General features: G+C 40.4%; 6 protein-coding genes across 6 annotated transcripts; 5 read left to right on the top strand and 1 right to left on the bottom strand.

Annotated features, from left to right (window-relative positions):
* The first annotated feature begins 18,683 nt into the window (after positions 1 to 18,683).
* On the top strand, positions 18,684 to 19,832 carry LOC139450881 (histamine H3 receptor-like). Its single transcript, XM_071232716.1, has one exon. The coding sequence runs from the start codon at positions 18,684 to 18,686 to the stop codon at positions 19,830 to 19,832; it is 1,149 nt and encodes a 382-aa protein (XP_071088817.1).
* A 16,720-nt stretch (positions 19,833 to 36,552) lies between these two features.
* On the top strand, positions 36,553 to 37,725 carry LOC139450757 (histamine H3 receptor-like). The gene has a single exon (XM_071232578.1). The coding sequence runs from the start codon at positions 36,553 to 36,555 to the stop codon at positions 37,723 to 37,725; it is 1,173 nt and encodes a 390-aa protein (XP_071088679.1).
* Positions 37,726 to 47,536: 9,811 nt separating this feature from the next.
* On the bottom strand, positions 47,537 to 71,295 carry LOC139449560 (alpha-N-acetylgalactosaminidase-like). The gene is made up of 8 exons (XM_071231012.1): positions 71,249 to 71,295; positions 69,144 to 69,313; positions 58,320 to 58,494; positions 54,956 to 55,130; positions 52,903 to 52,994; positions 51,068 to 51,229; positions 49,842 to 50,039; positions 47,537 to 48,262 (listed from the first exon to the last, which is right to left on the bottom strand). Exons 2-8 carry the CDS (start codon positions 69,305 to 69,307, stop codon positions 47,969 to 47,971), a joined length of 1,260 nt encoding a protein of 419 aa, XP_071087113.1. The 5' UTR covers positions 69,308 to 69,313; positions 71,249 to 71,295; the 3' UTR covers positions 47,537 to 47,968.
* Positions 71,296 to 71,498: 203 nt separating this feature from the next.
* Positions 71,499 to 105,207, top strand: LOC139449494 (centriole and centriolar satellite protein OFD1-like). The gene is made up of 30 exons (XM_071230917.1): positions 71,499 to 71,737; positions 73,170 to 73,370; positions 73,962 to 74,030; positions 74,476 to 74,506; positions 74,941 to 75,048; positions 76,325 to 76,467; positions 77,310 to 77,399; positions 77,851 to 77,934; positions 78,420 to 78,526; positions 79,495 to 79,614; positions 81,785 to 81,858; positions 82,137 to 82,228; positions 83,008 to 83,085; positions 83,979 to 84,046; positions 84,907 to 84,950; positions 85,726 to 85,877; positions 87,356 to 87,467; positions 88,582 to 88,630; positions 89,240 to 89,516; positions 90,076 to 90,178; positions 90,692 to 90,805; positions 92,170 to 92,275; positions 93,403 to 93,524; positions 94,409 to 94,522; positions 95,921 to 96,045; positions 97,232 to 97,372; positions 98,924 to 98,935; positions 102,023 to 102,064; positions 102,603 to 102,664; positions 104,145 to 105,207. The coding sequence occupies exons 1-30, from the start codon at positions 71,642 to 71,644 to the stop codon at positions 104,176 to 104,178; spliced, it is 2,970 nt and encodes a 989-aa protein (XP_071087018.1). The 5' UTR covers positions 71,499 to 71,641; the 3' UTR covers positions 104,179 to 105,207.
* A 4,034-nt stretch (positions 105,208 to 109,241) lies between these two features.
* LOC139449340 (beta-1,4-N-acetylgalactosaminyltransferase bre-4-like) lies at positions 109,242 to 121,884 on the top strand. The gene is made up of 7 exons (XM_071230654.1): positions 109,242 to 109,455; positions 114,435 to 114,664; positions 116,097 to 116,287; positions 117,667 to 117,786; positions 119,769 to 119,873; positions 121,198 to 121,341; positions 121,836 to 121,884. The coding sequence occupies exons 1-7, from the start codon at positions 109,242 to 109,244 to the stop codon at positions 121,882 to 121,884; spliced, it is 1,053 nt and encodes a 350-aa protein (XP_071086755.1).
* A 3,680-nt stretch (positions 121,885 to 125,564) lies between these two features.
* Positions 125,565 to 127,810, top strand: LOC139450880 (beta-N-acetyl-D-glucosaminide beta-1,4-N-acetylglucosaminyl-transferase-like). The gene is made up of 3 exons (XM_071232715.1): positions 125,565 to 125,655; positions 126,287 to 126,516; positions 127,616 to 127,810. Exons 1-3 carry the CDS (start codon positions 125,565 to 125,567, stop codon positions 127,808 to 127,810), a joined length of 516 nt encoding a protein of 171 aa, XP_071088816.1.
* Positions 127,811 to 144,179: the final 16,369 nt, after the last annotated feature.

Below are 144,179 nucleotides of genomic sequence, written 5' to 3'. Positions count from 1 at the left end.
TGCTAATACACACAAAGCTTACGCACCATATATTATGGCAACTAGCATATCTGTACCCAGAACAGAGGTCAAGTTTAAAATTTTGTGTTAGAGTTTCATCACGAAACAAAACTTCCAGGGATTGTCTATTGTGTAACAAGCATGCCTTTGATTATGATAATCACATCACATTACATTGTGAAGCTCTACTGCTGGAAAGAAATGAAATGTTTTCAACTTTTATTGATCTGCTTGATGTTGAAACCTATGTCCAGATGGATTTACATGATGAAGAAGATATGTTGTCATTTTCCTTTGGTGCTGATACTCACTTCTCACAATGTATTGATATAGTTACATGGGAATCTGTTATACTGCTTATGCTCATGTACTTACACTAAAGCCTTACCTTGATTATGTCATCTGATCTAACCTTTTGTACTGTGTGTATGGCATGACACTGGCGCTACTGTCTTGTATTGTATATATCTACAGGTAATATGAGTTTGTGTGAGTACGTTTGATTAATTATGTATAATCTTCGGATTAACTTCTGGAGGAAATAAAGAATTTCTCTCTCTCCCTCATGTTAACGTTTGTACTATCGGTGACCGGAATATGATAACCCTTATCAAATGTTTATAGCCTTAGTTAGCAACCATTTTCCGCAAAACGTTGACATTGTTGAGCAATTACCACATATGTAATTACTTAATCGTAATGCTGCATTTCCTTTGTGAAAATATGTCGGTCTGAGAAATATGTATCTTCTGTTACCATTTAGAATGCTATGGTAGCACCGTCAATACAGAGGTCATGTAAGGACTATTCTCTAAGCAAGCGAATACTATTTTGAACGCATGTAGTATTTATTTTGCCATTAAGGTAAACAGGACGCCAAGTGTGAGAAATGATTTCCGTTATTCAAGCACATGTCCTACCAACAAAGATTGGCCCTCGTCTGAGCGCTTTTGCCTCTTGTTGAAATAACGATCAATGTGATGTCTTTTGTTCACCTTTTCGCCTGGAATCATCCCTAGCTGATAGTGATTCATAAACACATGTCCATGATACAATCGCAACCGTACAATGAACTCTACATTTAGCAGAGATTTCTTATGAATATGGAAAACGTTTTGACGCTTTTATTCCAAGCGTTTACCAGTAACGCATACGAAAATGTTACGGCACAGTACCTAAGGACATACATAGTGTTGACAATGGTGTCCACATCCACCGGGTGATTTATGGAAATTCATACAGACACCTTGCGGGTCTAATGTGTTCCATAAATAAATGGACATCACTTGGCAATGACGGACCTTCTCCACCCTTACCCCCACCTCCTTTAATTTACTTGGATGATTTCACTAAATACACGTGTCGCCAGAGAGATTGGACGTCAAACGAATGTAGTCTTCGGCCACGGCGACATGGAAGAAATCGTTCGGAATTTACAATGACATAGTTACTATAACATCAACACGAATAATTAATCTCTTTTTGAACGGGTACATTTGCTATTTATACAGTATGTGATTCTGTACATTACAAGTAAGTGTTAGTTGGTACCTATTCCTTTATTGTACTCTTTTCTTGACCAGGACTATGATGTATAATAGCCCATCAACTTATGGGGAAACAATATTTATTTGATTGATGCATATACTCGAGTTGGTCCAATATGAATTGTATATTTGCCCTGGACGTGCATTTCATAACCGGAGTCGCTAAAGAGCTAGATGCACCTCGCACAGTGTTCTCACATGTAAGCATAACGCTCTTGAACATCTTTTAAATACGGTTATCGAAACAATGTCATTTAAACAATTTAGGTGCTAAGGTTCTCGAACCCTCGAGTCTAATCGTTGAAATGGGTAGTTAGAGTCCGCTCCGCGCCTCCGACTCGAATCATTTCAACTATTAAACCCTAGGTCCCAAAGTTCTAACCTGTAGATTAGAGCTGGACGCTGACAAACCTTCCTGCCTTGAGGAAGCTAACGTTTGGAATTACTGAGTTCAATACCTGAAAATGCCTGAAAAATATGACGCGAGCGTTCTGTAGGCACAATTACCGTTGCACGACGTTACCAGAAAAGCACTCCATATGTTGAGGAATGATCGTCAACACAGAGAGAGATCAAAGGTGCAACTCACGCATAAGGTCGCTATATCCGCACCACAGCCCTTCGTCGCCTATTCCAATCGGCCTGTCTACAGCAACCCATGCTTACCATAAAAAGGCGACTATGCTTGTCGTAAGAGGCGATTAACGGGATCGGGTGGTCTGGCTCGCTGACTCGGTTGACACATGTCAGCGTATCCCATTTGCGTGGATCGATGCTCATGATGTCAATCACTGGACTGTCTGGTCCATACTCGTATATTTCCAGACCGCCATTCGTCATATAGCTTGATATTGCTGAGTGTCGCGTTAAACAACAAACAAACAAGCTGTAGACGCGGTAAACAACATTATATTTCAGTATATAAGATAAAGGTAGAGGGTCAAGTGGGTGTTGCATAATTATGCAACAGATGGATTTGGACAGATGGCTTGCCAACCGTATGATTTTCATTTGTTGTCAGCGATCCCGGATCTGTTTAATTAGTCGTTGAGTTATAAATGAAAACGGTATGTACATTCATTTCTAATTGATTTAATTTATTGATTAAAGATGGGAACACGTTATCATATATTATCAAATGTTAGTATACATCAATAGAGGCGGAGGAACAGATGGATGGGGAGGATACTTCATCCACAACACTCAAGGGAAAGGTGAACGAAGATGACGTAAAATCATGTCACGAGTTAATTTTTCATTATTTTTAGGGCCCCACAAACATTCAAACTTCGACCTTTATCATCATGTTCGACTCATATTTCCACATTAGTGTATCTCTATAAAATAATTCTAAAATAATTATGAACTGAAAATATGATAAAACCTACTTGAAATTATGACACAATTATCCATTATGACACAGTTATCGTGCTTCGCTGTTAACCATTATGTATTAGCCTCGTATGGTACTCAACGTTTGATAGGGGTATTCGTATAAGTCCATGATATACTGTGCTATACATGAGTTCTGTTATAGCGGATGTCGAGTCTGGTTGCTCTTTATCGTTGACGGTTTTTTTTAATTTACAACGAGAGCATAGTTAATTTTACTTCTGAGTATGTTATTTTTATTTCTTAAACAGATGTGAATACTTTGTCGAGATTCCTGGAATGCTGAAATGAGGATCGGTCGGTGTGTGGCATGGGCAATAATATATCAACGAATGTAGATCGTTGCATGCCATACCAACACTCACTCGGGAAATGGTATTCACTCACACACACACACAAATGAGTATCTGCTGTTTGATGTGCAGGACACTGAAATGACACGTTTGTGTATATATTAATATAAACGATCAACGCCTCGCTTATCTGTTAAACAGATTCCATTGGGCGTTTCATTGGCACAGGTGGCCAAGTCGTCTGAGGCGCCGTAATTCGCTGAGCAAAGTTAGATGCCCTGGGAAAGCCAGAAAGATTGTGATCATGGGTTCGAATCCCGGTTTGCTCCGAGTGTGTTTATAGATTTGTCAGCACCATACCTGCTCGTGGGTTTGATCAAAATTGTAAACGTCGTAGACTTGCCTCACTTTGGGCTTTCCTCCCACATTATGCTGACACTCCGTGAAATAAGTAGCATACAGTTCAAAGCGGCGTTAAACCCAACTCACTCACTCGCTCTATCGGTCGTAAAAGGTAAAACGGTGGTAAAAATTGTATGAATGGATCACTGAAAATAAGTGATAAGGGTTGGTTGGTTGGTTTGGTGTTTAACGCCACACTCAGCAATATTCCAGCTATATGACGGCGGTCTGTAAATAATCGAGTTTGGACCAGACAATGCAGTGATTGACATCATGAACATCGATCCACGCAGTTGGGATCGATGACTTGCATCAACCAAGTCAGCGAGACTGACCAACCGATCCCGTTAGTCGCCTCTTACGACAAGCATAGTGACCTTTTACGCAAGCATGGGTTGCTGAAGACCTATTCTACCCCGGATCTTCACAGGTCCGCGATAAGTGTGATCATGTCTTGCCCTACCAGTATCATTTAAGTGCATGTATCGAAGAAAATGATATTACAGTTAACGTGTGCCATTTATAGTATCAAATATGTAGCACATGAAACTAGTCAGTGAATCTAGTTACAGTAAACTACGCTTATAACGAACTGACGGTTATAACGAACTTACTTTTTTGGTCCCGACTATTTACTGTAGTTATTCTGTATATATGCTTATAACGAACTAGGGTAATAACGAACTAAAATTAGTAGTCCCTTTGAGGTCGTTTACTGTACTCATTATTATGTCTCCCTGCTTTGCCCAAATGCTGCGAGATATAATGAGTTAATGAGAAACAAGTAGCACATATGCACCTGTACCATAAAGCAAATACAGCCGCTTGTTGACATGTGCTAGTGTTATGTAAACTCTAATCTATTAACATAATGGAGTGCGTAATGGACAGTCTTCAACACGAGTAAACATCATTAGAAAGAAGGTCTTCAGCAACCCATGCTTGCCATAAGAGGCGACTATGCATGTCGTAAGAGGCGACTAACAGGATCGGTTGGTCAGACTCGCTGACTTGGTTGTTGCACGTCATAGATCCCAATTGCGTGGATCGATACTCATGATGTCAGTCACTGGATTGTCTGGTCCAGACTCGATTATTTACAGACCGCCGTCATATAGCAGGAATATTGCCGAGCACGGCGTTAAACAACAAACAAACAACTACATCTTCACGTATATCAGTTATCCTGTTTCCATTTTAAAAATATATATATAATGTACCTGGTGGTGAGTTTTAACCTTCTTTGAGAGGCATTTAGAAAGTTGGAGTACTAAGTAAGGATAAGTTATATGGATGAACAACTTTATTGCAATTCACTTGCTTGATATAGCTGGGATATTGGCGTTAAACAACAAACAAACAAATATGATGAACTTAGGAAATTTGAGGGTAGTGCACTTGTCCGGACCATACAACTTAGCTTCTCAAAAGTTTTTACACCTATCAAGCAGGTTATGTAGTGGTGCCTTTGCTATTAACAGATTTGCTATTAACAGAATTGATGAACTTAGGGTAATGTCCTCGTCTGGAGCATATCTTCTAAACCATGCGACAGAGATTCACCAAACTTTATGCAAATGTCAATCATGTTCACCAGTTGTACAGTTTGTTATTTATAGATTTTAATCTTTTTAATTTGTAGCCCCTGACATATAATGAAACAAGATGTTTAGGTTTGTTTGTTTGTCATTCCCTAGTACATTCTCTTTATGCCTTTGTGTCATGAGGCTACTACAGAGCTATTCATATGCGAATCTGCGAAGTTATTGTTATTACAATTTCATGAGATCATCGGAAGGTGAGCTACATGAACCAATATTTAATAACCTTCATTATATTTCTGGTTTTGGCATCAAGGAAAAAAGATTTCCTTGCCAATCTAAATACATTTGAAGGTACACACAGTTTACCGACATGCCACATCGGGGTGGATATGTCATCTTCCGATGACTCTTGTTTGCCTTTTGCGCCCAGTTCAGTCTGTTTCGGAAGATAATCGGGATCAATTATTCCCTGGCGTTGGCGTTTTCTGTTTACGTAATTGGCGCCTTCTTTTGTTTCCAAATAGCAAGGTTCTTTGTAATCAATATGGAGACATACATTACGTTCGGTCCTCGAGTCTTCCATGTCAAGAAAGATAACCCAGCGCCGTTGGAGCCAACTAATGTGTGAATATGGTTGAAAAAGTTAATTTAAAATTCTTAAATTAGCGGCTGGTTTTAAAATTATCTACTCCTTCTTTTATGGTCTATGGCGAATTGGGCAGGATCCCCATTAATAGTAGCTAAGAGAATTATAGGTTTTTGGCGTAGACATATTATACGATCTCCACAAAATAAATTTTCGACTCTGAGATATCATTTCATTAAGATGGATGCTAACATAAATTCCAATATTCAACCTTGGTTATTCATTTTAGAGCGTTTATTAAGCTCATGTGGCCTGACCCAAGTATATAATATCCCATGTAGGTACAACGCCAAGTGGCTAGTCTCGTCAGTGGAAAGAATATTGACCGATCATTTTCTACAGCCCAATAGAAGTTCAATATTGTCGAGTCCAAAAAGTTACCATTACAAATATCTCAAAGAAATGCCATTATTTGAAAACTATCTCTATCTACCTAGATCTGTTTATAGCCCACTCTTAAAATTCCGCAGTAATAACCACAAGTTACCAGTCGAGACTGGCCGCAAGAATTATGTACCCAGAGAACAACGTCTATGTTCACCCGGTAACACCCGTCAATAGCTGATGAATTCCATTATATTTCGATGTCAAGCTTTTGATAAAAAAAGATTTCACTTATACCTAGCAGGTGTGTTTGTCAAATGTGTTTTCATTAAAAAGTATATTTTCAACAGCTAAACTAAACGAGCTTACACGTCCATCAAGATATGTATTATTTGTAGTTACCACAACGGGATCAGGTGGTCAGGCTCGCTGACTTGGTTGTCACATGTCATCGTATCCCAATTGCGCGAATAGATGCTCATGATATCAGTCACTGGATTGTCTGGTCCAGATTAGATTATTTACAGATCGCCGTCATGTTGCTGGAATATTGCTGAGTGGGATGTTAAACAACAAACCAACCAAACAACCAACCAACTTTGAATTCTAAACCTAAATGCACACAGCCTTCTTGATGAACGTATTGTATATTAGTTATTTCTGTACTGTATATATGTTCTTGTACCACCGTCGGTGGTCTATGGAGAAATATAGAATCTGAATCTGAACACGAAGACTGCATTACCGCAATGTGTCAATGTGTGTTTTGGGTATGCCTGACCAAAACTCAAGTATGTGTATCTGGTGGGGAAGCGTTGAACAGTTGTCAAGCTAAATCACTGCTTGTCAGCTTAATGTGGGAAGAAATCCCGACGTGATGAAGTTCTCAAACCTTTACCACTTTGGTGAAAAACCAAGAAACATCAAGGCGAACCGAATGTCGAACCCGTGATAATAGATATCTGGGAGGTTCGATCCAATTCTGCCTACATCCCAATTTGTCTACATAAATTAAGGGGCGGTCGGGTAGCCTGGCGATTAAAGCGTTCGCTCGTCACGCCGAAGACCAGATTCCCGACATGGGTACAATGTGTGAAGCCTATTTCTGGTGTTCCCCGCTGTGATATTGCTGGAATATTGCTAAAAGCGGCGTAAAACCATGCTCACTTACTCACTACAGTAATTAATGTTGGCACATTGGAAACTCAGTTTCATCTCTATTTATGGACTGAACCACTATTGTTTGACTTATCATATTTTTTTATATCTGTTGCCCAATCGAGTCAAGCTTGTACTGTTGCAGATTCCATATAAAATGTCAATAACTACAAAACCCGAGTAGAGGAATTAAATACTTATTACTGTATAAACAACAATAACAAACTAACATAGAACCAATGACAAGAAATAAACTATGTTTAAGATCAATGCAATTTACGCTTTAAACAAGCCAGTTCTTAAGCTAAGCAGAGATCTCGGAGGCCTTCCCATATATCCGAAAACGTGTGTACCGGGAAATGGACAATAGGTTAATGAGACTGAAGGACCATCTTAAATCTGGAAGAAAGACACCCATGCAGTTCCTACTTGCCGCTAGTCACCTTATCAAATATGGACAATAACCTTCTGTGATTTACCCGTGGTTAATTCGTTGAATGTAAAAGTATTGCAAAAACTATTTTTTCTGTGTTATATTATAAACATAATATGTCCGTGGCTGTCACTATGTGTTATGGTTTTATATAATTTCACAAGTGTTCCCAATTGTGCCGACACTGTTTCGTTGTCTCAGGATGGACCAGTTTATCTTATATCACAGGTAAAACAGGTAACGTGTTCACTCATACATCATTTTCTGAGCATCAGACCGTATCAAGTCATTATTTTACTGTAGGCATACTGGAAAGACCATCTGGGGTGGAGTCTATTAATGCCTACAGTGACAAATGTAGGACAAATGCCACACCACACCACCACCCCCCCCCCCCCCCCCCGCCCCTCGCCACACACACACACACACACACACACACACACACACACACACACACACACACATTAGCACATTTCATTATTTTTTTCTATTTCTGTCACCCTTTCAGACATTCAATAACTAATATACTGAACAACAAAAGTTCCTGTGACATTGAATGAGATTTGTTGGAAAGTTATGTTTTTTTACCAAATCTGAAACAATTTCGGTTTGCAACAGATAAAAGTCTCCTGTGTCAAATGGTTTTATTTGCCATACTGACTTCAGAAAATGCTCGATTTCATAAAAAAACCATGAACATTCCAAAATGTCAAAAGCGTGTGTGTCCACCTCTTGTTGCGATGCAAACAACACATCTTCGTCTCGTGGAATGGACCAGGCGTCGCACAAAGTCCTGTGGGATATCTGTCCATATCTGCTGGAGCATATTTAGAAGTTCCTTGAGTGTCTGTGGAACACGTGGTTGACGTCGAAGGCGCCGATCGATCTCATCCCACATGGTGAGAGATCAGGAAATCGAGCCGGCCAGGGGATGACATTCACGTTGTTTTGTTGAAGTGAATCCTGAACAAGCCGAGCAATATTAGGCCGGGCGTTGTCATGTTGAAAGGTAATGCCTGGGCCATGACGACGCAAAAACGGTAGAACAACAGGGCCGATGATCTCGTCGCGGTAGCGCTGTCCATTGAGGTTTCCCCCTACCACTATCAAACGGGTCCTCTGTCTTGCTGTAATCCCACCCCATACCATAACGCTGCCGCCCCCGAACCGATCTTCTTCCATGACACAATGATTGACGTAATGTTCACCTTGACGTCGGTACACTCGAATCCGTCCATCGCTGTGGCTGAGGTGAAAACGAGACTCGCCAGTGAATAGAACTTGTCCCCACTGCATGGCCGTCCAGCGTAGATGCTGTCTGCACCACTGTAGACGTGCTTGACGGTGGTTTCCTGTCAAAATGGGACTTCTGGCGGGTCTTCTGGCGACAATCCCTGCACATCTGAGGCGGCGACGTTTGTGGAGATATTCGTCGAAGGCCAGAGATTCTTCACTGTTGCTGGCTGGAATCGATTTCGTAGGTGTGTTGTTCGAATCTAGTTGTCATGTCGATTATTGGTTACGACTGGCCTGCCACACCGAGGATGGTCTCTGGCTGCATTCGTCTGTTGCCAACGTTGCTATAAACACGAAATGGTGTTTCTGCAGACGTTAAATTGTCTTGCAATATCACGTTGACTCGATCCTGCTTCAAGCATACCAATGGCTCACAGACGCTCATATCCATTATTGGGTAGTGAAATGCATGGGCTTGCATAAAAGTGCTTTTCTGTAGCAGTTGCGTTTTTGTGACTTGATTCCATACATGTACTACAATATTGAAAACCAAACTTTACTTGTTTGAAAAATACACTAAAATACTGGTGTCGCAGAAACTTTTGTTTTTGAGTATATATAAATTTCGCAACAAGATTTCAAAATGTTATGGTTCTTACTATTAAGTTATCGTCACAATTTTAAAATGTAGACGTGTTATCAGTTCCTGATGTATTCCGCGGCCAAAAAATAAAACTTCTGCGGGTTTTTTGTGTGTGTAAATTCTGCAACAAATTATTGATAATTCTGAACACAATACTGCAAACGTTTAAGGTTAGTTTTAATGAATGTCTTAGTCTTGCAACTGTCTGACTTGTGACAGACATTTTTCGGATAAACGCATCCGCGGCTAGAATAGCTTAAGCAAATCTTAAGCGTTAACATTGAGACATGCACTTTCGGGAAGAGATGGTACTTCACTTCACAACGAAACCAGTTTACAGACTACATTTAACCATTTCTCAATGTACATGTAAAATGTTTGTAAATTCTTTTTTTCTTTTCTTTTGCATATAACACGGACAATCCAAATACTTATTTGATTCGTTATTTGGCCGATGTCCAGTGTTTCTCTCAAAACTCATTACCACTCTCATACTCAAACTTGACTCTACATTTCCGTAAAAATACTGGAGATGCAAATGAAAAGAAGCGAAATTAAAACAACATAAAGTGTACCTTTTGTTTTATATATCTGTACATCTCTGTCTCATCCTTCACTCAAACTCCACCCCTGTTTATTGTGAAAACACCGGGGATGCTATAGTCAGAACATAAACAGTTAATCTGTTTTTTACACTGAAGGCATTAGTGAAAAGTGAGTGGAACAGTCGATTTGTGTCCGCGGAAGCGTAACAGAGTCACTGCTCTAAAACAACATACTCTGCGGCTGTTATTCCCTGTAGGCGTTGATCACTGTAGGCATTAGTAGTCCTAACCATTTCCGGCACGCCTAAGGGATGCAACAACACTCCACGGCGAATTGCGGTGCCTTTGAAGATTCGCCTGCATCCATTACCGTTAAATATCTGTACCAGCAACTTAATGGTATACCACATCTACGGCATTGTGCAAAATAGAAAAACAAAACAAAACAAAACTATATATAAAATACATTGAAACCGTTTGCGTTAACTTATAAATCGGCACAGTATGGGTTAATACTTATTGGGTAAACATACTCTGCTCTAATTATGAATCTACTTGCTGCCCTGACTATATATACATACAGTATATCAATTCACCAATTATTGCATTGTTTGCATTATATTTGATACAAACACACATATAGATACGTTTACTACCACACCAGGTGGGACGTTTTGGATCAAGCGGAGGTAACCAATAGGGAGGTGCTGTGAAACTTCAGTCGGATAACTGTAAGTATGAGGATAAGGACAATTCCTCCACGGTTACAATGTGCATGAGGACAGGACTCAATAATTATATACAGTAAACTACGGTTATAACGAACTCAAAGGGACCACTAATTTTAGCCGTAATAACCGTAGTTCGTTACAAGCACATATTCAACGTTTTTCAACAAATTCCCGGGACTAAATCATAAATTCGTTATATCGGACGGTTCGTTATAAGCGTAGTTTACTGTATTTAGAAATAAGACTTATTTTTTATTAATATCAAAATGTCAGGGTTTTATTAATGAAATATGATCATATGTAATACGTGTCGTGGATTTACATGGATGGGATGAACAATTCGGTATTTTATTTCATGTTTATAGTTCAGCTTCATTCATTGTTCACGAGTTAGTGAGACGTGTGCATATACATATGTTACACTGTTGTTACAATTTCACTTCGGCGTCACTCTTGGTACAGCTTAATTATAATTTAATATTAAACAGTCAATCAACCATTTCTTATTGATGATGAAGTCGGTGATCTGTCCATATACACTAGTGTGTTCCACCGTGACATCCATAGTGCAGTTGCCAGCATAATGACATTCTCCTGATAAACATGGCCAAATCGGCAGCTGATATTCTGAATAATATTTTCTTGCTATCTGGACATTAGTCTATGAGACGTATTTAATGATGATATGGTGACCTATTCCAAAGGTATATGCAAGTACGTTGCCTGAAATGATACTCATGCACAATGTCACCCGATCTACAACACAGACATAAACGATAATATCTTTCAGTGGCATTTAGAAGTGGGTGTGATGAAGAAAGACAAGTTCTATGGATGAACAACTTCTTCATTACAATTAGTGCGACGTTTCGGTGTAGATCCTAACACACCACTTGCTTGATAAAGGTGTTAGGATCTACACCGAAACGTCGACTAATTGTAATAAAGAAGTTGTTCATCCATAGAACTTGTCTTTTTTCATAATCGGTAATATCTTGTATCTCCCCGTTTCAATTCCTAAATCATGACAACTTACGATATTTGGTCAAGGCTATCCTAAACCTATCAAGTAAAATCCCATTGATGAAATGTCCAAACTCAAATTTACATTTAAAACAGTTTTGCCCAAATGAGGGCTGAATGCCTAGCATTAATTCCGAGTGGAAAGGTTGAAAGCTTTCTACGCCTACAGTCCTTCACGCATGGACAAAGCCTAATTTTCAATTCAGCATCTGTATCTTTGAAACCCAGTTACTTTACACCTCTCAGATTACTGTAATCACATATGATATTTCATCGGATACCGAGTGTGGGACATGTCCTACAGTTTAAACAAATATTTTTCACAAAGTTTAAATGAAAAAAACATATATGGGAGGTATCTCTCAAGTTCTCTGCAAATAGTTTCCAACCAAAAAACGTAACAAGTATAGAAGTGCCGCACCGCCCCCACTCTAGGCATCAGGAACACCACGTAGTTTGTTTTAAGTGGCATACAATTAAATAGAGGGCACGGGAGGCCCAGTCGTCTAGCGGCGCAGTTCGTGGTGCAGATTTGCGTCTTGGGCAGGCCAGAAACCAATGATTGATGGTTCGAATCCCGGTTAGCCGAGCTTATGTTTCTAGGTTTGTCAGCACCATACCAGTGCTCGTGTGTTTCACAAACACCTGAGACCTGCATCACTTCGGACTTGCCTCCCACATTAAGCTGACACGCCGTGATATAACTGGAATACTGTTCAAAGCGGCGTTTAACCCAACTTACTCACTCCAACTAAACGATTTTTGTGTCATAATAGTGTACACAGCTAGTACAAGTAAAGTAGGCTGGGATAAAATAAACTGCATCACCATGCGTGTCAATAAGCTGGGGAATACATATTGTATTGCTACGTCGCTCTTTGCTAGAAAAAAGAGATAAAAACTATATTTCAACGACAGAAATATTGGCATCCGCGTACATTGCATGGCATCCAGCGAACTGCACTTCGGCATCCGGAATACCAAAATGGTACCTGAACTGCACCGATGTCGTCTTTTACATCTACGCCCCAAAAAATCCCAATCATATCATAATACTAAAGATATCTTCGCATCTAAAACTTTTTAAAAGTACATCATAAGAGGGTTACCCGGTATTACTTCAGACACTGGTGCAAGTGTAGCATGATGCCCAATTAGGCTTAAGGCAATGTCTGAAATCATGTCTAGATAACATACCTCCATTCTTAAAAAGACAACACATTTGATTTTGTCAAAATTCACAGCCAAAGAACAACCCTTGCAATAGTCCTCAAGTGTATTAATACGAATCTGTACACCTTTAATAGTGTCAGCAATAAGACAAACAGCATCTGCAAGCAAAACAACATAAGTAGTTAAACAAGTTCCGGATGAAGTTGAATACCTCCATCACATCTAATTTCAATGGCGTGTGCTAACACATCAATAAACATTGGATACACCCTGCATAACTCCCAAAGAATATTCTGAAAAATGAAAAATGAAACATTATCCATAGCTGAAGATTATACACATGGACACATTATTGAATTCTATCTGAAACACCTTTCTCTCGCAAAATTCATCAAAGTGTATTTTATCACCTGTCATATATATCAGCGTCATATAATTCTTCATGTTCCTCCTTTTTAGTTAGATATCTGCATATTACTGAGTAGAGTATGCCGATAGTGTCTGTAGTTGAATTAGACTACCATTTACTCTCTGAAATCTTATATTTCACAATATCCTTCTTGACTCTAAAAATAATTTTTTTTCCCTATGCTGATGTGGAATAGAGCTAGCTTGAGCTGGCTAGACTTGCTTTTGTATGCATTTCCAGATATTTTTTTTCTACATATAATAAATATATTCCACGGTCATGGTGCCGGACTATAGTTGAATGTCAATGGGAAGGTAGGTAAGCCTGTTGTTGATTATGGACACAAATATCTTACTGAAATATCTCGGCACTTATCTGGAACGCTGGAATCACCGTTTAATGCAGAGGGACAGATGTGTGGAAATTATGCTGCATCGTTAATTGAATTAAATAACACTAACATATGGAGGTGGTAATATATCATACGAACTTGTTTTATTATTGCGTGTTTTCATGGTGATTCATAAACACATGCTTATGATTAGTGGAAATCGTACGATGGACTCTGCTTTCAACAGAGACTTTTTATGATTATGAAAGGTCTTGTGTGCTTACTTCTGGCTTGGTTGTACAGGTATCTGTTGATTTAACAGTGTGATGTCTCTGTTCTTTACATCACTCACAATCAGGGAAGTGCGATTGTCTCTGTTACCTACATCACTAACGAATGGGTCAAGGCGATTGTCTCTGCTCCCTACATAACCTACGATTAGGTCAAGGCGATTGTCTCTGCTCCCTACATAACTTACGATTAGGTCAAGGCGATTGTCTCTGCTCCCTACATAACCTACGATTAGGTCAAAGCGATTGTCTCTGCTCCCTACATAACCTACGATTAGGTCAAGGCGATTATCTCTGCTCCCTACATAACCTACGATTAGGTCAAAGCGATTGTCTCTGCTCCCTACATAACTTATGATTAGGTCAAGGCGATTGTCTCTACTCCCTACATAACTTACGATTAGGTCAAGGCGATTGTCTCTGCTCCCTACATAACCTACGATTAGGTCAAAGCGATTGTCTCTGCTCCCTACATCACTCCCAGTTAGCGCAGTTCGATAGTCTCTACGCCCCACATCACTCCCAGTTAGCACAGTTCGATAGTCTCTACACCCCACATCACTCCCAGTTAGCGCAGTTCGATAGTCTCTACACCCCATGTCACTCCCAGTTAGCGCAGTGCGATAGTCTCTACGCCCCACATCACTCCCAGTTAGCGCAGTGCGATAGTCTCTACGCCCCACATCACTCCCAGTTAGCGCAGTGCGATAGTCTCTACGCCCCACATCACTCCCAGTTAGCGCAGTGCGATAGTCTCTACGCCCCACATCACTCCCAGTTAGCGCAGTGCGATAGTCTCTACGCCCCACATCGGGCGTTATTTCGAAAAAATCTTTATTTCTGTAAAAATTACCACCACACACAATAAATAGATCTTAATTGTGCACCCCTCCCCCCCCTTTTCAAAAAAGCTGTATCCGCCCATGTTCTGGTTCATAAGCAACGTATTCCTGTCGTTTGATAAGACAAAATGGCTCGAGTGATCAGACTTGGTGATTTTGTCGACCGCGTGTTACCGTTCCCCGACAAACTGGTACGCTTGTCAGAATATCAATCGCGTGTTTGTCCTGTCTTAAAGCGATGGGTGGATGGATGGATTGATGGGTGGATGGATTGATGGATGGATGGATATTTATTTCCAGAATAAAAACACCCATGTGACAGAGTTATCGAAAATATAGGTAAGTCAACTATGACTTGTAACTCACGGACGCATTGTTTACAATATGAATATTCGAATAAGAAAAAAAAGTTGCGGTGAAATGGGGTTTTACGTCGCGTCCAAGATTATTCCTCATTTGTAGCGACCTGCATGCACGTGTGTTTGTGTGTGTGCGCTGCTTGTACAAGTCAGGGCTAATGCCGATTTTATAGTGCTAGCTCACTGAGATACCATAATGCTGTTTAACATGAATACCCCACTCAGACACAGTAAACTGACTCCGAGCCGACTAGTCCTTGTTTTAGCCCCTTAATGCCGAGCGTCAGGCAGGGACCCAACAAGTACCATCTTTCAACGCCTTTTGGTATAACGCGGCCGGGGATCGAAGCCCCGACTTTCAGCTCTCCAGGCAAACGTTCCATCCACTAGACCACGGAGGGAATATCTTTAAAAGACATCAATCAGAGCTTGTCCAAGTCCACAGAAATGGGTTCACACATTGTACCCAAGTGGGGAATCGAACCCTGGTCCCTGGCGTGACGAGTTAACCATCATGCTACCTCAACGTCCGCTTTTTGGGGATGCTGCTGTAATGGCCTAAAATCGATGTGCGTGGAAAGGATTCTCCGATTGTGGAAGTATGTTGAAACAGTAACGTAGACGAGTTACTGATATAAGTCCCTTCCCACCAGATAAACGGTTAATGATTTGCGTCCGAGGAAACTGATAGTAAAATTATTCGACTCCATGAGTTATTTTCTTCGGCACATATTTATTCAGAAAATGTCATTTCAAATGCCGAGATGTAAATATAAATTTAGATCGGGGCATTGGTAATTGTGTTGACAAAATTCACATTCAAGTTGTAAGCGAAATGTCAAAGGCTTAAATTGTGTGTTCTGATAATAAGCGTAGAATTAATTGGAAATGTGTTCATACAGCTTAATGGCTGAAAATGATGGAAATCGGTCCGTGTATCGTCATGTAATAAATGCAAATATGAATTTATCGAATTATCAGTGTACAGTGTGACAAGTGAGTCGATAGTATTTACACTGATTCAAATGGAGATGTGGCTATTACAGAATAGAAATAATTACCCAAACAAGTTTGATTTTTCCAGCAACATTCAGTTGGAAAACCGAATCTTTCATGAAATGTAAAGCACAATGTGTGTGTCTTGTTTAAAGCCACGTTCAGCAACATTCCGGCTGTGACGGTGGTCAGTGATGGACAATAAGTATAAACAACTTTTTAAAATGCATTTCCTTGACGAACAGTGGCACTGGATATGTCTGATATTAGATACGGAGGCATACCATTAACATGAAAAAAGAGCTGTTTGATGTGAATTTAATTAGTATTTGGTTAGAATTGTATATATTAAAAACATTTAACCAGCGTTTCATCTGAACACAATATGGTATTACATCAGAAACATTATGTATCATTTTCACGTGAATGTAAAGGGGAATTTGGATGGAAGCCATAAGTATGGTTTTGATGGGGATAGACCAACGATCATAATCTGAATTCGAACCCACATACAGCGGATCCACTGACCCGATGTCTAAGGGGCGGGCCATTTTGTTACGTCCCATTTCAAATTCAACATGTGGAAAAAATGTTCAATTTTTCTCACGCTTCACTATTAAACCAGTTCAGAGTGTATATGGAGAAAACCATAAAATAAAATACACGCCGTGTCCAGGAACTAAAGCCCCGTGATTCTTCACCAATAGGTGTTTGATCAATACACGCTGTTGTTCCGGCAGCATATTGTGTTTTTCCCATGATTCTAGTATTTGCCTTTCGCCGTGGACGCTGAGAAAGTCATCTCAGTGATAGATCATTAGGCTGATATCACCACTCGTTCTACTCTCGACCACTCGGATATTGACTCACTGTGTCAGCCTGTGAACGTCTCATTCTGCGAGAAGTAACAATGTATTGCTTCCGATACGTATCTCGGTACCATTGATTCAAATAGAATATGTCAGACACTATTGCCATTAAAAGATCATTGAGAATGTTTTACCTGGGATATATCCAAAGACAATATTGCGTGAAGGCATGTTTACTAAACATAAATCCGATGTCATGTGCAACACAATGCCAACAAACTGATGTGCCTGATGTTTTATTTTGTTTGTTTGTTTGTTTGTTTGTTGTTTGACGCCATACGCAGCAATATCCCAGCTATATGACTGTAGTCTGTAAATAATCAAGTGTGGACCAGACAATCCAGTGATTGACACCACGAGTATCGATTCACACTATACAATGACATGCATCAACAAACTGAGCAAGCCTGACCACCCGATCCCGTTAGTCGCCTCTTACGACAAGCATAGTCGCCCTTCACTGCATTGGTTTTGTGACATGGCTGGACAATCTATGCTGACAATGGTCTCCTTACGTAAGCATTAACGACCCTGACACGTTGCTATGCTTGACGTGAGAGGCGACTGACGGGATCGGGTGGTCAGGCTCGCTGACTTGGTTGATGCATGTCATTCTATCCCAATTGTGTGGATCGAGGCTCATGGTATTAATCACTGGATTGTCTGGTCCAGACTCGATTAGTTACAGACCGCCGTCATATAGCTGGAATATTGCTGAGTGTGGCGTTAAACAACTAACCAACTAAGCAAGTCCGATCTGATTGCACCAGATCACATCTTGCTGTAATCAGACGAAACCTGTTTTCCTGTTGTGTGTAAGAACGCCGTCGATCACCTGCATGTCACTGGGTGCTATTCCAAAGACTGGTATCGTTTCCATGCCACGATGATCACATTTTGGCTGACACCAAAGATTTTTGCAAGTTGACGTTGTGTTGACCCAGGTCTCAAACATGCCTATGCATCGGCCTAATTCGTCGGTCGTCAAATGACGTCTTTGACGTAGATGGGGCATGCGTGCATTCAGTTGGTGCAATCCTTAGTAGCAAATGCTGTCGTGCTCACTGATAATGATGTGCAACGATTCTGTCGCGATACATCCAAACACATGTTTTCAAGCACCCATGACTGCATGCCTCTGTCCGTTCATAAATAAATTGAGACATGTAGGCGTTACCCACTCATTGTACATCAGGATATTTCAGTCTGTATTTGTTGGATGATCATAACTTGATCACCAGCAAACTTTAAGTAGTATAGTATATAATACACTGAATAATTTATGATGGCTTGTCATACCTACCCATATATGTAGATCTGATAATAAAATATTTATCACTTAAATCATGTGTGTATTCTAATCCGAAATGTAATAACATCAATTCAAATGAAAATGTACATTGATAATGGTGGAATATGACCGTCATGTTCTGTATTGCTGATAGTACCTAGTACCTTGACTTATCAATTGTGTCTTGTTTCAGGTTCATTTTCAGAATGACAGTTTCGCTTGTCTCATCCTTAAGTTACAATTTTAATGTGACCACGACAACAGAGGGTGCCGGTGATGACTACGATGTTGAAGACGATGTGGACATCCCTCCCTGGGTACATGGAGTAGGAGGGGTTGGGATGAGTGTCCTGATACTGCTTGCTGTGGTGGGCAACGTTCTCGTCATCATCTCCTACTTCAGAGACAAACAACTACAGACTGTCCACAACCTCTACATCCTCAACCTGGCTATAGCGGACCTCTTCCTTGGAGCTATCAGCATGATCTTCTATGCAGATTTCACGCTCAGATCCTGGAACTGGGTGTTTGGTCGAGTGTTCTGCAAGATATGGTGCGTTAACGATTATTCTATGTGCTTGATGTCTGTGCTGCTCATTCTTCTTTTGAGTCTTGACAGAGTCATCCTTCTTAGAAATGGAGCAGAGTATATCGCCAAAGAGACAAAGAAGGTGGCAATGGTGAAGATATCTATAGCCTGGGTCGTAGTGTTTGGGATATATGGCCCTTGTGTTGTGTTCTGGGACATAGCAAAAGGGTACAGTGTCATTGAAGATGGAAATTGTGATGCTGAGTTCTTCGACGACATGCACTTCAGTGCCATATCCACTGTATGCGAGCTAGTCATCCCTTGTATAACACTCTGTGTACTTAACATTCTAGTGTTTCTTGCAATTAGAAAAAGACTGAAGATATTTGACAAGGGAAACAAGGCTAAAGTCGTACCGATCAACGAACCCAAAGATCTAAAAACTGAAATCAGCAACATTTCAACAGAGGTCGAAAAATCTTTTCAAGAATCGTCCCACACCAAACAGAAAATCCCTGGAAGCGCAAAGGAAAATAAGGAAACACACGCTAAACATACATCCGATAGAAAGGACATCAAAGCAGCTAAATTTTTGGCAGTTTTGGTTGCAGCATTCCTTCTAACTTGGGCCCCATACACCATAGCAAATTTCGTCTCCTCCCAATGTGACGACTGCATCAACACACATCTGTACGAGTTCTTTACCTGGCTCCTGTGGGCCAAGTCCTCCATCAATCCATTTCTGTATGCTTCGCAGAGTAAGCGGTTCAAGGATAACTTCTACATGCTCCTGCCATTTCTCAAATTCTGTACCAAGAAAGAATAAGTTGTTTGGGGGACATTTGATGTTGTGTTTATATATATTAAGGTGCTGCGTCTTTTCCTTTTTTAAGCTATATGAAAATGTAAAAAATATTTAATTTTATTTTAAGTCACGTTATTCAGATGATACCAATAACAATCAAAAGTTAATATACTGGTTGGGGGCACGGATTCGCTGTGCAGAGTTGCGTCCCTTGGTCACGCCAGAAACCTATGATTGTGGGTTCGAATCCCGGTTCGCCCCGATTATGTTTCTAGGTTTGTCAGCACCATACCCGTGCTCGTGGGTTTCACCGAAGTGGTAAACATCTGAAACCTGCATCACTTCGGGCTTTCCTCCCACATCAAGCTGCCACGCCGCGATATAACTGTAATACTGTTAAATACGGCGTTAAACCCAACTCACTTATATACTGGTGGAAAGCAATAAGGGAACGCGTTTGATAAGAGTAGCATAGCATTGTGTCATCATGGAGGTATCAAATAATAGTAAGTTCCTTTAGTTACCAATAGTATTTTAAGCAGCAAGCAGCCCTGCTCTCAGTAATCATCATCTCCTCACACAAAGGTTTTGCAAAGAAAACATGAAAACTGCTTACATCTCACTTTCAAGAAGATGTGTTTGATCTCAGTGTGAACAATAGCAAGACATTTCATTTAATAAGAATAAAATATTTTGGGTGGGAAAAGTCCTAATAGTAAATTCATTGGGCGACAGTTGTCCCAGGTGGTAACTGTCCTTGGTTGCAAATGTCCGGTGGGAAATGTCTGGGTGGCAATGTTCCTGTGGCAATTGTCCCGGACCTGTGTTTCAAAACGTCCAAGACCGCCTCCGTGGCTTAATGGACAGAGCATCAGCCTGGAGGGCGGAAAGTATCTGGCTCGATCCCCTGGCCGCGTCATACCACTAGACGTTAAAACTTAGAACCTTTTGATACCCTGCCTGGCGTTCCATATTGAGAAAATAAAAAAGGACTCGTCGGCTTGAAATCAGTATAATGTGTCTGAGTGGGCTATCCATCTGTAATGGACGTGTCCATTTGGTAAATCCTCTGAATGTCAACCATAATATTTCTGGCATGACTTTAAAGAAAGGCATTTGATGGCGAAACCTTGTTTCAAAAGCTTAGTTGTATTGAATTAAATGTTGTGCTCTGAAGAAGCTAAGCAATTGACAGATGTAGACGCCATAAGCTGGATTGGCCGTAGATTTCAGAGATGTATTAATCAGTAACCATATCATATGAAATCAGTTCACTCAATATCAAAACATTTTATTGAAACGAGGCGAGTATTGAAATCACAACAGTAAATCTGACAAATGTTATATTTGGGATAACACTTTCTTAGTAAAGTAGGGGTACACAAAGTACGTCATTCAGACTACCAGTTGTCGGATTTTCATTTTTGTGGAAACCTCGGTGGCTGAGTGGGTTAGACCACCGACTTTATGTGCTGGCAATGATGTGCGTCACCCTGGCAGTGGAATCTGTACTTTACTAAGAAAGTGTTATCCCAACTATAATATGTGTTACATCTGATCACTTTCTGAAAGGCATTTTGTGTTCACAACAGTAAACATTCCATTGTTATTGACATCGGTGTCCTCACACATACTGGTATCTTAACACGATATGTCACAGTAGACGTTCTCTTTCAGTTACAATGAAGTCGACCTATAATCTAATATATAGATTCAATTTGACAACTTGTGTTTGTAGTCTCATTGCTAACGTACATATACCATGTAGGTAGTAGAGTTACCGTAAGTCCCCATGGTCCCTTGTATGGTGGCCTAACTTTGGTTACGCCGCGATATGACTGGAATACTGTTAAAAGTAGCGCTAAACTCAACTCACTCACCTAACTTTGGTTGATGGGGATATTCAGTCCATCTTGTCATGCATAGCAAATCTTTTCATGTTAAGATATACACCTCGTCAAAAATATAGCACCACCAAATTTTAAATGTAATTACAATTTTGAGATTTTCAAAGGTACGCTGTGAGTTGATACATTATCTACCTGTAGAATGGAAGACACCTCAATTGCCCAATCTTGTGGGTGCGTTTATGCAAACTGTAAACACACCTGAGGGTTCCCTACAGAAAAATCTATGTAGTCTTTACTGCTATTAATTTCGAATGAAAGTTCTACTAATTTCAAGTCACGATATGGCTGAAATACTGCCGATGTGACGTTAAATATTAACTCACTCACTCACTCACTAATTTCAAAGTCTGTCTTCGGAACTATTGTAATTGAAATGCCTTTGCATACTATCCCAAAGCATTAAAAATGACAAATCATTGGAATGCACCAGACTGGCATGTCATGTCGGGCTATTGCCCCGTGTTGAACATTAATCATACTGCAGTCAGTCGACTCATTAGAAAACACACATTGACTGGACGGGTGAGGGACTTGCCGAGATCAGGACGTCCACGGGAGACCAGTGCTAGAGAGGACAGCGTCCTTGTAGGCCAGGGAAAAGGACTGACAACTTCAACTTGTCCTGTTCTTCGTCATCACTGGTATACCCACAACTGGGCCAATAAGACGTCCATTCCTCTCACCCCAACAAATGCGGGACAGTTTAGCCAGGTTGTCAGGCTCTAGCACACAGGAACTTGAGATCATTGAGGAGTGTTCACTGATGGTAGAACTCGTGTCTAGAGGCTAAGTGGAACATCTATCATCAGCGCAACATCCAGGAAACAGTGGCATATGGTGGATTCTCAGTGATGGTATGTGTATGTTGTTTCTTTGATTGTAAACTTGACTTTGCCACAGTTCAAGGGACATACAGTTGACAAATGTACCAAGATACCATATTAAGTGGTTTTGTTAAGTCTCATTGTGATAATCATGCAATTTCCACACGTCCTGTCTTCATGGGCGACAATGCCCGACCTCACCGAGTACGAGCTGTGACTGCGTATCTCCAGAACAACGCCACTGAGACTCGATGCCCAGACCTAAATCCAATCGAGCATCTATGGGATCATTTAGGGCGTAGGGTTAGAACCGGTCCTCCAGTACAGTATCTCCATGAACTGACCCAGGCTTTGCATCAGGAATCGCAACACATTCCCAAGTTGTGGATCAGACGCGTCTGCTTTTGAGCATGAGGAGACGTTTGTCGGATGTGATCCGTTTTCGAGTTGGCTACGCCAGATATTGACTTTCACTGTTTATCATTTAACTGTGACGTGGGTACAACGTTACTACCAATCTGATTAAAATCAGATCTAAGTTCTCGCTGCCGCTAAACAAAATCTGAGGACATTCCATTACGGGTCACGTCAGAACGACCTTTCGCGAACTTTGACCGACCACTGAAACGACTAACAAGAAGTCGACATCAGCCAATTAGAAAACAGCTTTCTCGAGCTTTACGGCACTCGTTTTAACCTGGTGACTTCCATTTCAGACTACGCTTGAAAAATGTGTTGACACAGTTCTCGATAAAAAGTTTGAAAACTGAACAAACGAACATTCCGGAATGTCTAATATATGGTTGCGATTGTATGGCAGTGCTTCCCACGTTCTGCGTAACGCGTCCTCCGTTCAAATGTTTATCCCTCTAACCGAGAGATAGCCGATAATTTTACGGGCCGTAACTGTCGTTCGGTATACCCCGTGTTAACGTTTTCGAGATGGCATGATTAGAAAACACATTCCGACTGTCACTTTCATGATCTGGTAAGCGATGCTTTGATTGGTCGGATGAAAGGTCGTTCTGACGTGACCCGTAATTGGATATGTCCTCAGATCTTTGTTTAGCGATGGCGAGAACTAAGATCTGATTTTAACGAGATTGCGTTGCTACGTGTTGATCTGTCCAGCTTATTCCCGACAGTTGCCATATCCCAAATTACAGTCCTTGTAGTCGCTGGCGAATAAATTTGCTTTTGTTGCAAATGCTCATCTTTCTTATTATTCATGAATTTAACATTATTTTTTTTACATTAAGTATCACTTTTAATTTCTTTTCTTTCGGGACCGCCTCCGTGGTCTAGTGGTAGAGCGTCCGCCCGGAGAGCGGAAGGTCAGGGGTTCGATCCCCGACCGCGTCATACCAAAAGACGTTAAAAGATGGTACTTGTTGTTACCCTGTCTGGCGCTCGGCATTAAGGGGCTAAAACAAGGACTGGTCGGCTCGGAGTCAGTATACTTTGTCTGAGTGGGATATTCATGTTAATTTGCGGCATGGTATCTCAGTGAGCTAGCACTATAAATCGGCATCAGTCCAGACTAGTACAAGCAGCCACACAAACACACACACGTGCATGCTCGTCACTGTATAAGTGCAATAATCTTGGACGCGACGTTAAACCCCATTTCACCTCACCTCACCTCTTTTCTTTCTCTTTTTAAAAATTTATCTGTCATAGTCTAGTTTCTTTACTGTCCTTTGTTGACAGTTTTTTGTATAGTCTAAATGTATATTTTATGTATGACCTTTCATAGTCACGACATTGATGAAATACTGCCGATGTGACTTTAAATTTCAACTCACAAACACGTTTAATGTCATTGACTCAGAAACTTGAACATCGTCCCAAGATAACATCAAATGTGTTTCGTTGCATGTAGACAATTCTTTCAGTTGTGTTTAATGTTTCTGATAGAACATAATGTTCCGTTGTTTATTATGCCCAAACATTTTATCAAGCCAATGGACAAAGGCTTGCGGTATGTCACAAGAAAGGAAAGTATATTTGAGAAAATATAACCATGATTATTTTATTATCATAAATAGGTTCTTCGTGCGGGCGTGCAAACACTCGAATCATGGGAAAACACATTATGCTGACAGAACAAACAGTATATACTTTAAGTCTGATCAAATCCATATTTTTTTAGAAACAGCTTCCATTAGTTCCCAGACATGTCGTGTTTATTATGTTGTGGTTTTCTCTGTTTAATTGATTCTAATTACTCTTCTGTTCTTCTGTTTACAATATATGTGTCTCTCTGTCCTGTGATGCAAGTGACAATAAGGTGATAAACATACTGCGTTTTCAGTTTCGATCTAGGATACCTATTTTGGAATTGAAATAGATATTGAGTGAAGTCGCAAAGGTTTGGTCCATTGGTTTGAATGGGTTATCCATTTCACCGATAATAGCCTATAAAAAGAATCAGGGTAGAATAGGTCTTCAGCAAACCATGCTTGCCGTAAAAGGCGACTATGCTCGTCGTAAGAGGCGACTAACAGGATCGGGTGGTCAGGCTCGCTGACTTGGTTGATGCATGTCATCGTACTCCCAATTGCGTGGATCGATGCTCATGATGTCCATCACTGGATTGTCTGGTTCAGACTCGATTATTTACAGACCGCCGTCATATAGCTGGAATAGTGCTGAGCGCGCGTTAAACAACAAAAAAAAAAAAAATATTAACGCGTCATGTCCTTGAACATTGCTTTTATTGACGTCAATATGCTTTATTCGCATTAATGCCAAACATAAAACGTGTGCGGCACAGCTACTTCTAAATCAAGCCAACATGAAGTGGATATCCCTAAAGAAGAGTAATAGTTCTATACCATACGTCACTGTTATGAGGATTGTGACGTAAAAAATATGACGTCACGGTCGGCTATAGAAAGACACCAAATTCCACGTTCCCTAAAACTCAAAATACGCTCTCTCTTTTGATTTCTTCGTGTTTTATGCCCACAGTGTTTTATTACATATATGTTGAATATTGTAGTGCCACAAATGTATATTTAATAAACATAAATGTTTTTGGTTACAATTAATTATTTAAAACTGATTACAGAAAATGACTGTGAAAGCAGTTCTTTTCTATAAATATTTGGTAGAAAATTTACAGCAGAATTAATACTAACATTAAAAGTGGTAGATCGATAAACAGTGAATTCGTAGATGCGGGGGTACATTTTCTCGTCATTTCCAACGTGGATTGATTTTGATTGACGCTGACGTTTCTTGCTGAAGCAACACAGGGCATGCAAACACTTATACATTTTAATCAGGGCTTTGTAGATGAAACGTGTGTTTCATGTGTTGTATGTGTTTTATCTCTTGTTGTTGATGCCTCAAGCAAAGATGAGGAAGGTAATTATAATAAACAGAATCAAGTCAAAGAAACACATGCCTTTTGTTTGATTTCTACTGTAGTATATTGCAATTAGCTGGACACACTGAACACAGGACGGGATGTCGGGGACGTGGTAGTCTCGATGCAGTTTAGTAACTTTAGCATATAGAATATGTTCGTTTCAGTCCTGGTGACCTTTTGAAGCAGATAATTGGTCACTTATTTGTTCTTTTTTACTTTTTTTAATTGGTTACTTGATCACACAGTTGGGAGATAAACGTGTTCTGATTTAACTTTTGTGGTAGTTTATCGTTGATAATATTCCGTTAAATGTCATGACTAAAATACGTTTTGACTGGCTCATGTTCTTGCACACTTGCTCAGTGCAACGACATGGTCTGAGGTGGTCAGTGCTCAGTCTACCATGACACTGAAGAATGCTTGATTTTGATTGGCCACATCAGGTATGTTACTCCATTCCATACCTCAAAATCAATGCCTGTTCACACAAAAACCTTCCGTATGAAAACATCGATCTACCGACAGCATTGCATGTAACTATGGCTGCTGACAACCAATAAGAATATTATACATTCGATGTAAGAGCAGCTTATCAAACATGATGGAATCTGTTTCAGAACACATACAATTAAGCAAAACACACACTTGTTTGTCATGGTATAATGGAGATAAAGCACTCGGTTCCAAACTAAAGCAAGTGGTATCGACTCGACAGTGAGACGACATCAGATTTCCCCTTATAACCACAACAAATTTAGTAAAAGTCAGATCATCCTTCGGGGGCACGGGTGGCCCAGTCGTCTAAGGCGCCGCGATTCGCTGTGCAGAGTTGCGTCCCTTGGTCACGCCATAAACCTATGATTGTGGGTTCGAATCCCGGTTCTCCCCGATTATGTTTCTAGGTTTGTCAGCACCATACCCGTGCTCCTGGGTTTCGCCGAAGTGGTAAACGTCTGAGACCTGCATCACTTCGGGCGTTCCTCCCGCATCAAGCTGACACGCCGTGATATAACTAGAATACTGTTAAAAGCGGCGTTAAACCCAACTCAATCACTCACTCAGATCATCCTTCAATGTCAAGACAGAATGCGGGGTATCTGGGTGAAACGCTAGGTATTCAAACACACGTGCGTTTGTTTGCATTCTGTTAACGGCCAATGACAGAGAGGGTGATTTTTTTGCCATTGAGTTTTTTCTCTGACGATCTATTTTGCTTTCCACTTTAATATCCATTTTGATCTGTTCCTTTAGAGGTGATAGTATTTTTAAATAATCGAAATAGACTTCAGTTTCAAAACAGTATATATTCATATATGAATAATTAACTTAAACATTAAATAGTGTGCTTCCATTGTACTCCAATAACAATTGTTTAAGAGTTGTGAAGATAATAACAGCTTAATTAAACACGACAAAACGTAGCCTCATGTTTCTCATGCCATTCATATTTCATACACTGTATTCCCATATCATAAGGGGTTTGTCAGTTACTATACGTTAAGGCTGTACTGACATCTTGTACAATAAATGTTTTACATGAATCTATTTTGCAAACTGTTAGAAATTGAAGCTACATGTATGAAAGACAAATTTAATCATCGCCCAAAGTTATTGATAGCTTGAGACAATTCATGAATTATACTCTTTCGCAAGCCATGCTTGCATAAAACAAATGCTTAATTAATACTTTAAAGTATTGATATTAAAGACAGTCATTACATATGACTTAAGCTAACTACACGTGGTTAACGTTTCCACTGCACTATTCCTTAACGTGTTCTTGTTGCATTTTCTGCTCCACGTTAATATTTTCTATTTATGAACACATGATGACTGGTCCAAAAGAATCATAATGGGTAATTGATTTTTACCTCAGTTAATATTCAATCATATGTGTAGGTGTATCTAAATTCATATATACAAAGACAAATGAGACAGGTCCGTTATTGCAAACTTTGAAAATCCGAAATGTATTAATATTATAAAAAGCTATTTTATTAAAATAAACCAATAAATGCTGATATTAGTGGTGTATGGAAAATGAATGCAATAATTTTAATAGTTTTATATGCGACAATGAAATTGGGCTTATTATAGTCCCAAAACGTTTTACAAAATGATATTGCATTTACCAATTCAAGCAAACAAAAATCACAATTGCGATTCTTTAATGTCGAGGAAGTTTGAGGAAGTACATTTAACTAAAAAAGAACATACATTTTCATTATAAGGCCTTCTTTAATTTTAAAATCTTATTTAGAAATATACATTTAGAAAGACGAACAGCTGATATTATTTAGGTTCGATTTCTTGTCAACAATAAGCTAAATATTGTTTTGAAATATCATAGAGGTTTAATTCTTTTTAAAACGGCAATACACTTCTCTGTAACGATTGTTATCATTGGGCTCAAACAGATATAGAGTTCTCCTTCTTGATTAAGCTCTGATGGTGTTCATACAGAAAGGTGTTGCCATTCGGCTTCTTCCTGAGTTGCAGGAGTTGGTCACGAATGGACACGCCCCTCAAACAAACAATATTGTTTTTAGTATTACCACTTATAAAGGGAAGCAGTATTCAAATAAGTATCTTGGTAGGCCGTCATTTAACGAGGCATTTCTCTTGTATTACAATTGATCCTCGTCAAACAATGACACTCTACTTCATCTTTGAGAGGCATTTAGAAGTTAGAATACTAATTAAGGATAAGATATATGGATGAACAACTTCTTGATTACAATTAGGAGCGACGTTTCGGTGTAGGTTCTAACACCATTATCTTACCCCAAACAGGTTTTTGTCATACAATAACCTATCCTAGATTTATGCATAGAATATAACAGAAATCAATAATTGACATATATCAAATAAGACTGACACACAAACACTTTTTGCACAATAATATCATTGCCAAGGCAAATAAATGGATGTGATATTTTTCGTTTTTTTGTTGTTGAATTAATGGCTTCACACCTTCATGTGACCCTTGAAGACCCGGTGTGGAATAGGTCTTCAAGGAACACATGCTTGCCGTAATAGGTGACTATGCTTGTCGAAAGATCAGGTGGTCTGGCTTACTGACTTGGTTGATGCATGTCACCGTATCCCAGTTGCGTAGATCGATGCTCATAATGTCAATCACTGGATTATCTGGCCCAGACTTGATTATTTACAGACCGCCGTCATATAGCTGGAATATTGCTGAGCACGGCGTTAAACAACAAACAAACAAATACATCTTCACGTATATCAGTTAACCTGTTTCTTTTTTTAAAAATTTATATAAAATTTACCTGGTTGTGAGTTTTAACCTTCTTTGAGAGGCATTTAGAAAGTTGGAGTACTAAGTAAGGATAAGGCATATGGATGAATAACTTTATTACAATTCACTTGCTTGATAACGGTGTTAGAACCTACACCGAAACGTCGGTCCCAATTGTAATAAAGAAGTTGTACATCCATATATCTTATCCTTACTTAGTATTCCATCTTCTAAATGCCTCTCAAAGAAGGTTAAAAACTCAATGACACTCTATCATAGTAACAGAGCGTAATGCATATAACTACGCGACACAACATATGCCAGTCAGCTAATCTCTGCCCGCATCAAGTAACTGAAGCCATATAATTGATTGAGCATCTAACCGCTGCACAGCACGGTGCATGTTTCAGCATTTAATGTTATAAGCGAGTGGCCCGTCACTGGTGTCCCCGATCCGGAATTGCGAAAAAGGAATGCTGGTACATGTACTCCTAATTACATATAACGATACCTCAGTGGTCGGATTGGAATTAGTCATCCAGGGAAGAGAAACAAGTGATTCCGGTATTTAAACTTTTCTTTTCAATTTTTTAGCTATTCCACGTCAGTAAGTGATTGTATGTTGTTTAAGGTCACATGAAACACCATGATATCGCGACTGCATGTGAAACAAATAATTCTGAACCAGCTAAGCCAGTTGTTGATCCCGTGGTCACTCATCAACAAAATGCATCTTCTAGAGACACGAAAGTTAACTGACCAGAAAAGTCCAGGGAAAACTGGACTTTTATGGTCAGTTACCCTTGCCTCGGGAAGATGACAAAATGTGTTACCATAGCCTGACCTACATATCCCGATATAAATCCGCTCTTTAGACAAACATGCGACACTGGGGATATATCCTCACCGGAATCGGAACATTTTTATTAAAATGTGTTTATTAGTTTTTTAGTTATGAATTATAATATTTATCTGAACATATAATTTCGTATTTCTCTCACTGCTTACAGTCGCCCTTAGTGGTTTTCAGCCTATGCTCAGTCAGAAAAAACCATAATAAACAATAGTCTTTTCTTATCGAACAACTCGATGATGCAGACAAACAATTGTCTTTCCTTGTCAACTCGATGTCATGTCGAAGACAAGGTGTGGGACAAAGTGGAATTCTCACATCGAATAAAGGAACGATTTAATGTATGTTTGAAGGAATCAATGAGTACCCGATCGTTTAACTAAATCAATCCAGAAATATCTTCAAAAAATAGTAACTGTGTTGGTCAGTTGATAACATTAAAGTCTGGTTCAGATTTGGCAAAGGCTCCTCAGAGCGTGTTGGTTCGGGATTTTGGCCCGGAAAGCAGATGCTGCCTTCCATGGAATGTGTGCTCTTTTATGAGATCGCTGATTTAACCTGGATGATAGTCCATACTGTGCCTTGAATACTAGAGTCAGAATCTGGATCTGTATTCCGCGTGTCAGTGGCAGCCAGTGGAGCTCTGTGAGGGGATATGGCCATGTTTCCTTGTAGGGCTGATTACCCTGGCACCCGAACTCTGGATCCTCTGAAGTTTGGTAATCAGATGTTGAGAAAGTCCAAGTAATTACATAACAGTCGTCAAGCTGAGTGTTTTTGTTTGTTTGTTTAACGACGCATTCAGCAATATTGCAGCCATATGACGCGGTCTGTAAATAATCGAGTCTGGACCAGACAATCCAGTGATTGATATCATGAGCATCGATCCATGAAATTGCGATCGATGACATGCATCAACCAAGTCAGCGAGCCTGACCACCTTATCCCGTTAGTCGCCTTTTATGACGAGCATGGGTTGCTGAAGGCCTATTCTACCCCGGATCTTCACGGGTCGTCAAGCTGATTACTCTTGACTGGGCAAGTGTGACTGTTGTGTCCTTGTTGATGAGGTGTCTTATCGTGCTAATGTTCCGGATGTTGAGGTTTTGTCGAACATGTCTTCTATGTTTGGGGCGCCAGTACTTGACTGTGTGTTGTTGGCTAACGTTAATTTTCCCCGAGGCAAGAGTTTCATTTAGACTTTGATATAGGCCGATTGACAATATTCTTCCTTCGGGAAGATTACTCGAATTCCCTTTCAAAGTTGATGTACGTCTCAAAAAGGAAATGAAAAAAAAACCCTAGAAAATTCCAAACCACTTGTGACTGTACGGGTGGTCCAGTTGTCTAAGGCACGGCAATTATTTGGGCAGAGTTGCGTCCCTTTGGCACGCCAAAACTATGGTCGTTGGTTCGAATTCCAGTTTACCCCGATTACGTTTCTAGGTTTTTCAGCCCCCATACCCTTGTTTCACCACAGAGGCCTGCATCACTTCGGGCTATAGAACTATTACACCGTGACATAACTGGAATACTTTTAAAAGTGGCGTCCACCCCAACTCACTCACTACAAGGGCTTGATGCGTGAGTTTGTTTGGTACAAATAACGAGCAGCCCAGTGGTTCCTTTATTCAGATGATTACAGAAGCTCTTCAAATTGCCAGCTGAATACGAGCGCATGTATACTCTTCAAAAACTGAAACGCAGAAGTAGTAAAATGGCAAATATCTGACAGAGTGTTGCTGACAAAACTAATGCCAAAAACGAATTGGTTGTTTCAGCATGGATTGTAATTGATTTGAATACACAGTGGTATTGAACTGTGTGGAAGGAATGTGGTACTGCAGACATTTGGTGAAAAGATGTCTGGCGCCGGAACACACCAACATGACTTGCACGTGCAACATCACTTGTTGGGCTATAAAAACGTTAGGTTTTCATTTGCATGCGATCACAGCAAGTGAACAGCGAAAACATGCCACGACTGACGGAAGCCCAACACAACAACGCCATCGGCCCACTGCAACAGAAAGACCATCTTCAGCTGTAGTCAGGTTTTTCCACAGAGCACCAAGCACTATTACAATAATGTGGAACCGTCATCAAACACACGGTACAAAACGTGACCTTCCCAGATCCGGTCGACCACATGTCAATGCTAGAGTACAGGACAGATTCATACGGCTACGTCACATACGTAAAGGACCACCACCGTCACCTCTACAACTTCGGCAATACCATTGCGGATTGATTGGGTTATCATTCCCAGACAGTGAGGAACCGTTTACGCGCTGAAGGTATTCGCGCTAGACGCACAGTTCGAGGTGTCATTTTGACCTGCATTGTTGGCTGCGACGTGAATGGCGTCAAGGTCAGAGTGTCACCATGTCGTAAATCTACCCGTGTCATGGTCCAGTGACCCCTCCGCTCCCTCGCTTTGGTGAGGCGGTCGTGGCTGTACAGTATCATTGGATTCTAACATTCGTGACCACCTCGTGTTATTCCATTTTTGCGACCGGGATCCGTTTTAGAGCAAACGGGCATGCCTAAAACAATTGTCAACTCGTTGCGTAATGGTTCACATATAATTCCCCATATATCATATATATTTCAGCTCAAGTTAAAGCACATCGGGGCGTGCGGAATTATACAGTAAGATTGAACACATTTAAATGTGTCTTGTGTATAATTTTAGATGCAAGTCATATGTAAAAACCAAAAATTATTTCTCAGGGATTATTTGACAAAGAACTCGAAATCATACGCGCATTCTGATTGGTTTGTCGTATTTTTGCACATAACATTCATCAATAGGGGGACGAGTCTTCTTGCAGGTTACGGAAAGGGGCGAGTGGTGACGAATGTGCATTCTAAGTTGGAGAATTAGTGACCCTTGTATTTTGTTTCTTGTGATTTAATGACACCATGTATTGACTTGATGTTTGTTATATCCTATATGTTCGCTACCTTATTCGTGTATTGAAAATGTTTTGTAAACTATGGTTTTCAAACCTTAAGGGAATTTATATGTACACTCTATTTCTCATGTATTTATGATCATGTTGCCTCCTCAATAATTGTTCATAGTTTGTTGGAAAGCATATGTTCAGCGCTCTCTTTTGATGCTTACATCTTCCGTATAGATATATAAGTAAGTTTGCTTTTCGTGTTTTCCACATGTTCAGAAACACATATTGGTTAAGCGCCTTAGTCTATTGATTTCCCGGGATGTCCAGAAGAGATTGGCTCCTCTGAGGTCCGCGCGCAGCATATCTATACTTCTGTCAGGATCTTGTGTCTTTAACCCCTAGATTCTTTCGATCGTTTACGATTGTCTCGCTACTGGGTGGTCACGCGAAACTTTAGTAAGTGATTACGCGGCACGTTTGAACTAGTACTAACTTACCCGGGTTAGACTGGGCTAAACTTAGTAACTAGGGTTTCCAATACTCAGTTTTTCAAGTGATCCGTGGATAATCAACCATCCTGTGCTTGTATAGCTGCTCTGGAGTTTTAGTATTTCCTTGCTCAGTCAAAGTGACCGAATGTTTAGTCGATTAGACTAGTTTGATATTCTGACGTTCTCGTATATTTTCTTGTCATAGTGACGTATTTTAGGAATAGGGCCTCTGTGTTGACTTCCCGTTATTTAACCCAGCCGAGGTGATCACTCATTAGAGTGTTACGTTAATTAATTCAGGTGTTAATTGGTCGTAGCCGATATATTGGGATGTCTACGCATCTGGTCGGTATCTTGTCTAAGTGTTGTCTCAGCTATTTTATTTAATTTTATTACTGTAATACAGTTGCTTAGCTAAGCCGCTTGTGTATTTGATCTGATTTAATTACTGAGTGATCTTTGACAGTGCATATTGTTTTGTTTTTATCACTTTTATTGTCATCTATGGTATAATTAACAGTTCATAATAAACCGGGGGCACGGGTGAGCCAGTGGTCTAAGGCGCCTCGATTCGCTGTGCAGAGTTTATGACATGCCATAAACCTATGATTGTGGGTTTGAATCCCGGTTCACCCCGATTATGTTTCTAGGTTTGTCAGCACCATACCCGTGCTCGTGGGTTTCACCGAAGTGGTAAACGTCTGAGGCCTGCATCACTTCGGGCTTTCCTCCCAGGTGACACGCCGTGATATAACTGGATTACGTTAAAAGCGGCGTTAACCCCAACTCACTCATTCACTCACTCATAATAAACCTGTGAACTTATTACCACGTTTTCATTATTACTTTATTCTTGTTTAATAACACCCCTGATCATTGAGCTCAGCTCCGTGACACAGAGTATGGCCACAACTGCGATGGAGACATGTTTGGCTCAGTGACGAGTCACGTTTTAGGCTTCGCGGTGCGGATGGTAGACGTCGTCTTTACAGGCGTCGCGGGGAACTTTATGCACGAAACTGCATACAGGAAGTGGACTGATTTGGTGGTGGCAGTGTAGTGATGTGGGCAGCCATCTTCTACACTGGTAAAGACTTGGTGCAAGTTTTGGGGTATTTAACGGCACAACGTTACACGAATTATATTCGGCCACACGTCCTTCCCATTATGCCACAAGCGAACGTCATTTTCCAACAAGATAACGCCCGACCTCACACGGCAAGGAAGACAACAGCTTTTTTCAGGAATCACAACATTCAGATCCTGCCGTGGCCCTCCAGGTCTCCAGATTGAAACCAAATCGAACATTTATTGGATGCATTGGATCAACGACTGCGAGCACCGCAGCAACAACCACAGATCCTCCAAGAGTTGGTACAAGCACAGCAGGCAGAAGGAGTGTATATTCCCCAGGTCACAATCAGGATCTGATTGCTTCCATGGGACGACGATACCAGTCAGTTTTGGACTCTATTGGTAAAAGATATTGGGAACAGAAGACCATCCTCTTGAAAATCTACTGTTCCGTGTGTGCCATATGGAACCTGGGTCAATAACAATGATGTGTGCCAATTTTGAACAATCGATTACCATCTGTTGATTACGTATATGATATAAAAAAAATTACATCTGGAATCACTTTTGCGTTTCTTCTTTTGCTGAGTATATATAGATGGTAGCGGTGACAGCAATACTAGGGGAAATGTCGTATAAAGTCATGATTATCGAAACAATTTACCCAAACCTTTCCATTCCAACAGCAAATATAGCATGGCGTTTTACTACTACGTGAATAAAGTTGTTGATTTGGAAAGAGTTTTGTGGACACCATGACTCCATCGTGTATCTCGACTGGCGCGATGATTACCTCGTTCCGGGTATACAATGAAACATTCGTGACCAACTCGTGTTATTCCGGGACAAGCCGCAGGTTACGGAAAGTGGTTACGGGCGAGTGGCGACGAATGACAATGAAAGTCAACTGAAACGGAAATTGGGCCGCCAAGACAATATCAGTTTTGTGTTGCCTTAAACACAAGCCCATCACCCCCTTGTTCTCTTTGCAGCTGAATCCAAATCTATGCTCAACAAATATAAGCCAACGCTACGTATTTCTAACGAGCGGAAATCAATAAATACTTTTGATAATCAATAAACTGTTAAGAACAAGTGGGTGTGATGGATTCAGAGGTAGGATTATGCAGGATAGTGTTTCATCAAAGTGTTTGTCTTTGCGATTTAGCGTCTTTTCGGATGGTCAATTGAAGCTAGTCATGTAGGCCCTTCTGAACAGCACGGTAAGACTTCTGTTTGTGTTAAATGTTTGGGATTCGCCACCTGGGGCGTTGTTAATAGTCGTTTGCTTGATATTGGACATGCTGTAATATTGTGATTTCCTATTTCGTATATATAACAAAATACTAAAAGGTGAATCAGAATTTCAAAATCGTCGGCATATTAATATGTTGCTGTGTAGTAAAGTTGTCTTTATACACGGTATACATGAATACGTGTACTTCATAATATGAATGAGATTTCTACTGAAATATAATTACTGTATCACAATTAGATCACGTCCTTTATAATGGAACGGTTAGTTTAGAAACTTAGGTGAGCGGCAGACTCATTTATCAGATGTCGTTTTTAATGAACAATCGCCATGACTGTGAAATGTGAACAGCGATCTATCCAGTATCGGGAAATTTCGATCATGAATTCTATATATTGTGTACAATAATATCTCATCTTACATCCTATTAGCAACCGTGTCCCGCGCCCTTTATTGTCCCGAGGTTAATTGCCGACATTAGTAATAACAAAGATTGAGGTAAACTGGAGGTGAATGAAAATGCACCTGTACATCTTTGCTTCTATGTTTCTGTTATCAGTTATGTGGGTTGAGAAGGTGTGGCTTTCTGCAAGACTCTAAACTAGTAACTTGAATCTTTGGTAATTTTGGTGAGTAAATACGTATTCATATATCTTTAATGTTAACATTAAAATACATCAGAAAGAATACAGAGTATGTGAGGTATTAAATATGTATGCTGATTGTTTTTCTTCCTTCTCAATGAATATTTTGGTTAAAGGATGACTGAAAGGAACCTTCAAAGATCATGACGACAACACCTCCCACCATAACGACGTCAACTGCAGCTACAGTGGATGAAGTTGATGAATGGTACATCCCTCCCTGGTTACATGGAGTAGCTGGTGTTGGAATGAGTGTTCTGATACTGCTTGCTGTGGTGGGCAACCTGCTCGTTATCATCTCCTACTTCAGAGACAAACAACTACAGACTGTCCACAACCTCTACATCCTCAACCTGGCGATAGCGGACCTCTTCCTTGGAGCTATCAGCATGATCTTCTATGCAGATTACACGCTCAGATCCTGGAAGTGGGTGTTTGGTCGAGTGTTCTGCAAGATATGGTGCGTTAACGATTATTCTATGTGCTTGATGTCTGTGCTGCTCATTCTCCTTTTGAGTCTTGACAGAGTCATCCTTCTTAGAAATGGAGCAGAGTATATCGCCAAAGAGACAAAGAAGGTGGCAATGGTGAAGATAGGTATAGCCTGGGTCATAGCATTTGGGATATATGGCCCTTGTGTTATCTTTTGGGACATCGCAAGAGGGAGCAGTATCGTTGCAGATGGAGATTGTGATGCTGAGTTTATTATGAATGTCGATTTTACTCTTATCACGGCACTATTCGAACTGACCATTCCTTTCGTTGCTCTAAGCTGCCTCAATCTTTTGGTGTTTTTAGCCATAAGGAAAAGGCTGCGAATCTTCCCAAAAGGGAATCACTCCACAGGTGTTCACACAGAGCATGTGCACGACAAAGGACATTCAACGAATCTTAATGGAAAGCTTATTGAAGGGGAACCATCTTCTCATTCCACAGAAGGAAGGCCTGTTAGTGTGATCATTGTGCCAAATGAACAACTACAACATCAGCACCACAGAAACAACGATGTTGTTGTCAAGAACCCAAACACAGTGAAACAAACGTCAGCCAGAAAGGATTTGAAGGCAGCTAAGTCATTATCTGTATTGGTGGTTACCTTCTTCATCTGTTGGGCACCGTATACCATCGCTACTTTTGCAGTCTCGCAATGTGATGACTGTCTCAACAAGCACGTCTATGAATTCTTTACTTGGCTCCTGTGGGTCAAGTCGTCCATTAATCCGTTTCTTTATGCGTCTCAGAGTAAGCGATTTAAGGAGAATTTCATCAAACTTCTGCCCTTTCTGAAATTCTGCACCAAGAAAGATAGTGAATAATGAGGGTTGTATTTTAGGCCAATGCATGTGCTTCACAAACCGAGAAAGGACATGGTAAATAAAAGAGCAAAAAAAATAAAATAATTTCATAATCAAAAGAGTGAGTGAGTGAGTGAGTGAGTTTGGTTTTACGCCGCTTTTAGCAATATTCCAGCAATATCACGGCTTCACACATTGTAACGGGTGGTCAGGCTCGCTGACATGGTTGATGCATGTAATCGTATCCCAATTGCGTGGATCGATGCTCATGGTGTCAATCACTGGATTGTCTGGTCTAGACTCGAATGTTTACAGACCGCTGTGAGATAGCTGGGATATTGCTGCGTGTGGCGTTAAACAACAAACAAACGGTGTTCGATTTTCCTCATGGGCACAACGTGTAAAGCCCAGTGCTCGCCATCATCACACACTCACTCACTAACTGCTGGTATCGGCGTAATATTCCTCTTTTATATGCTCTAGTATATCGGTAGATAGAGAAAGGTATCGTTTACCAGGCCAGATGAAATGAACTAACCATTTTATGCTATGTTTTTGTCAAATTGGTTTTGCTCAGTCTGAGCTGTTGAAGTGATTTTGTTGCCACACACTCACTCAGCAACAGGGCGGTCAGGTAGCCTAGTGGTTAAAGCGTTCGCTCGTCACGCCGAAGACCCGGGTTCGATTCCCGACATGGGTACAATGTGTGAAGTCCATTTCTGCTATTCGCCGCCGTGATATTGCTGGAATATTGCTAAAAGCGGCGTAAAACCATACTCACTCACTCATTCACTCAACAGCAGCGTGTGGGGGAGTGCATTAACGTCCAGCGATGCTAACAGAACAAGCATGAATCTGTGATCATGATCTATGTATAAAGATTCATAGTGATTTAAAATAGCCTCATTACTGTATAACAAGAGAGGTGATTTAAACTGACGAAGTCTACTTTCTATTCATGTCGAGAATTATTCCAACATCTGCAGCCTTTGGTGTCAACGTTTCACAGATTGTAAGGTACAACCGAGTAGGCTTATTGTCCAAAGACTCCAAAATGCTTCATACGACTCATGCTCTAAAACTGTCAGGGTTACAGCATTCATCGACAGGCAGATTTATTTAGTGAGTGAGTGAGTCTGGTTTAACGCCGCTTTTAACAGTATTCCAGTTATATCACGGCGTGTCAGCTTAATGTAGGAGGAAGGCCCAAAGTGATGCAGGTCAGGTTTACCACTTCGGTGAAACCCAAGAGCACGGGTATGTTCCTGACAAACATAGAAACCTAGATTCGAACCCACAATCATAGGTTTCGCGGCGCCTTAGACGACTGGGCCACCCGTGCCCCCAGATTTATTTAGTGCATTTATTCATAAAGCCAGTTGTACAATAACATTTCATTTTGTTGTGGGAAAAGTTGTCGTTTCAGCATTCAAGCTTTAAAAAAACATGAGTTGTGGACATTTCCAAATTTGACACATCAGTGACCAAAATAATGTCCGATGCAATTTACTATTTTGACTTGAACAATATGTTCCGTGTTATTAATGTGAACACTTGTCCAGACCTTTTGGTGTGTTTGTGACGGGTGCTTCTGGTGAGGATGGACATGTTCACCTTTTCGCGAGCACCTGATTTCATCACTATTTTAATAGTGATTCATCAACACGTGATTATGTGATAGTCTATATCGTACAATGGACGCAGCTTTTTGCAGACATGTCTTTGAATAATTTAGTGAATACTCCTGTGTACATAAATGACGACAGATAAATGTACTAAGTGGCCGCCGTGGCCTTAAAAAAAGCTTGTTGAATGGTAGCCACGTGGAGGAAATTTCCAAATTTGAACAAAAACATGCCTGATGTGTAATTACATATTTGACGTGTACCATAGCGAGTGAGTGAGTGAGTGAGTTGGGTTTAACGCCGATTTTAACAGCATTCCAGTTATATCACGGCACGTCAGCTTAATGTGGGAGGAAAGCCCGAAGTGATGCAGGTCTCAGACGTTTACCACTTCAGTGAAACCCACGAGCACGGGTATGGTGCTGATAAACATAGAAACATAATCGGGACGAACAGAGATTCGAACACACAATCATAGGTTTCTGGCGTGCCCAAGGGACGCAACTCTGCACAGCGAATCGCGGCGCCTTAGACGACTGGGGAACCCGTGCCCCGACTTGTACCATAATTCCAGAGATATATTATGATTATGGAAATGGTTTTGTTGCGTTTAATTACCACTTATGTTTCTATTAATATAATAAAAAACTTATGTTTCTATTATTATAATTACCACTTATGTTTCTATAATTAAAATTGCCACTTATGTTTCTATTATTATAATTACCACTTATGTTTCTATTATTATAATTACCACTTATGTTTCTATTATTATAATTACCACTTATGTTTCTTTTATTATAATTATCACTTATGTTTCTATTATTATAATCAGCACAGATGTTTCTCGATATCGTTATATAGATTTTCAATTATAAATACCTTTTTCCGATCTCTTTGTGAATAAACTTTATCAATTTTCCTTTCTACGGTTATCCTGCGTTAGGTTAAGTCAAAAGAATACCAAAAAAAGGATAGATTACTAACAGCATTTCAAGTAGGAAGTTAGTGAGTTTAACAGTATTTCGGTTTTATCACGATGTGTCAGTTCTATGTGGGAGGAACGCAGGTAAGTAATGCAGGTTTCGGGCGTTACACTTTGGTGAAACCTACGAGCGCGTGTTTGGTGCTGTCAAACCATGAAGCGTAATCAGGGCGAATTCGAACCCGCGATCATATGTTTCTGTATTCCAAAACGACACAGGGGCACCGATGGCCGAGTCGTCTAAGGCGCCGCGATTCGCTGTGCAGAGTTGCGTCCCTTGGTCGCGCCAGAAACCTATGATTGTGGGTTCGAATCCCGGTTCGCCCCGATTATGTTTCTAGGTTTGTCAGAACCATACCCGTGCTCGTGGGTTTCACCGAAGTGGTAAACGTCTGAGATCTGCATCACTTCGGGCTTTCCTCTCAGATTAAGCTGACACGCCGTGATATAACTGGAATACTGTTAAGCGGCGTTAAACCCCACTCACTCACTCCCTCCAAAACGACGCCAACGAATTGGAGCACCTAAGATGCATTGATGTTTTGTTATGTTGACCTGTGTGCTCACACAAGCAGACAAAAATTGAGCATGGAGTTCTCACGCTAAAGCTGCACTGTATGACGCAACAGTGTCATGGAACATTGCTCATGATATCAACCACTGGCTTGCCTGGTCCAGATTCGACTGTTTATAGACCGCCGCCATATAGCTAGAATATTGCTGAGTGCAGCATTAAACTAAATTCTTATTCATTGTGTTTGTCATATCACGTCAAATGGCCTATGTCTGCCAGTCACATAACTATTGTATTTCGTAGATTCAATGTTTGCCAAGAGGGTAGTTTCTATATTTTGGTTTAAAGTTTCGGGCTTAATAGAGGGTTCGCGATGAACGTGAACTATGTGGGACCTACCGCGGGACGCATAAAGCCCAGTGTATCCCTGGTGATCGAGCTACAACGAATATATCTTACCGACATGTTTTAATATGACATTTTAAAAATAATTCAAGATTCAAAATTGATAGAAAACAGCTGTTCGATTGAGCTGAGGCTAGCTTGCGCTGTGTCGCGGGACTCCCATTGACTCGGGAAAAGCGTTTGCTTTGAAGCGGAGTGTAAGGGATTTATTCTGCCTCTCAGAAATCCACGTGCAACCTGACTTGCTCGTGGCGGGGTATAAGAGATTTATTCCCCCACTGAGAAATTTATTCCCCTTCAAGGCAGGATGCATAGTATTTTATTATGATCACGTGGACCAGTCTGATCTCATCATTCTGACATGTAGGAATTATAATAAAGAATATTTCATTATTACGCGTTACAATCTCATATTGTCAAAGCATTACATACAGTAATTACATAACACAACCCTCTCTCCTCAACCCCTCTTCTCTCTGTTACTCTCTCTCTCTCTCTCCTCCACCCTCTCTCCCACTCTTTTGGGTTTATCATATATGAAATCTATTAACTCCATGCAAATATGGTTCTCGAGCAACGACTATCTGTTCAAAACATCGTGAATGTTTGAACTGCTCACGAGCAAACACTGATTATTTAATCTGCGTGTCTGATAAGCTTCCTAACAGCTCGTAAAACACAAACTTTGATAGAGCAACGTCGTGACATTGATGCGTGACGTGATGAAGCAAATAAAATTATTTCTCTGAGTGACATACCTTGTAATTTCCCCAACAAATTTGCCTGCTTCAACTGTTAATTTGCCACAACGACGTATCCGAATCCATATAAAGATCACTTACGAATTGTTTTCGAAGTAAGAGGCAAATATGCAATATTTGCTGATACACAGAGCAATGTTTATATTACATTACAACAAACAATGGAGCGAGGAGTACAAATGATTTTCACTCTTCAGGAGAACTGCCATGTTCAGATGACCTTGACCTCTTGTCTTATCAGCTGATAGGTCAAGGTACAAGGAAAGACAATACGTCAAAAATAGGAGTCTTATATACTCAAACTCAAAGAAAGGCAACTGTGCTCATACGACTTTTTAACTAAAATGTAAAAATAATTATGATCATATGGGCCATATAGCTTTATAGAATCAACAATCGCTTGACTGAGTACAAAACGTTTGTCATGTCGTACAACGGATACATGTTCAACGGATAAATTATCTTTCTTTTTTGAATTGCCGTACGTTTCAAATAGGAAATGAAAAAAACAACTATAGACTTGTTGCTGCTGTTGTGTCCCAGTCGTCTAAGGCGCCGCAGTTTGCAATGCATATTTTCCTCCCTTGGGCACGCCAGAAACCCATGATTGTGGATTCGAATCCCGGTTCCCCCCCGATTATGTTTCAAGGTTTGTCAGCGCCATATCCGTACGCGTGGGTTTCAGCAAAGTGGTAAAGGTCTAAGACCTGCATCACTTAGGGCTTTCCTCCCAAATTAAGCTGGATTACTTTTAAAAATGTGAAGTTTTTAATTTGACTCAGTATATAAACTTCAATAGAGCCGTGACATTGTTGATGCAATTAAGCAAATGAAAATGATGCAAATGAAAGTGAGTGACATACCGAGCCATTTCTAAATTATAACATGACCAGTTACGTTTTGCTTTTGAGTATATAAAAAATCGGTTGAAAGAAAGTATACACTTGAAAATACTTGACCAAAACAATGACACACGTTAACTAAACGTTACTCGGCAGAAAACGTTCGCCGAAACACTGCAAACTTAAGGTCTAAATCACTGTGATACCCGTATCAAATACATCACCATTGAATACCTTTTCTTGTTTGTTTCATTTTAAGCCACCATCAAATATAGGTGCATACTTTATTTTGCCCGTTGGTTTATTTATCGGGGCAACAATTGGGTATGAACATTCTGCATGGTCTCATCAAAGACATACCCATGTTGACACCAAACAGGATTGATATACCTCCGACAGGTGATGAGTGATTTATATCGATGCCAACACTCTTTGCAAACACTGGCCAAGGAAGCTATCGATTGTGCAAATTGATCGTGTAGCATGATGCGACAATATTTAGAGTCACAGTTAATCGATATAACAGATGTAGCCATGTTAGTTCCGGTCTGAAATTTTCGTCTCAGATTGAGCTTAAAGTGATGCATTTTCTTTGATTTTCTTGAAATGGTGTGACTTTCCGTGATAATAAGGCTAGTGAACGCTCTTGCCTTGGGGAAAGGACTCATGAGGAACTTAAGGTTTATGCGAAAGGTGCATTACATTTAAGAGGAAGTTTGTAATTGATGGTAAATATATGAAAATTGGTTGGTTGGTTAGTTGTTTTACGCCGCACTCAGCAATATTCCAGCTATATGACGGCGGTGTGTAAATAATCGAGTCTGGACCAGACAATCCAGTGATATTAGCATCGATCCACATAATTGGGATCGATGACATGCTTCAACCAAGTCAGCGTGCCTGACCACCCGAACCCGTTAGTCGCCTCTTACGACAAGCATAGTCGCCTTTTACGGCAAGAATGGGTGGCTGAAGACCTAATCTACCCCGGATCTTCACGGGTCTATGACAATTGGATAAAATTGAACAATGTGAATATTTGTAAGTCAATCTGGTGACGCGAAGGAGGTCGTTGACCGATGATATGGAGTGTTGAGTCCTGAAAGAAATACCGACAATACGCAAAAGCTATATATGGATTATAAAGATGTGTTGCGAGATTATTCTGGCGTCGTCATGGTGATAAAACACATACAATGTATATGGCACTATTACTAAAGGTTTTATATTGAATGTATGGAATCAAAAGACAAATATTTTTTTACAGAAAGATAGCATTGTATTGCACTTGATGACGCTCTGTCGGAAGTTGCTATAGGTCTACTTGAGGAGCACGTGAATAACAAGGAAGTGCAGCCCTTCACTCAGCTAATGGTCTAAGAAGTGTGTTAAGATGGCTAACAGCGCTCCGTGTTTGAGTGAGTGAGTTGGGTTTAACGCCGCTTTTAACAGTATTCCAGTTATATCGCGGCGTGTCAGCTTTATGTGAGAGGAAAGCCCGAAGTGATGCAGGTCTCAGACGTTTACCACTTCGGTGAAACCCACGAGCACGGGTATGGTGCTGACAAACCTAGAAACATAATCGGGGCGAACCGGGATTCGAACCCACAATCATAGGTTTCTGGCGTGCCCAAGGGACGCAACTCTGCACAGCGAATCGCGGCGCCTTAGACGACTGGGCCACCCGTGCCCCCTCTCCGTGTTTGAGTACCCGTATGCTGCTGATTCCACATTATCAAGGTTTTAACATAAGCAAGGTGTCGAACTAATCTTCTGTTGGCTACTTGCCTGATGTTCATTTTGTGTCAATATTGTGATGAATGTTTTCAACTGTATTGCAATTATCGGTGGACATTTCCTCATATTTATAGGGGTACCGTATTCAACGTAATAAGCGCCCCGCTCTTATAAGCGCCCACTAGTGAAGAATCCCAATTGCACCCCTTCCGATTGATCATTGTACACAAGACGTATTTATTCGTGTATAATACGCACTCGTGTGTTATATGCACCCTTAATTATTGGCAATTAATTTCTGGAAAATTATATCTGTCATATATAAACATTTCAGGCTGTCAGCATAAACCACAAAATTTACGATATTTCAACTGGTTTTTTTCACCAAAATAATATTTTAATAAGAGCCCCCTATTTCTAATTTTGAGAGCGCCCTGGGCGTACGTCGAATACGGTATATGTCAGCAGTATCAGGCTATTGCAGAATCTGTTTGTTTGTTTGTTGTTTAACGCTGCACTCAGCAATATTCCAGCTATATGACGGCTGTCTGTAAATAATCGGGTCTGGACCAGACAATACAGTGATTGAAATCATGAGCATCAATCCACGCAATTGGATTACGATGACATGCATCAACCAAGTCAGCGAGCCTGACCACCCGATCCCCTTAGTCACCTCTTACAACAAGCTTAGTCGCAACGCAAAAAAAGAGACTGCAAACTCAATAAAATCGCTATACATCAAGTGTTCCAGCATTACTCAATGTCTTTATGAAGGTTGCAATAAATTAAAAAAACATCAATACATTAAGGGGATTAGTAGAAGTACAGATGGAGTGAGTGAGGGTTAAACTTTGTATGTTGTTTAAGGTCGCACTCAGCAATATCTCAGCTACAAAGGGACAGGCGTTGACCTCTTTGGTGAACCCACAATAGAGGGCATCGTGATGACAAAGCTAGAAATATAATCAGGGCTAACATGTCTATTGTATATCAATTATAAACTGATTAGTTATTACTCATAAAGCTGTCAGGTTGATGTGGGAGGATTGGCGAAGGTCTCAGTTGTTCACCACTTTGGTGAAACCCACTAGCACATGTATGATGTTGACAAAAACAGAACAAAATAAGATCAAATGAGGCATTTAAACCCATAAAATCCTGGCATACTAAAGGGAGGTAAGTCCGAACAACAAATAGCAGTGCCCTACTGACGAACTGCATAATATCACATATGCTGAGTGAATGTTGTCAGGAATATTAATACAGCCATATAAAATCTTGTCTCGGTCAGACAAACCAGTGGTCGATATCATGAGCAACAATTCATCAGGTTGGCCATACATTTTGTAACCACCTGATTCTCAATTTAGTCAGCTCTTGCGACCAGTACGGGGTGACTGGATACCTACTTTGCCCCATTCAGAAATATCAGTAATATGTTTTCAGGAGACACAAAACATGGGATTAAAAACTTCCACAATTCTTGGGAATCAAACATGAGTGTTTTGAGTGGCTATTCAACACCCTTACTACCTGACCACCCATGACACTTCACTGAACAGTTGACCAACATTCAACAACAAAGTGGTCAGTCAGACAGCTTGAAGCTGCTGATTCAATCCTTTACATCATTAAACAAAATGACTACAGAGAGGATGAAAGGCATATGTATTTTCATCAGATTTATTTATAAAAGATACCATCAACCAGCATCCAGTAAAGATCACATACTTTTCATGTCAGTTAGTGCACAGTGTAATTTCTGCAAGGCAAGTGTAAGTAAGGTTTTAAGGCTTGCAGCTTCTTTGAAGAGTTTGAAGAGTCATCTTTGGGATGAAGATATGAGTGAACATTCATCACCAACTTGCATCCATGTATTGATCAAATACCAACATTTATTATATACTTCAGTGTGACAGAAGGTTTCATATTTGTAATGAAATAATTTTATTTTCTGGTAAACAACTACACAAAAAGTATATAAAAAATAGGATATTCCATGTGTCTCAGAAAACATCATGTTTCTAACATCTTGTGATGAGGGAAAAGGAGATATTTTCATGGTTTTCATGAGATATTTCATACATGAGTGAAAATATCTCCATTTCCCCCTTCACTCAATAAGAGAAATATGATATTTCGACACATGAAATATCATCAACATAAAGCCATGAACTCCACCATCTTGATGTTCATCTGAACTAAGCCCGAAAGGAGGTCAAGAGATCTGTGAGATATGATTGTCGTAACTACTATAAGTTAACATGTTAAGTAATCATCTCATGTGTGCCAAATTACATGACTCTAACAATACCAAATAGACACACATAACTTTGGATCTGCACAATACACATGTTTACAAAATAATTGTACAATATGTGAACATCTTCAAACTTAAAGAGGGACCTTATGTGAGACTTTGTGTGACTAGGCCAATCCTCAATGTTGTCTTCTTGTATCGTCTACAATGCACTTTAGCATTGTAAAACACCTTAAGGGCCCAGTTATAGTGGATGGCAAACTTTCATCTCTTCTTTATAATGTATACAAATATAATGTTAAGATGAAAGTAGAAAACATATTTACAAGACAATGATCATTCCAGAACAAATATACAGGCATATTTTTTCATAAACAAGTTTGATTCTTGTTTAATTCCTGCTATATGACAGTGACCCGAAAATAATCAGGTCTGGACCAGATAATCTGCATAAATACTAAACTCAAATGATTTGAACAAAAATATAATGAAATCATGAGGAGACACATCCATGTAGAAATTCAGCTCCCTTCGTCTGGTCATTTCAGGGAGTGAGTGAGAATGGTTTTAGGCTGCTTTTAGCAATATTCCAGCAATATCGCAGCAGGGGACACCAGAAATAGGCTTCACACATTGTACCCATGTCGGGAATCGAACCCGGGTCTTCGGCAGCAAACGCATTAACCACTAGGCTACCCGACCGCCTTTAATTTCAGAGAAGATTAGAAAGGCAATTATTCATTTTGGGAGAACATACAATATGGTAAATACAAACCAAAATCTAAAATATTGCAAATAATGGAAGATTTATGTTGAGACCCATACGAACTACACATGTACCAACTTTCATAACATTTTGAGCAGAATAGACTAAGTAATGGCCATAAATCACTAAACAGGATGTCATCATTTAAGTTTCATCTTCATTGGTCCAGTGGTTTCAGAGGAGAAGATGATGGCTGGATGATGGACAAATAAGCCTGCTTGGCATTATCAGGTGAGCTAAAATGCCTCCAATAGTAACCCTATTACCAACTACCTGTGGAGATTCAAATACCGTTCGGTACCATGAGAAACTAACTCCAGATGAGTTGTCCGATATTGGACACCTCACAAGGCGATGGGTGAAGCGCTATTTATTCCAAAGATGTTCCAAATCTTTCTTAGGCACCGGAACGGCCACAGCTAAGAAAATTCCAGTTGGATTAATGGTAACTTGCAGTTTTTCTTTCGCTGAAAATATTCCAAGAGGTTTCCCATCAAAAGCTTCAGTGACATTGTAAGCATAGACACCACTGAAGTCAAATCTGGTTTCTCCAAATGTCAGTGTCATTTTTGTTGGTGTTCCCTTGGTGTCTCCATTGAGCACTGCCAGGGCGTAGGATTTCTTCTGTAAGGGCTTTGTCCACACTTCAACTTTTCCAAGCTGGAGAATAAAGGAAATTGTTTAATCCTCGGGGTTGAAATATGGATGTGGGATGAAAATTAATATTTTTTTTCAGTGAAATATACAGTAAACCCTTGTCCTTCAAGGTCCCGAAGAACATTGCTTTTACAGCAATATTCATGCTGTATTATAGCAACTGTAAAGACTTGGTCGGCTTACTAGTGGTTGATATCATGAATAAGATAATGAGTGAGTGAGTGAGTTTGATTTTATGCCGCTTTTAGCAATATTCCAGCAATATCACGGCGGGGGACACCAGAAATGGGCTTCACACATTGTACCCATGTCGGGAATCGAACTCGGGTCATGGCGTGATGAGCAAATGCTACCCGACCTTCCCCGTAAGATAATCAGCCTAGTGATCTGATCACTCAGTCACCAGTTTAGTGAGCTTTTAGGACAGATCTGAGTTACCAGTAGGGCTGGCTAATTATTGTCAATGGGAAAAAATATTAACGATTATCGATATGAAACTGTTGATAATAACTCAAATAAACTATTGTGATGAAATAAAGTTTACACTTACCAAAACAGATTTGTCATTGTTAAAAATGTTAACTGTCGAAGACGGAAAGCAACTGTTTTCGTTATATCTCAAATGTCCACAAAGTAATCCCTGCATAAATGTGTCAGTGCTCACCAGTGCTCTGTTGATTTCTTTCGGGACTTTCTTGCATATTTGCTTTAAATCCCTTCTCCAATATTTATTGATAACTGATCGATATTTAGTTAGTGATTATTGATCTCTATGATCTACATCGATAGCCAGCCCTTGGTTCCAGGGACCTATTCTGTCCAAGCCTACACATGGTAGCTAAAGCATGTGATTAAAAAAAATCAAAAAAAATCAACACAACAGGTATAGTGACAAATTGTGGCAAATGGGATGAATCGGCAATTGTTTGTGTCTCTGAAACACTTTCTATCTATGTAAGGGGGCAACTTAACTTTCCCCAAAAAATTAACCTGATAAGTAACTTATTTTTGGAGAAACTTATTATATTTTGAGCACGATTCCCTGTTGAACTGCAGGACTATCAAATATTTCGGGGAAAAAGGGGTACACACTACCTAAGTTGAGGAGTGTATGTTGTGTCTGTAATCTGGAGAGTTTGGAATGTGTGTTGTGTCTGTAGTATGTTGTGTCTGTAATCTGGAGAGTTTGGAGTGTGTGTTGTGTCTGTAATCTGGAGAGTTTGGAATGTGTGTTGTGTCTGTAGTGTGTTGTGTCTGTAATCTGGAGAGTTTGGAGTGTGTGTTGTGTCTGTAGTATGTTGTGTCTGTAATCTGGAGAGTTTGGAGTGTGTGTTGTGTCTGTAATCTGGAGAGTTTGGAATGTGTGTTGTGTCTGTAGTATGTTGTGTCTGTAATCTGGAGAGTTTGGAGTGTGTGTTGTGTCTGTATTCTGGAGAGTTTGGAGTGTGTGTTGTGTCTGTAGTGTGTTGTGTCTGGTGTGAGTAGTGTCTGCAGTGTGTATAGTTTGGAAGTGTCTGTAGTCATTGTAGTGTGTTTTTTGGCAGTAGTGTGTGTTGTGTGTGTTGTCTCTGCTGTGTCTGACCTGATATAACCTGCTGCCCTGGACACCAAGGGGATCCTGGTTGATGGCGATGACACGCTTGTTGAGCAGCAGGTCTCGGGACTCTGGTTTGATGGTGCGCAGGTCGACTGACATGAAGAGGGGGGAAGCCATGATGGCCCACATCCCCATCTGAACCCTTTGTTGTTCCCAGCTCAGGCCAAAGTCACCGATAATCAGCTGGAAAGAGAACAACATCAGACCAAGGTTTTTTTTGTTATACAGTTGAACCTTGCCTAAACTTTGCAAAAAATGAAAACAAAAAACAACTAAATACCAAACTTTTAAAATTCTTTTGCTTCATTCTCAAAATGGTGACCTGTGCTAAAACTAATTTTTATGTTGTTGATTGAAAGACGGTGCTGACTGGAGAGGGCGTAAAATATTTACATCAACTCAATAGGAACTCAGCAATGCTCTTACTGAAGAGTGGAACATGAGACGACGGTGCCAGGCTGTTATTGAATCAATTCGGATTACATATGAGCTACAATAAATTTGACAATGAATTTGTTTTCGTGATGTTTTTACACTTTTGGTCAGATAGTGTGATCTTAACGGGTGACCTGTCTGATTCTGGGTCACATGTTGTTTGTTGATATTGTGTGGCCGGGTTTTTGTTAATTAAATATGTCTTCATGTAATATTGTCTTTGGCTATTTGTACTGATTTACACATTTTCGACGTATTACCTTTTAAAGTGATGATCCTTAACAAACTCTGAGTAGAATAGTTCTTATCATCACCAGACCAGGTTTCAATTCTCTACATGAGTACAATGTGTGAAGCCCATTTCTGGTGCCCCCGCCGTGATATTGTTGGAATATTGCTAAAACCATACTAAAACCACACTCACTCACTCTCAGAAATTGCACCTGAGTGAGTGAGTGAGTGAGTTGCTGTTAACCGTATTCCGGTTGTATCATGGCATGTCAGCTAAAGAGAGGAAATGCCGGTCTCAGTGGTCTCATACTTTGAAGAAATGCATGAACATGAGTATAGACCTAGAAATATAATTGCGGCGAACTGAAATTCCAACAGACAATCATAAGTTTCCGGTATGACCAGGGATGCAGCTCTGCACAGCGAATTGTGGCCTTAGACGACTGGGCCCCCCATGCCCACAAATCTGTCAGATAACCAAATTTGACTGGCAAGTCATACAGCAGAGAAGTCACTCAGTTATCAAGGTAAAAGCAATATTTTACCTGATCAGGATCATTCCAATTGCCCGGGCCTGCAACAGCAGCGAAGTTATCCGGGTTTTTGCCGTAGTACTGAATGATCCCATAGATGCTGGCCCAGGAATCCTCTACATCCGCATAGTTCCTCCACATGTTGCAGCTCTTGGCGATCAGTTTGTAGTCCGTCTACATGCAGAGAAGAATGTATAATCTACATACATACATAGCACAACACAATGTAAATCTGTCTGCTTTCTAACCATTAGCTAGAAATAAATTGCCTCCATCAGCCATTCAACATGTTCAAAACAATCCAGCTAACAAGATTTCTATAATCCTATAGTGAACCTGTGTATGCCAGCCAACAGACACCCCCATCCTACACCACTATACCTTGGTGCCAGAACCTGTGTAAGCTGGCCAGCTGACACGCCCATCCTACACCACTATACCTTGGTGCCAGAACCTGTGTAAGCCGGCCAACTGACACCCCCATCCTACACCAGTGTACCTTGGTGCCAGAACCTGTGTAAGCCGGCAAGCTGACCCCCAAATCCTACACCACTATACCTTGGCACCAGAACCTGTGTATGCAAGCCAACTGACATCCCCATCCTACACCACTATACCTTGGTGCCAGAACCTGTGTAAGCCGGCCAACTGACATCCCCATCCTACACCACTATACCTTGGTGCCAGAACCTGTGTAAGCCGGCCAACTGACACCCCCATCCTACACCAGTGTACCTTGGTGCCAGAACCTGTGTAAGCTGGCAAGCTGACCCCCAAATCCTACACCACTATACCTTGGCACCAGAACCTGTGTATGCAAGCCAACTGACACCCCCATCCTACACCACTATACCTTGGTGCCAGAACCTGTGTAAGCCGGCCAACTGACACCCCCATCCTACACCACTATACCTTGGTGCCAGAACCTGTGTAAGCCGGCCAACTGACACCCCCATCCTACACCAGTGTACCTTGGTGACAGAACCAGTGTATGCAAGCCAACTGACACCCCCATCCTAGACCACTCTACCCTGGTGCCAGAACCTGTGTATGCCAGCCAACTGACACCCCCATCCTACACCACTCTACCTTGGCGCCAGATCCTGTATGCTGTCCAAGTGACCCCCCACCCAAACCACTATACCTTGGCGCCAGAGTCTGTATGCTGGCCAGCTGACCCCCAAATCCTAAACCACTCTACCTTGGCGCCAGATCCTGTGCATGCTGGCCAACTGACCCCCAAATCCTACACCACTATACCTTGGCGCCAGAACCTGTGTATGCCGGCCAGCTGACCCCCGAATCCTACACCACTATACCTTGGTGCCAGAACCTGTGTAAGCCGGCCAGCTGACCCCCAAATCCTACACCACTATACCTTGGCGCCAGAACCTGTGTATGCCGGCCAGCTGACCCCCGAATCCTACACCACTATACCTTGGTGCCAGAACCTGTGTAAGCCGGCCAGCTGACCCCCAAATCCTACACCACTCTACCTTGGCGCCAGAGTCTGTATGCTGGCCAAATGACCCCCCATCCTACACCACTATACCTTGGCGCCAGAACCTGTGTAAGCCGGCCAGCTGACCCCCAAATCCTTAACCACTCTACCTTGGCGCCAGATCCTGTGTATGCTGGCCAACTGACCCCCAAATCCTACACCACTATACCTTGGCGCCAGAACCTGTGTAAGCCGGCCAGCTGACCCCCGAATCCTACACCACTATACCTTGGTGCCAGAACCTGTGTAAGCCGGCCAGCTGACCCCCCAAACCTACACCACTCTACCTTGGCGCCGGATCCTGTGTATGCTGGCCAACTGATCCCCAAATCCTACACCACTATACCTTGGCGCCAGATCCTGTGTAGGCCGGCCAGCTGCATGAGTACAAGATTGGTCGGCCTGTCTTGTTCAAGAAGAATCCCATGGTTGGATAACCTGAAAAACGTCATTGATGAAACAATGTCTGTAGATTCCAGGTAAATCTTGGCTGACTGGATTTTAACGAAACAGACTTTCAAAAAACATGTTTAGCTTATTCTTAGAGACAGATACATTGGTGGTACAAAGAGTGCAATTGTTTTTTGCAATTGTGTCACAAAGTGACTTGCAAAAGGCCAATGTGTGAGTGAAGTTTTCACACCACCGCCGCCCTAACTATGTTTAACAACCTTAACCTCTAGGCCATCCTATCTCACCAAAGAGTTATCCTTCCTTGCCAAATCTTTGTCACCATGATTGTGAACAAGTTTGACTTAGTTTTCAGCTTACTTAGAAAAAAAGGGAAAAAACACTCTGGTGACCTGACTATTTTGAAAATATACTGAAAAACATTTTTCGCCTGGTCTGAAGGTCCAGTGACTATAAAACCCAAAATATTACAGCAAAGAGATGAACATCCAAGTAGATCTATAATAACACTCATAGCAGCATATTTATTTACAAAGATATATACCCTGGTAGTCTATATTTCAATTAGGCTGACATGACTGATTTCACAAAATTCACAGCCCATGAAATAACATGGAATCTGTCATGTGTATCAAATATTGCAGCACACACATCTTGTCCCTGTCAAAAACATGGATATTACTAGGATTCCAAACATTGTACCCTTGCCTTGCAAATTGGAAAAAACAAACATAATTTTGTTCAAAATTGGGATGTTCTAAATTCCTTTTTTCTTAAACTCAGAGGTATTTTAAACACTGGATTCGATGCAATGATGGGAAACTCATCATAAAATCCTCTCCCTCTTCTTAGTCCTGTCATATCGTTCATTTAATAAATCTATCACTTTTCAGTCATAAAATACATATTTCATTTCAACTTATATGTTTTTAATAGATTTAAAATTATGAACTATTTCCTGCAATGTTATTGAAAAAAATTAGTCTGGGACACATGCTTTGAAAACGAGTCCATGTCGAAGTGCAATATAAAAAAAATCATAAATGAATTAAACAAAGTAATACTACGAACTACGAACATACTCCTGGCGTGGTTACTGTAGTATTATTGAAGTTCAGAGCATTCTATCGATACCAAACAACGAATGAATCTTCAAACATGTTTTTTATACATAGCTTCAAAAACGGAGGTATTTCCCAGTATTTTCTCAAGTCACTGAGCGGAAGCCACTTATATCGGGAAATATTTGATGATAGATCATACTTAAAATACTTTTTATCATCGTTTTTGGATTACTTAACAATGAAAATAAAAACGAAATAAGCTAGTGAATAGCTCTATTATGAAATCTTAGAAATGCAATTATTTTCGCTTCATGGTGCTTTTTTAAATTTGGACGTTATGAACGTGTTAGTGCATTTTTTTTATTATCAAAAGCAAATTCAATAAAGTTTTAAATGAATTATTTAAATAATTTCATAATAATTTCAATGACTTTCATACATGTATTTATAAACAGTAGGATTAGACCTTTCAAATGGTGTATGACATGTAATAGCAAAGATCACAGATTCTCTGGAAACTCATTGTGATAGCAGTAAAAGCTTCTGGTTGTGTTCTGTAATTTATATTGCAAGAGTAGGTCTCCCAGCTTCAGCTAAAAAGTTTGTGCCTACAGTTTTTCCACTGGGCCTACAGTTTTTCCACTGGGCCTACAGTTTTTCCACTGGGCCAACAGTTTTTCCACTGGGCCTACAGTTTTTCCACTGGGCCTACAGTTTTTCCACTGGGCCAACAGTTTTTCCACTGGGCCTACAGTTTTTCCACTGGGCCTACAGTTTTTCCACTGGGCCAACAGTTTTTCCACTGGGCCTACAGTTTTTCCAATGGGCCTACAGTTTTTCCAATGGGCCTACAGTTTTTGAAAGTGCCGGCCCTTAAGGCTTTCAGTTTACTCTGCTGAGTTTCAGACAGTGTTCTACACCTACCAACGCTCATATCAGTCTTGTCAGCATTGCAACCATCAAGCTTCAACATGTCGACACCCCAGTCGGCAAATGTCTGGGCATCGTCTGACAAAAAGAACTCGCTGCCGGGGTAGCCACCACACGTCCGTGTTCCGAAGTCTTCATAGATCCCCAACAATAGACTTTTGTTATGCATCTACAACAGACGTGTATAACATGTAGCGGGTCACCATCCACATAACACAAGAGGCATCACAGCATACCATATTCCCGAGGCAAGAGCGTCCACTAGCCTTTTTATCAAAATCTTGTTTCCACCCTTGCCACATCAAGTCCACTTTCCTGTGTTAAATATGATTGGACTATTGCACATATCGATAGTCAAATCATTAGAGAACATTTCACATGATCAACATCCACAATTGGTACACCTTCGTATGAAAGTGATTTAGATGATATGTCTTTTTCATCATTTAAACCACCCGACGACTGCCAATGTTTTAGTTATCTGATCGACTAGGTCGTCCCCTATGGTAGTCGCCATCTTCGAGAAGCTATATGAGATAAGAACAGTGATCTCATTGGATATCGCATTTTCATTAGAAGGGGCACAACATGTGATCTACGTGACTGTGTGCGACATACGCTTTGGTTGGAAAGCGCACGTAAAATCTCCAACTCAAGTAAGTAAGTAAGATCTACATTAGGTGGCGCCAGGATCGAGCCAAGAAAAGTGTCTTTGATATACGCTAGTGGACATGCTTGCCTCGGGAAAATGTACAGTATACATCCAAGCTTTGTTACCTATTGTCTTGAGTGTTTTACAAAACACTCATGGTTTAAGTGATACATAAATGTGAGCAAATGCATCCTTTATGAAATTGATAAGTTAATCTTTCTTTGGAAAAGTCCCAGTCTGTTAAAAATACCAACATACTTATAATCATGATGACTAATTATTAAGCAATAATGAGCATTCTGATAAAATACAATGTTTTTATACTTACCTGATACTACACCTAAAGCACTGTGTAGCGTCAGGTAAGGTCAAACATGAGCATTTCTGATTAAATGCAATGTTTTTATACTTACCTGACGCTACACAGTGCTACAGTAGCGTCAGATAAGGTAAAATGTGACTTTTGAGACGCTAAAGCTTGACATTTCATGTAGTAAGGCTGAACTCTCCTGTCTCTAAATTAGAACCCATCGGGCGGTCAGGTAGCCTAGTGGTTAAAGCGTTTGCTCACCACGCCGAAGACCCTGGTTCGGTTCCTGACATGGGTACAATGTGTGAAGCCCATTTCTGGTGTCCCCTGCCATGATATTGCTGGAATATTGCTAAAGGCGGCGTCAAATCAAACTCAGTTAGAACCCATCAAATAAAACACAGGTAAAGATCCTGTACACTCAAACAAAATAGCATGGTTCACATTCGACAATCTGTCTGTTTTTATGACAAAGATTTATTATTGATAACAGCTTCTTTATTTATACATACACAAACGTTAACGTCTGTTGAAGTGGCAAAAAGAAGCCCTGAAACGTTGTCCCTGATTACTGCCAACTTCTAAATGCTTTTAAAAGTCTGTATTCAAACATAATATACTGGTAAATACTTTGTCGAAGATATCAAAGGTGAACCAGCAGGTTTCATTTTAGCTATTGAGACGTTTTTCTTCTAACTCAAATATTATATGATGTCAATATAACAGTTACGTTTAAGTACACAATGTCTACATCGTTACCACTAAGACATCCGTCTTTTTGTTTGTTGTTTAATGCTACACGCAGCAATATTCCAGCTGTAGGATGGTGGCTTGTAAATAATTGAGTCAGAACCAGACAATCCAGTGATTGATGTTATGAGCAAAATTCTGGCCCATCCATCTTCCAGAGGCAAGGGCGTTAACTGGCTATAAAAGTCCAGTTTCCACCCTTGCTGAACTAGGCTGGAATTTTGTGGCTCAATCATAGCGCCACCAGTGGCTTTTACGAGTTATGTCCCTTCTATGTCCCTCCTATTGACCAATCAGATTCCACCTCTCACATCTCTTGGATTTGCTTTAAAAAAATGGCAGCGCCCAGTAAATACGATCTGATCGATAATCAACATATCATATTGTAATGAAACAGGGCTTACTTCGAGAAGTGAATCAAATCAATTAAGCACCTTTAATAAATACATGAAAACATTTGGAAAATGTCTGTCGATGCCCGGTTGATGGTAAACATGTTTTGCAAATCCTGCAGTCGACCGAATTCTGCACATTGAAATCCATACTGTTTACAAACTGGATGTTAAGTTCGTTATGCGATTTTGATTGGACTATGCATAGACTCGTTAGTCTAGCCAAAATGTAACTCCAGAATTCCAGCCTACTTTGGCAAGGGTGGAAACTGGACTTTTATAGTCAGTTAATGCCCTTGCCTCAGGAAGATGGCGTCATCGGGGTAAGTTGGCATACTATCATCCAAGTCACCGAGCCTGACCGACCAATCCATTGAGTCACTTCTGATGACTAGCAAGGTTGTCGGGGATCTGTTCTTACCAGGTATTCCACAGGTTCCAAGCATAGGCACTTCTTATGACTAGCAATGGGGTGATGGGGTCATATTCTAGCCTGGGTGGACAAAGACAGTGGACATTGTGTCTCTTTAATTTACAACTAAAGAAAATATCTTTAGTTAGAGACAAATATATCAGTCTAATATATGGTTGCGATTGTATGGCAGTGCTTCCCACGTACTGTGCAACGCCTCCTGCGTTCAAATGTTTATCCCATGGAAGTGAGAGATAGATCATAATTTTGATGGAATCAGTCGTACGGGCCGTAACTGTCGTTTGGAATACACCGTTTTAACGTTTTCGAGGTTGCTGATTAGAAAACACATTCCGACTGTCACTTTCATGATCTGGTAAGTGATGCTTTGATTGGTTGGATGAAAGGTCGTTCTGACATGACCCATAATGGGATGTCCTCATATCTTTGTTTAGTGATAACGAGAACAAAGATCTGATTTTAATGAGATTTGTTATACACTTTTCCCAAGTCACTAGAATGGCATATTCAAAGACATTTTTTATCTGTATCTCTATTTATATTTACAAAAATTTATCTTCTCATACAAGCTGCCATATTCTTACATCAAGGTGGACATTGAGTGGTGATTCAATGTTAGCATAGTTCCCAACAACATACACTGGCTATGAGCTGGTCATGACTTCTCATAATTTCAAACACTGGATTGTCTGGTCCAGACTTGATTATTTACAGACCGCTGTCATACAGCCGTAATTAATGCTGAGTGCGGCGTTAAACAACAAACACTCACTGACTGTATTTGCAATATTCATTGTCACCCTGATTCTACCTCTACTTACATAATCTGCCAGGAATTTCATCCCTCTGGGGAAACGTTCTGGGTCTGCCTGCAGTTTACCATTAGCATCTCTCTGCTTGGCCATCCAGCAGTCATCAATGGACACGTAGCGGTATCCCGCATCACGGTAACCGTCTGCAGCCATGCGGTCAGCAGTGTCCATCAACAGCTTCTCTCTGCAGATAACATCAACAGTGGCCGTTACATTTAATCTGTTTGGTGAGTTAGATAAAAAGTACAATTCATACATTAATTCTTGCAATAACACATAGTGGGTGAGTGAGCATGGTTTTACACCGCTTCAAGCAATATTCCAGCAACATCAAGGATTTATGCTCAGAGGCCGATATTCAGCCTCAAGTCTGCAGCAAATGTCATTATAAATTCCCCAATCTGAATTAAGAATTTCCCAATTCATGTTAATATATATTATAAATAACTAATTTTATGACTTTGTGGAGATAATTTGTATTTCACTAATAACAGGACCAATAAAAACATAGAGCTTTAATTCTTAGTTTTATATTATTGAATTGAATGCAATTACAAATCAGTTAGGGTGGCCTCTTGCCGGCACGGCAATTCAATTCCCATAACTCTGTGTAGAAATTCAGTTTTGCCTGATTTCACATATTTTCCCCCTTTTTGTTATAAAAAAAGTATTAACTTGCATGAAGAAAGACACAAATAGTAACATACATTCATTATGTTTGTATTAATGTACTTTTGAAAAAAAAATAACAGTAATCTTGACTTAGAGAGGGAAAATGTTAAAAAAAATGATGCAAAACAGTAGGGTCATTTCAATTGGCAACTGCAAACTTCATTTGATGAATTTTGTAATAAAACTTATATCATTAGAATCGCAAATGCTTAAGGAATACTATAACGCACCGTAACGCGATGATTTTCGCCAACTTCCATGCGTAACGCGGTGGCGAAAAAATATCAAAAGCAGGAGAAATGTGTTGGAATTGGTGGGCAAGCCATTCGCGCGCGTTCAAGGGAGATAACCGAGTGCGGCTTATTTACCATCAGCTGCCAAGAAGAAGAAGCGGCAATAAAATATACAACTCTAAGTACATCGTCATTATTAAGAGTAATACAATGTTGCCTTCAAACAAAAAGACATTGGAGAGAGAATGAGGAAATTCTCAAAAGCTTTGACTGTCTCAGGTACCCAAGAAATGACATTTCGTTACATTTTGAGGGCTCTTTTACCGGATGTGCAGACAACTTGAGAGTTCTTCGACCGGATCAGCTGACTACTTGTGCCTAATGTCAGGTCTCATCGTATGGTCAACGCAAGTTACACCATGTGAATTAATTATGGTAATTCCTACAAACACAATCGTGATCTTTGCTGTAACGCACAGGAAATGTTACGTAATGACCATGTCGGGCAGGTGTTCTGTTTATGTAATAAACTTGTCAGTGTCACCAAGTTGTTTTTACAGTGATTTATGGCACCTCGTTAATAAAATCAAAGCCAGCATTTCCTCGAGCCCACGAATTTTGCAAGAGAATTTTTAGTTGTTTAGTTGTTTATGTTTATATTGTTTATGGCATTTTCTTGATTTCATGAATATTGTATGACAATTTTGATAACATGAGAATCGCAAATGCTTACGGAACACTGTAACGCGGTGGCGAAAAAAAAGGAGAAATGTGTTGGAATTGAGACAGCAAATTTCAATATATTACAACCATGATAACGCGGTTGGTTTCCGTGGATATCGCCTGACAAATATGTATGTGGGATTTTATTAGCGATTTTAATTGTGACAGCATTTATATGTGTGTGTGATGGCGATACTCACCTCAATGTTCCCTTCCGCCACTTTATTATGTGGCGATACGGTACGGAATAATTCGAGCATGCGAAAGACGTTCGTGTGATGTTAGTCATGTCGGTCGGCATTTGTCACCTCGAGTTATCGGCACGGACACGATGTTTAATGCCAGAATATATACATGAGAAATCTTTGTCACATGTGGTAACCAACCACGATATGTCCACGAAGTTCCATATTTTAAACATCCGCGCGATTTCCATCTGAAGTACGGTCAGAATATAACAATTCAGTAAAAACGATAAGCATTGTTGTAATCAGACCAACCATGATCCGGCAAAAAGCTTTATTCCGGCGCATGGGTGACCTGGCATTACACCTAATTTGCATATCATGTGACACAACATTTCGTAAACAAACGCGCTTATTCTGAAATTAGAAATGCAAGCCTTTCTGTGCGCTTTACATATTATTTGGCATAATTATTTAGACTGTATTGCTACTGGCTATAAATTATCGCCAACTCCCCGTTGTCGCACGGGATATCATTTTAATTTTGCTCGTTTTCATTAGAAGAGAGAAATATTTATCCGAAAATGATAAACAAAACACTAGTGAGGAAATATTTTTTTTAAAAACCCACAATAATCGCCAAGCTCGAATACAGTTTTATCAAAGACATGCGGGCTAACGCGACTAATTCACTCAAACATTAAAAAAACCCACAATGACGCACTTCCGTTCTGGCATTGCTTTCTATCGGTCAGTCATTTCTTTCTCAAAATACAATTCTGGAACCTATTTGAGCTGTACATAGCATGGGTATATATCGAAATCCATAGTACATAAGATAAGCATGTAGAGATCGAATTTGGGGAACATTGGTTTGTCAGATTGCAGACGACAAATTGGTAATGTCACTTGTATAACTGAAGCGCATGCGTGATCACGTGGCACGTGGCACGCGAAAGTTCTAACAGAGATCAACTGAATCTTATTTCACGAATTGAAATCACGGAGTGACAGAAATTAAACAACAAATGGCGATAACTGGTCGGTGACCAGTAGCTCTATCATGTCTACAATGAGGTCATGGCACGACGCAAAAGTGATCTGTGCCGTGTATGTATTGAAATGTTCTGTAATGAGCATGTCGGGCAGGTGGTTCTGTTTATGTAATAAACTTATCAGAAGTTGTTATACAGGGATTTATGGCATTTCCTTGAATCCACAAATTTGATAACATTAGAATCGGAAATGCTTACGGAACAGTTTTTTAACTATTTTCGCCAACTTCCATGTGTAACGCGGTGGCGAAAAACATTTAAAAAGCAGGAGAAATGTGTTGGAATTGTGACAGCAGATTTCAATATTTTTAAACATGATAATCATGATGGTTTCCAAGGATACCGCCTGACGAATATGTATGTGTTGTTTTATCATACATATAAATCGAAAACAACAGTCGTCAAAAACGGAGATTACAAGAAAAAATGGCATACATTTTCAGAAAAGATCAAAAGCAGGAGAAATATGTTGGAAATTGGGGGACATGTGGTATAATATTAGCGATTTTGATTGTGACAGCATATATGTGTGTGTGATGGCGATGTTTACCTCAATGTTCCGTATCGACACTGCATTATGCAAATGCTTACACAAATGAACACACGGTTGTTTTCGACTATTTTCGTCAACCTCCATGCGTAACGCGGTGGTGAAAAAAGATCAAAAGCAGGGAAAATGTGTTGGGATTTGGGGGGCATGTGGAATTTTAATAGCAATCAAAATAATTGTGACAGCAGATTCAAATATTTAGAACCACGATATCGCGGTTGATTTCCATGCGTAAAGCATTACCAATATGGATCTGGGGTTATATTATATATGAAACTGCCGCCACACAAATAAAATCGATAGTAAAATCCCGACTGTCCTCATTGGATAAGTCGAAGTGAAACGGCGATTACCTTGATTACATCCATGACTTACGCCGTGGCGAAAAAAGATAAAAAACCCAGGAGAAATGTGTTGGAATTGATGTGCATGTGGATTCAAGCAATTGAGATACTATGACATGCCAGTAACCCATGCTTGCCGTAAAAGGTGACCATGCTTGTAAAAGGCGACCAACGGGATCGGGTGGCCAGGCTCGCTGACTTGGTTGATGCATGTCATCGATCCCAATTGCGTGGATCGATGCTCATGATATTAATCACTGGGTTGTCTGGTCCAGACTCGACTATTTTACAGACCGCCGTCATATAGCTAGAATATTGCTGGGTGCGGCGTGAAACAACAAACAAACAAACGATGACATGCATCAACAAAGTCAGCGACCCGGACTTGGTTGATGTATGTCATCAATCCCAATTGCGTTGATCGATGCTCAATATGTCAATCACAGGACTGTCTGGTCCAGACTCGATTATTTACAGACCGCCGTCATATAGCTGGAATATTGCTGAATGCGGTATTTAATATATGTTGTGTTGGAGGGAGCGTTATTTACATGAGCCAGTTTGGCCTGTTATCAAATCTCAGATGAATAAAATATGATTAACCCTTATTACATGTTGCGGGGTGTCTTATTTCATACAAAACCAATGTTCTTAAACACATCACCTTGGGTGAAACAGATTTATTTCCTTGTTTTTAGCGTCGATTTCATAATGCTTGCATGCGTATGGGATAACATAAGATTGTTATTTGATATTGTTAATATGCTGTGGGGCATTTGATATTTACAGTCCACATGCCCACGGTGATTTTCTAATATATATTTCATATGCATACAGTACTTCTAGAAATAATGCAAATTCCTCAATCGGCATACACATCTGCCATACACAGGAAACTCTGTATATTTAATTATCCACTGTGATTGGCAGTTATACAGTCATCCCCCGCGATAACGCGGGTCTCGGGGCCCATGGACGACGCCCGTGTTATTCCAATTTATGGAATGTAGGTCGGGTGATAGTTGAACTAAAGAGGAGTCAAATACATGTACTGTATATGCACACTTGAGGACGTATGTGCATAAATGAGTAAGATCGATCTTTTGTAGAAGTTTTGATGTTCCGTTATTGTTAACTACTTTGACTGTTGGGCCCATTTGAATGCAAATATGGTAAGATATACATGAATGAAATAATCTTTTGGGCTTGAAATTTCATAACTTCGCCACAGATGGGTGTCCCGTCATGTCGGGATAGCGTAACTCACGCAAACAGTGCATTGTCCAGTGTCTGGTCGTACCCCGTCTTTTCCTGCTTCATGCCAAGGCCTCCGATTCTGTCTTTAGCCTGTGAATCTCTTTCTCTCTTGATCAACGCTGACTTCTCCGCAATGCTTGTCGTCTGCTTTTCAATGATGCCATGATGAATTGGTACAGAAAAAACTGGGAACTGGACTTTTATATACCCAGTATGATTTCAGCACTCACTTCTTCTCACTTTTAATGTAGTTTCAGATTAGTTTTAACTCTTACATACGCGACAGCTTGATGTTCAAAACTAGTCACAGCAAAGATTGATTTGTTAAATTGATGAAGATGGAAGTCGGATCATAATTAGGTCCAGATACGGAAAACCTACGTCGTGTGTTTTAAACAAATAAAAATAACAGGTGTTCATTGTTTTTTGGATATTATTGTATTAGGTAATCCCTGTGCTATCACCAAATACGCGTAATCAAATGGGAAACAGCATGAATTTTATGGGAGCCAGTGATCACCCTGCGGTCAACTGGGATGACGCAATACAGCACGTGACTTCTCCATAAATGAACTTACCCATCCACGTTAAAATATGTCGCCTCTTGTTTTGTTTACATTGACAAACAGGGGGATAACTGCACATTCCATCAGCAACTAATATATATACAAAGCCAATTAGACCGTGCACGCGTTGGCACAATATCCCGTAATTAATGCCAAAATATTCTTCATTTCAGAAGGTACTTCATATATGAGAGAATCACGATTTCTTTCCGTGGTATGATAGTTGATGACACCACGAATTAGCCAAAGTACTATGTATCGACATCACAGGCGCGGCGTTTTGCGAGAATGCAACGATTACTTGAATCGGAATTCGCTCGATCGTTCATCCGTCCAGTCACTGGCGAAGAATTGTGAAAGTGTAAGAGAATCGAAGCGAAGCGAAAATTAACGTATTGATGTCAATATCGAAATATTTTCTATATGATTGTATATGAACACATTTAACATTAATAATATACCAAGAATTGCCCAATAACATATGGAATTGATAACGGGGTAAAATATTTTAAAACAAATTATTATCTAAAAATATTATGCTATTTTAATATAATACATTTTTATGCTGCTGTCACCCATCTTGAGTGCCTCATGTTTCAGTTAATTTAATATGTTTTATGTACATAAACATGTACAAATACATGGACATATCAATAAGAGGTCTGATTTACTCCTAAACGTTCATCCAGTAATGAATGCGTCAAATTAACAGTCACAACAATAACGCGTCAGGCTGTACTTTACAATGACACAACCTTACGAGTTTCTTTCTCAACAAGTAAGGGTTAGTTTCTGGGATATGCATTAAGGCACTTATATCAACTTTTTACAGACGTGCACGTCTCGAATTCCTTGAATTGGCTGTATGGCAACGTGAACCCGGGAATGATTTTAATTGTTTGACAATCGACCGTGCAGCAATATACATCTACAATATACTTCACCGCTGTTTAGACCCGTTAATTCGACAGCCTCGCACTCCCGACATCGACACACCATATTTGCAACGAACTGCTGAAATCACTTTTTAATTAGCCTCGTTAATCCGACACAGTGATCAACGTACTCCGTGGTCATCTGCCCGCGAGTACACAGACAAGTGTTTTGATGCGAGACGAGTCGGCGAGTAGCTGCATATTTCAACGTCTGCAGAGATAAACTTGCTTAACAATAAACAATTACGGCTTTAAATAAACAAAACAGGATTTATCAAATGCCTCGATTACCTCAATCTCATTAAACTCATATGCAAATTCTCGCAACCGCTGTGGACATTACAGGTCACGTCAGAACGACCTTCCGCGAAGTTTCACCGACCAATGAAATTACTAACAGGAAGTCGACATAAGCCACTAAGAAAGCAGCTTTCTAAGCATTTGCGGCACTAGTTTCAAATTGGCGACTTGCATTCCCAACTATGCCTTATAAAGAATTTTAAGTCAGACAAACAGTCCGTATCAGTAGTTTTTGAAAAAGTATTCCGCTAACATAGTAACATAACAATATGATTATTTCCTTTTTTAGTACAACGTGTTTGAATTGTTATCGAACGTGTAGTTGTCCGATTTTCGATCACGAACGTTAATACTACCTAATTTCGTTTATCCGACATAATTATATGCAACCAATAATGACGGATTAACAGGACTTGACTGTACGATGAACACATCCGACCTTAGGAGGACGTTTCACAGTGAAATATGCCCCGGTCACATTCCCACAACAAGAAAAAAAAATATCAACATAGTGTGTGTCAAATTGTCGATTCTTCTTCTCATTGTTAACATAGCGAACCACATCGCGGTTGTTTGTTACACTACTACAACTAACTTGTGATTGTCATGTTTTAACATATTATTGGCAGCTGCTGTAGAAAATACCCATGTCCTTAAGTATACATACAACGGTTCAAAATTACAAAACGTGTCTATTTTTCCGTTCTGGCCGACGTAATGTTAATTCATTGGACCTTCAAAACCTGTGTAGCATCGTTATCGTAACATTTAAATGACAACAAAATAAGTATACAGTATTATTAATATCAATATCTTCGTGAAGATCCGGGTTAGCATGGTTAGAATTGGTCTTCAGCAACCAATACTAACGGGATCGGATGGTCAAGCTCGCTGCATAGATTGATGCATGTCATCGTATGCTCGTGAATTCACTGGATTGTCTGGTTCAGACTTGATTATTTACAGTCCGCAGTCACCCAGCTGTGCGGTGTTAAACAACCCCACAAAGAAACAAGTCACCTCGCCGTAATGAAGTACGGGAGTCAATTATTGTCGGTTAACCGCAGTGCATTTTTTAATTCCAATAAATAACGGTAGAAACGATGAAACATACACGTAAACACGCGCGCACAGTGAATATCACAGGCAACATTGTGTGTAGAAAACATACTGTCCACGTGTTTTCAGAATTTGAAAAACCAAGTTGGCCAATGGAATTTATGCCCGGGTAAAAATATTTGCATAAAGCGAATTCCGACCTGTCGACAACGGACAAGTACGTAAACCATCTGTCTAGTCATTGAAAAAGATCATGTTTTCTTCCCCATTTATATTTATGTTTGATGTTATTATTCTTGCATTTGCTATAGTGTAAATTATAGCTAATGCAACATATTGTTGCCATAACACGCGCAATTGAACTTGCTACAAACACCCGCCTGAAACACGTGGTGCTCTTTGTGATGCTGATGTATCCCATAATTATTATTGTAAGTGCTCACCAATAAATGGAGCTGTTGATGACATCTGAACATGATTTCAGAATGAACATGTATATTTGGTGGGACTAAATATTTCATAAAGCAAAGAAACAAGACAACAGGCGTACGGATTTCTTCCGTTGACTTTTATTTCTAACATCCTCAAATAAACGATCAAAAAGATATGCCTTAACTGTTCCATGACGTGGATGAAATAACTAATCAGCTGCTACCGTATTTTCTTGAGTATAGTGAGAAATATTTGTCCAAAAAACACAGCTGTGTAGAAGAGGGTGCGCACTGTACACGAAATAATGAGTTTTTATAATTTTTTTCCCCATGGAAAGATATTGCCGTGAGCACGTAACACCGGATATACCATGTCAACAAATCCATACTGAAGTACGAAAATTAATCATGTAATAACACTGTCTGGCTATAAAAAGTGTTGTTTTTTTGTATATCTGGACTTATGCATGTAACTTATTTCATTAATTTGATTCAAAATTCCTTTTAATATTGTTTTAATTAATTTCGGCGAAATCGCGTGTGAAGCGAGCGGAAGATCGCGCAACTCACCTTTATTAACAGCAACCACGGTCAGATTACCGCTATTGACGCCTTGAAACGAACATTAATTCACAGAGAATGGATACATATATCATAAATGCCATACTTTGACTCGTTAAAAGTCATATTTGTTAAGTTTGACGATTCTATGTCAACACGTAGTTCTCGCGATCACGTGCGCGAGAGCCTTGACGGTGACTGGTCAGACTGGTTCCATGTGAAAAAGAATTACCCGGCAATAGCGATCAGCTGCTTCGCTAAGGGATATTATTATTTAAAATATGTTTAGTAAAAGCCGCAACTAAATTAACAAGATATTGGGATATATTATTCCTGATAAAAAATAGTTTCAGATACAATTTTTGCCGATCCTTGCATTAAAATACTGTAAAGTTTTATATCATTGGGTGTGTCTTGACCGAATCACCGGTAGATTCCAAGAATACGTGTGTACAGCTGATTGCTGTGTCCGGCTTAGTTTACGAGAAAATACACAAGGTAATCTTAATCCCTGGATGTAAAACAACGCCTGGCAGAACACAAAATCCAATTTAAACGGTAAATAAACATGTCTGGTGATTTTTTATCTCAAATTTCGAATTTGTACTGACCAAGTTTTTCATCACCCGTACGTTTACCGGAATTCGCTGAAGGGGTAGATCTACGGTGTAATTTTTTTCTGCACTTAGCATTCGATTTTTCCCCCAAAAATACTGAATGCCCTAGAGGGGGGTGCGCACCATACTCAAGAAAATACGGGTAATTGATATAGGAAATACCCACACACATTGTGTGAACTCTCAACATCAACTGAATGTCATATTAAATCGTAGACCATTCATTGTGTGCTATGATGAATAGATAAACCACTAAACTCGTGAAGTTCACGTAATAATTTTCAAACAATCCTGATAGTGCAACACGTCAATTTTAAATCACACACATCCAAGTACACACACGTCTTTCCATGTATTGACATTCACCCGCTAACCGCACAGGCCGCGGACAGCTAAACGAGCCACCTGGTGGTAATGAAGGCCGGGAATCAACCAAGCACTAACGGTGAAGTGACACCAATACACAGGATATTCAAAGTCCTTTTACACGCGCTTCATTGACTTTGCCCACGCACGCGAAAAACCGGGTCCTGCAGTAGAAATTGAAAATCCACATCCCAAAGAGGCCACCCTGACTGCAAATTACAATGTTTAAACATCTCTAAATTTAAGAAAATAATTTGTTTTCCCCAATTTGCCTGCCTGGGGCACTAAATTTAGAATCCACATTAAATCCCTGAATGTCATGGCAGGGACAGCAGAAATGGTCTTCACACTTTATACCCACACAACACATAGGTTCACTTGAAGTAGCAAGTATTATGTAGCTACATAAAGAAAGGTTGAGAGTAACAAACAGTATCTCACAGTAACGCATTGCGTATCATTTCCACTTCATATGCTTTGCTGCATTTCAGAGTGAGTGAGAGACTTTTGTTTAACGCTCCTTTGAACAGTATTCCAGTTATATCACCGCATGTAAGCTTAATGTTGGAGGAAAGACCGAAGTGATGCAGGTCTCAGACGTTTACCACTTTGGTTAAAACCACGAGCACATAACTGTGGCGACCCGGGATTTATTAGGATTTCTGGCAGACCCGTGAAGACCCGGGTTAGAATTTGTCTTCAGCAACCCATGCTTATCATAAGAAGCAACTAACGGGATCGGGTGGTCAGGCTTGCTGACTTGGTTGATGCATGTCATCGTATCCCAATTGCGTGGATTGATGCTGATGATCTGATTTTAATGAGATTGCCTCTATTCATGTGTTTCACTACAACCTGAATGATTTTATGCCTTCCTCCAACATAAAGCCATGATATTATGAAGGCAATACTTGAAGCAGTATTAAACCTAACCACAGATCAACATCTGTGGCCCAATTCTCATCATCAGTGAACTTACCCTATACAGTTATCCGGGTCGTTCTTGCAGTCAATGTTACATCGGAACCTCTCCCAGTCCATCCAGCCCATGGGTGGTGTCCGAGCAAGGCCATTGTCCAGACTGTTGATGACCGGGAGCAGCATACAGCTGACCAGCCATATCAGAGTACTTGCGTCAAACATGTCTTCCTAGAAAGTATCGATAGTGATCATGATTACATGGGTTGAGTAAACTATCTTCGATTATGCAATGTAATACTGTAAATCTTTAAATTAACGCGGGCATGAAACAAATGCGAAAAAAGATTGTGGTCTTTGTTCGCATTTATGAAACTTCGCATTTATGTCTCCAAAATGACTATCAACAATAAAACGACCTCACTGCACACTTTGGATAGCATAAAAACCAACTTGAATGTCAACAAAAAAACAAGGCGCAGCAGTCGTAACAAGTATATCCATGTCATTCAAAGAATAGGAATTACAGAATAGCTACCCGGTGAGTCATCAGTGCTGGGGTCAAGAGTTCTACCCACTCGTGTCAAACTAGGCCACACCAGCAGTCCAGACAGACACCACCCACCCACAAATTTGTCAAAGGCCGACACGACCCAATGCACACCGATAGGCTTCATCACACTCCTCAGATCTACAGCATTTGTCTTGTCACCTTTTGTTTGTTGACACCTTCTCTGCATTACCAATCAGTGAACTGTTGTTGGTTCAATTATTTTATTGCCTTTGAACTTCCTTCATGCCAGTGAACAGAGTAAACATATAAACTGTGTGTTGTTTTTAGGAAAACACTGTTTATAGTTTTTACGGAAGTGCTCTACTCAGCGCTAACAAGTGGTGCTATTTGCTTTTTGATTGGATTAAGGTAGGATATGTATCATTCCACTGAGGATGGGGTGGGTGGAGTTGCATTGATACTGAGTTGCATTTTTGGCTCAGGGTCTCGTATTAATTTGGTGATGCATTAACTTCCAGATTTATAGTATCTCTCAATTCTACTCTGATAAATACCATGGACCTATTTGACACCAAAGCTGCATTTCAGTAGTCGTCAACATTGTAGCATATTAGCAGTGCTAAGTTTGGGGTAGCCTCCCACATGACCAGAAACCTCTGTGGGGGTGTGAGGCTGATATTGTTTATTCATAATATCATGGTATAAATGTCAACCTGAAGCAATGACATTAACATCTTCCCGAGACAAGAGAGTTAACTGACTTTAAAAGTCCAGTTTCCACCCTTGACGAACTAAGCTGTAATTCCTGGGCTCGATAATAGCCCCACCAGTGGCTGTTAGAGTTATGTCCCTTCTATGCCTCGCCTATGGACTAATCAGATCAAATCAAGTGAGCACCTTCATTAAAAACATGAAAAGATTTGGAAAATATCTGTTGACGAGTTGGTGGTGCAAATGATTTGCAAATCCTGCAAACGACTGTAATCTGCAAGACCGTTTACGAACTGGATTTCGATTTTGTTGCGCGATTGTGATTGGACTATGCATAGACTTGTTAGTCCAACCAAAGGGGTAGGGGTAGATCATTCGTTTGGGTTGGAAATTTTGGAAACAGGAATAAAATTGTCATAAAATGTCATGCAGCTGTAAATGAGCGGAGGCAGGCTAAAACCTCACCTCTGCAAAATGTCACCAATTCCTCTGGCGAAAACGTCACCGCATTTTGTGAAAACGGCTACTATTTGTTAGGCGAAACCAGCATCTCAAATACAGTTTCAGCTTGACATTGAGTTAATTTGACTAAAGGTACATAAAACTTCAAAGCATGTTATGTTTTCACACTAGGTTTAGCTGCCTCCCATTCAGTGTCGGAGAGTAATTTGGAGTAGGGGCTAATTTCTAATAATGTAAACTTGTTTGTGACCATGTGAGTTTATTTTAATTTGTTTCAGTACCAAGGTGAAAAAAGAAGGAAGGTGCCGTTTTCGCCAGGCAATTAGAAGCCGACTCTGGTTCAGCTGGGAGACATCACTGCAATGATGATCATGATATGAACGATGAGTGATATGTGATATCTATGCCACGTCAGACGTTGTCGCCTTTAGTTGACTGTGGGTGATTATGAACTGAAGAAGATAAATAAACAAACCTACCAAATCACGCCTCTTCGACCGTACGTAGTTTGGTCACATGATTTTTCTCATCACGTGACGATCAATAGATTTAAGAAATATATGAATACAAGGACGATAATGTAATGCATAGCCAACAATTCTGAATAAATAAAAGATCGTTAGAAAACTACGTGATTATGTTTATTTAAGACAAGCTTTTGCAAAAGAACATTTATTATTGACGACACATGATGGAGAAAAATATTTGCTGCGGATTCAGCCCGCGACATTCAACTATGGCCGCTTCCGCAAAAATTGTTCGGAAAGTGTAAACAAAAGGGAATATTCAACGAAAAATGCGCAATCTTTATGTTTAACGACTATGTGTTAATGACTGTATAAGTGGAAGGGGAATTAACCGCCTCCAACACAATGGATGCCGCACCAGCCGAGTATCTATCAGCGGAGGAGCTTCGCAACAGACTTTATCACAGTTTACGAAATCGTGGACTTGTTGATTCTGTCAAGGTATGTGTATGCGTTATAACTGGACATATAATATGAAATTAACGATTCCGTGTAATCATCGTTGTGAAAGTCATGACAAAAGATATCTTTTTGTTTTTCTCTGTCCCTAAATCTTGGGAATTTACCATTCATTTTGATGAATTGAATGGGGAACAACATGTCAGCACATGTTTATGAAGTGGCTTAGTAATAAGACTGTATGTGTTACACTGTGATAGGTGTCTTGTGATGTATGTATTGCAGGTTGCATATTACTGGATGCCTCACACTCTTTGTCATTCTATTCACTGGATCCCATTTAATGTAACACTCCATTTAACTTTGGAGGCAGGAACAACTTCCAATAAGCATGATCAAAATCTAAGCGAAGTATTTGTCAACATCGCGTTTGAATGGCAGTCTGTTTTTGCCATAGCATAAATCAAATGCAGCATTCACTCTCTGTCTGCACCAAACAATTTTAAATGACTGTGATATATGGGCTTTAAAGTATCATGATTTTGAGCTGTGTTTGCTAGATTCAAAGAAAGTTTACTAGACTCAGGTTTTGCACAAAAGTCAAAAGGGAGACACTGAAAAGTTAAAAGGCCACATGAAAACATATAAGTATTAACTGTAATTAGGGTTAATTTTGTTTGTTTGCTCTATGGATGGATTGGTGATTAGCACATATTAGACATGTTAGAGTTGTGGGTTGCAATGCATCAGATTGAGAACAATCACATCTTAGGGTATCATGCACCAAATAAAGTAAATCAAATACTCCAAATGTAATAATATCATTAATATATATACGCATCAACATACTTATATGATTTCAATCGTAAAACAATAGTGCAGTTATATTGGATGCTTTGACCGTGTCATGGTCATTCATTGATAAGATATTTACCATGTTTATTTTGGACGAGCAAGAATTGTACCTCAACATGCTCAAAATAAGCAAACAAACAAATGCCTGTACAGAACTATAACATGACCAACATTTTTAGATTCAAGTTTGAAATGAACTGACCTAGGTATATTTGAAAATATTTCAATGTTCATGATATTATACTATAGTGATGATAATAAATGCTCAGGATTCATGATGTTAGGTTTTTATTTTTGTTTTCATATGACACAGCTTGTGTTTTTGTATGAATGACATCATAATTTTCATGTACATGTCACAAAATCAGTGGAAAATCGTTCTCAAAATAAGTCCATCATACACATGTCATACATGTGATAATCATGATTATGATAATCATTTAACATGTCAAAGTTTAGTGCAGAATGTTCTGAATTCATCATTTTAATCATGACTTATGATGCAATTCAGAAAAATTCCAGACATGATAAGCAAAAGTGGGTACAAAATCATAGTTCATACAATCAATTATTCATTCAATTTATAACTTTGATAAATTATTTGTAAATTTGTTCACAGTCTCAACTAAGGAACAGTATTGTGACAGAGCTACAGACTTCATTGCGAGGACAGCTTTCTCTGAGAGACCTGAATGTGCCAGATGAAGGCACTCTTATCCACCGGGCAGCTAACAGTCTTGTTGCTGACCACTTCAAGGCTTGTCAGTATGACTACTCTCTCAGTGTGTTTCTGCCTGAAAGTGGCCTCTCCCAAGACAAGGTAATGATACTTGTACCAGTTCACAGAAAGATCTGTTTTCTGATACGTTCATTATGTACATTGTGTTTATGATGAGTAAATGAATGTGATATTTTGAACACTTTATCATAGTGTATGTGTAATCAAATAGCAAGTCTTTCTTGTTTAACATGTTGCAATACTAAAAATGTCCCCAATCATGTCAGTAGTCATGCCTGTTTATATAGCACAATTTGAAAACTTAGCAAAAGGAAATTCGTGAATGTCTAATACATGGTCAAGATTGTATGGCAGTACTTCCTACTGGTTATGAAATATCTCTTCTGTTTCAAATGTTTATCCCATTGAGATAAATGGTGATAAGTCACACCGCCTGTATCTGTTGTTCGGAATACCCTGTGTTAACCTTTTCGAGGTTCCATGATTAGAAAACACATTCCAACAGTTACTTTCCTGATCTGGTAAGTGGTGCTCTTGGTTGGCCTGACGTGACCCGTAATGGGATATCCTCAGATCTTTGTTTAGGGGTAGCGAGATCTAAGATCTGATTTTAACGTGTTTAATGAGGTTGACAAAGATCCTTGTGTAGCATGGTGTTTACTGTTCCTCTAGGTGTTCAGCATGCCAGACATCCTCCAGCTTCTCCACATCAGCCCTCAGTCCAGACTCCATGCCAGACTGGTAGGTTGGCAGCTGACTGATCCAGTATTAGAATCATCCTACTCACATGATAGGACCTCGTTTGGTCAATTGATGACAATGATAGTCATGCTTATAGTGTGGCCTGAAAGTAACAGTTTTTATGAGGTTTGTGTCACAGATATGTGGTGTAAACGTCCACATTAGCATCCTGGGAACATATATACTTGTTTATGGGGGATGTTTAGTAAAACCATACACAGCAAGTTAAATTTGTTGTGAGATGTCGAGCTGTATAGATCAAGCTTGGTTCAAATGTTGAAACACAAACATGTTTAATAAAAATACAATTATATTACTTACGAATTGATGTAGAAATTGGTCATGGGGTGCTTATTGGAGTGAGCACTTAATATTGCAAATGTTGTACGTCATATTAGGGATGTGCCTTTTGTGATAAATAGTGTCCCTATCTTGTCCTTTGCAGACTTCCGCTGTGAACTCAAAGTCGTCTAAAGGTAATTTTCAATATAAAATCTTATTGAATCAACATGATTAAAAAATTTCCTCAGGATTAAGTAAAGTCAGTCACATATAACATGTATTAAATGTCTAACCACAAGGTGGTGGTTTAACCTAGTGGTTAAAGTGTTCTAACATCACACTAAAGACCTGGGCCCCGTTCCACAAAATGATCTTAGCGCTAAGATGATCGTAGCTCCCATACTTTAACATAGGCTTACGACAATCATAGCACTAAGATCGCTTTGTGGAACAGGCCCCTGGGTACAATGTATAAAGCCCAGTTTTGGTGTCCCACTCATGCGCTATTGCTTCAACATTGCTAACGCAGCATAAAATCCAGCTGGAATTTTCAGCGTTTCAGATTAAGTATTTGTTTATTATAACATTTGTGCTTTCATTAATTCTGATTTATGTTTTTTCTTTGAAGGATTCTTGTGGCAGTTTCTGAGTGAGATGTCAGCTCTACATGCTAGTGCTACACATGAGTTTGGTGTTCAGACAGATCTCATCCGAGTCGGCCCTCTCACTTCACTGGGTGAGTCCTCATCAATTCACCAACTTCAGTGACATAAAATAATTCTTTGTGATATCATGTACATATGGTAGTCTCCAATCATATTTTCATGATAATTAAGTGCATTTCATAAAAAGGTTCCTATCTGTTATGTTGTAAGGTTCATCTTTACCATGGGGCGGTGGGGTAGCAGAGTGTTTAAAGCATTGGCTCATCAAGACGAAGACCTGGATTTGATTCCCCCTGTGGATACAATGTGTGAAGCCCATTTTCCGGGGTGTCCCCTTTAGCAATATATTGCTGGAATATTGCTAAAAGCGGCGTAAAACCATACTCACTCACCTTTACCATAAGCAGTATGTGACTTGTTGCAAAATGGGAATTAACTCTCGTCTTGCTTGATATTCTTTTGACATTTTGACTTTTAGGCTGTGATTCATGGCTTCATTGTTTATATTGGTGATACATGGGCTCAAGATATGTTATTAAAGGAATCCTTACACAAGACAGTTCAAATAGTGCAGTCATTTCACCATAGTACCAGAAGACGTCTTTAACATGCTTCAGCATGTTCTGTATGAAAGACATCAGATCAGTGTAGTTTTCTTACATTGAGGTAAAGTGAAGACTGACACCCTTGTCACCTGAATCATGTTTGCTCGTGATCTTGTTTGTCAGATAATGTGTTTACAAGACTGGTTCGAATGTTGACATTTTGAGTTGTTTCATTTGCTGTTCTAGGAACAGCAATTCTGTAGCTGTTGGCACAGATCATTGTATACTCCATCCTTCATGTGGGAGACATCAGAGTAAACAATGAAACCATTACTTAATAAGACTTACACCCCGTGGGTATTCTAGGTTAGAACTGATCCCCAGGAACCTATGCCAGTCATAAGAGCATTAAAGTGGGGACCATATGGACAGGGTGATCAGAGTCTCTGACTTGGTTGATTGCTGGTCATTGACTCAATGTGCCCCGATGGCACGGATCGTTACCCTCAATATCGATATTCAGAATGACTGGTCCAGTAGTAGCTATCACACAGATGGAAAATTGCTGTGTGGGGCCTTTACCTACAAAATATTTTTAAAAATGATATGACATGCCATAATTTAGGAAAAGTAATAAGATTTATGTTGAAAAGTTTTTTTCGGTTGTCCAGATGACAGATGTCACTGTAGCTAAGTTCATGTCATATGACATCTATTAAAGGGCCGTAACTCTGTTCTACTGGATTCAACCTCATTAATCAGTGGTGTTTATTTTCAAGACCATCTTTGTTACTCGGTGCAGATGACAAGCTGCAGAGCCTGGAGGACCTGTATTCCTCACGCCGAGATGAACACATGCGGACTGGCGTGGTGGCGGTGGAGGACAGGCTCTTGTCCTATCAGAGACAGCTTGAAGATCGATACAACTCCGAGCTCAAACGGGAGGTAAGAACTACCAGTGGTCACATGAAAGTCAAGGAGTCCTCCACATAACCCTGATGCTAAAGGTTTTAGGAAGTCTGTGGATCCAAATGGTATCAAAGCTCTAGGTCCCCAGGAACTGTCTTTACTTTTAACCCTGATTAGTGTTGATGTTCTCTTGCATGATTGAAGTAAGATGAGTAAGAACCTAAACTAGGCAATGGTACAATCGACCTGTGAAGATCCAGGGTAGAATAGGTCATCAGCAACCCATGCTTGCCGTAACAGGGGCCTATGCTTGTTGTAAGAGGGATTAACGGTATCGGGTGGTCAGACTCGCAGACATGGTTGATACATGTCATCGATCCCAATTGCGTGGATCGATGCTCATGATATTAATCACTGGATTGTCTGGTCCAGACTCGATTATTTATTCAGAGTGTGGCGTTAAACAACTAACCAACCAACCAACTATGGTACAATCTATCACAATTGACATCAAGTCTATTGAGTATTGTATATATAAATTGTTACGTTACATTTGCATGTCTGATTTCACACATGAAAAGAAGTCGAGGAGTAGCTTTGTGGCTAAAGCGTGACTTTTCATGCTGGCCATGCTGAAGGCCACGTTGTGTGTCCCATGTGGGAACGATATGTAAAGCCCGATTAGTGGTGTTCCCTGTAATGTGGCTGGAATATTGTGAAAGGGATGTTAAACTCACTCATCATGTCATAAACTCCCTATGTTTCATGACTAAAAAATGGTGACACTTGAATTGATCCCTCCTTAAGTACTGTGTTACATGTTCTATGAAGCGGGTATGATTTGTCAGTTATAAGTCTCTGTTGTTGTTGCTATTCAGCTTGCCAGGATGAAGGACACAGAGATAGCCCGGATACGGCTGGAAGAGAGGGAGGAATGTCGGCGCCAGATGGACCAGCAGCGGAGAGAGGTAGGGAGAAAGATGGGGCTGAGTAGGGAATTTGTAACCTGAAATTAACTTGGTGGTCAGAGTTTTGGGCAGCCAACTGCTCCATTAGGAAATATATCACTGATATAATGTGTAATCTACTGTGATTCATTATGGATACTGTGATATCTGGTATGCAGGTAAGGTTATACCATTCAACTGAGTATGGGCAAAGTGGGTGGTGTCTCATAAGGCTAAGTGATCTAAAGCAGTGTAACTTGCTGTGCAGAGTTGTCTACCTTAGCTGTCAGGATTTGCTGGTTGTGGATGTAAATCCAAAAATCATACCCATTATGATCCTTGGCTAAAAAAGTTTAAGTATGAAGTATGATATGGGATGTGACCATCATATACACCAATTTCATTGATATGAATAAGACTAAAGGAAGACTATTTCTTATGCTGAAGTATTTGTGTCTTTTCTTCTCTGTAGCTGGAGCGGACATACCAGTCCAAGTATGATGCCTTGGTGGAACGTGAGAGGAACTCAATTGAGAGGCTGCAGCGGGAACAGGAGGTGGGTGGTACATGTTTATCATGTTCATAGGAACATAGGAGTGCAGTCCTAACCCTTGTGCAGTCCTATTTGAGTTCCAGTGCAGAAGTATTCCAGTGCCTATTTCAGTAAGAAATGTGCAAGGAAAGGATTGCTGAAAGAGCTGAGAGTGAATTTGGCTTTCATGGATGAGCATGTTAGAGTTTTGTTCACCCTTGCTAGAAATGGTGTGACAAAATCGGTCGCCTGCACCAGTTCTGATTAAATTGATATCTAGGATGTCACTACGTTTCTGAAATACTGGTGGCTGATATGAAACCTGATTCACTCTCTCCATTGTAAAAATTGTTTGACTCGAAGTTCAAAAGGTAATAAAAATGTATTAAGTTGTCTGTAGTTTGAGACAAGGGGATCTAATTATGAAGCTGATCCATTTGGTCGGTTATTTGTGTTGTTTCTGGTGATTTTACTGATAATGTTTCTGGTGATGCTATCTTGTACTGTAGATTCAGGAGAAGGAGATCTATGCCCAGAGACAGACACTACTGGAGGAGATGGAGGTCATGAGACAGAGAGAGGTTGAGGTCAAGAGGGAAAGAGAACTCACACACAGGTAGGTGCAAGACTCTGAGTACTTGAGGAGTCGCCAAGTACCATAATTTGGTGTCAATGTGTCAATTTAGTTTTCATTGTTAACACTTTACAGCCAATTGATTTAGTAAGTGGAACTAATATACCTGTAATTTCAATATCAAAGTTTTGTATTTTTTTGACAAATACTTGAAATTGATGCACAGAATTCTTTTTGAAGAAATAGAGTTAGAATGTTAACAGTCACATTTAGATGCAGATGAAAACATAATGTGTAAAGGATACAGTGATGAAAAGCATTGAAAGACACTCTGAATAGGCTTGCTACATGAGTTGGTTTCAAACGTGACATCATTTGTTGAGAAAATGAAACGTCCAGACATGAATCATTGGCAATATAATGGTGAGCTCTTCAACATGTTGTGACTGCAGGGAGATATGGATCAAGTGAATCTTGCTTTTTATCCCCCCGTTCTGAAAAAACTGGGCGATATTGGGATCACCATGTCTGTCCGTCTGTTTTCTGTTTTGGGAGCAGAACTCCAAACCATTAAATATTTCGAGTTGAAACTGTCTGTGTAGATCAGTCTTTTGATGATTTGAGACTTTTGTTTTTAATAATTTTTTCATGATGACAAGTTGGACTTCACTGAAAATGAGGGTAATGCTTGTTCTGGAGCAGAACTCCAAACCGTGTTAACCTGTTGAATATTTCCAGATGAAACTTGCTTTGTAGATCAGTATAGTGGTGAACTGGTGTGTTTTGATGATTTGGGAATTTGAAAAATACTGAACAGCTTATTTTTTCTTTACTAAGAAGGTATCCAATGGCATACTCCGTTTCCGAATTGCACCAGACTGGGGGGAAGGGAATTTGTCATACGTGATGACTCTTGTCTGTAGTGGGAAGAGACGTGTAGTAGCAGCAGGGGATAACATACTGAATGCCTGTGGTGTATTGACTGTGGATTCTGAATATTTGCCGTGTAGAGAGAAGGACCTGCAAGGGGAGCGTAACCGCGCCAAGGAGGATGAGATCCGGCGGAGGGAGATGGAGGTGAAGCGACAGAACACCGAGTTCACCCAGAGGCTCCACAACGAGATGGCACAGTACGTAGTTCTCTGTATTATGTTTATAGGGATGTCACGATGCGACTATCTCCCAATACAATATATTTGCTCCACAACGAGATGGCACAGTATGTAGTGCTCTGTATTATGTTTATAGGATGTCATGATACGACTATCTCCCAATACCATACATATCGCTCCACAACGAGATGGCACAGTTAGTGCTCTGTATCATGTTTATAGGGATGTCTCGATACGACTATCTCCCAATACCATACATATCGCTCCACAACGAGATGGCACAGTATGTAGTGCTGTGTATCATTTTTATAGGGATGTCATGATACGACTATCTCCCAATACCATACATATCGCTCCACAACGAGATGGCACAGTACGTAGTGCTGTGTATCATGTTTATAGGGATGTCATGATACGACTATCTCCCAATACCATACATATCGCTCCACAACGAGATGGCACAGTTAATGCTCTGTATCATGTTTATAGGATGTCACGATACGACTATCTCCCAATACCATACATATCGCTCCACAACGAGATGGCACAGTATGTAGTGCTGTGTATCATGTTTATAGGATGTCACGATACGACTATCTCCCAATACCATACATATTGCTCCACAACGAGATGGCACAGTATGTAGTGCTGTGTATCATGTTTATAGGGATGTCATGATACGACTATCTCCCAATACCATACATATTGCTCCACAACGAGATGGCACAGTACGTAGTGCTGTGTATCATGTTTATAGGATGTCATGATACGACTATCTCCCAATACCATACATATCGCTCCACAACGAGATGGCACAGTATGTAGTGCTGTGTATCATTTTTATAGGGATGTCATGATACGACTATCTCCCAATACCATACATATCGCTCCACAACGAGATGGCACAGTACGTAGTGCTGTGTATCATGTTTATAGGGATGTCATGATACGACTATCTCCCAATACCATACATATCGCTCCACAACGAGATGGCACAGTTAATGCTCTGTATCATGTTTATAGGATGTCACGATACGACTATCTCCCAATACCATACATATCGCTCCACAACGAGATGGCACAGTATGTAGTGCTGTGTATCATGTTTATAGGATGTCACGATACGACTATCTCCCAATACCATACATATTGCTCCACAACGAGATGGCACAGTATGTAGTGCTGTGTATCATGTTTATAGGGATGTCATGATACGACTATCTCCCAATACCATACATATCGCTCCACAACGAGATGGCACAGTACGTAGTGCTGTGTATCATGTTTATAGGGATGTCATGATACGACTATCTCCCAATACCATACATATCGCTCCACAACGAGATGGCACAGTTAGTGTTCTGATCATGTTTATAGGATGTCATGATACGACTATCTCCCAATACCATACATATCGCTCCACAACGAGATGGCGCAGTTAGTGTTCTGATCATGTTTATAGGGATGTCACGATACGACTATCTCCCAATACCATACATATCGCGATACCTTTTTGAGAATAAAAAACATAAGTATTTTCTATTATTAGATAATAGCAAATTCCCTGTTCATGAAATACCTTAGGTGTGCCTGAAATTATATAAATTAAACATGATTGAATGGATTTATGTGTGAAATGGTACAGGATTAACATATGAATCAGTACAGGATGAAAATATAAGTTGATACAGGTAAGTGTGAATCCCATATCGTGTCGTCTCAGAATATTATCGATGACTTGATGTATTGGAAGGGGTAGAAACTAACATATTTAGTCCGCTAGACCTTACAATAATAACATTTAGCAGAACCCTTAAAAATAGCAAGTTTCTATTAGTCCTTATCATACCTTAACTATTGGGCAGTTTGGCAAGGACTACAGGACTAGTGCCAGTTTCTAACGCTGAAAAATTTGGTGAATAGTGACATCCCCAGCTCTTTACATCTTTAGCACAGTGGACAAGCTGTGGATAGCCATGTATTTCCTTTTCTAACCTTAAACTTGGTTTGTTTCGCCACGTGGGTACAATAGGTGAAAACCTCTTTTGGTTTACTTCGCCATCAGCAAAGTGAACTTGTGTCTGTCCTTCCAGAAACTAACAATGAAACTTATATCTCCTGACAGTTGTGTTAATTTTGAAATGTTTTCAAATGTGTCTGACTGATGATGTGTGACATGTTGCTATAGGTTCAAGTTGGACACGCAGGCTCGCTTCATTGACCGGACACAGAATATTGAAATCAGAGAAACTAAGGTCAAAGGTGAGAATATTCGTTTCGATAAGCCACAATGGAATTAGTGACAGTAAGTGTGACTCACCAGGAGAAAGGGACCTTATGGGTGCTAGGATACAATTGTGCTATGACGTCATAAAGACGTTTAACGCCACCTTACTTCAGTGAAGATAGCCATGTGTGATTCATGTATCTCTGTAATAAATAGGAATTGAATCTTGTGAATTGTTTTTTTGTGTCCTGAATATACTGTTGTTTTAAAATATAATGAAAAGTCAAAATGTGATTTTTATCATGGCTTTCAGAGATGGAGAGGATTGTATCGGAAGAGAAGAGCAAGCTGCAGTCCTACAAGGATGATCTGAGAGACAAGACTCACAGGGTCAATGAGCTGGAGGTGGGTCTGCCATTTATAGGACACATTGAGAAAGAATTAAGCCTTAACGTACAATGATAACGCATGAGATACTTGGAGGCCTTGGCGAGCAAATTCAGGTAAAAAAGGTTATTTATTTGCTGTTTCCTTATATCTAATATGTATATAAACATAAAAAATAGTTGGAATCTGATGGTCAATAGGAGGTATATAGAATGGACATAACTCATAATAGCCACTGGTGATGCTACATTCGAGCCTGGAAATTCCAGCCTAGTGCGGCAAGGTTGGAAACTGGACTTTTACAGTCAGTTAACTCCCTTGCCTCAGGAAGATGTCTTTACACTGGCAGTTATGTATCAGTGATGTGTCTAGTGTAAAGTTGTTCAACGTCAGGAAGTTATGGCGCATTAGTTCGACAAGTGTGTATTTTCATGAATCTTTTTCTCTGGCATTTTACCCAAATGTGTATTTTTGTCTGTTGGTCGTATTGGTGTACAAATGAGTAAGACTGTATGGCACTATGGTATACCAGTGAACTGTGATGCAAGCCCTCAACAATATGTACAGTGATGCAATCTAAATGGATTGGTATATTGAGAAAATACATAATGAGTGTCATTCTTTGGGTTTTATTAATAAGAGGGGAAAAGGTGACATGTGGATGAATGAATGAATGAATGAATGCTTTAGTCAGTAAATAGATTTTCAGTTATCAGTAGCCAGGAATCTATTTCATTTCTTTACGGCTCGTAATCATGGCAGAAATGGACTTTTAAGTGTTCATGTTTTTCTTTCAGACACTCCTTCAGGAATGTCGCCACTCTGAAGTATCAGCCACAAGGCAGAATGAATACATCAACTCCAAACTCCGAGATGTAAATGCCGATTTAATTCATGATTCAAGATCTTTGTATTGTATTTTAGGGCACACAACCCATATTACAAATAATTACCATGCATATGTTGTGTGAGAGGCGACATGTCACCTCTAAGCTGGAATATACATATGTGATAGATAGTGAGCAGATGTACGATTTTTTCATTTCCCCTTGAAATACACGTTCTTCATGCCGTAGGTTAAAATATATTTATTAGCTAACAGTTGACTAAAGTTATCTTTACATCTTTATAAGAACATCTGATTATAATGAGGCGACTATGCTTGTTGTAAGAGACGACTAACAGGATCGGGTGGTCCCAATTGTGTGAATCGATGCTCATGATGTCAATCACTGGATTGTCCAGTCCAGACTCGATTATTTACAGCTTCATATAGTTGGAATATTGCTGAGTGCGGCTTTAAACAACTAACAAAAGCATATGAAGGACTGTTGTATATAGTATGATTCTCATTTTCAAACATCAGATTAAATATCCTCCATATGTCTATTTGTTTGTAGTCATATGCTCCATTTTCCTGCTATTTGAAGGCAGCCTGTAAATAATCGACTATGAGCAGCATCTGATGTAATCGGTGTACATGGTGTATGGTGACCAAGTCACTGAGTGCATATGAATTGTAGTAGCTGATAAATAACAATAATTGTGTACTCTACTACTGATAATGACTGTTGCAATTTATAAATGTAAGATTCTGTTAACTTCTTTGAGAGGCATTTGGAAGTTGGGTGCTAAGTAAGGATAAGATCACTTGCTCGATAACGGTGTTAGAATCTGCACCGAAATGTTGCTCCTAATTGTAATAAAGAAGTTGTTCATCCATATTATATCTTATCCTTACTTTGTAAGATTCTGTTGTTTTTTCCAGATGGCTGATTACAAGACAATCAAAGAACACAACTCTGTTTTACGTAATGAAATGGAAACACTCAGGACGTAAGTATGTCAGAAAGTAGAACAGAAACTTGGCATGTGGTGTCTAACTTCTCCATCTTGTTGGGGCTGGCGGGTAGCCTAGTGGTTAAAGCGTTCGCTCATCACGTCGAAGACCCGGGTTTGATTCCGACATGGGTACAATGTGTGACACCCATTTCTGGTGTCCCCGCCGTGATATTACTGAAATGTTGCTAAAACTAAAAGCGGCGTAAAACCATACTCACTCACTCTCCATCTTGTGTCGACGAGCTACTGCCACCTCTTTTACATAATTAAGATAATACTCCGGCTTTATTGGGCTGTTAGTGATAATCAGTATTCAGTCACCTGGCTGCACAGGTGGCCTCGTCATCTAAGTCATAACAATTACTGTGCACAATTTTGTCCCTTTGGCATCCCAGAAACCTATGGCCATGGGTTCTTATTCCCTGTTCCCCTTGACTATGTTTCTGGGACTGTCACTATGGATTTCACCAAAGTGGTAAATGTCTGAGACTTGCATCACTGAGGCTTCCCCCAACATCAAGCTGATGACAAGCCTTTAGTGGCATTAAACACTCTCACTCACTCACTCACTCACTCACTCACTCCCTCACTCACTCACTCACTCACTCACTCACTCACTCACTCACTCACTAATGAATCAGAGCAGCATCACAGCGTGACCACAGCGTGAGAGAACACTCACTCACAAACTCACAAACCCAATCAATCACGAACTCAAGAATCAAAGCAGCGTCTGACCCAACATGACTCAAGCACTCACTCACTCACTCACTCACTCACCAACTCACGAACTCACCTATAGAAAACAATTCTGCCTTGTTAAATATTGAGGTCAGTTGTTATTGATGTTTCAGGAGGTTGTCTGAACTTCTCACCATGAATGAAAGAGAGAGGGGAAGTAAGTTGACACAAACTTCTCCATGATGTATTATTTTACAGTTGACATGATGGATGATGAAGTAATGTAATTAGTTTGTGTGAAACTTAACCATGGTTTCTCTGTAATCAGGGTAGTCATTAGCAGATTGATATTTAAGATTAACGGTTGTAATTATCAAAACTCCACTAGTCCAGACAAAGTGGTGTTTTAACTGCTCAAAGCAACCATGCAGGGCCTGCCGAATTTCTGGAGCCTGGTCTTCTTAAAGATATTTCATGAACACTGTCATTGATTGGAACTAAATGTATTTAAACTTCAGTGGCAACTCATTGATTCAGGGTAGTTTAGGAGATTGCTGAGAATCTTTAGGCTAAAATCAATAATAGTCTCGGTTCTCCAGGACCGCCCGCATCATCGTAAAGTGTACCGCTCGTTTTTATTTCGATTTTAAAAAGAATATAAAAATCCTAATACTTCAAAACAATACGATCCACGCACTTACTTCCCTTTACATGCTCACTGCTTTAATGCACATATCGTGTTATGGTCATGGCGGCAATGTTTATGTAGGGAGGACCTTTCCCAGATTGATGGTACACAACTGTTTAGTTACATACTAGTTTGATCAAGCAAAAAAAAAAATATGCTGCCCGCCTGCACTATCAGAGCAAAAATCATTGCCCGAGAACCAATTTTATTTTTTATTTTTTTACGCCTTAGTCAGACTTGTAGTCTTGAACTGTTGATTTGATACAGAGATAAGGACCATGCATGATATTCATGTTGTTTCAAGGGCAAGAAGAGCTGCTCCGAGAGCTCAGACGTCCAAGTCCGGAGACGCTGCTGATGCAGAGGGACTTGGAGAGGGCTCGGGAAAATCTCCGACAGGAGCAAGTGTTGTTTGAACAACAGAAACAACAACTTGAGACACGGCTGAAAGATGAGGTATGTTACATCCATTGTTGGTGAATATGATGTATACAGTCGGTGCCCCCATGGGGTGGGGTGACTGTTTTCTGTGTGTCGTTTCTATTATCTGCCTGGATCTAGGTTTCAGGTTTGAATCCAAGATTCAACATATCCTCTAATAGGGGCCTAAGAATCTGTGGTCTGTTGCAGATGTAGTTGTATGTGTTGATGTAGATATGGATGTCGATGTGGGTGTTGATGTAGTTGTGGATGTTGATGTAGTTGTGGGTGTTGATGTAGTTGTGGATGTTGATGTAGTTGTAGGTGTTGATGTAGTTGTGGGTGTTGATGTAGTTGTGGGTGTTGATGTAGTTGTATGTGTTGATGTAGATATGGATGTCTATGTGGATGTCGATGTGGGTGTTGATGTAGTTGTTGATGTTGATGTAGTGGTGGGTGTTGATTTAGTTGTGGATGTTGATGTCGATGTGGGTGTTGATGTAGTTGTGGATGTTAATGTAGTTGTAGGTGTTGATGTAGTTGTGGGTGTTGATGTAGTTGTGGGTGTTGATGTAGTTGTATGTGTTGATGTAGATATGGATGTCGATGTGGGTGTTGATGTAGTTGTGGATGTTGATGTAGTTGTGGGTGTTGATGTAGTTGTGGGTGTTGATGTAGTTGTAGGTGTTGATGTAGTTGTGGGTGTTGATGTAGTTGTATATGTTGATGTAGATATGGATGTTGATGTGGGTGTTGATGTAGTTATGGATGTAGATGTGAGTGTTGATGTAGTTATGGATGTAGATGTGGGTGTTGATGTAGTTGTGGATGTTGATGTAGTTGTGGGTGTTGATGTAGTTGTGGATGTTGATGGAGTTACATCTTACAGTTTCCTCCCTTGCTGAACTAGGCTGGAATTTCGTGGTTCGATTGTAGCTCCACCAACGGCCATTACGGGTTATTGACCAGATTCCACCTCTCATATTACTTGCATTTGCTTCCAAGAAATTGGTGATGCCCAGTCAAGACGATCTGATCGATAATCAACATCTGTATTGTTATATAATTGGTCTTACCTCGAGAAGTTGATAAAATCACTTGAGCACCTTGTGAAAAGATTTTCCAAATATCTGTCGAAGCCCTGTTGGTGGTACACATGCTTTGCCAATCCCACAGTCGACCGAAATCTGAACGTTGAAATCCATGTTGTTTTCCAACCGGAAGTGTAGTTCATCACATGATTTTGATTGGACTATGCATTGACTTGTTATTCCAGCCCATATGTAACCTTGGAATCCCAGCCTACACTCATGTGCCATATTAATGTTCACAAAATGGCCGCCGTAGTTAGCTGGGTGTTTATTAATGACATCTAACTGCATATACGTGATTAGTTGGTCCTAGAAGCAATATGCTGGAATACTATTTAAGGGGTGCAAGACTGCAATATCACCTCTTGAATTGTGGATGTTTAAGTAGTTGTGTGTGTTGATGTAGTTGTGTGTTGTCTTCAGATTGACCGGAACCGAGAGCTGGTCCGCCACTATGAGGAGCAGACATTACAGATGAAGGAGATGAACAGAGAGGTGATTGATCTCCGCCAGCATCTCGCCATGACGCACCAGGGTAGGTCAGGTTACACAACTGATGCTTCACAAAGCAGTCTCACACCCACCGTCGGTGATTGTCCTGTTTTCGATCAGAGCTTTCAGCAGCAAAGGTTTTTGGACATCATACGTTTTCTATCACGAATACTTGCACTATAACATGGGGTGTGGCGTCACACAGAAATTGTAAACACTCAGAGTCAGATGATGGCTTGTTTTTAAGATAAAGTTGTCTTTTAGCCTGTAAGTGAATGAGATATTTTACAGTTGTTCATGTGATTAGCGAGAAAACTATGAATGTTTTTCCAGCGTCCAAAAACCCATAACATGGGGATACATGTTGTATTAATGTCTTATGCTTGCAATGGGCTTTTGTTTTTTTCAACAAAAGGTAAGTAGGTACAAGGTAAGTTCTTTTCAATATGCTTCAACATGAGGAAAGGGTCAGACATTGCACGCTTGTGACAGTTGTCCTTGTGTCTGGGGGATGGGGGTTGAAGGTTATGGCAGTATTGCTCCCAGACCTGGCGGGTAGCCAGGTACGCGGAAGCTATGCCCGATTTTAAGTACTGATTAACTTCGAAATTTTACTGCATCTACCATCTTGTTTATTTGACTTATTAACTTTTGTCATTGACTTATTACATTTCTTGGTGTGAATGTTGTCCAAACTGCACGAAATTGCTTAAAATGCAATCAAATGTTTAAAAAATTTTTCCTAGACTTTTCCTCTTTTTTCGGGAAAACCTGCTCACATCCCTGGAAGTTAGAAACACAACTCGTGCATCACGAGGCAGTCTCACACCTTGACCATGACAAGTTGGTGTTGAAGAGATGTGGCAGCCTGTGAACTTAAATACACTGGATTGTGTTGTTAGATTTATAGTAATTTTATCACTACTGGATCTACTTCATAATTCATCACAATTTTAATAATTTATGAAACGTAATATCCAAGTAAATTATCTTTTTGTCGCAAATGCGATAAGAAATAGAAAATAAACAATCAACAGTTAATTCTTGATAATCTGAAGTCAATAGTGTCAGCATCATTTTTTTACAATATGGCTAGTTACCAAAACAAAAATGTTCCCTGTCCATCATATTTGTGATATCTGATATCATCTCCACAGCTCTCAACAATGAGGTGTACAGAAAGCCACACACAGAAGAAGGTGGAGGGTAAGTCTATAGCTTCCTGCATCATACAGGGGCACAGGTGACCCAGTCACCTAAGGCGCCACAATATGCTTTGCAGACTTGCGTCCCAGTGGCATGCTGGTCCTTTGATCGTGGGTTCAAATCTGATCCAGTTCGCCCCATTTATGTTTCTAGGTCTGTCAGCACCATAACCGTGCTCTTGGGTTTCACCAAAGTGGTAATTGTCTGAGACCTGCATCACTTCGGGCTTTCCTCTCACATTAATTTGACATGCCGTGATATAACTGGAATACTGTTCAAAGCAGCGTGAAACAAAACTCACTCATGTATCACATACTTGTCCAAACATTAAAACTTCAATTTCTTCAAGTTCAATTTCAAGTTCATCAGCATCAACACCTGATACAATTTTACTCACAGGATGCAGCTTTTGAGTCAGATTGTGAATATCATCTGCTTTCAGTAACTTGTTTCATGATAACCATTCATGATGCAGGAAAAAGCACCTGTCTCTGTGTGAAAGTTCTAAAATTTGTGTGGTGATTTTGTTCAGATTGTGCAAGACAACTTAAACTTTACAATTTAAGGGCAGATATATGTCTGTGAACCATCATATTTTCATGATTTCAGACTTCCAAGTGCGTCCCACGTATCAGTGGGCCAGGAATCAAGGCTTCGAGACACGTCCAATGTACGACTGTCGAGTAGTCAAGGTCGTCTCTCCAGCAGTCAAGGACGTCCTGGTCGATATGATGCCAGAGATGTGTACAATGATATTGATGTTGATCTTGTCTTTGGTGGTGGTCATCATGGAGAGATATCGGAGGAGGAAGTGTCGTCAGCTGCCTCAGCCGATGTAGTTGCGGAGGCTAAGTACCGCCTCAAGAGTCTGGAGAAGGAAGCTCAGGTGAGAATGTGTTCTCAGGTTCCTGATTAATAAAAACAATGATCATTGCTTGTATGATTGATTTTAATATTGGGTGAAATAATTAGCACTTGAGAAAACCATTGTCTGGTTTCAGGCAAAAGGGGCTTGCAATACCAAATGTTGTAAATATCTGACCTCAGGCAACCTCAAACACCTGTGATGTGATGTTGGTTTTACTTGAAACAGTTTTGACACATGGATTCAGTTGCTAGTGCCCCACAAAGTCATTGGTCTATAGGGGGCGGTCGGGTAGCCTGGTGGTTAAAGCGTTTGCTCGTCACGCCGAAGACCCGGGTTCGATTCCCCACATGAGTACAATGTGTGAAGCCCATTTCTGGTGTACCCCACCGTGATATTGCTGGAATATTGCTAAAAGCGGCGTAAAATCAATCTCACTCACACTCATTGGTCTATAGATGAAGTGACAGACATTTTATGTTTTTGGTTTTGGGTGGGTCAGGTTATTGCAAAATAGTCTCATTTGGTAGGCCATAACATGTCGACATCAACTGGTTACTTGTATCCTGTTTGATTACAGAATTTAGAGAGAGCTTATACTGACTTCCACTACCAGATGACCAACGTAGCTTCTGTCCCGGACAGATTGTCGCCCAAACGAGTCAGCCAGGGAGCATCCAGAGGTAGGAGACACTGCCACTCTACTGCAGCAATACTGGAAATATAAATGAAGTTCTGGAAAAAGATGTATCTGACAAGATCACCAGACTGATGTTATAGTATCTTAAAACACCATAACATGAGGGACATGGGACAATAATTACACAGCTGTAAATTATCAATCCTGTAAATTGATTTAGATCCTGTGTATTTTGATCCTGATCATACACATCTGATTTCACTTGAGATTTAAGGATGGTGGGGTAGCCTTGTGGTTAAAGCGTTCACTCATCACACCGGAGACCCAGTTTGTCCCCCACATGGGTACAATGTGGGTACAATGTGGGTACAATGTGGGTACAATGTGGGAAGCCCATTTCTGGTGTGATATTGCTGAAATATTGCTGAAACCAGCCTAATACCATTCTCACACTCAAAACTTGAAAATGGTTATAGATATTCTGTATGTTGTTAAATCACTACAGCAGTATAATGCAGTTACTGGTCCGAAGTTCAGTATCTGGTGTGTTGGCTAGGTTCCCATCATGCCGAGTCCCCTGCGCAGAGTCCCATCATGCTGCATCGGCCCATGTCTTCCACACCATACCAGCAGGCCAGCAAGAGGTCCTCCTCAGCTGAATATGACAATGGTAACCATAGTAACTGTATATAACTTAAGAATGCCTTTTCCTTTCTATCATGTTCTATAATAAGCATAAAACATCACACATTTTTTATGTTTTATTTGTTGTTGGAGTGGTCACCATGTGACCCACAAAACTTATTACTGAGAGTTCCGAGGACTCAAAGACTAAAATCCTCACATGAGGTGAGGTGAGGTGAAATTGGGTTTAACGCCGTGTCCAAGATAATTGCACTTAGATAGCAACGTGCATGCACGTGTGTGTGTGTGTGGCTGCTTGTACTAGTCCGGACTGATGCCGATTTATAGTGCTAGCTCACTGAGATACCATGCCGCAGTTTAACATGAATACCCACTCAGACACAGTATACTGACTCCGAGCCGACCAGTTTTTGTTTTAGCCCCTTAATGCCAAGCAAGACAAGTACCATCTTTTAACGTCTTTAGTATGACACGGCCGGGGATCGAACCCCGGACCTTCCACTCTCTGGGCGGATGCTCTACCACTAGGCCATGGAGGCAGTCTCACACAACATGAAAAACAACTGCCTTGATTACCTTTTCCATAAACTCATTGCACTTTGAATGTTTACTTGAACTTAGGGATGAAAAATGTTTTTGAGATAATTCATCTTTTCATGTTTTGTGTTCTGATGGAATATTCGCTGCTCTGAGACAAAAACCATGTCAAATCTGTTTATAAGGATCTTTATGATAGTCTGTCTTTGCAAGTTTTGTAATGATTGCCAAATGTTATGATGAATTTAATAAACATCGTTTCATGTCATGTCTATTATGCTCACAGAGCTAGTTTCCGTCTTAGAATTGGTCTTCATCCACCCATGCTTGTTGTATTATTATTATTTGTTTATTTGTTGTTTAATGCCACACTCAGCAATATTCCAGCTATATGATGGCGGTCTGTAAATAATCGAGTCTGGACCAGACAATCCAGTGATTGACATAATGAGCATCGATCTACGCAATTGGGACCGATGACATGCATCAACCAAGTCAGTGAGCCTGACCACCCAATCCCGTTAGTCGCCTTTTACGACAAGCATAGTCGCCTTTTACGGCAAGCATGGGTTGCTGAAGACCTTTTCTACCCCGGGTCTTCATCCACCCATGCTTGTTGTAAGAGGAAGCTGATGGGATTCGGTGGCCAGGCTCACTGACTTGGTTGAAGGATGTCATTGTATCCCAATTCGGAGATAGATGCCCTGCTACGATCTGAAAGTAACAGAAAAATGAATGTTAAACAATGCATAAATGTCCATTTGAGGGGGTGCCAGTTCTCCAGTTGTGTGAAGATATTTATTATTTTTTGTGTCTTGAGTTTTCAATCATGACATCATGTTGTACTTGCAGACAGTTTTGAGGAGTTGAGCGGAGGTCGAGACAAGGGCCGGGCATCAGTGGAGCCTGTGCCGAGGTTCGACATCTCCAACATGTCCGATGATGGGCTGGACAATGGGTAGGTGGGGACAGTCCTACTCTGACCACTTGAATACGATGTACTTTGTTGATCTGCTTTTTTGAGAGTCACACGCCGTGTTGGGACTTAATGGTGTCAATTGCGAGAGATGGTAAATGTTTAGTCCTTTTGTCATTAGTCAACAATTATACAATCTTTAAGTCAATTCAGATCAGGTGTTTGTATAGCCTAGAGGATAAAACTGTTTGCTCATCCTGCTGTAGATCATTCCCAACTTAGGTACAGTTTTGGTGCTATCCCTTGTCATGTCATTTCTGCAATACTTGAGGAGGTGTCTTAGGACGTTGCTAGCATGTAAGACGTTAGCTAGAGTACGTAAAAAGCCAACACACCCAATCTTTGATGAACGCTAGGGTAAAACTCATGTCCATTTTGGAAGTTTGTTTTCAGTAACCTTTCCACTGAATATTTGTAACATGTGAATTTTGAAATGCACTAAAATGTATAGGTGTGATAAGAGCACATTTTGTCCCACACATTCTGCTTTATATATGAGAAGTGAGCAAATATTTAAGAAATTACGAAAGTTATCATGTATGAATGAGAATTAAGCTTTGTTCATTTCAACAGTTGCATGTTTGGGACTCATGACAGTACAAAGTACGTAGATAAGGATAAAATGTGTCAAAAAGCTTCAGTTTTTCAGGGAGCATTTAACTAATATTTGAACATGAGTCATTTTTCTTAGACTGAGTTTCAGAGAATTATGTAACATAGTACAAACATAACATTGTGATGAAAAAATCATTCTGGGTCTTAGATTCTTGGATTTTCATTTGAAGTTTGAAAGACAGGCCTTTTCATTTGGTTTTGCCATATTTATGTATTTGATCATGTCAGAAGTCCAAAGCTTGCAATTGTAAGGAAGCAAAAAGACTAGATGTTAGCCATTTGTACATTACTGATATCTTTCATAGCAATATTTCCAAGTTCCTTGCACCTTTCCCCCAAATTTCACATTTCATGTTGTCCAATAAGGGCCATTATCAAATCTTCCTTTGTAGAACAGGTATGAGGAGCATAACCATGGTAACTTGTAAACTATGGAGAATGGATATGGAATTGATGAACATGATGTGTTCAAGGGAGACAACTCTGTGTTTCAGAAAGGCGTTGCGAGTAAAGCATCGTCCAATCACAGTATCAGACCTGGAGGCAAGACCAGGGTCTCCTGGCATCATGGTGGTAGCAGGGTCCGAGTCAAGTGATGGACATAGTCCGGGGGATGGTGAGTGAGCCACAGTACAAAGTGCCTGCCTGTTCTCTTCATTGACTTGTTTCCAAGGAAACTGTTGCTGCTGCAAGACAACTTTAGCAAAGGATAACTGATCAGAATTGCTACCGTGTTACATGTTGGTTGTAATATGTGCCAATTTCAAATTTTAGCTCTCAATGCTACATTTCCTCCATTCGACAGAGTTGCCTTTAACACTGCATCTGCAGTCTAACCCAATGGACATGCAACACGGTCAGCAAATTCTTTTGCAATGCTAAACTAAGTTTTTGGCTTGGAAAAAGCAGAACAGAAATATACTTTTGTATGACATGAATAGTTTGCGAGATGTATGCAGGAATCCTTAAAGTATTGTAGTGCCAACAGAGTTGTCTGTCAATCCTGGTTGGTAACATGAGCTGTGTGTATTTCAGAACTTCTAAATATATATTTTGAACTCATAACCCTGAAAGCCTAAACCCATTCTCCAAGGTAGTTGACCGCCTCCGTGGTCTAGTGGTAGAGCGTGTGCTCGGAGAGCGGAAGGTTCTGGGTTTGATCCCCGGCCTTGTCATACCAAAAGACGTTGAAAGATGGTACTTGTTGTTACCCTGTCTCGCGTTCAGCATTAAGGGGCTAAAATAAGGACTGGTCAGCTCGGAGTCAGTATACTGTGTCTGAGTGGGGTATTCATGTTAAACTGTGGCATGGTATCTCAGTGGGCTAACACTATAAATCGGCATCAGTCCGGACTAGTACAAGCAGCCACACACAAACACACACACACACGTGCATGCACATCGCTATATGAGTGCAAAAATCTTGTATGCAACGTTAAACCCCATTTCACCTCACCTCACCCCAGGATAGTCACATCTTAGCATTGTTTGTTTTCCCAGACCATTTAAAGCCAATTGAAACACAGAGCGGACATAGCCCGAGAGAGGATCTGACAACACCAGTTCTTCCTCCGTCAAGTCTTCCTCCTATCTCCTTGGACACTGCATGGAAAGGTAGATAACTCCAGACTCCTTCAGCCATGATATGATAATACAGAATGCCATTTGTTGAGAAGCGCTGAAAGTTCATGATTAATTCCTCCCAAGATGATGAGACAATAAGGGTGTGCGCTATTATCGGTATATTGGGGTTCATTCTTTCCATGATATATATCACAATATCATTTTTTATGCTCAAAAAGTGATTTTTATCATGTGTTTAATGTAGTATACTTGCCAAATACCTTCACTGCCCCATCGCCTGACTCCGGGGCCCCATGAGTAAACACCATGTTGTACCAGCATTTTGTTTTGTTCCATTTATAATGTTCAAATTCATCAATTAATGTATCAGATATCTTCTGAATTCAAAATTTAAATTATGCCATATATCGTCTTGTGCATTGAAAAATATTGTCATACACTTTAAACCTCCCAATACCCATCCTTATGAGTCCATCAATATCTTTGATGCTAGCAACATTGCTCTGTCTGTCTTACGTCAAATTAACATATAAAATATGAACAGATATTCAAACACTAAAGTAACAGTGATTATGTAAATTTATTGGAAACTGAAGATTGATAATCATGATGATGATATTGACCGGATGCCTTTTGGATTGGTCAAACTTCCAACTGTGTATACCAGGGCTCCAGATAGTTCTTTTAGCCTTTGGGTATATTACACACATACAATAGAACATGGATAAAACGAACTACAAGGGACCAGAAAAATCAGTTTGTTATTTCCGTTGTTCGTTATATACGTTTTTGCTCGGAAACGTCCGCCATCTTGGATAAAACAAAACACAATGCACGTAATTGCAGCATTGACTTGTATTAGCAGTGATCACTTCATGACATTCAATTGACAACTTTTCATAACAATCATTCAAGGTGAACAAGTTTGATTCGTCACCGCTGATTGTGTTGATTTGCTGCGATTGTGTTGATTCGCTGCTGATTGCATACAGCCAGTTGTCAGTGACACTTGACACTGAGTGAGATTTCTCAGTTTGCTATACACGTCACTAATTAGTGGCAGATGGGCTTGTCGGTGATCAGATATCAGTTCGCTGTATCTGTTAGTTCGCTGTAGAGAGTTCGTTATCTACGTAAATTGTATATATTATATTGGAGATAAATCGGTGATTGTTGAATAGCTCATTGTATCCGTGTTTGCTATATCCGTACTGACATGTTATCATTCACATGTATTCCTTTGTGTTTCAATATGTTTTCCACTTCCTATTATATTAAAACCAAGTGTTTACTGTTTACTAACAGACAAAGTACTAGTAACCTCCAGCCACGTAGGCATGTAAGGGCTAGTTATGAAATCATGGCTTCCACATGTGATAATATACCCTTGGAAAACAAATGTTAATTCATGAGCCTTTGTTCATGTAGGTAGTGATGGAGTGGAGGAAGAGCGGCAAAAGTTGGAGGAAGAGCGTGAACGTCGTAATGAAGAGAGACGCAGGATAGAAGAAGAAGCTTTTGAAAAAGAACAAGAAGAACTGGATCGACTAGAAGTATGTTCTCCTGAGATTCTTATTCCCAGAAAAAAACATCCATCAGTATAAGTCCCCTGTGGCACACCTAAACATCTGTACAAGCCCCCAGTGGCACATCTAAACCTCTGCACAAGTCCTGTGTGGCACACCTAAACATCTGTACAAGCCCCCAGTGGCACATCTAAACCTCTGCACAAGTCCTGTGTGGCACACCTAAATATCTGTACAAGCCCCCTGTGGCACATCTAAACCTCTGAACAAGCCCCCTGTGGCACATCTAAACATATGTACAAGACCCCTGTGGTGCACCTAAACATATGTACAAGTCCCCTGTGGTGCACCTAAACATATGTACAAGCCCCCTGTGGTGCACCTAAACATCTAAACAAGCCCCCTGTGGCACATCTAAACATATGTACAAGTCCCCTGTGGTGCACCTAAACATATGTACAAGCCCCCTGTGGTGCACCTAAACATCTGAACAAGCCCCCTGTGGCACACCTAAACATCTGAACAAGCCCCCTGTGGCACATCTAAACATCTGTACAAGCCCCCTGTGGCACATCCAAACCTCTGAACAAGCCCCCTGTGGTGCACCTAAACATCTGTACAAGTCACCTGTGCCACACCTGAACATATGTACAAGTCCCCTGTGGCACATCTAAACCTCTATACGAGCCCCCTGTGGCACATCTAAACCTCTGTACATATGTACAAGCCCCCTGTGGTGCACCTAAACATCTGTACAAGTCGCCTGTGGCACACCTTAACATCTGTACAAGTCCCCTGTGGTGCACCTAAACATATGTACAAGTTTCTGTGGTGCACCTAAACATATGTACAAGTCCCCTGTGGTGCACCTAAACATCTGTTCAAGTCCTGTGTGGCGCATCTAAACCTCTGTACATCTGTACAAGTCCACTGTGGCACACCTAAACATCTGTACAAGTCCCCTGTGGTGCACCTAAACATATGTACAGGTTTCTGTGGTGCACCTAAACATATGTACAAGTCCCCTGTGGCACACCTAAACCTCTGAACAAGCCCCCTGTGGCACACCTAAACATCTGTACAAGTCACCAATGGCACACCTAAACATCTGTATGAGCCACAAATCTCCAGTCTTATTCTTCAAACCTGGATTGTACAGATATTTTGGCGTGATTCTTGTTACAAGTACAGAGTTTAATGTTCTTTGCATCAGGGACGAGATCCACCCAAGGCACACAGTAGTGCAGGAGGAGGAGAGACGGAGGAGAGGCAGGAGAAGTCAGATGATGGGATAGACCCCGTGATGAAACAGTACATGGCCATGGTGCAGAAAAACAGGGAACATGAGAAACAGGTGGGTGAAAAGGAACAGAGGGGTGATGAGGAACAAAGGGGAGATTAGGAACAGAGGGGAGATGAGGAACAGAGGGGAGATGAGGAACAGAGGGGTGATGAAGAACAGGTGGTTTATGAGGAACAGAGGGGATGAGGAACAGGTGGTTTATGAGAAACAGGGGGGATGAGGAAAAGGTGGTTAACGAGAAACAGGGGGGGTGAGGAACAGGTGGTTTATGATGAGGAACAGAGGGGTGATGAGGAACAGGTGGGTTTTCAGGAACAGGTGGTTTATGAGGAACAGTGTGGGGTTGAGGAAAAGGTGGTTTATGAGCAACAGGGGTGATGAGGAACAGGTGGTTTATGAGGAACAGAGGGGATGAGGAACAGGTGGTTTATGAGGAACAGGGGGGATGAGGAAAAGGTGGTTAACGAGGAACAGGGGGGATGAGGAACAGGTGGGTTTTCAGGAACAGGTGGTTTATGAGGAACAGAGGGGGGATGAGGAAAAGGTGGGTTATGAGAAACAGGGGTGATGGGGAACAGAGTGTTGATGAGGAACAGAGGGGTAATGAAGAACAGGTGGTTTATGAGGAACAGTGAGGGGATGAGGAACAGGTGGTTTATGAGGAACAGTGGGGGATGAGGAACAGAGGGATGATGAGGAAAAGGTGATTTATGAGGAACAGGGTTGATGAGGAACAGGGTCGATGAGGAACAGAGGGGTGATGAGGAACAGGTGGTTTATGAGGAACAGTGGGGGATGAGGAACAGAGGGGTGATGAGGAACAGGTGGTTTATGAGGAACAGTGGGGGATGAGGAACAGAGGGGTGATGAGGAACACAGGGGTGATGAGGAACATGTGGGTTTTCGGGAACATGTGATTTATGAGGGACAGTGGGGGGATGAGGAAAAGGTGATTTATGAGGAACAGGGTTGATGAGGAACAGAGGGTCAATGAGGAACAGAGGGGTGATGAGGAACAGTGGGGTGATGAGGAACGGGTGATGAGGAACAGATGGGTTTTCAGGAACAGGTGGTTTATGAGGAACAGAGGCATGATGGGGAACAGAGGGGTGATGAGGAACAGAGGGGTGATGAGGAAGAGAGGGGTGATGAGGAACAGAAGGGTGTTGAGGAACAGGGGTGGTGAGAAAAAGTGTGATGAGGAACAAGTGTTTGATGATGTCAAACATCCTGGATTTTCAATATATTTACAGTAACATGTACATGTATTTACACATGGTCCGAGAAGGCTTTTTTCTCTTTATTAGGAAGTTGCATAGACTTGTTTTAGTATGAGGTTTGTGTAAAATCAATTATTATTCAAAAGGTTAACAGTAACTTTGTTTGATTTTTGGTCAGGCAAGTAAAAAAGATGTTAAACTATTACTATTTATTTTGGAATTGTGTTTTAGGTTCTAGTTGGTTTACTCCATAAACCACAAAATTAAGAAAGCATTCCCTTAGTTTGTTGTCTTGGGAACAACAATGGTTTGTAAAGTTTAGTTTCTCTTACCTTGACTCTGGATGGCGATAGATTGTATGACCTTGTTTGCTATGTTCCAGGACAGCTCCAAGGTTTGTATAAAAACTGTGGTTGTTGCTTGCATGTAATCACTCATATTGGGGTCAGGACCAACTAATTTGGCTGTTGTCTCATATCAATCACAAATACCAATTCAAGGGAATACAGATCTAACCTGTAGTCTAGTGAAGGAATGGAAATACATGTAGATCTAACTTATAGTTCGAGAATTGAACTAGGTCTGACCTAGACCTAGCTACAGTATTGCAATAGTTGCATGTTGATGGAGGCACACACATGTAATTGATGGTCACACACCAGCATATTCTGAAGATGTTAGAATGCAATTCCATGCTGTATTGTATTTTCAGTGTAAAATACAATTGTTGTTTTCTATCTTGTTCATCATGTTCAAGGCACATTTGGACACATGTTTGGAACCATAGTCTAACATCTACATGACACATTTATCAAAAAGTACCAGGAGTGATGTCCTTTCTCATTTTAATCTGATCTTTTACTCTGATACGCTACCTGTCTGCGTGAAGTTCTGCGGTCACCTCCAAAAAACAGCTGTTCTTTTAACCGCTGGCCCGTTGGCCCATGGCCAATAAAAATTACAAGGGCTTGCCTGTTTTTTTAACCGCTGGCCCGTTGGCCCATGGCTAATGAAAATTACAAGGGCTTTGCTGAACCGTAAAGAAGGTTGCATCAGGTGAACCCTGGTTGAACTTTCACCACCATTAGATAATTAAAGGGTGGATTCTTGACTCAATCAGATGTCAGTTTTCTAAAATGATTTGGTTTCATTTTTTGACCACCTCTATTCTGAAATTATCATCTCAACAAAAGAAAAGCGCCACAGAACACAAATATGTCCTTAATAGCACTCCCATGTGGGTGTACAGAAATTTTGCATGTTTGAAAAAAATCTTATTGACTGCTTGTAGAAAAACAATATCTTCGCAACAACCGATGCTATAGTGAACAGAACAAAGGTGTACCAATTATTAATGAGAGGCTATGTACTTCGACTGAAAGTCAGAATCAACAGCCATATTGAAAATGTCATTTGAAGCTGATAATTTGCCATATCTTCATGTATTATTGTACAGTTTGGTATGCTGTAAGCAGGGGATGCGTGCAATATGTCATTTGCGTATTTGTATTTATTTTTCCCTTTCATATAGTGATAGTGCAATTTAGATCACTAACAACATTAACCTGCTATGAATTAATGACATATTTACATGCTCCTGTCTCATTGTGTGTATGCTTACATGGTGGTGGTCAGCAATGTTTGTCTATACATGTATATGTTCCTCTATTGGGCCTCCATGCCAGACTAAGTCCCCAGTACATTATGCTTGTGGCCATCTTCCCGAGGCAAGAGAGTTAACTGACTATAAAAATCCAGTTTCCACCCTTGCCGAACTAGGTTGGTATTATTGAGTTAGATTTTGCCTGGACTAACTAGTCTATGCATAGTCAAATCAAAATCACGCACCGAAATTGAAATCCTGTTTGTAAACTGTCATGAGGAGTTCGGTTGATTGCAGGATTTGCAAAGCATGTGCATCGCCAACTTGTTGTCAACAGATATTTTCCAAATCTTTTTTTAATCAAGGTGTTGACATGATTTGATGCACTTCGCAATGTAAGAGCTGTTTTATCACATTATAGATCTTGATTGTCGATCAGATCGTCTTGTTTAGGCGCAGCCAATTTGTTTGAAGCAAATGCAGGTGATATTTGATTGGTCCATAGGAGAGGCATAGAAGGGACATAACTCATAACAGCCACTGGTGGCGCTTTGATTGAGCCCAGGAATTCCAGCTTAGTTCGGCAAGGGTGGAAACTGGACTTTTAAAGTCAGTTAACTCTCTTGTGGTATGAACTTAGTAAACTGTGGATCAACAGGTATAAGTGAGTGCTTGCCTCTGTACCCAGATGGTGTTCATCAGTGTTTATAATATCTGTTTGGCTGGTCCTGACTCATTCATTTACATACCTGCTGGAATACTGCTGACTTTAAGCAGCATTCACTCACTCTGATATTTGAATCTCACAGATGTGTTAAGTAACTACCCCTCCCTTTACAAAAACTGACATTTGAGCATCCACTCCCTCAGCCACTTTGGGGTGTGCTAGATGACCCCATGGGATGTGGGGCCCAGTTGTCACAGGTGCTGTAGCAATTCACAGTGTAGTGTTGTGTCCCACAAGAACCTTTGTGGGTTTGAATCCTGGTTCACTCTGAGTATGTTCCTAGGTTTGTCAGCAACATACTCATGCTTGGTGGTTTCTCAAAAGTTTTATAGCCCTGTCACACTACAACGTTTTAGAGTAACTTGCACCTAGCGTGTAAAAGACAGTTAGTACTCTGTCATATGTTGAGCTTTCATTGAAAAAACATGATTTTGGCGTATCCATAGCATATACATAACAAGAGTTTACCGTATATGTAACGCATGTCTAACGTATTAGTAGCGCATCACTGACTTATACAAAACTTATAAAAGCGTATTACCAGCGTGTGTCTTGCGTGTTCAACGTATGGCCAGCGTATTAGTAACGTATGACAAGCTCTCAGCTTGGGGAAAGGTGCCTAAAACGGGCCGTAAGGGTATCGTATGTAGAGCGTACCTCTAACGTATGCCTAACATATAATTCATACCTTCATACGTTCCCATATCCGAAAATTTTGTGCATGCACAAAAATGTTTTTAAGCCTTGGCATACTACAACGTATACCAGCATGCTTTTAATGTATACAACTTACACCTAACTTATCCATAGCCGACGTTTTGGCAAAAATTCTCATATGTCGCCATACTTTACTGCTCTATGTTGTTGTGTGACAGGGCCATTAGGCATCTAACATCAGCAACATATGATTCCATGCTGAAGTACTGTTATGTAGCTGAAATACTGTTCAAAGAAGCATGAAAAAAACTTACATGTGTGAACATGTACTTTTATACATTATTCTGAAGAGGTAAGAATTCTTAAGATATCACGTGATAGAATGTATCCAGCTAGAGATCAGTTCAAGTCCTGATGATATGAACAGAGACACTCTGACCACTTCACACATCTTCAGGATCAGTATCAGAATGTGTTTCATGTTCATGTTGCAGGTTGTACAGAAGACAGTTGACACATGGTCACAGGGTCACAAGGTAAGAAGGGGCAGTGGAGTAGCCTAGTGGTTAAAGCGTTCGCTCGTCACACCGAAGGGCCGGGTTTGATTCCCCACATGGGTACAATGTGTGAAGCCCTGGTCTCCCCTGCTGTGATATTGCTGGAATATTGCTAAAAGCGGCATAAGACCACACTGACTCACTCACAAGGTGAGATCTATCTGGCAGCATGTTGAGAAGACATACAGCTACAAGGCCCAATGCATTCATTGTCCATAGATAGTCCTGAAAAAATATTTGTCTATTTTTGCCTTATAGAAATTTCTAAAACATCAAATTAGAATGCCTATTCTCTCAGTATACATCTAAAAATTAAGTTGACTGATCATTCGGTCTACAAATGTGCTGAATGTTAAGAAATCTCACGATCATGTAGACATTTTCTCCTGCAACTAAATCCATTGGTAGTGATGACTAATATACTGTTCCCATGAAGTTACATTTTAGTTGATACATTGGTGTCCCATCTGCAGTGAGATTTGGTGTGAGCCATCTGTCCAAAGTGTTTTAATTTCAGCAACAGGAAGGATCTCCACCCCACACAGATAATGACATCTCAGTAGCGGAAGACCATCACAGGTAAGGTTTTGCCATGTTGTTGAGACTTGTTAAATCACTAGATGACTCCACCGCCCCACAGGGTATTGACATTCATTAACGTTCATCACATGTGGGATATATCCAACATTTTATGTTTTTGTTTTCGAATTTGTCTCATAATATGAACTTTTTATTCTTTTTATGAAATGCCTAGGCTTTTCATATTTTCATACATACCGTAAACCATATATGAAAAGAAAGAAAATGTTGAGAGGCGAGCTTGTAAGTTTAGCCTATCCTTAACAAAATTATTTCAATGATCCAAGGATTATTTTTATGATTGTTAATATTCTGAACGTAGTTCAATGTTTGGCTATTCATTAACTCCACACAATTCAAAACACTAAAATGGGTAATAATCTTTAGCTGTGAATACATTTGAATAAAAACAGTTACCATTTTGGGAAATTGTATTACAAAGTAGAACTCTAATTATAATATAATTGTTATTGTACCTTACCCTAACGAGAATATAATGATTCAAAATAACTCTAATTTTGGTAATGACGAAATGATGTTATATGTCGGGGTTATGACAATGCAAATAGGCGATCATATCGTTTGTCCATATATCAATCATTGGTTTGTCTTACACTGACTCAATTATTTACAGGCTGACATTATATAGATGGAATTTGTGCGGCATTTATCCATCATACCAGTCAATTCTGAGAGGTATCAGATAAATGCTAACCTATCTTTAAGTTCAAATTACATATGATTTATGTCAGAAGTACTTTTGACCTGAATATCTACTTTGATCCTGTTACTCTGACTTGTGGGACTCAGAGACACTGGCTCACATCTACTTGTCCATCTGTGGGCACGGGTGGCCCAGTCGTCTAAGGCGCCACGATTCGCTGTGCAGAGTTGCGTCCCTTTGGCATGCCAGAAACCTATGATTGTGGGTTCGAATCCAGGTTTGCCCCAATTATGTTTCTAGGTTTGTCAGCACCATACCCGTGCTCTTGGGTTTCACCGAAGTGGTAAATGTCTTAGACCTGCATCACTTCGGGCTTTCCTCCCACATTAAGCTGACACGCCACGATATGACTGGAATACTGTTAAAAGCGGCGTTAAACCCAAGACACTCACTCACTCACTACTTGTCCATCTTCTTCATGTACATTTTAGTCATTAGAGCCCTGTGAGAAACGTACATTATGACGCAGAGCCCTGTGCAGATTTGGTTTAAGAATTCGTCTCCAACAACCCATGCTTGTTGTTAGGGGTGTTAACAGGACCAGGTGGTCAGATTTTGGTGATGCATGTCATTGTATTTCAATTGCATAGATCGATACGCATGATGTCAATCATTCGATTGTCTGGTCAAGACTCCATGACATACAGACCGCCGTCTGGAATATTGCTGAGTGTAGCGTCAAACAACAAACAAACTAACAAACAAACAAACACTATGCTGCAGAAGCCTCAACTTTATGCTCTCTCTTTTTTACAGTCCAAAAGGTTCTGATGATGATTTTGAATGGTGAGGGACACTTGGAACCAATACCACCTCCAGTGGGGACACTTGGAACCAATACCACCTACAGTGGGGACACTTGGAACCAATACCACCTCCAGTGGGGACACTTGGAACCAATACCACCTCCAGTGGGGACACTTGGAACCAATACCACCTCCAGTGGGGACACTTGGAACCAATACCACCTCCAGTGGGGACACTTGGAACCAATACCACCTCCAGTGGGGACACTTGGAACCAATACCACCTCCAGTGGGGACACTGTCAGCATTCCACCAAGTATTATGCTACAAGACTCAGTCATTCCTTCAGACTCAGGAAACACCATGACTTCTTTGTATTCACCATGAAATGAATATACAGCTATACCAATTTGTCTATGGGGGGACTCTTATAGGTCATGGTAGTTAACAGAACGACCAGGGTGGTAAACAAATTGACCAATCTGAATGTGGGTTTGTTTATAGATGATAATTTCTTCTATTAGATCCTTCTGAAGACTCAAACACTAGGGGTTATTGCATTAACCTTACATTTTCTCATCATTCAGAAGATGACACAGGTTTATCTTGACCTGCTCACAGGCAGATATTTGGCCCCAAATATACAGCAGATGTTAACAAATCTTCCCAAATTGGAATTTAGAATCTCCCCAGTGATGCTAATGTAGTTTAATGACAAATGTAATGTAATGTAATGTAATGTTATGTAATGATTTTGCACAGGTAACCTGTTTTTTCACGCTATTTTGACCTTTACGCTCAATGGAAACTGTTTCAATGGCTAATGGAGACTGGTTATTCTCAAGCGTTGATGTTTCATATATAACTGATAATAGTAAGAGGAAGAAGCTTGAATGGTTATTTTTGCAACATGGATTCAATGTCTAGAAAATATATTTTAAAAATCACTATTTTCAACCAAAGAGTCATTCCCCTTACAAATTTGCTTACCTGGGGCACTTAATTTGGAACCCCCAGATAAACCCCTGTGAGATGGCTATAGTATAGTGAAGTCTCCATGCCTTTGCTAGGGGGGCTAACTTCACAAGACTAGCCTGAGCCATTTTACCACCATGTAAATATCTTATCTGTGGAAAATATAAAATATGTTGACATACTTTAATCATGTGCTCAATTAGTTTCTTTTGAAATAATCATATGATTTTGTTGTATATATGAGTGTATAAAGGAAGTGTGTATGTATACTATGTGTAGTTTATTGCATTATGTGAACTAATAATCCTAATTTATTGATGCCAATGCCCAAGGCTGTGGTCTTGTGATTATCCGGAGATTGTTGAAGGAATCATTAGCATCTGATATTTTTACCTTGACATAGAGTTGCATATTTTTTCTTAAAATTGAAAGTGAAATATGTTTTGTGTGTTGAATCTCTGAATGTCACTGTTGCTTATTCTATATTTTAAAGGGGCGGTTGGGTAGCCTAGTGGTTAAGGCGTTCGCTTGTCAAGCTGAAGACCCGGGTTCGATTCCCGACATGGGTACAATGTGAAGCCCATTTCTGGTGTCCCCCGCCATGACATTGCTGGAATATTGCTAAAAACGGGGTAAAACCACACTCACTCACTCACTATTTTTTAAAATAAAATACGATGTGGAATGAAGTAAATGTCCTTCACATCCTTCCCCTTATCGGATATTGTTGTGAGATAAACATATTTATACTTTCAAATTTAGAACTTTATCAACAATCATGTATACTGTGATATTGTGTTTCACTGTACATTTTTCTCCTTATTATTGATTACTTATTATAGCAGAACATGATTCATGTGTGTGAGGAATTTCAAATATTTCCGTCCATTTATTATGCATGTTAGCATCTGTCATGCAGTTGTGTGAACATGCACTGTGTATAAATATATTCTTTCTGTACATTGATGTGTTATTTGTTTGTAGCTTAATCTGGCACTCTGGATATGTTATTTGATTTCGTGAATTACTGAGAGCTTGAGAGTTGAAAGGTAGCCAAGCCGAAGGGCCCAACAAGGACGACATTGCAACAGTTCGTACTTCACTGTGTATGGATGTCTTCTTCAGCTGCAAGGATCCACTTGAGTTTTGGATTCGAACTCAGAATAATGATACTTGATTTCTCGGCACTTTGTCCATGCACCTGTGCTACACAGGTTGGTGGTGTAGCACAGTGGTTCAGACGTTAGCTTATCACTCAAAGTTCTTGGTTTGATTCCCCAAATGGGTACGTTTGAAGTACACACAACCTTGGACTGACTGGAATACTAACACATTTGGTTCATTTCTTTCTGAATCGTAAACAATTCCTAATATAACAACGAATCTGTTTCTGTTCTTCAACCAAACATGTTTAATAAAACTGTTTTTGACTCATTGCTTCCTGAGCGTGGTTTTGAAGCAGTGAATCTACTTAAGCCTGATCTTACTATTGTGTCATAAAAATGGAGTAAATTGAAAAACTGATCTTTACCCTAGCATTTTTCGGGCTTCCAGACCTTTGTGAAAACTTAATAAAGGCATGTGTTGCAACATTCCTTCTCACACAGGCAATACAGACCTGTACATTATTACAGGTGTTTTAATGACATGGATCAGTCCATAATAGGCTGGATCAATAGGATTGAGCCAATGCTGCCTATCCTATTTACAGTTTTGTTTTGTTGACTTTGGTTGATTAACAGGACTTGAATCTTAAGTATGGAGAAGGTACTTGGTTACTGGTGTTTATCCTGAACCAAAGCAATCTGACTTTCTACAGAAAACACAGAGGAGCCTGGGTCACTGCATCCTGAAATGTGTTCATAGAAACCATTGTTCAAAGGCTACCTTGACACCAGTATCTGACCAAAAACTATCTTAAAAAAGTAACATACCCTTCATACTGAGGCATGCACACATCTGGACAAGCCAATGTCGCAAAGTGTCCTAACCCCCACCCTCTCCCCTCTCCTTTTGAAAACTAACTGTAGTATGTTGTAGGCAGTAAAATTATCTGAGAGAGAAAGTCCATACATGTATTTTGGACCCCTACCTTTTAAAAATGCTGGACATTTCAGGGCATTTCACATTGATCACCTACTATGGGACGTTTGGGAGCCAGATATTGAGTAAGTGAGTACCGGGTATACTGCATGAGGTGATGTTCATGCTACAATCACATACCTCAACATAGACTTACAACTGTTGTAGTGCTAAGATCACTTTGTTGGACCCTGGGCTCTGAAAAGGTGGTAGTGCGCTTAAAATACTTCTCATAGATTTTCCCTGAGGATTTGAACTGGTGTCACAAGTGAACGCTTTACCCACTAGGCTATCTACATAAATTTATGTTCTATATTGACTTTGAGCTATACAACTCATCAGTAAATTTACATGTCATAATGATACAGGCAATGTTAACAACACTTAATACAGGAGAATGTACAGAATTATAGTATTTCACTTCTTAAGACATGCTCTAAACAGATATTTTCCTATATTGCACAATTATTTAAAATTATATATACTGCGTTAATTAAAAGACATGATTTATTCCAATAGTATGGCTACAGAATCCATAGACGACAATAATAAACAGGACAAATTAATATAGAATGAAACTCATCCTCTACGTTATGTATACAAAATGGACATACTCTGGAACCAACTTCTAATTGTTGATACATTCCAGTGATGATAATCTAAATTTAGCGATACAATTTCTGAATGATACTGGAATCACTTTCCCTGAATAATATTGCATACTAAAAGAATCTAGATGTACATACATTTTACATTTTGATGGCCTAGAAGGTGACTTCTGACAAATTGTATAGGCAAATTTATAATTCTCTATTGAAAAGTGAATATATTTCAAGGATATAATTCTTGCTTATACCAAATATCAATAAATCATATATTAACTAATATACCTTTACATGATTATTTTTTCCTGAAGATTCAGTTTCGCCATGCATTTATATTATCTTCCCGAGGCAAGAGGGTTAACTGACTTTTCCACCCTTGCCGAACTAGACTGGATTTACTGGACTCGATTGTAGCGCCACCAGTGGCTATTACCAGTTATGTCCCTTCTAAGCCTCTCCTATGGACCAATCAGATTCCACCTCTTGTATCACTTGCGTTTGCTTCACACAAAATGGTGGCGTCAAAGTCAGGACGATCTGATCGATAATCAAGATCTATATTGTGATGAAACGGATCTTACATCGCGAAATGCATCAAATCACGTGAGGACCTTGATAAAAAACATGAAAAGATTTGGAAAATATGTTTGGAAATTCTGCAATCGACCGAAATCTGCACGACGGTTTACGAACCGCATTTCGATTTCAGTGCGCGATTTTGATTGGACTATGCATTGACTAGCCTAGTAATACCAGCCTAGTTCGGCAAGGGTGGAAACTGGACTATTATAGTCAGTTAACTCTCTTGCCTCGGGAAGATGTGCTTATATAGGCATAGTTGAGGTGAAATGGGGTTTCATGTCGCGTCCAAGAATAATGCACTTATAATGCATGTGTGTGTGCGTGCGTGCGTTTGTGGCTGCTTCTACTAGTCCGGACTGATGCCGATTTATTGTGCTAGTACACTGAGATACCATGCGGCAGTTTAACATGAAAACCCCACTCAGACACAGTATACTGACTCCGACCCGACCACTTCTTGTCTTAGCCCATTAATGCCGTGCGCCAGGGAAGATAACAACAAGTACCATCTTTTAACGTCTTTTGGTATGTCGTGGCCGGTATCGAACCCCTGACCTCCCGCTCTCCGGGCGGACGCTCTACCACTAGACCACGGAGGCGGTCATATATAGGTCATATTCGACGTCACAGTAAACAGTCACCTCTGTAACAGTGAATATCAGCTGCTGTGACCAGCACCAACAGTGGAGATGGTATCTCACACAATGCCGAGCTGTTAGTAATTAAGTACGTACTATCTTCGGATACAATCTCACACGTCAACAGTGGAGCATTTTCCATGTGCCCCTTGTAGAATGACTACAGGAAATCCCAGTGCCAACTAAGGTCCATGTACAAAAGTACATAGCGCACATTAGTAAAACATGGTAAACAAAGCTATACGTATTGTGATAGTCGTGTCTGGAATTTTGAATTGGATCGTATTTATAAGAAATGCTTTTGATGGGTTTCACTATGTTCACAAATCCCAAAGCCGTCACACCTCGTGGGTTGAAATGGTCCGAGTTCAGAAAAGGAACTACTCCGACCATCACTTGCTTCATTTCCCGAGTTGTTCAGATCTTCCAGTACAGATTGGTATGTATGATAAAGTAACACATTTTGTCATCAGTGTCCTCATAGTGAAAACCGGGTGAAAACCTATGCCTGTGTGTCGAATCCCGGTTCGCCCCGATTATGTTTCTTGCTTTGTCAGCGCCATACCCGTGCTCGTGGGTTTCACGTCTGAGATCCTTCGGGTTTTCGCGCTTCCTCCCACATTAAGCTGTCACGCCGCGATATACCCGGGGTACCCGGAATATTTTATCAAATAATTTTATGATTTAATATTCTACAAGTCTTTGAAAGTGATATACGTAAGGACAAAGAGAATTTATGGATTTTAACTTCACCCGATGAAGGAGTAAGCATGTACTCCAAAACGTTGTGATCCTTATAATAAAGAAGTTGTACCCGTGAAGATCCGGGGTAGAATAGATCTTCAGCATCCCATGCTTGCCGTAAAAGGCGGCTATGCTTGTCGCAAGAGACGACTAACAGGATCGGGTGGTCAGGCTCGCTGTCTTGGTTGATGCATATTGCTGAGTGTGGCGTTAAACAACAAACAAACAAAATAAAGAAGTTGACATCCATAAATTCTCTTCCTTGGATTTATTATTCTTGTTGAAATATTTTTAAAAATGGCCAATGTTCAATTTATTTTTTCCAAACATAAATTTAATAAGCCGTATGTCCATGACGGTGGTTATAAGATAATTAATTCACTGCATCATGAACGACAGTTTACGAAGGTAGATGCAGCTGTTTAAAAGTGGTCTCTTTTTTTCTTTGGTAGAATCAGTGGAACCATATTAGCTGGAACCCCTAATTTTTGTCTCCATGTTAAGATGAAGCGATATAAACCAACAAAACGAATAATTATATGACTTTTTAGTAAAAGAAATTCATATGTTTCTTTGCTGCAGATAAAGAAGCATTGTTGAAATGTAGTTATTTGTTTTCTGCACCGAATAAAACAACTTGGGATCATGGATATTTTGGGGGATATTTTATTATGGTGAAGACTGAGCACACAATTTCATAAACATATCCACAAAGAGTATTCAGGATCCCTAGCTTTCTTTGTTCAGTAAATGTATCAATTTGTGCTGGTGTGCAGAAAATATGAATGTTGACAGCAACATTGGTTAACTCAGTCCCCGGCTCAAGTCACTCAAGAGTGATTTGTCCCTTGGCCGAGATCACTCGCGAGTGTTTTGAGCCACGGCTCCGGTCACTGCCCCAAGGCTCAGGGCACTCGACTCACGTAGGCCCACATCACTCCCTGGGCTCAATCACTCCCCTATTCTCCATTGTTGATTGTACTAATGGTTACGATTTAAATAAAGCATCATATAAATTGTGTATCTTCATACGCACCTTACTGTGCTATATATGAACTACCTTCGCTTTCTTAGGCTTATTCATCCTGAGTCTCCCTGTGGTCAGAACTTCAAGAATGCGTATCACTACATACTGATTTGTCCACTCATTACAAACTAACGAAAAACGATCAGTTTTGCATTAGAAATATCTCAATTCTAAATGTACCATTCGTACTAGAGGAAGGTACTGCTGAAAAAAAGATAATATTTGAATCTATTAAAAAAGTATTTCAGAAGCGACCACAAGCATGCATATACATGTAGACATTGTCGGTCCATAATACGTTGCAACTTCTAAAACAGTCATTGAAGTATTATTGTTATCCGTGATTGTGAAACATGTCATCGATGTCTGAAAAATTGTTGAACGCATGACGAAGTTACGTAAATTTCAGTATTCTAAATTGCCGCTTGTCACAGTGTAAGATTTGTAAACGGGGAGTATGAGGTACATTCCCTTTACGATAGGAATAACCTTGCGTCAAAAGTATTTGTTCCTGAAATACATTTACGTGTTTGTATATCTGTTTGAATTTTTCAAACGTTTTTTTTTTTTAATTAGAAGATTTGGCCAGCGTCCAGTAGTGTTTATTCATAATAATATTCATTGGCCTTGAGTTCATGTTTTATAGTAATGGGCGTTTAAACAATTATTATAAAATATTTGGTTCATAACATACAGCATGTACATTGACAGTTTTTTCGTTATTACTACATTCTTACTTGACATTAACGGAACACATTTCTGTAAACTAGGATACCATTTATCAATCAACTGTTTTCTGAGTTCAGCATACAACCGACATATCAGTAACAAATTATATTCATTTTCTACAGTGGCCAAATCACAAAACTGACAATATCTGTGTTCTCCTAATATTTCCATATTTCCCGTCTCGATGAGTTCGTATGAGCAACATCTGAATCTAGCAAGTGCTATTCGGAATGCTCTAGTGTTACGATACCAATTTTGAAACTACATACCTTTTCAGGTCTGAATGAAAGGACCTGTATGGAATATCCGTGTCCTCTGGTATTACCGTAGTCACATGAATAAAGCTGATGTTTAACAGATGCGGTCCAGTTAGTCTGCCCCTGTTGCATTCGTCACCACTCGCCCCTTTCCGTAACCTGCAAGAAGAAGGAATAACACGAGTTGGTCACGAATGCCCCTGTTGATCATTGAGTACGAGCATGTTTAACATTTCATTACAATATAATGTATTGAAGATATTATGTAGTTGACTACAAAATATATAGTTTTTACATGTGGACATACCTTTATTGAAACGGGGATTAGCAGAAGAAGGGAACTATAGACAGTGCCAGGTAATGGGTAAACACGACATTAGTGTGTTTTACATGTATTTGTTAGTAAAGAGCATACAGTGTTAAATTATGACATCCACTGATTCTAGTATTATGAAGCCCACATCATATAATATATTCTCGAAGAGAAGTTCCAGGAGAAACATAATTCACATGTATTCGATATGGGTATACACAATTGTTTAGATGCATCTTATTCTTTTCATTCGTCGAAGTTTGCCATAAACCTGATATGATTACAGTAAATTACGGTTAAAACGAACTCAAAGGGATCATTAATTTTAGTTCGTTGTAGCTGTAGTTCGTTATATGCATATATACAGCATAACTACAGCAAATAGTTCGGACAAAAAAGTAGATTCGTTATATCCGTCAGTTCGTTATAAGCGTGTTCGTTGTAAACGTAGTTTACTATATCATGATTAGAATAAAAACACAGTGGAAAAAACAAATGACGTTTAACGTAACTATTTGAGAGATCTGACACTTGTTATAGTAAATTAAACATCCTCTCAGATTAAGAACGAGCGATTGATGTCACATGTTATTTCAGACGTAATACAAGTATATACAGATAATTCCATGCAGATCTACCGACTGTCTACAAATAAAAATGCATGTCAACAATCACCTACTACCTTTTCATGTTAGCAGAAGGTCACATGAACACTGGAAAACTTATGTGTTTTGGGCCTAGTCGAGAGCAGTGATCTGAGCCTGGAGTGAGTGTTTTGGGCCTAGTAGAGGGGAGTGATCTGAGCCTGGAGTGAGTGTTTTGGGCCCAGTAGAGGGGAGTGACCTGAGCCTGGAGTGAGTGTTTTGGGCCCAGTAGAGGGGAGTGATCTGAGCCTGGAGTGAGTGTTTTGGGCCCAGTAGAGGAGAGTGTTCTGAGCCTGGAATGAGTGTTTTGGGCCTAGTAGAGGAGAGTGTTCTGAGCCTGGAGTGAGTGTTTTGGGCCCAGTAGAGGAGAGTGATCTGAGCCTGGAGTGAGTGTTTTGGGCCCAGTAGAGGGGAGTGATCTGAGCCTGGAGTGAGTGTTTTGGGCCTAGTAGAGGAGAGTGTTCTGAGCCTGGAGTGAGTGTTTTGGGCCTAGTAGAGGGGAGTGATCTGAGCCTGGAGTGAGTGTTTTGGGCCCAGTAGAGGAGAGTGTTCTGAGCCTGGAGTGAGTGTTTTGGGCCCAGTAGAGGGGAGTGATCTGAGTCTGGAGTGAGTGTTTTGGGCCTAGTAGAGGGGAGTGACCTGAGCCTTGATTGAGTGTTTTGGCCCTAGAAGAGGGGAGTGATCTGAGCCTGGAGTGAGTGTTTTGGGCCTAGTAGAGGGGAGTGACCTGAGCCTAGGCTCTAAACAATCTAGAGTGAATTTTAAAGGATTGATTTGAGCCTGCTACACTGGTGCGCTATTTTGTCGTGATTATTGAGTGAGTAAACAACCGTTTCCGGACAAGATTTGATGCGTCAAATGAAGATGATACATTGTAAAATTAGATGGATGTTCTTTCTGGAAATGATGTGAGTATGGGTTATGAGGACACGCAATCAACCAAGTCAACGAGCCTGACTTCCCGATCCATTTGTCGCCTCTAACGACCAGCATATGTTCCATCCCGGTATACCCAGGAGGTTCTTTGCACATTTATCAAAATAACAATTTCACATTGAAATACACATAATACCATTTCCTGAGAGTATTGCTGCCTCAAATAAAGATGATACATTGTAAATGATATGGATGTTCTTACTGGAAATTGGGGCGGTCGGGTATCCTAGTGGTTAAAGCGTTAGTTCGTTACGCCTAAGACCCGGGTTCGATTCCCGACATGCGTACAATTTGTGAAGCCCATTTCTGGTGTCCCCCGCCGTGATATTGCTTGAATATTTCTAAAAGCGGCGTAAAACCATACTCACTCACTCACATTACCAAGCTGAACAAAGGTTCGCGAATAAATGAGTTGTTTTAATGTCACCTTGTTTTACGAAAGTCGCAGACCTTTGCCACTTTGGCACACCCATGCACAGGGGTGTGGTGATGAAACACAAGAACACAATCAGGTCAAATCAAGTGCTATAGAAATGCGTTTTCAAAAGTGTTGTTATACTGTTTTAAACTACTGAGTATCCATGTAAGTATTCCGGGTTCGAATAGGTCGTTGGTGGCGACAAAATTGATCGGATTGTCAGGCTCGATGACTTGCAGCCGCCGTCATATAACAGTATTATTGCTTAGTGTGGCGTTAAGCAGCCAACTAACAACCAAACAACCAAATGAAGTCTCAACGTGAGGCACATACATGAATTGTGTTTACAGAACGGCTACGAAGCCCTTATGTATCAACCATCAGCTTGAGAGATTTGCATGTGAAATACCATGCTGGAGTAGATGGCCACTTTTCACCACTCAAATGTGTGACGAAGGAGAAGATTGCCATTATCGTTCCGTTACATGGTCGACTACACGGTAGCTTTATCCTTCTCAACAACCTCATTCCGGTCCTCAGGAACCAAAACAAGGACTTCACCATCTTTGTCATTGAACAGGTAACGTGAACAGTATTTCAGTTTTATCAATCCGCGTTAGCTTGATGATGGATAGTTCGAGCAGATAACTTCTGAGGATATCAATTAAATTTAATAACTTGACATAGATACGACCATTTGGGGAGGTTGCGGTGTGTTGGCGGTAGGCGTAGGGGTGGGCGGTGGGTGGATGTGGGATGCTGAAAAGAGATATGTTTTTATTTTGAAAAGAAACCATAATTTGATTTAAAATATTCTAAAACATTATTTTGGTCAGCTCATTTTAGAAACAGTGACCGAGACACATTCCCTCCCACCATTTCTAAAAAATAATAATTGTGGATCCCGTTGTTGGAAATTGGAATTGGAAAGGACGGATATTACTTGAACTTTGTACCTCTTTTGTTTTCCTGTAGTCTTAAAGTGAGTGAGTGAGTTGCGTTTAACTCCGTTTAACAGTATTCCAGTCATATCACGGCGTGTCAGCGCCTCCGTGGTCTAGTGGTAGAGCGTCCATTCCCCGGCCGCTTCATACCAAAAGAGGCAGTATAATGTGTCTGAGTGGGATATTCATGTTAAATCTCAGTGGGCTAGCACAATGAATCGGCATGAGTCCGGACTAGTACAAGAGGCCACCTACACACATGTGCATGCACGTCGCTATGTGAATGCAATAATCTTTAACGCGACGTTAAACCCTATTTCACCTCACCTAAAACGTGGTGATCTAGGCTGAAACTAAACACTACACCTCAAAGCATAGTTCATTCCGACATCCCCACATTATAAGAGGAAGGTCCGTCCGTCTGTCTATCTGTGTATAACTCTGCGTTCAGTGTCACTTAACTGATACACCACCAGTGACACACATAAGATCCGTGTCACCTTTGGATTCCCCACACATTCAGCTTGCATTGTGATATGACTGGAAACTTAACCGCTACGTTTGACCCAACTCACTCATTCTAACAATTACTACACACTACAACCACAAAAGACCCGTGAAGATTCCGGGATAGAATAGGTCTTCAGCAACCCATACTTGCCGTAAAAGGCGACTATGTTTGTCGTAAAAGGCGACTAACGGGATCGGGTGGTCAGGCTCGCTGACTTGGTTGATACATGTCATCGATCCCAATTGCGTGGATCGATGCTCATGATGTCAATCACTGTATTGTCTGGTCCAGACTCGATTATTTTACAGACCGCCGTCATATAGCTAGAATGTTGCTGTGTGCGGCGTTTAACAACAACCAAACATCCACAACAATCCACATCAGGTTAAAGTTGCACAAAGTGATCTTAGCTCCAAGACCATCGTATAGCTATGTTAAAGTATGGGAGTTACGATCATCTTAGCGCTAAGATCGCTTTGTGCAAGTGAGTCCAGATCCGCGTTATTGAACCAGGATAACTGAATGAACTAAGAGGGTATTTATATCACTTACTGCAGGTTTCTAACGCACCATTCAACAAAGCTCTGTTGATGAACGCCGGTTTTGTGGAGGCCATGAAACAAGATGTCTTCACGTGTTTCATCTTTCATGACGATGACCTTATTCCTGTCACCAACACCGTTCCTTACGAGTGCCCGTTCAACCAACTCCACCACCTCTCTGTGAATGTATCAAGTTTTAACCACACGTAAGCAGTTGCATGTATAGTTGTTCTTTCGTATCAACCTTGCAACCATCCTCTATTGTTAACAGTAATATAAATAATTAATTAATCCATTCTATTCTGATAAATACACTTGGCTCATTCTCAATCACAGCTACGTTTAGAATCCAGTTCCTCTGAGTAAACGCGGCAAAACCCTTTCCACATTCATGAAGAAATCTCTGCGAAAAGCAGAGTCGATTGTTTGATTCCGACCATATCATGAGCATGTGTCAAAATCGCTAAAATTAGCCGTCCAATCGATGTACTGTGATTTATAAAAACGGCCAGATCACCAGTACCGGGGTCAATAAAGTAGTCCATCAAAGACTCCCTGCCAGACAAAAATCAACGTCTTGTTGGTGTCGTCTCAAAGGGACTTCTTATAGCTTTAAAATTTCATTCCCTTCTAAATATTTATTAATATACCTTTAGTGCCTGCATGTTCCTTCGCATACTGGCATTTAGTCCCAGAAATAAAATTATCTCAATATTTAAAATATATATCAACGGCATAATTAAGTATACAATCCAAATGGAGTCCTGAAGATCCTTAATTTCGGGAGCTGAGGCGTTCTAGACTTGCCAAATCATTCTAGACTTGAGATGGACACTTTTACGTTTTTATTCACCAGAGTCTGGGGGACAGACTAGTTCGTTCGTTGCAGTCTTTAGCTACGAATGCGACGAATCGGTTCGATTGTGAATATCTATCCAGGGCGAACTCGGAGTCACATGATACATTTAGATTGGTTGTTGATTTGAAGGTCATGAGCGAGAAGACCCCTGTGCTGTGTTGATGCCATCTTCCCTAGGACAGGATGTTAACTGACTACAAAAGTCCAGTTTCCACCCTTGCCGAACTACGCTGGAATTTCGTGGCTCGATCGTAGTGCCACCAGTATCGTCCCTCCTATTGACCAATTAGATTCCACTTCTTATATCACTTGCTTGAAACAAAATGGCGTCGCCCAGTCAAAACGATCTGATCGATAATCAAGATATATGTTGTAATAAAACGGGCCTTACCTCGTGAAGTGCATCAGATCATTTAAGCACCTTGATTAAAAACATTAAAATATTTGCAAAATATCTATCGACGCCCAGTTGACAGTACACATGCTTTGCAAATCCCGCAGTCGACGAAAATCTACACGTTGAAATTTATGTTGTGTCTGCGTTCCTCGGTCAGATGAGTTCGACCCAGAACCCAACAAATTCTTTCTATTCCCATCCAGTCATTGCGACCATGACATATTAAGTATTGAGTTATCATGTTTCGAGACAAGCTGAGTGACGATATTAATGTTCTTTTGGATTCTGCCGGAATTGTAACATGACATCGTCTTGTTCTTTCTCCATAGCGTCCAGGAGCACCGGGTGGGTGGTGTCGTTGCTATGACATCTCAACTCTTCAAGACAGTGAATGGATTCTCCAACTTGTACTTCGGACACGGTTATGAAGTCCAAGATATGTTCCAGAAGTATGGATCTATAGTTTCATCGGATAACGAGAATACCGTATTCGACGTAATAAGAGCCCAGGGCGCTCTCAATAGAATATTATTTTAGTGAGAAAAAAAACCAGTTGAAATATCGTAAATTTCGTGGTTTATGCTAACAGCCTAAAATGTTTGCATACGCCAGATATATTCTTCCAGAACTTAATTGCCCATAATTAAGGGTGCATAACACACGAGTGCGTATTATACACGAATAAATAAGTCTTGTGTACATTGATCTATCGAAAGGGGTGCTAATTAGGATTGTTCACTAGCCAATATAATAGCAAATATCGCCGTGGGCGCTTATAAGAGCGGGGCGCTTATTACGTCGAATACGGTCGTTCATCTAAAACTGGGAACTGTGGAATGTTAAATGTTTATGAGAATATTGTTGTCGCCTTTTCTATATTCTGAATCTTTAAGTGCCGTTGTGGAGGTTGTAGTATCAGCGAAAAGTTGACATTGAATCAGGCGTCTTTATTCTTTCAATGTGACGTTCAACTACAGATGATAACAACTCAGTTAAACAAGTATACAGTTAGAAGCCTTTCAGGACCTTTGGCGTTGACTGTAGTCTTAGCTCAATGTGATGCTGATCGGCAAAAAATAGCGCTTAGGTTTTGGTTTGGTTTGTTGTTAACGCCGCACTCAGCAATATTCCAGATATATGACGGCGGTCTGTAAATAATCGAGTCTGGACTAGACAATCCAGTGATTAATATCATGAGCATAGATCCACGCAATTGGGATCGATGACATGCTTCAAACCAAGTCAGCGAGTCTGACCACCCGATCCCGTTAGTCGCCTTTTACGACAAGCATAGTCGCCTTTTACGGCAAGTATGGGTTGCTGAAGACCTTTTCTACCCCGGATCTTCACGGGTCGGTGTTGTAAAGGTTGAATGTGAATGTTGCAAGAACATTGTGGATACCTTTGTATGCCGTAAGGAGGTCATTTGCAGTCTGGTCGAAGTTTAATAGTTAACACTGACCTCATAGAAGATGGTGTCTATAAATGTTTGATTCATAAAATATAAAATCAAATTTGTCTTAGAAGACTAACAAATAGGTTTGGGAGAACTTGAATCATATTGGCTTGGGTCGCGAATTGCGGTTGGATTCCGGGTTCCCGTCACTCTGTTCTGTTGCCAGTTGACAGTGATGGTCTATAGATTGTAATTAATCCCTTTCAGACACCGAAATGTCGCTAGGTAACTAAGGCTCACCTCCAATTGGTACAGTAATAGATAAATGTCTTGAAATTAACTTGGGGGTATTGCCAGTTTTCCAAATCCCAGTGACCCATTAACACCAAAACGTTTCTGAACTGCTTTTTAAAACTTAAAACTCACACAGACAAATCAGCTTGATAATTAGAATTGTATCTCAATGAGTGAGTGAGTGAGTGAGTGGGGTTTTACGCCGCTTTTAGCAATATTCCAGCAATATCACGGCGGGGGACACCACAAATGGGCTTCACACATTGTACGCATGTCGGGAATCGAACCCGGGTCTTCGGCGTGACGAGCGAACGCTTTAACCACTAGGCTACCCGACCGCCCAGAATTGTATCTTAAAACAAAATCAAAGATTAAAAGCTAAATTTCCAATCATTCCAAAAGGTAGGGATTGATTACGCGAATGCGTAATCAAGATTAAAAAAACCAAATAATATTTAAAGTATATTTTCGTTTTAAAGTCTATGATTAATATTTTAGCATGTTGTTAAGCATTATAAGTGTTCCCAATCTATTTTGCTGTTGAATCTACCATTTGCAGTAGTTTAGAAGCTTTATTTCATTAAATCACAAAAAATGCCAATTAATGTTTCAATTTGTTTTCATGTATATTTGATAAAAGGAAAATACGCTTTGCTGGTCTTTAACTGTTATGGCTTCTCGTACACCAGTCCTTACACCCCTTCGAAGACGTCAACTTTCATTTAAACATTTATTTTAAAGGTTGAAGGCTCTCAATGTTTCGACGGTAGACGCACGGAAGAGGGATGGAATATTTGTCCGAATAGGAGACACAGGAAACAGAGCGAATATCACAAATGAAGATGGGTAAATAGTTCGTATTTTGTAAATAACTGCTGAATACTTTGAGTGAGCCAGTAAATGAGGTTTAAAACAGCTTTGAACTGTATTTCATCCAAATCACATTGTGTCACCTTAATGTGGATGGAAGGCCAAGAGGCGGTCGGGTAGCCTAGTGGTTAAAGCGTTCGCTCGTCACGCCGAAGACCCGGGCTCGATTCCCAACATGGGCACAATGTGTGAAGCCCATTTCGTCGTGATATTGCTGGGATATTGCTGGAATATTGCTAAAGGCGGCGTAAAACCATACTCACTCACTCACTCACTGGAAGTCCAAACTAGGCTCAGTCTGAAGAGGTTTGCCGCTTCCGTGAAGCCAAGAGTGAATACATTGGTGAGTGAGTGAGTGAGTAATCATGTTGGGTCTGACGCCGCTTTTATTCGAGAAGAAAGCCCGAAGTGATGAAATTTACCACTTCGGTGAAACCCAAGAGCACCGGTGTGGTAAAATCGTAGCTCTATAATTTTAATAAAACAATGAGTGAGTGAGTTGGGTTTAACGCCGCTTTTAACAATATTCAAGTTATATCACGGCGTGTCAGGTTAATGTGGGAGGAAAGCCCGAAGTGATGCAGGTCTAAGACGTCTATCACTTCGCTGAAACCCACGAGCACGGGTATGGTGCTGACAAACCTAGAAACATAATCGGGGCGATGCGGGATTCGAACCCACGATCATAGGTTTCTGGCGTGCGTAAGGGACGCAACTCTGCACAGCGAATCGCGGCGCCTTAGACGACTGGGCCACCCGTGCCCCCTAATAAAATAATGAATATGAAGAGCAACAGCATAGTGTTGACAGATTAAGGATATGGGTATGAAGCGCGGAGAATCTTGAATCAGAAATGACCTTTGCGTTAATTATTGAGTCGAATGTAATAATGTTGTTTATCATTGTTGCGTTACGTTGCGATTAACAATATTCCAGTTGACAGTGCGAGTACTTATCGTCACACCAGGCAGCATTGATCACTGTTATGTGTTACGGGTTATTTTACAAAATGCTAAAAAAGGCTTAAACGAAGTTCTGCTAGTGTATTATTGTTATAAACCCCAACCGTGGAATTCTTTTTAGTTTGGAACAAGTGTCACGATTTGGTCCCAATGTGTCAGCCTAAAAAGATATTTTGAATTTAGTTTTTTAAACTTTTTCATACTCGGCTCGTGGGGATTAGGGAGTAAACTTGGCCCCAAGTAGCGCAGGTAATTTTGTACATAGATGTCCTTGGTTGTTTCTCATGCTATTGACCACTAGTTCATTGTCGTGCTCAAAGTGTCTTCCTCTGTTGCAGACTAAAACTACTGGATGCTGTCTCGAGACGACCTCAACACGAAGGTCTAAACACATTGAAAGTCTCCGTTGGTCTTCCGGGCAGATTGAATGTGGCGAATGTGTTCACACGCAAACAAATATCATTTGATGCCGACTATTACATGTAAGTAACAGTATTTCAAGTCACTGTTCTTTCACTATGTTTGTGTATATGCGTGCGTGCGTGCATGCGTGCGAGCGTGCGTGCGTGAGTATGTGTGTGTGTCGGGGTGGCGAGAGCTGCTTTTTATTTGACACAGAATATATATTTTAAAGTCAGCGCTTCAAAACGTTGATGGATCGGGAGCATAAAAACACAGTAGTAGTACTTTGGCAGTAGTTTTAGTAGTCTCCTCCTATTGCTGCTGCTACTGCTACTAGTACTGCTACTGCTGCTGCAGTTACTACTAGTGCTACTAGTTTATACATGCATGTTCCCTATTGGTTGATGGTGGCGTGTGACAGCTGGCGGTGCAATAAGTTGACAAGTATAAGCAAATACCACGTGTTACCGTTCACTCTCTACCAGAGCTCGGTTTCACAAAGCGATCTCACCACTCCATTCTCGTATTCATTATGATGGTGGACTTTAAATTTTTCAAATACTTCTCTTTACAGGAAACAGATAGACGCAATATTAAAGAAGAAGTCCTCTCCTCTTAATTAACATCAGTTCGGACGAATATTGGAGGTTTTTTACAGCAAGAGGGATCACATCACTTCGATGTGAATACGTTTTAGCAGGTCATGCGTGAGGTCTGTGAAACGTTTGGGACCTGTATAGCATACTACTACACTTCCTTAGCCCGACTCACTGTATACTTCGCTGATAAACACTGAGATACCTGCTGACGTTTCAAATGATTTTTTAAAGGCATGCAAAAAATGAAATAAATTCCCAATTACCTTAACTCAACATCAGTAATCTGTGAGTCATATACATGATTATTTGTAATTTAGTGAGTGAGTGAGTGAGTTGGGTTTAACGCCGCTTTTAACAGTATTCCAGTTATATCGCGGCGTGTCAGCTTGATGTGGGAGGAAAGCCCGAAGTGATGCAGGTCTCAGACGTTTACCACTTCGGTGAAACCCACGAGTACGGGTATGGTGCTGACAAACCTAGAAACATAATTGGGGCGAACCTGGATTCGAACACACAATCATAGGTTTCTGGCGTGCGTACGGGACGCAACTCTGCACAGCGAATCGCGGCGCCTTAGACAACTGGGCAACCCGTGCCCCCATTTTTAATTTAGACACATAGAGACCAATGCATTCTTATTTAATTGTTTTTGTGTCTTGAAATGTAAAGTGGCCCTAGCTTTACATCAATTACATATTGAAACTGAAAGATACTTTAATATACCGGGGCGGTCGGGTAGGCTAGTGGTTAAAGCGTTCGCTCGTCACGCCGAAGACCCGGTTTCGATTCCCGACATGGGTACAATGTGTGAAGCCCATTTGTGGTGTCCCCCGCCGTGATATTGCTGGAATATTGCTAAAAGCGGCGTAAAACCATACTCACTCATTCACTTACTTACTTAATATACCACAAAGTCATCTATTATATACTTGTGGTTATACTGGGGGTGAATATTACCTGCTGCTAGTTTGGTCTGCACATAAACAGTTACGTACAACATATAAACAAAATACTTTTTGCCTTCATAAAAAAAGAATAAAGTTTATTTTTTAATGGCCACAAGAAGCGATACGTATATTTAAATATGAGCTATGTACTTTTATAATGCTATGGTCCAAAGTCAAACAATTCTGAGGGTGTATTGTCATAAATCATATATCTTGTCAATAAAACAACAAAATCCTTTCCATATCCAATAGAAATCTCTGCATAAAGAAGAGTCGATTGTACGACGGTATGACCTTGACCTTTGATGTAATTGTCAACCATATACGCGGGCCCAGGTCAGTCAGCATGAAGAACGATAAGTTTTTCACCTTTTCAAATTTGTAACTTTCTCCAAGACTCCTTACAGTCCCCACCAGGTACCCGCTGACTGCTGGCTGTGTGAGAGGCATTTACCCACGTCTCATCTAGGAAAACAGGTTCATATCCTTCTTCACGTTTCTGCTTGATGGTTTAAATATAATTAAATTATTTATCATTCACATAACATAGCCCCATTTTCACAGTTATCTTTGTTTCCGTATCCAAATGTATGCAAAAGTTGCCATAGCTTGCATTTTGTAAAAATTAAATCATGTTCAATTTCAAGGTATCTCTTCAATAGTCTTAGTGACATGTACTTATTTTCCGAATGCAGTTTATAAATTGCACGTCTGACACAATTCTCCGAATGTAAGGGTCAAAGTAGAGCGACGTAGAGTTTAATATACCCTCAAACTAACGACACATATATGTAATCATAATATGTCAAGTAAATTTTATAATATTATAACCAAATGTGTTGCTGAACTGGTTCATATGCGAGTGAAGGAACGGGTAAATTTACCGAATTGTATATCATCGTCAGGTATTTCTATTAAATCACCGGACTGTCTCATGAGAAAGCAAGTCTATCAGCATTTTATATTGGAGCCGAAGTGAACTGTAGGCGAACAGAGTTCTATGCGAGCGGAGTACACGGGCTTAGAAGACACCTGCATGAGATCGGTATGGAGTCGCACGCCCAGCTGTTTGCTTTGAAGGTGACGAAGCTTCATTCTGTAACATGCTTGGACGTGTGTAATTGAGGGCCATATGGAGATGCTATCTTCCACGTGACATATGGTATAAATACAGCTCCCCATGCACGCCAAGACATACCCGCCGAGTATACGAGTATACCCATACTGGGTATATTTGCCAGATCATGCGTTCCAACCAGAAACTAATTCTCTTATCCATTCCGGGTGTACTTAACTTGATTTTTATAATGAAATATGCCTTGGTCGGATCCGGTGATCAGAAAACGGGTTGTAGAAAGAAAGACACTTCGTGGAGTGATTTCTTACACAGACACACAAGAGACAACTCGGTACTGCAACATCGTAACCTGCCACTATGTCCCAATCCTACTCGCTTTTCGGGTAAGTACTCCGTATTCCTCGTTAAAGTACTCGTTATTCTTTGTCGAAGCACTCCTTATTCCTTGTGTAGGTACCTTATATGAGTACTCCTTTCTTCTACGCATAAGTCCTTCTCTAAGTCCCATTATTCCTTATGCAGGCACTTTAAGTATGAGTACACTTTATTCCTTAATCAAGTACGCATAAGTCCTTCTCTAAGTCCCGTTATTCCTTGTGCAGGCACTTTAAGTATGAGTACTCTTTATTCCTTAATCAAGTACGCATAAGTCCTTCTCTAAGTCCCATTATTCCTTGTGCAGGCACTTTAAGTATGAGTACTCTTTATTCCTTAATCAAGTACACATTAGTCCTCTAAGTTCCAGGGGCGGTCGGGTAGCCTAGTGGTTAAAGCGTTCGCTCGTCACGCTGAAGACCCGGTTTCGATTCCCGACATGGGTACAATGTGTGAAGCCCATTTCTGGTGTTCCCCCGCCGTGATATTGCTGGAATATTGCTAAAAGCGGCGTAAAACCATACTCACGCACTCCTATAAGTTCCTATTATTCCTTGTGCAGGTACCTTATATGAGTACTCTTTATTCCTTGTGTACGTACTCTTTTTTCCTTGTGTGAGTACCCATTATTCCTTGTGTACGTACTCTTTATTCCTTGTGTACGTACTCTTTATTCCTTGTGTACGTACTCTTTATTCCTTGTGCGAGTACTCTTTTTTCCTTGTGTGAGTACCCATTATTCCTTGTGTAAGTACCCATTATAACTTGTGTAAGTATCTTGGGTAAATACTATTTAGTGATTAATTTCTTGTGTGTGTACTCTTTATTCCTCGTGCGAGTACTCTTTATTCCTTTGGTGAATACTCATTATTCCTTGTGTAACTATTCAGAGTATCAGTTCTCATCATTTCTTTGTGAAGGTTCTCATATATGAACATTGCAAGTAAGGCATCACTGACAACATTTCGAGGACATACGAGGGGTATGTTCTCAGTCGGACATAGATAACTTGACCAAAGACATTAAAATGACTTTCCAATATATTCCCCTTCGACATTGTTACACTTTTGTCAAGGATGTTGGAGAGATCCTATCTTTCTTAGAAGTTCTTCTCTTGTCTGTCCAAAAGTTCTCCACAGTTGCTATGACGTCATTGATCAAGTTTATGTTTGTGGATGACTGATTTATGCACTGGTGCATTGTCCGGATGAAAAAAACTCACCTTTTCTGAGCTTCCCATGCCTCTTAGCTGTTTTCATCTCGCAATTGTCTCAAAGGTGTGGGCCTTTGGAAGAGAGTCGACCATGATGACATCCACGTCATTCCAGACCACGGTGGCCACAACCATTCTAGATGATGAGAAGTCTTTGCCTCCCATGGTGATGTCAAATGCTTGTACTGTACTTATTTTGTTTGTAATGTTCTCTGGAACTGGTGTAAGTAAGGGAACAGAATTTAGCACACCGAATTCGACGTAATAAGCGCCCCGCTCTAAAAAGCGCCCAGGACGATATTTGCTTAAGGTATAAATTGGCTAGGGAACAATCTCAATTATCACCACTTCCGATTGATCAATGTACACAAGACTTATTCATTCGTGTATAATACGCACTCGTGTCTTATATGCACACTTTATTATGGGCAATTAAATTCTGGAAAAATATATCTGTCGTGTATAATTCGCACAGACTCTTCATTTGTATCATTTCAGGCTGTCAGCATCAACCACAAAATTTACAATCTTTCAACTCTGTTTTTCTCTCCACAAAATCATATGTTAATAAGAACCCCCTTTATTTCCAATTTTGAGAGCGCCTTGAGCGCTCTTTATGTCGAATACGACATGTCGAATCCAGAGCGGAAATGCACCCCCCCCACACACACACACACACACCTCCACACACCCACCCCCACCCCCACTCACTGAAAATAACACTTTCAATTCCTAAGGAAGCCGATGTTTCGAGATGCGGGACTACATGTTTGGTAACGTCAGTAACGTATAATTTGTACGTATTCATTTCAGATCAGCCAGGAGTCTTATTTGAAAATATTACCTTCGAACAGTTGAACAAAAAATACGGAAATGGCGTCGATGGGCACTTTACACCCCCAACATGTGCGGGAAGAGACAAGACAGCCATTATCATTCCGTTCCGGGAACGACATCGCAACCTCACCATCCTCCTCAACAACCTCATTCCTGTCCTCAGAAACCGAAACAAGGATTTCACCATATTTGTCATTGAACAAGTAGTACTTATGGCCAGTTGTGGTTACACTTTATATTTGTAAATGCATGTGTGTTAGATAAACAGCATCTTCCCGAGGCAAGGGGTTAACTGACTATTAAACTCCAGTGTCCACCCTTGCCGAACTAGGCTGGAATTATGGAGTTACATTTTGGCTGGACTAACGAGTCCAATGGTCCAATCAAACTTGCGCACCGAAATCGAAATCCGGTTCGTAAACTGTCGTGCAGATTTTGGTCGATTGCAGGATTTGCAAAGCATGTGCACCGCCAACTCGTTGTCAGCAAATATTTTTCCAAATCTTTTCATGTTTTTAACCAAGGGGCTCCCGTGATTTGATGCATTTCGCGATGTAAGACCCGTTTTATCACGATATAGATCTTGATTATCGATCGGATCGTCCTGACCGGGCGCAACCATTTTGTGTGAAGCAAACGCAAGTGATACGAGAGGTGGAATCGGATAGGTCCATAGGAGAGGCTTAGAAGGGACATAACTGGTAATAGCCACTGGTGGCGCTACGATCGAGCCCAGTTATTCCAGCCTAGTTCGGCAAGGGTAGGAAACTGGATTTTTAAATACCGTTAACTCTCTTGCCTCGGGAAGATGGATGAACAGGGGCACTGGTGGCACAGTGGTTTAAGTCGCCTATTCTCTGATATTCCTTGTGTAAGGACTTACGTATTACTCACGTGGGTCCAGTCTAGTAGGCATTTTAACACCCATGTAATAATTAATTTTAAATAATTCTTCTGAATGGGAATGGTGGTGTCACAGAAAATTGACCAAACAAAGTATGCTTCAGGCTGTTGAAAAAACCCCAGAAAGTGTCTTTAACAAATTTTACATCGTTTCAATGTGTTTCTTTATAAACAAAAACATACTTAGGCTCATAGTTCTAATTAAAGAAAATACCTGGATTTGCAGCTGTAACCTTTGTCTTCGTTCAGAATCCCAGACATCCTCCATACCACCATCCTCCCTCCACCCACCCCCAACCCTACCCTTACACACAGTCGTACATAGAATGGTCGTTGCCTAAGTAATAACATTTATGTATTGAATTGCACTAAACATTCTTTTTATTTCGGTTTCGCCAACAGGATCTTGATACAACATTTAACAAAGCACTTCTGATGAACGCTGGTTTTAAGGAAGCGCTGAAACAAGACTACTTCACGTGTTTCATCTTTCATGATGTTGACTATATTCCTGAAACCAGCAACGTCCCGTACGAATGCCTCCTGAACCGCTCCTACCATCTCCCATCCGCCGTATCTATCTTCAACTATACGTAAGAGTGAGTGAGTGAGTGAGTTGGGTTTAACGCCACTTTTAACAGTATTCCAGTTATATCACGGCGTAGAAGCTTCATGTTGGAGGAAATCCCGAAGTGATTCCGGTCTTAGACGTTTACCACTTTGGTGAAACCCACGAGCACGGGTATGGTGCTGACAAGCCTAGAAACATAATCGGGGCGAACAGGGATTCGTACCAACGGTCATAAGTTTCTGTTTCTGTCCCAGAGACGGAAGTTTGCATAGCGAATTGCGGCACATTAGACGACTGGACCACCCCTCCCCCTATACATCAACTTTCTATGTAATTTGTTGTGTAGAGTTATGTCTCTTGGTCGTGTCGGGATCTGCTGATCGTATTTTCGAATCTAAGATGTACCCTAATGATCAACCTTGGTTTGTCTGCACCATACTAGACAGAGTGCTCTTTGGCGCTCTGCGTCGCTTATGGCATCACAGGTTCGATTCCCACTTGGACCCTGATTACTGGTTTGTCCGCACCACACACGTGCTCGTGGATATCACTAGATTGCTAAACAACCTTCATTACTCGGGGCTTTCCTTCTACACAAATCATACGCATTTGATGTGCATATTAAGTGATGCTACAACAAGAACGTGTTTATCCAGTCGTACACAGTGGTGAATAATAATATTGTGTCTTGTCTGCCTAGCTAAGCATAGGCATAGATAAGACAATTATCATGTGTTCTTAGACGTGTCAATAACTAATGTTATTATACATTATCAGATGAAAAGTTGAATTACACGTGGCAATACTTCCACTTCCACTTTGTGTTTCGACAACACCATGAAAAGAAATTTTAATACAATGTTCTTTTCTTAATATGTAGCCTTGAGAACTACATGTTAAATTTTGTAAATACCCTTGACCGAGACTTGTCACAGCGCGGAATGTTTCTAGACAGGTGAGTTACCTGAATTAAATTGGACCGTGTTCCACCGAACTGTTCGTATTAAGACATAACTATAGTGTTCCATCTCTACCCGTCAGTGCATGCCAATAAACAATTCAGTTAAGACTCGGGTTAGAATTGATCTTCAGCATCCCATGCTTGTCGTAAGAGGCGACGAACGGGATTGGTGGTCATCCTCGCTGACTTGGTTGATGCATGTCATCGATCCCAATTGCGTTGATTGCACATGATGTTAATCACTGGATTGTTTGGTTCAGATTATTCTCAGACCGCCGTCATATAGCTGGACCATTGCTTGGTGCGGCAAACAAACGAAACATATCTATAAATGTCTGCAAGGCATAGATAATGATATTATGACTTTCACATTCAGCAGTACATGTTGGTCAATATTACAATTCTGATATATCTTGCCAGCTATGCATATTTTCAATGATTATTTTGACAGCGTCCGCTACAAATTTGCAGGAGGAGTACTCACCATGCCACCGCATCTTTTCCAAGCAATCAACGGATTTTCAAACCTTTATTTTGGATGGGGATTTGAAGATAATGATATGTATAGAAGGTATTTCTTGGTACTTGGTCAGATTAACACAACCTTGAGCATATCTGTTTAGAGTTGGTCCCAAGCATCCTATGCATGTCGTAAGATGCAACATACTGTATCAGGTGGCCATGCGCAGGTTCGTGGACCTGATTATTGTGTGTTATTGGAGTGAGTGAGTGAGTATGGTTTTACGCCGCTTTTAGCAATATTCCAGCAATATCACGGCGGGGGACACCAGAAATGGGCTTCACACATTGTACCCATGTTGGGAATCGAACCCGGGTCATCGGCATGACGGTGTGTTATTGGAACCAGACAACGTGTGATGTGCTCATAATATCAACCGCTGGTTTGTCTGGTCCAGACTCGATTATTTCCTGGTCAACGCTATAGAGCTGGAATATCGCTTAGAACGTTGTAAATCAACAGACAAACAATCATTATATTGAATATGTATTACACCTTTATGTATTGTGTAGACTTTTAAGGGTTTTCACATTTTGTAAATAGTCCATATTCAGTTCCGCGTGATCTGACTCCTATCCTAACAAAAGGGCCTTCATTCTGAAGCAGACCCGTGATGATTCCGGGTTAGAATTGGTCTTCGGCAACCCATGCTTGCCGTAAAAGTTGACTATCCTTGTCGTAAAAGGCGACTAACGAATCGGGTGGCCAGGCTCGCTGACTTGGTTGATGCATGTCATCGATCCCAATTGCGTAGATCGATGCTCAGGATATTAGTCACTGGATTGTCTGGTCCAGACTCGATTATTAACAGACTGCCGTCATATGGCTGTAACATTGCTGAGTGCGGCGTTAAACAACAAACCAACCAACCAACCATTCTGAAGCAGACTTGAGAAGAACGGCTGGCGACATCGCCTGCACAACACTGAACTCCCAATCTCCAGCTGGTTATTTGGGATGTAGACTGCGTATACTTATCGAGATGGGTCCTTGCTACACTCGGGTTTGACAGTGGCCATTTTGTCCTTTAGCATGTCCTTTGTCACGTGATCAACGAATGGAGCAGAACACCCAGTATGATGTTATTTCACTGATCGTCTACTTCCGCCTACAGGTTACAGTTTTTGAATAATGTGCCAATAGAGGCTGCACAAATTGACGGGAGGTTCTTTTCCTTAGCACACAGCAGAGATCGGGGGAATCCAAGGAATGCAGATGGGTAAATATTAATTGCCAGCATACAGATTATCGAAACAGATTACTCTTTGTAATATATGTTTGCCAAAAAAGCGGTAAGGCTTGACGAACACGTGACAGTAGGTTTATCATTTCCAATAAATTATGTTTGAGATAACATTACATTGCGACATTAAGTTGAGTTCATTATAATTGATTTGTGCAATTTTGCAAAGACATATTATTTGTTGTTTATTATCTATTATATACTTCAAGGAAAGATTGAGATTTCTGAAGTTGAGAAAAGTGATATTTTCATTGCAGTTAACATAACACCTGATATTTCACTGCAGTGAACATACCACTTTGACCGAACAATTGTCATACAAGAGTTACCTCCCTGCACGTTGTCTCCCTTTATCGTAAGTGTCAAGCCCGTACACGAACTGTTGACTTCCTTCTTACGTTAGTTCCACATTGACAAGGCAAAATAACAAGTAGTCATTTATGAGTTGATATTGCTTCTTGCCGTTAGTTATTCTCTTGAAAATGTTTCGTTATAAACTGAAGAGTGCTCATTTTAATCTTTTATTCAGAATGTTCGTTTCACCATTTTTCTCACCCCACCAGCGTGTATTCCTTCGCACCCAACAGCGGTCTCGTAGTTTTCAAGAATCTTTTTTTTAAAGTTGATTTTGTATATATTCATATCCAAATGCAGATTTTTCATTACTTTTGTTTATATTTTTTTGTTTATATAAAACCGGGAACTTTATTTATACTGCGCAATTACAAGGGGGGTGGGGTGGGGGGTGGTGGTGGGGGGGTGGGGGTGGGCGTGGGGGGGGGGGGGGGGGGGGGGTGAAACACCCCTGCGTGTTAGGTAGGGAGACTTTACGTTTCAACATGTTCAAGCTTTTACATCTGTAATGACAAAGATTACTTCCGGAAGACAACTACACAATAAGTATATAGTACATAGGATATGCCATGTGTCGAGAGAAATATCATTTTTCTCTCATCTCGTGACGGGAGAAAGGAGATATCTCACTCGACACATAAAATATCCTCTATTTATTTTTGTTATTTCATTGATTAATTTTTGCTTGTTAATTTATTAATAATATTGTTTTATATAACGTCAAAAACGCAATTTTAAATGAGGTTTTCCCGTGTTTCCCAATCTATTCGTGATTAATTTATAGTCAATTTATAGCAAATTTGGTGAAAAATCAAAATCCCTGTCTCATGAACATGAGAAGAGTTGTCACTCACTCAGTCACTCAGTCACTCACCCACCCACCCACTCACTCACTCACTCACTCACTCACTCACTCACTCGACAGACAACAGATGCATCACTCAATTAACACGATTAATATGTATTTCAGGAACCTTCTGTTTAAAAAAAGCGTAGATCGAGCTGGATACGAAGGCCTGAGTAGTGTGAAATACACTGTTGTCAAAACGACAACCATGCCTGTGTGTACGTGGAAACGAATAACATTTAACGCCAGTTATTACGTGTAAGTACAAGAATGTTTTTCTTAGAACAGAGCAGCAGTGTGCCGACTTTTTATGACATTGTTCTTTTGGATCCCACGAAACGATGTTTTTAATATTAAAGGCTATGGACAGCGCCATCATAAATCCGGTTAATATTTCGGGACATAATAGAAGGTCAAAGGTCAAGGTCATATAAAACAACTTATGCTAAAGAAATTGTGCATATACCATCTGTAAAAACAAACTGTACATATGCCCATCTGTAAAAAAAAACAATCTGTGCATATACCCATCTGTAAAAGGGTCCCGATTGAAATGATTATGATTAACATTATGATTAAGATTAGCAAAAGGTCAAGGGCACCGTTCGGGTGCATGTTATCAGTGGTAACATCTTCGGTCTCTTACTCTGCAGACCCGGGTTCGATTCCCGACACGGGTAAAACAAGTCTCTCCACATCAGATGTCATTGTAATGTCTGTCCAAAGTCAAGAACTTCGATAAGGATGGTGTGCAAAGTAAAGCTGCTTTTTACTTTTGCCTTTTCACGGGTACAGGCTTGAGACTTGGTAGTTGCTGCATCTATAAACGTTATACGGGATAAGGTTAAGATGACCGTAAATGTGGAGTGAGTATTGCTTTACGCCGCATTTAGCAATATTCCCGCAATATCACGACAGGGGACACCAGAAATGGGCTTCACACATTGTACCCACATAGGGAATCGAACCCGGGTCTTCGGCGTGACGAGCGAACGCTTTAACCACTGGTTACCCGACCGCCCTGTAAATGTTGAAATCATTAAAGCATTTATGTGTACAAGCAGTGATTTCGTTACCTGGTACATTGTATTGATGGCAACCCGATTTCAGCATGTCATCACAGCATTTGGCCAATGATCAATAGTTGCACATATACTAAACTTGTTGATGTACTATAAAACCTGACGCGACATCACCAGACCAGGCGCCACAATTCGCTGTTCAGAGTTGCGTCCCTTGGGCACGCCAGAAACGTATGCTCGGTTCGAATCCTCCTTGATTATGTTTCTGGGTTTTTCAGCACCATACCCGTGCTCGTGGGTTTCACCTAAGCAGTAAACGTCTGAGACCTGCATCACTTCGGCCTTTCCTCCAACATAAACCTGACGCTCACTGATATAACTGCAACACTGTTAAATGCGGTGTTAAACCCAACTCACTCATTCACTCATTCACTCACTCACTTCTCTTTTCCAGCAACCAAATGGATGCCATCCTAAAAAAATGACCATCCCCATCTAGAAGAAGAGTTAGCACTGACAACTGTATCATTTAACGCTAGATGGACTTATATGAAGGATGGACAAAGAGGCAGAGGGATTCATCAGCCTCCTTTCCAGTCAGAAGACGTTGTCTGCACATACAGTCTTTGCTTTGTTTGTTTGTACGTAATCAAGTATAGTGAAGAAAAACCAGTGGTTGATTTCATGAGCACCGCTCCACGCCATCGGTGTACGATAACACATTCAGGCCAGACTGCCCGATCCCCATGTCTGTCGGCTTGATGCCAATCCCATGAGGTAGTGAGTCCAATAAATCAGTTTGTGACTTTTATGGTTTGTGGTTTTATCTTGGATATCTCCTTAACAATTTGTTATACGACACTATAGGTTTACCAAATATGGAAAAGATTACTTGTGGCAGATACTTTTGTCCATATTGTCATCATCAAATCCGTCTTATGTTTCTGGTGAGTGTCACAACATATTTTATAACCAAACTTTGGAATTAAGTTTTCAATACTAGTATACTATGTATTGTCTCCACCCTTTGTAATCCGGAAACTTGAAGCTCTGACGAGTAATGTTGGGGACGTTAACAAATGAGTAAAAGGGTATTTCTCCATTGCAAATGTCAACGCCAGAGAATAATCAGTCCACGCAATGGTTCCTTGAATTAATCATATAATATAACAGGCCACTCACAAAGTATAAAAATTGTCCAGGATATTCAATACTGAAATACCAATATCGTGCACTCTTTCATATAGGTTATTAGTTTCTCATGAGCTTGGTTCAACAGTGTGGTCTCTATTTGTATTATTAACTTCGCTAATAAATATAATGATGTAATGAGTTGGTACACCGTGATCCTTCGTTAATCCGGACACTCTTAAGCCTTAACTCCTTTGAGACCTGACCTCCTTAAGTCCAGATCTCTCATGTCCGAACCCCCTTAAGTCTGGACCTCCTCAAGTCCGAACCCCCTTTGGTCTGGACCCCCTCAAGTCCGAATCCCTCATGTCCGGAACCCCTCAAGTCCGGACCCCATAAGTACGGATTCCTCAAGTCCGGACCCTCTTAAGTCTGGACCCCTCCCCTCCTAAGTTTGGACCCCCTTGAGTTCGGACCCATTTGACTATTGATCCCTCAAGGTCGCCTTTGAATACCGGCGATTACTTTTGGGAATTGGGATTAACCAGGTTTCACTGTATTTATCAGCAATTATGATCGTTATTATTGTTGATGTACTGTGCGGAGTCACGCTGTAGCAGGCAAATGATGTACACAATTAACCAAGAATCTGACATGAATTGTCTTCCTTTCGTTAGATTCAGCATACACTGGACAAAGGTTTTTAACCCGATGATAACATGACAAAATATATGTAGATGTGTGACATTTGTCAGTAAGAACGTTATTATGCATGCATATTTTCTATTGAATAAGGCGTATACCTTCCACACAAACAACGCCAGGCTTTGGAAAGCAAAATCTTCTTTCGGAGAAACGGGGATTCTTGTATAAATTAATACAATTAGCAAACACTGAAGAAACGGTTGATCTTTTTGTTCAAGGGAGAGCAGTGAGTGTTGGAGTGAGTGAATTGGTTTCATTTTACGACACTTTCAGCAATATTCCACTCTCATCACGACAATGGACACCACATATTGCTCCCATACCTCTTGACGATATGAATGTGATGTGCGCTCCATCTTGTGAGTTACACTGCCCACAGATGATACAAGATGACACGCTAGCTAAATAAGCATTGACTGTTTTGCGACAAACTTTATATTCAGGTATCCAAGGCAGAATTTAAACAATCCCATTAAAATCCGGCCTCGAATTATTCTTCAGGAACGCATGCTTGTTGTAGGAGGAAGCAAATGGGATTCAGAGGCCAGGCTTGTTGACTTAGTTGATGCATGTCATCGTATCCCAATTGTGTTGATTGATGCTCATAATAACTCTCAATCACCGGATTGTCTGGTCCAGACTCAATTATTTACAGATCGCCGCCATAAGCTGGAATAATGCTGAGAGCGGCGTTAAAAACAAACAAAAAACATTTCAACGCAATAGGCCATTGCAATACCCAAAGCCAAGCTACACATGTTTTCTCCTAGCTGTGTAAATACTTCCTTGAAACGGCTATGGTAGTAGCACTGGTTTGATGACAGTATTGATTGAAACATCGAATAATGTTTACACGCGATAAGTTCTTTGAGGGCAAATACATCAGCCATTTGAGACTTGCATTTCGGATAAGGAATCCGTGTTTGTCCTTCAAGTATCAGAGTGGTGGGCAAATACTGCATCTCCTCCATCCATCAAGTATTCGGGTGCACGAACTACGCTTTGTCATCTTTAAACGCTGGCATTTATTTGTATATATATATATAGTTGGCATATATATATATATATACAGGTTATACATGTAAGATGTACATGTAAGTATGTACATACAAGTTCACGGTCTTGAATAGATTATGGATTGCTACGTCAATCAAAACAAACCAAGCCATTGTCTACAGTGGAACCACATCCATCAGCACCGTGTGGCTCCCTACAAGCCTATTACTGTCATCCGCGGATATAACGGGTTTTGGATAAGAGGGCGACTGAGTGCTGAGTGAGTGTTGTGTGACGACGGTACATAATCTCGTGTCAGCCTGGCCAACCATGGACAGCGATCCACCCCTGGTCATTGGACCCCCAGTTTAGTCAGTTTTTTCACATATGTTTTACAGCTATCCTGCCCTTTACGCCAAATGGAATCTCTTTCGGCGGATAATCAAGACTGTCTATTCTCTTGCATTGCCACTTTATATTTACTGGAGATAGATAGATATATGTACTATGGACATTCGTGCTTATTCTGATCCGAAATTGGGGGTACGGGTGGCCCAGTCGTCTAAGGCGCAGCGATTCGCTGTGCAGAGTTGCGTCCCTTGGGCACGCCAGAAACCTATGATTGTGGGTTCGAATCCCGGTTCGCCCCAATTATGTTTCTAGGTTTGTCAGCACCATACCCGTGCTCGTGGTAAACGTCTGAGACACGCATCACTTCGGGCTTTCCTCCCACATTAAGCTGACACGCCGTGACATGACTGGAATACTGTTAAAAGCGGCGTTAAACCCAACTCACTCACTCACTCACTCACTGATCCGAAATTATCATGGCCAGGCCATTTGACTATAACACATATCAACGGTTACCCGCAGGCATTGTCAATTAGGAGAAATACACACTGAACAAAACTATTATGACGTCACACCGATCACAAGATATGACATCATAATTCAATTTCAATTCGATTTCCCTCAGTCGATTCATCTCGTTTTCTTCTGCTAAAATTGTATTCCGCACATACATTGAATTTTGTAGTGAGTGAGTAAGTGAGTATTGTTTTACGCCGCTTTTAACAATATTCCAGCAATATCACGGCGGGGGACACCGGAAATGAGCTTGAATATTATAATAACCGGAGCTCATTATTTATAACCTATACTTAAACATTTCAAAAGTTCTATCCACAATTATCGAGAAAGAAGTACTGTAACCTTTCAATAAAATATTAGCTTCAGCTGCCATGAAGCCACCAAAACAGCTGTTTCAGTAAGAGATTGTGATTTGAAATCTCTGGTCGACCAATCAGAATAAATTATGTTTCAAAATAAGAGTAGAAGAAATACTTTTATTCATGTGAATAGCGAATTTCATTAAAAACAGTCTGGTGTCAAGGCATCCTTCGGAGGCGGTATTTCCGGAATCGGCTGCATTAACTTGATAAACTAGCATATAGTCGCAATCAGCATTTCACGACGGTCTATAAATAAACTGGTCAAAGTCTGACGAACCAGTGGTAGATAGTGGTGCCGGGAAGATCCGGGGTAGAATAGGTCTTCAGCAACCCATGCCTGCCGTAAAAGACGACTATGCTTGTTGTGCGAGGCAACTAACGGGATCGGATGGTCAGGCTCGCTGACTTGGTTGATGCATGTCACCATATTACAATTGCATAGATCGGTGCTCATGATGTCAATCACTGGATGGTCTGATCCAGACACCATTATGTACAACCGCCTTCATATAGCTGCAATATAGTGCTAAACCACAAAGAAATCATTTATATCGGCTCTGCCCGGTATTCTAACGGGGTTATATCCTAAATGACATAATTTACTAAACAACAACCGTTCTTTACGCATATGTGGATCTAGATCCACCATCTCATTAACAGGGGAAATGATACTACTAGTAATATAATTCAATGAAGCGATCTAGGGGAACAAACAGTGTAAACGACATACAATGATAGATATAGGACTATTTATATCTTTGCAAATTGTCAGACCTAGTCAAAGAGTAAAATAGATATATTTGTGAAAGCCTTAGTTTAATATAACTTATTGTATTGCAAAGGGTCAACGAACAGCTTTCCCTCATTAACTCGGAGATGTACTCGCTATGCTAAACAATATGTCCACGGAGCTGATGGATTTCTAGTCTCGGATAGTCGATCTGTTTTTGTTTTACAATGTATCCGGTCTTCTCCCTCAGCCAGAGGACAGAATTTTCTAGGTCTGTGCCAATGATGTGTTCTTCCTCACCGTCGTTTAGTATTGTGTTGCCATATAAAATGAATCGATCACAAACGGTGCTCTGACACCCGCATGTATACATACAACGCCAGTGCACACAGAAACGATCGATCATGTCAGTTCTTATTGGACAACGCAAGTCGGCTCCTACACATGATGTCTTTTTAGTGTAAATGTAGCATCACGACTAATGGAGGACATTCCTGGGAGTTGGGAGTTTCATGGCTTCAGTTGGCTGATGAGTAAGATGGATTGTGGATAACAACGTTCTTAAAAAGCAGTACGTATGCCTTTTCTTCTGGGGCTGTTTGACAAAACATCGTATGTTCGTATCAATTCAAAAACATATCCAGAGTTCATCTCTCATACGTGCCAGAATCCTATGATCGTGGATTTGAATAATAGATTCGCCCTGATAACGTTACGAGAGCTCGTGTCTGTAACCTGCATTATTGCGGGTTATCCTCCCAAATAAGCTGACACGTAAAATAACTGAAATACTGATGAAGGTGGATTTGAGATGAGGTGAAATGGAGTTTAACGTCGCGTCCAAGAAGATTATTGCACTTATATTACTGTTTGTAGTTATCCTGACTTCTGCTGTTAGTGCTAGCGCACTTACAGGACCATACCGCAGTCTAACAACAAGGATGCCCCACTCAGACACAGTATACGAACCAGTCCTCGTTATACCAAGCGACAGGCAGGATACCATCTTTAAACGCCTTTTGGTATTACGCGGCCAGGGGATCGAACCATCGGTCCTCCGAAGACTCTCTATCCACTGGACCAGTGATGTGGTCTGTTTAGAATACAGAGAAAACGTTTACTGTCTCTAACGATTTAGGAAATATGAATGTATGCGCGTCTCCCATATTAAGTCGTGAAACTGCCATTTATGATATTAACATGACGTGAATATGTCTAAAGAAAACACACTATACAGACAATGATTCTTTTATAGGGCATGTTATACAACGACTGTTATCTAGAACTAGGTCATATCGAAGCATTGATACACCTTACGCATTCAGACTGAACACTTTGTCGCATTCTCCTGTTTTTTCCAAAAAGGGCTTTTTGAGAACAACTGTCAAATATCATACGACTCTTGCCCCTAGGTTGTTTGATCAAGGTAAACTTTTAAAATGTATCACATGGAAGACGTGTGGAGAATATTTCCATATTTGACGTATTGTTGACAAAACATTCCGATGCAATTCCCCAGTACCATATATTCCTGTTTTTGTGTCCGGTGGACACTTGATTTGCCTTTGCATGTGTTTGTGACGGGTGCCACCGACGGGGCAATATACGGTCAATTTTTAGCGAACACCCGGTGTCATAACTATTTGATAGGGATTCATAAACACATGGTTATGGTGGAGTCGGAATCGTAAAACAAGTTCTGAAAGGGTTTTGTCGCTTATATCTATTGTATTTGAACGATATTTCAACTGGCACCCCGAGATGCATTCGTATGCCACGGTACAGAGGCCTGGAAAAAAAACCGGGAGATTTATTATGGACTACTTGAATGACACCGTAACCAAGACAACACCACCAATTCCAAATCTGCCTTTGAATTCAAGTTCCGTTACAAATCTTTCTAGGTATTTTTCAGACGGGGTATATTGCTACGCCATGTCACGTGTTTCATATGATTCTCAAAACAATAGGCTAAAATACCGAAAATCAGTGTCGAAAAACAACTTTAAGATGGAACTAAATTCTCTGTTGTCACTGTCCGACTGACTAATCACAGACCTTGAAACGCGTAAACTATTAATGCGCACATTCAAGGAAAACTTGTAATGTTTAAATATTGTTTACTAGAGATGAGAAGACTTTAAGATGACAGAATTTAAGAAAGGCATGGTATGATTAGGGGGTTGTAATGACTGTGTGTTTTACTGGCCTACTCTTATTAATTAATCCGCTAATCATGTGCTGTGACCATTGTTAAGTGGGTAGACTGGCTGTGTTTGTTTACTTAATCCAACCTACTCAACTGTCTTACAATGGGTGTCTCACTAATGGGATGTCTTAATAATGGGATGTAACCGTTTTGGAATGGTAAATATCCTATATAATGAATAAACACTATGTATCTTATTCCTAATATAGGATATTTACCATACCTTAACGCAGTCGCGTCATAATACCAAACATCTGGTAGTGTTCCATCCATTGCCTACAAGATACGATGCATATACAGAAACGCTCTGACCTATTGTCAGTAAGGAACCAAGCTCCGGGGTCTGGTGCTCATGCGAAGTCAGGGCCATGGCTGTACATAAACTGAGAGACAAAAGAATACCGAGTTTGTTTTTTATGTTACTGAACATTGAAAAAATTCTTGCTAAATCTAATTAGGTCTATTGAACCATCCCTCTTTCCTGTAAAGGCTTGTAACAAGGATTCTGTGGCTGTGCAATTTTGTGCACAAAAAAAATGGTAATATGAAGACTGGGGTAAGAAACATATTGGCAACCAATTGACCCCTATCATGTTTGAAATGTTGTAAATGTGTGCCCCAAAAGCAAATTTATTCATTTATATGGGTAAGATGTCTAAGATACACACCAGCAGATTCGTATTATGCGATTTTTTTTGTAATTTTTTATTTTTTTAAATCAAATTATGTTTTAAAAAATAAAGCCATGTGGAAGTATTCCTTAGTGTTGACGAAGCGCCAGTACAATTTATGTTTCGGATTTAATATCGCTTACTTAAGATATCTTCAACAGAAAATAAAACAAATAAAATAATCCGCTGAGAGGTTTAGTTTTTTGGTTTCTTTTGAGACATTGTTTCTGTGTGATTAGGGAAATAATAAACAACTAGATTGATATACCTTATCAAATATGAGTTAGCAGACAAAGGAAGTGAGGTTTGCGGGATTTGAGTTAAGCTGGACCGCCTCCGTGGTCTAGTGGTAGAGCGTCCGCCCGGAGAGCGGAGGGTCCGGGGTTCGATCCCCGACCGCGTCATACCAAAGGACGTTAAAAGATGGTACTTGTTGTTACCCTGTCTGGCGCTCGGCATTAAGGGTCTAAAACAAGGACTGGTCGGCTCGGAGTCAGTATACTGTGTCTGAGTGTTAAACTGCGGCATGGTATCTCAGTGAGCTAGCACTATAAATCGGCATCAGTCCGGACTAGTACAAGCAGCCACACAAACACACACACGTACATGCACGTCGCTATATATGTGCAATAATCTTGGACGAGACGTTAAACCCCATTTCACCTCACCTTGAATTAAGCTGGCTTGGGCTGCTGCTTGACCTGAGCCTTGTATAACTTTATGTTTGTATCACAAAAGGCCTTAATGCAGTGACTAAAGGTATCACCAAGTAGATTGCTTGATATTAACAGACATGTAAAATATACGTTAACATACGAAAAAAGGACTTGCTATGAATAAACCGGACTGACTGTGACACTGGCTCAAACAATTTTCAATTCCTTAATCAGCACATTTGATCGATACTTACATTATTTTTCTCATGGCTTCAATAATGAAAATGTCACAGCAGTTTACATTCTTATCGCTTTAGATGTATCTCTTGTCATTGTCGGTTTCAATTTAAATTGTCTTTTTATTTAATCGTTTATTTTACGCCGCATTTCAGATTAATAGCTTAAAATTATTTTGAAATCTGCCCAGACAATAGTTACAGACAATCTTATGAGTGAGAGGGTGAATGAGAATGTTTTATGCCGCTTTTAGCAATATTCCTGCAATATCGAGGCAGGGGACACCAGTAATGGGCTTCACACATTTTACCCCTGTCGGGAATCGAACCCGGGTCTTCGACGTGACGAGCGAACGCTTTAACCACTAGGATACCCGATCGCCCCCACCTGATGTTATGAGCAAAGTCGCACGCCGTAGGGGTTCTGTTGATACACAGTCAACGACGTGCGTCACTGATCCTGACCACCCTATCCTATTTAGTCTCCCCCCCCCCCCCCCCCCCCCCCCCAACGACATGCAATAGAGTGACGAGGGCCCGTAATAATTATTTCCCTGTTTCCACGGGGTCTGAGTATGGTGTTATGTCACTTTTAGCAATAGTTAAGCAATATCACGGCGGGGGAACCAGACATTGACTTCACACATTGTACCCATGTGGGGAATCGAACCCAGTCTTCGGCGTGATGAGCGACCGCTTGAACCACCAGGCTACCACACCGCCCCTGAATTTTTTGGAAATTATAACATTATCAGATCATGTCAGAACACATGATCCAAGTAATCGAACAGAGTATATTATGTCACTCGGAACGCAATTAAATTATTAAAACCCTGGTTTTCTGTCCCATCGATTTAGAGCCCAGTTTTTTAAGAGAATTTGGAGGGAAGAATTAAACTTACCGAAGCATAGAATAGACCATACAGTTGATGGCGGAGGTAAGTTCTACATGGTCTTAACTGAGTAACACTGTATTATTAGGTATGCTATATTGCATATGTTAGGTAAATGTGTAACCTGTATGTGTTAGGTAAATGTGTAACCTGCACGTGATGGGTAAAGTTGTGACTTGCACGTGCCAGGTAAATGTGTAAGCTTTAACGAGTGAGGTAAATGTGTAAACTTTGACGTGTGAGGTATATGTGTAAGCTTTGACGTGTTAGGTGTACTGTGTAAGTTTTGACGTGTTAGGTAAATGTGTAAGCTTTGACGTGTGAGGTAAATGTGTAAGCTTTGACGTGTGAAGTATATGTGTAAGCTTTGACGTGTTAGGTAAATGTGTACGTTTTGACATGTGAGGTAAATGTGTAAGCTTTGACGTGTGAGGTAAATGTGTAAGTTTTGACGTGTGAGGTAAATGTGTAAGCTTTGACGTGTGAGGTAAATGTGTAAGCTTTGACGTGTGAGGTATATGTGTAAGCTTTGACGTGTGAGGTAAATGTGTAAGTTTTGCCGTGTGAGGTAAATGTGTAAGCGTTGACGTGTGAGGTAAATGTGTAAGCTTTGACGTGTTAGGTAAATGTGTAAGCTTTGACGTGTGAGGTGTATGTGTAACCTTTGACGTGTGAGGTAAATGTGTAAGTTTTGACGTGTGAGGTAAATGTGTAAGCTTTGACGTGTTAGGTGTACTGTGTAATCTTGCACGTGTTAGGTGTACTGTGTAATCTTGCACGTGTTAGATGTACTGTGTAATCTTGCACTACTTCTAAAATTCGACCTTAGCTATGACGAAAGGCGGTTCATTTGTTTTGCCCTTAGAATGTAACAGAATACAGACAGACACACAAAATACATATTGATCGTATGAACAAGAACATCCACATGATATTCATGGTGAAGACATCTTTATGCATGGAAGATGTTACGCTCTAGAGATAGGAATACAACATTCCTAATTGGCACTGACTTGTTAACAAGCTTATTTCTCCGCTTAGAGCACTGGCCCACGTTTGAATCATACGTTTTGAGGGAAGAAAATAACACATCGATTTTATTGGAGACGGGAGCAAATATCCGTTCGGCACAGAAATAAAACAATGGGGTTATTGATTAGGACATGTTCAGCACCTGTGTGTGCTGCCACGCATATAAGACAGCTTAATTAGAGTGAGTACGGTTTGAGTGGTTTGTGGACGAGTATAAAAGAGTGTTGGTTTGTTGTTGATTTGATCGATTCAAAAGTAGTAATAAAGGATTGACAATAAATTATTTATGTACGAATTATAAAATAAGTTACTATTTGTTAAACGTTGACCTTAGAAGATAATACAATGGCGCAACATCTGCATTTAATTATGGAATCTTAGAAGGGACATTGTCGCCATTTGGTGAAATAAGAAATTTTTGTTCAAAGCGCGATAAACGTGCCCACGTGACAATGCGGCAAACGGCCAAAATGTCGAAATGGCGCGCTTTGGTTAATTTCGACACTTTTTGCCTGTTTTTGTGAAGTCGACAAAGCGACAATGCCCCTTGTAGGATTACATATTTACGTCATATTCTCTGACTTGTTCATAAAAATATCTAACCATTGCCTTGGAAGTTAGCATAAGTGTAGTATTTCTATCTGTTCATTATTTGTTTCTTGTGATCTCTTCAAATGTTTCATGAATTAAAACAAAGTCACTCTCAAGCCATGTAGGACCAAACTAAACTGTCCGATATAGTAGACTGAAGAACAAGGATTTTACATCTATATAGAGAATATATCGAAAACATTGAATGTTATAATAAACTGTCCTTGTCTATATTATACATCTCTAAGAAAATAACAATCTAATGCTTTAATGTTGTATATTTTTAATTAGGCTGCACATCAGGGAATATGTGTCTGTAAATTATCGATTCTAGACAAGAAAATCAAAAGATTGACATCATGAGCA

This window comes from Haliotis cracherodii, unplaced genomic scaffold (assembly GCF_022045235.1).
Source record: "Haliotis cracherodii isolate W230 unplaced genomic scaffold, xgHalCrac1.p SCAF_8, whole genome shotgun sequence".
NCBI lineage: Eukaryota > Metazoa > Mollusca > Gastropoda > Lepetellida > Haliotidae > Haliotis > Haliotis cracherodii.
The sequence above is the reverse complement of the archived record's forward strand: the minus strand, read 5'-3'. Positions and strand labels throughout refer to the sequence as shown.

What these genes read in the sequence shown, in the direction of transcription:
- LOC139450881 (XM_071232716.1), top strand. Translation starts at nt 18,684, where the DNA reads ATGACAGTTTCGCTTGTCTCATCCTTAAGTTACAATTTTAATGTGACC.
- LOC139450757 (XM_071232578.1), top strand. Translation starts at nt 36,553, where the DNA reads ATGACGACAACACCTCCCACCATAACGACGTCAACTGCAGCTACAGTG.
- LOC139449560 (XM_071231012.1), bottom strand. Translation starts at nt 69,307, where the DNA reads ATGTTTGACGCAAGTACTCTGATATGGCTGGTCAGCTGTATGCTGCTC. An exon ending in CAAGACTGATATGAGCGTTG is followed by an intron (nt 52,995 to 54,955) that starts GTAGGTGTAGAA and finishes GACGTTTTTCAG; the next exon opens with GTTATCCAACCATGGGATTC. An exon ending in ACACAGGATCTGGCGCCAAG is followed by an intron (nt 51,230 to 52,902) that starts GTATAGTGGTGT and finishes CTCTGCATGTAG; the next exon opens with ACGGACTACAAACTGATCGC.
- LOC139449494 (XM_071230917.1), top strand. Translation starts at nt 71,642, where the DNA reads ATGGATGCCGCACCAGCCGAGTATCTATCAGCGGAGGAGCTTCGCAAC. An exon ending in CGGCCCTCTCACTTCACTGG is followed by an intron (nt 75,049 to 76,324) that starts GTGAGTCCTCAT and finishes TACTCGGTGCAG; the next exon opens with ATGACAAGCTGCAGAGCCTG. An exon ending in GATGATGGGCTGGACAATGG is followed by an intron (nt 92,276 to 93,402) that starts GTAGGTGGGGAC and finishes TCTGTGTTTCAG; the next exon opens with AAAGGCGTTGCGAGTAAAGC.
- LOC139449340 (XM_071230654.1), top strand. Translation starts at nt 109,242, where the DNA reads ATGGTAAACAAAGCTATACGTATTGTGATAGTCGTGTCTGGAATTTTG. An exon ending in AGATCTTCCAGTACAGATTG is followed by an intron (nt 109,456 to 114,434) that starts GTATGTATGATA and finishes TTGTGTTTACAG; the next exon opens with AACGGCTACGAAGCCCTTAT. An exon ending in AATATCACAAATGAAGATGG is followed by an intron (nt 119,874 to 121,197) that starts GTAAATAGTTCG and finishes CCTCTGTTGCAG; the next exon opens with ACTAAAACTACTGGATGCTG.
- LOC139450880 (XM_071232715.1), top strand. Translation starts at nt 125,565, where the DNA reads ATGATGACATCCACGTCATTCCAGACCACGGTGGCCACAACCATTCTA. An exon ending in CATGGTGATGTCAAATGCTT is followed by an intron (nt 125,656 to 126,286) that starts GTACTGTACTTA and finishes TATTCATTTCAG; the next exon opens with ATCAGCCAGGAGTCTTATTT. An exon ending in TATTTGTCATTGAACAAGTA is followed by an intron (nt 126,517 to 127,615) that starts GTACTTATGGCC and finishes TTTCGCCAACAG; the next exon opens with GATCTTGATACAACATTTAA.